At 50.0% G+C, this 109,750-nt stretch overlaps 1 protein-coding gene across 5 annotated transcripts; it reads right to left on the bottom strand.

The window, feature by feature from the left end:
- Nucleotides 1-23,178: 23,178 nt before the first annotated feature.
- Nucleotides 23,179-107,121, bottom strand: GABRA3 (gamma-aminobutyric acid type A receptor subunit alpha3). 5 transcript variants are annotated; one of them, XR_010391042.1, is made up of 11 exons: nucleotides 107,000-107,121; nucleotides 97,089-97,219; nucleotides 92,823-92,944; nucleotides 64,214-64,281; nucleotides 59,912-60,132; nucleotides 50,975-51,057; nucleotides 46,994-47,137; nucleotides 45,168-45,320; nucleotides 41,308-41,519; nucleotides 32,237-33,098; nucleotides 23,179-26,394 (listed from the first exon to the last, which is right to left on the bottom strand). XR_010391042.1 is itself a non-coding variant. In XM_064518272.1 (11 exons), the coding sequence occupies exons 2-11, from the start codon at nucleotides 97,175-97,177 to the stop codon at nucleotides 32,458-32,460; spliced, it is 1,347 nt and encodes a 448-aa protein (XP_064374342.1). In that variant the 5' UTR covers nucleotides 97,178-97,219; nucleotides 107,000-107,121; the 3' UTR covers nucleotides 23,179-32,457. The 5 variants fall into 5 exon arrangements, 3 of the variants coding, with proteins under 3 accessions (XP_064374342.1, XP_064374340.1, XP_064374341.1); XR_010391043.1 differs by having other exon boundaries at nucleotides 23,179-23,455; XM_064518272.1 differs by having other exon boundaries at nucleotides 23,179-32,499; nucleotides 32,886-33,098.
- Between the last annotated feature and the right edge of the window lie 2,629 nt (nucleotides 107,122-109,750).

Genomic DNA, 109,750 nt, shown 5'->3' with positions numbered 1-109,750 from the left:
GTGATGTGGTGCATGGGGAAACTCATGGGACTGATTTCTTTTGACCCATTCTGCTAGCTGAGAACCGAGAGATCTGAGGGGTGGGTGGTACTTGGAGAGCTGCAGACAGTTGGAGCAGTGTTAGCGAGTCACAGCATCAGAAAAGATGCTGTTTCGGGGGCACCTTCTAGGCAGTTGTACCCGCTGGGAGCAGCTGTTGTCCCTGGTCTCTTCCTTCATCTAAAGTAGTTTCTTGTTGCAACTGGTACTGAGGCTTTTGCTTGAACCAAGGATAGGAATGAAGTGTGTTTGTGCTGTGTGTAGGAGAGTAAGGGTAAAGCACTGTTTTCCAGTCAAACACCTTATTTACCAACAGTGCAGGCTCAGGTTGAGAGAAACCCTTTCCAAATCCACGGTGAATGATTTTGGCTAAGCAAAAAGAAAACCCTCTCATCCCAAATGTTGAGAAGGACAAAACATTCTTCATCAATGTTTTGGGAGGAAGCATCCCCCATTTTCACTTTGAAGAGATGTTTATTTTGAGGTCTACTGTCATGGAATTTGCTGAACTTAAACAAGAGATGAAATGTTTCTTTCAAGATGCTTTTCCTCCCTCCTGGCATTTCAGTTTAACCAGCAAACTGATAAAATCAATTATTTACAGAGTCCTCATGAACACAGAGCCTGGAGGACCCTGCTGCCACGATAAATGAGGGTTCACTCACGCAATCCGTACTGCTGGCCTGCATCAGGGCTGCAGAATTTGGCCCTGGGAGAAGAAGAGATTATTCCAGCCCTGGCCCAGGAGCCCTCGAACCTCATAAGGTTGGCAGTGCTTTCAAAGGGAGCTATCCTGTAACCAGAAAGTCCTGGGTGAACCTGGGCATGTCTGAATCCTGCTGTTTTCTCTCAAAAGCTCTTTTGCAGTGTCAGTCATGAAATCTGTGCTGGCCACTCCAGTGCTGGTGAGTGGTGTTTACAACTGCAGGCCAGAGCAGAAGGTGAAGGCAGCAGTGCTCTGCCCTCCTCTTCCTTGTGCAAGGACCTGGTCAGTCCTTGTCTTAAGCAGTGCCAAAGCGACCAGTCTCTTGTCCACAAGGGCATCATCATTGCTCTAAGGTGACTGCTTTTCTCCTGGGCTGTGTCAGGAGTGCTGTATTGAGGGAAAAATTGGTGCAAGTGGAGAGGATTAACAATGCAAAGGGGTTAGGAGCTAGGTTCTGAGGAAGATCAGGTTTTTCAGAGAGGTCTTTCAGTGGTAGAGTCCTCCGCAGGGCAGGAGCGGAGGCCCCTGGGCAGAGGCAGTCGCTCAGAGCTCTGCAGGGATGGGTCGTGCTCCAGAGCGCTCACAGCAGAGCTGGGGATGCTGGGCAAGGGGTCACCAGGGCGTCTGCAGGACAGCCGCTGCCAGAGCCGTGGCAGACGGCTTGCAAGGGCTGTATGGAGGTGAGTTTGCAGGGCAGCAGTCAGCTGCCTTCCCCTCCTCCCATTGCTGCTCCACGTCATCTCTGGCTGAGGACACAGCACGGTGAGACTCACTGTCCTTGATGCTCGCTCTCCTCTCGGTGACAAACCACGGCTTGTGCTGTTACCAAGCCAGCATGTCCTCTGGGAGCGAGGTGGGTTCCCATGCTGAGGTTTCCCACGGATTCCTTCCTGCGCCAAGAGCTGGCTCCGATGGAGGGTGTAGCCGGCCAGACCACGGGTCTCCCACAGCTGCACCCATCCGGGCTGAGCACGCTGGTATGGCTGAGGTAAGAGCGGTGAAGGACACCTAAGGAGAAGCAGCTTACAGGGTCCCTTTGGAAAACTGTGAGGATGAAAAACCCTGTGGAAGTCTGAACACTCTTCTGCAAGGTTGAGCACGTCCTCTACAATAGAAACATGTTTCCTCTACCAGGGCACTTGTTCAACATGGCTGGGGTTTTGTCTTTTCAGGCTCACCAGACAGGCTGGGCACAGCAGCAGATGCTGCATCTGGGCTCACATGACATCAATTATTGTTCCAGCTGGGCTCTGGTGTCCCACCATTACAGATAGCGATGATATATGAAGCAGACAGGTTTGATTTTTAGGTGCTGGATTGAGCTTGCAGTGCTGACAGATAGAAAAAATGTGTTTGGAGCCTGAACAAATGTGACGTGAACATTTTGCAAGGAGAGTGAAGGGTGTGGGAGGACAGCCCAGGCCGTAGCAAGAGCTGCTGCGAGTTGTCCCAGAGGGTGACAAGAACATTAATGGAAGCAAGACCTTTACTTTCAGCATCTGCTACTACATCGGGTCAGGCTTGAAGGAGTCTCCACATCCTCTTTCACTGGGGACAGTCCCTCTTTAAAGTTAGTTTATTAGTGAGAGAACTGATAAGTAATCTTGGATGTCAAATTGGTTCTTGCTATTGTCCTGAGGATGGGAAAGATGCTATTTCCTACTTTTTTACAGTTCTGCTTTTCTGCTTTCCCTAAAGCTCCGTGCTTAAAAGGTAACATTCCTCCTAGGCAAAAATGCCTGAAAAGAGAAAAAGTACATGGGAAAGGGTGGGAGGGGGGGAAGAAAACTGGCAGAGACGTGTGGAAAAAGGGAATAATCTGAGCAAACTGAGCACCAGGTGTTTCAAAGCTTTTTCCAAATGGGAATTCACAGCTATGCCCTACATCTGATGTCATATGTCCAGTACAGGACCATGAGCAGACAGCTTGGTGTCTAGCTCTCAGAAAACCTCCTGAATGGTAAGCCCCTATCTAAATACAGTATGGCTGCTGCCACAAACTTTTCGGACGTGCAAGCTGCAGGAACAGGAGCAATTGCTCCCCTTCACTGCAGAAATGCAACTGCCTCTGGATTCAAACAAAGTGGCTTCTTGTCGACCTGCACCACAATCATTCAGGATAAGGGAAAAGGAACCAGGAAGGTCAAGGAGCCAAAGAAAGCTGGCATTGGGCTGCAATTTGTCTTTGACACTGATTCCTACCAAGACTCTTCAATAGCTGGGAAAAGCCCCTGGGCCTGGGGGCTTTCCAAAGGATACAGCGGGACTCAGACCAGAGCCTGCACACACCAAAGATGGTGCTCACAACCAAATCGCATGGAGAGATGTCGGCAGCACTAATCCTGCCCGGCCTTTTCAATCCCCCAGCTCTGAGAGTGTAGCTGAGGGCACCCTCATCCCTCCCCTGCACTGGCAGGATTTAGGACAGGGAGGGAGGGAGGGAGGCACAGTTATCTCCTGTTATTAATACCCTGGTGTATTGCTGTCCAGAGATGTGGGAATTTTGATGACTTCTCTCTACGCTGGCTTGGGAATGTTTATTGAGCAGTAAATAATGTTAACTGCTCACCTGTGGCTGAGTTTAGCTGCTGCAATTACAGCAGTCGCCAGGAGCCGGGCCTGAGTCCCGAGCTGTGCTTTCCCCCCGGCCGCGGCGCGGAGCAGGGTGCTCTCCAGCGGTGAGCCTGGCGGGGTTTGGCGTTTCGCCAGCCTGAGGTTTACTGAGGGCGACGGGCCGATGGAGGAACACGCGGCAGAAGTTCTCCTCCCAGAGCTGTCCTTTGTGCGGCAGGTGGCTGGAAGGACACCCAGGCTGTGTGCCCCAGAGCTGCTGCTTTGCTGCCTGGCGAGTGGGACTTTCCTGCTTCCCTGCTGTGGGGAGGGTTCGTCTGCAGTCCTGCCCCTCCTGAAGATGGATCACTTCTGGCTTTAGCAAGTATGAAGCTGGATATAATTTGGAAACCTGTCTGAAAATTGGTCTCCTGGCCTATTGCATGGGATTGGCTTGGATGCCTCGGGACAGTTGCTGACAGTGAACCCATACTCTCATACCACTTTCCTTTTTGGAAGCTATGAGGCTTTTGCAGGGCCCCTTTGCTTCATATACCTCCCCTGTGACGCTCTGGCATCTCCCCTAGCATGGAGGAATGTTCTTCTTTCCCAGGAGCCTGAACTCAAGGGACATATTTTGAAAGGGCTGGTTTTGTTGTGGCGTAGGGAGGCAGCGACTGGGACTATTTCACTGTGGTCCAAAGCGCTGCCCAAATGGCTGCGGTAGGGAGAGCTCACCGGCGAGGCAGGCTGCCCTCTGCCCCGTGCCAAGCAAGAGCACTGACCCCAGCTGTGAACGGGCTCGGCACACCTCGGTGCACATGGCCAGCCCCTCCAACACACGCCTGCTCTGTGCTGGGGCAGCTCCTCCTCCTCATCTGCACCAGCCTGACAGCCCTGCTCTTCCATGGCTGCCAAAAGTATCCTCGGTTCGGGGAGTTGAGAGCATCCCTCCCTGCTTCGTCACCTGCGCCCAGTCGCAGGCAAGCTATGGGATTGCCTCTTCCATCCCCTCTTGATGCCAGTGGGACACAATGGGACAACTGTCCCCCAGAAGCCCCCCTTGGTCGTGCCACCAGGGTGCCTTTGGATGCACGGCAGAGCCGGGCTGTGCTCCCTCTCCAGGCTCCACCCAGCAGCCAGTCGCTCTCCCGGGCAGATGATGCTGTTTGCACCCCCTTTCACCTCCACACCCTCCTAAGCATCCATGATGTTCCTCTGCACCATGCCCTCCAAAGCACCACAAGAAACGCCAGCATCGCTCTCGTCCTCCACTCCAGGATCTCCCGTGAAACACTGACCCAGATCAGCCCCGCACGGTGCGCGAGTTGAGCCCGTGCTGGCGGGCGCGGCAGACCCTGCTCACATACCCGCCTTTGCTGGGTTTTTACTCTCCTACCGAAAAGTCCTCACAGCTTGTCGGGTGGAAATCAGGACCCTGCTGGGCCCCCGCAGCCCACGGCACAGGATGCAGCATCCGCCACGCTCCTCGCCCTGCGTCCCAGCCCCTCTGGCTGCTGAAAGCAATCAGCCGCAGCTGACGAGCCGAGGCAGCGACACCGCGGGCCGCGGCTTTCGCACTCAGTGCCCTCTAGCTTCTGCGCTCCAAAACTAATCGAAGCCGAAATGCCCGCACATGCACACCCAGCCTCTGCGAGACAGAGATGCTGCCGCCAGGATCCAGTAATTGCCAGCACGTCAGGAATGAGAGATCGCTTCCTAATGCTTGCTAAGCTCCAAACTTAATCTTGTTCGTCGCTGTTAAGTCTCAGAGAAATCGGGCCAATGTGTTGAAAGGAGGTGAAATAAAAAGATTCAGGTGGAGACAAGTCTCTTCAGGAAACTGAAGAGAAATAATCTTCAAAGGTTCCCACGAGCCCGTACGCCAGGGCCTGGAAGAGCCGAACAGATAAACAGCGAGAACAGCAGCCGGAGCTTTGCAGGGCTTGTTTTTTAGCCCGATATTTCATGGGAGGAGACAGAAGATTTGAGGCCGGAATTTTAAAAAGCGCTTATGGGAGTTGAGCATCCGCCGCTTGGGCCCCTTCCCCGCTGCTCCAGAGCCTCAGCCCCGGGGCCAGCACTGCCGGCGGCTCAGTCCTGAGGCAGGGCCTAGGACCTCCCTGACGTCCCACCATGCTGGGGAGCAGCAGAGCATGGGGCCGGACGCCTTTCCCAGGGAAGGTCCCTAAGGAGCTCCCTGGCGTCCCTCCTGCAAGGAGCAGGGCAGGACCGTGCGGCATGGGGAGGGCCGCAAGGGCACGGCGTGGGTTGGAGGGGTGGAAGGAGCCGTGCAGCGTGGGGACGACCGCAAGGGCACGGCATGGGCTGGGGAGGTGGAAGGAGCTCTGTGGGCAGAGCGTCTCCGCCAACATCCAGGCTGGGCACTTGAGGGTGGGTGATGCTGAGCACCGCAGTGCCGTGTATCGCTGCCCCCGACCTGCTTGGCTGCCCTGCCCACTAACCCGAACCGGGCTGCGCCCACACAGCGAGCGGTGACATGAGTGCAGTCCTGGAGGGCCCCGCGGTGGGCTCGGGCCAAAGGCAGGGAGGCGAAACACCAGCTCTGCAAGGGGATCTGCTGGCCCCAGCAAATTGTCACCTCCCCATTGCCCATGTGTTTGCTGGACAGGGGACTCCTGCCTTCTAGGTGGCTCGTAGAGAATGCCTTTCAACAGCAGTCAAATCCACACAAAAAAAAAAAAAAAAAGCAAGCCATAATTACACCCACACAGCTCTCCACACTCCGTGCTGAGCTTCACCCCCCTGTCAGAAATGCACCCGCACTGATAGAGTAGATCTGTTGATTAAAAATCCCCAAAAATGAATAGCTCGAGAGAAATCTGCCATACCCCTGCAGCAAGGGTGAAGTGCTTTTTAATTAAGGACAAAGAGATGCAAATGTCCTGAATCATCACAAGCAAATAGCAAAATAGCACCTGTCAGAATATTAAAAAACAAGCACTCAGCCTTCCCTTGTGATCAGCTCGAAGGAGGCCTTGAGCTTAAAAAAAAATAAAAAAAATCCCACCGAGAGTTGAGAAAATATAATAGGCTCAGAGAGAGGAAAGAAAACGGATAGATAAAAACAAGTGGGTATTGCTGGTGCTGTCGTGGCTGCCAGAGGGGCCCAGCATGTCCCGACCGCGGACCGGCCGGCACGAAACCCCCCGCTGGGGCGGCACAGGACCCGCTCGCCCTCCCCTCCCGCCGGCGGGCTCCTTCCCGTGGGCAGCGCAGTCCCGCTCCCCCCCGGGTGCCGGGGTCCCCACCGCGGCCCAGTGGAGCCCGTGATCACAAGCGCTTGAATAATCCTACTCAGGTCAGAAAAGCAGCTCCGCGCGCGCTGGACGGGGGCCCCGGGCCCCGCGGCTGGAGAACGGGGGCCTTGGGACCCCCCCCGCCAAACCTTCTGCCTTGCGAGATTTGCCTGCGCCTCGTCGGAGGAGCCGAGTCTCTCCAGAGAAGGAAGATGACAGAGGGGCATTTAATGGTCCTGCACGAGACCCCAGCAAGCTGCTCGCCTCCCTGCTGCGCGTTCGCTGGCAAGGCAGCCGGGGAGCCCGAGCGGAGCGTCCCGAAGGCGCTCAGAGCCTTCCTCGTTAGGACTGATTAAGGGGAAAAGGCTGGACAGGAGGCCTGACTGCCGCTGCCCGGGGAAGGGACAGGCAGGAGGTCTCAGGCTCGTCAAGGCAGATTGCGACGGTACCGAGAGCACACAGACAGCTATTTTCCCATCATCAAAGGGTTAAACGGAGAAGTTTGGCAACTCCTTTTGCATTTGGGGTGTTTTTATTGCTATTGCTGCTTGCTTTTGCCTGCAGAAGCTTCAGTTTGGGTTACAAACACCAAAAAGGGGGAACGCAGTGCTAGGAGGACAGCGCCTGTCCCGCGGCCCTGGGTGCAGGGGAGCCCCAGCGTGACAGCCAGGAGCGTGCCCAGCGCTGGGGCCACCCACCCCACGGGGATGTGGCTCCCCCGTCCCATCCCCAGCCCACGAGGAACGGGTGAAGGGAGTGAAAGGAGCCCGTGTTGGGAAGCGCGGCACGAGCCCGCGCGGTCCAAACGAGCGGCCGAGAGCCCCGGCTGCGAAAGACAGGCAGCGCGGCAGGCGAATGCCTGGAATAATAAGTGACGGACGGATGCCTTTGAAGGGGACGTGAATATCTTAGGTCTCCAGCCTGACCTACTTAAAACTGTCGTAATCTGATGAAGGAACATCCTCCGGCTCTAAATATAAACCGCGCTCCTATTGATGGAAATTCCTTCCCTCTGCCGCCGAGGGGCAGGACTGGCGTCCGCAGCCGGTGCAAGGCGCTGTATGTGTCCCGCAGGTCCCACGGGCTTGCCCACAGCACAGGGAAGGCCAGGGATCCCAGGGAGGCTCCCCGGCTCCTTTCCTGCGGGAAAGGGCCATGTGGCAGCAAGGGGACTCGCGGGCTGCCCTGCTGCACCAGGGCTGGCATTGGCATCGCAGGGGGTTAACCCCCAAAGTGAGCGGCCTCCCATTAGCTCCTTGCACATGTGTTACAAGTAGCCAAACATTTTGTATTTCCAACGAACCACAAATCTGGTGCACAGCAGAGGCCTGAGGAATCCAAGCAATTTGCAAATTTAGGAAGAATTTGGCAATTAGCTAAAGCTAGAAGAAAAACAAACAACCACAATCCGAGAAAGAGCAGGAGCAATCAAAACACTTTTTTCAGCTTGTTTTGAAATGAAATGTTTTGCTTAAAAATGCCAAAATGTTTCATCGATCCGTTTTCTAAATTAAATGTTTCAAGTTTTCTCCACTTCAGCACCCCATTGTTCATTTGAAACCTGACCTTCCTTAGACAAAAAGGGTAGAAAAAGAACCACTGTTTTGGTTTGAACAAAATACTGAAATGACAAGATTAATTTTTTTCATTTTTCCTTTTTCACTGGAAAGCCTGAAAAAAAAAAAAGATGTTATGATTCAATCTAAACCAAATTTAATCCATTCTTCACTCTGCCCTAGTGCAATTTCCATGTCTGCAATGTGTATTCCCCGGAGAGCTGGGTCTCGCTGTAGCCACAGCTCAGCGCTCGCTCTCTCGGAGCAAACGGTCGGAGCTGGAGTTTCAAGCAACACTTGGCTGGTTGTGTTCGAGCTGCTCAGCAGAGCGCTCGCAGCAAACTGGTACCTGGCATGGGGCTGGCTTTGCACAAGAAATAGCGACCGGTGGTGGTAAAGCTCCCATGGAAATTAAGATCCCTAAAATAGCAAAAAGGTCAAGGGCAGAGAGGAGGGACCAGGGGAAGATGCTCTGCTGGGGAGCGATGGCAGGCGGGAGGTAGCGGTGGGGCCCGCAGGAGCACCCCGAGGTGCCCCGAGAGGCCGGGGACCGTGGTGTCACCCAGCAGCGCCGAGCTCTCAGCACGCCAGCGGGAGACGCGGCATCGCGGAGGAGAGCCCAGCGACTCGCACCATCCCGTCCACCCAGGGCATCACCTGGCTCGTGATCTCCAGCTCACAGACTCCGGCACTACACAAGCTATGGAGGAACTTTCATATGCTTTATCCAACTTCCTTACTTTGGTGGTGAAAACGTATGGAGGATTAAAGTGGAAAAATAATTAAATTAAAAAAAAAAGTCATTACAGAAAGCTAGCAAGCTGCACATCTCTCAATACCACCAACAGAATTAGATGAGTTTCTTCCCTTTATGTAGATAGGTCCCATTAATTTTCTTGGCAGGATCTCTCATGTTAAAATAACAATGCAAATGTTTGCTTAGACTTTTCGACAGTGTTTTTGAACCCTTGGAAGCTTGGGCAAAAAAATAGAGAAATTCCTCTCTTAATCTGAAATGCTGTACATGTTAATTTTTCCAAAGCTCTAATTTAGGGTTAAATTCGAAGTGACAGATTCTCCTCGAAGGAAAAGGTGGGGCAGAAGATAATATTTAGTAAAGAGAAGGGAAAGATCAGACCGTCAAAGTGGATTTTTTTTTAAGCTTGCAGGGACATACTAAGCTCAATAATCAGAGGAGAAAGGCAAGGAGCAGCTATCAAAGCAACAGCCGTTTTAAGAGCCATACTCATCTGAAAGTGACTTTTAGTTCTTGTGAAAACTGCCGCCTTAACAGCTGTCCCAATTAGAGTCAGCCGGAAATTTCCCAATAAACCAACATTTTGTCAGAAAATAATTCGCTGAGTCTGAAACGCTCCAAGTTGGCTGAACTTTTGCTGAATCTAAAAGCAGGGCTCCAACTGGGTCCGGTGCTCAGCTGGCAGGTTTGCGCGAGGAGCCGGGGTGCTGAAGAAAAAGTCAATTTTGCTGAGCAGCTGCAGACTCCAGGAAGCGCCTGGTTCACATAATTTATGTTCGAGATTGTTATTCTGGGGAAAGATGAAAAGGCAACCGAATTTCTTATAAACCTGAACTCCAGCCAGTCAAATTCCCTCATGGCAGGGTCCCATATGCCTGGCCTGTTTTAGGATCTGGCGGCTGGATCCGCCTGGAAGAAGCTGAAGCGCCGAGAGGAGCTGCCATTGGAAGAGCCAAGTCCAACAGGGAAGAGCGCCAGCAGTGCCCATGCAGCGCCGAGGGAGGTTTAAGGGCAAGAGGTGTCCTCCTTACCACTGTTTTGTTATTTTAATACAGTGAATGCAAAACCTGCAACTATTAGCCATTTCAGCTACATCTTTGAGGACCAATGTGTTATCACTGGATGTGCCACTGGATTTGTTCCAGCTGCGTAACTGGAAGAGAAACTCATTAAGAGAAGGACAAAGTCAACAAGACTTGGCCTAGGAGACCCCGCACAAAGCTTTGCATGAGCATGGAGGGATTTTAACTAGCAGTGAATATTTACATCAAAAAAAGTTCTAATCTAAGACAGACCAGACTCTCTCCATGCGGCCTCCAAACACGCATGGGGGCTCCGGAGCTCGTTCTCTGTAACGCACGCTCAGCTCCAGGGCCAGAGAGGTCCCAGGGAAAAGGGGAAAACAGCTGTTAATTCTCAGTGTGATTCCTGACCAGCAGGGAAAAACCTTTCTGTGAACGGTGATGATTAATTACTAATGATAATTAACCTATAACAACAGCTCGGCTCTCAGAAGCAAGCGAGGCACGCGACCCATTGTGTGCAGCTCTGAATGAAAACAGACTCCCTGCCCCTAAGGGATTTCTTTTTAAAAACGCTTGGAAATGATGCTTACCGACACAACTAGAGCTCTTCCCAAAGCGAGCCCTCCCAGGGGAGAGCTTTCCCCAGCTCCTGCCGCAGCTGTACGCTGTTACCGCAGCGCAGCGCCTGCTCGCAGGCAGTGATTTCCCCCTGCGCTGCCTGCTCTGGCTTGCAGAGGTGCCCCGGCGCCCGCCCTGCCCCGCTGCCTCCTGCCGCACGGAGCAGGGCTGGCAGCAAGCCGCCATCCCGTCGCCTTGCAATTTGCCGGGCGGCTGGGTTGCTCCGAGAGGATCGGCTCAGGCATCTGCTGTGCCAAGTCTTTTTATGGATGAGGACAGGGCATTTGGTTAAGGCTGGGGCTGTCCGGGCGGTGTCGACCCTCTCCTGCCCGTGCCTCCTGGTAATGGCTCTTGCTGACCCTGTGCCATGCCAATGCTGCTCATTGCATTGCTGCTCGTCATGTAATCACCTACAGCAACAGAAATTTAGGGGTAGGGGCTTTAATGGACCAAAGGGGGAATCATTTCAAGAGATGCTCAGTGCTTCTTGGAGTTACCCTATTAGAGTGAACATCCTCTCTGAAGCTAGGAAAAACATGCATCTACCACCTTCTCCATTTCATCTAGCGAGCTGTGAGATCCCACCCCTTTCACCGCCTATCTCTGCTGACAGTTGTGCTTCCTACAGAGCAAATGGGCTTGAAACTCTGCGATCAAAGTCATTTGCATCGATTTCCATGGCCTGGTTTCTCTGCCTAGATTCTCCCTGTCACCACGACCATGCTGTCTCTTGGGTCCTGGATCACCACAGTCCAGGGTATTTGGGGCTTTGCTGTGTTCTTATTTGCTTCTAGCAGGTGGAAAAAAACTCATACTGGACCCCCAGCATTTACATGCTTGTTTAGAGCATATGCAGAGCTGCTTTGCCTCGACCCAGTCTTAACACAGAGGTGGATGTTTCTATGCACATCATTTCCCTGCCAGGTTCCCAGGCGCTCTGCTCCCTCGCAGGTCAGCTCTCTCCCATGCCTGGGCTCTCTGTTTCCCGCGTACCGCCTCCCAGAGCAGCCTCCTGCTCCTGCCTTGTGACCAGCCTGCGCTGGGAAACCTCTCCAACACCAAATTTAGCCCTAAACAGGTTGTGCTGTAGGGCCAACTGCCCTGGTGGGTGGCTGCTGGTGTCCCCAGTGAGGTCACTCCCTAAAGGGCTGGCTGTGCTTTCTGTCCTGCTCAGAAGAGGACCAAAACAGGATCTGCCTCCATCAGAGAAAAGAGGGTCTTCTGAAGCAGCCAGGAAGAGCACTAGTATAGCAGTGTATCTGTGCAAGAGACATTTGAGTTTTATTTTCTCTGAGAAAACGCTTCTATTTCTGACAAAAGGCCTTTTTGAGGTATGAAACTTCTTATGAAACTTCTCCCACATCAGTGCTTTGCATAAACTGTTTTGCTGTAATTGTTTTATTCATTGCACATATTTTACACCATTAGCGTAAACTAGTTTATCTCAGGAGACCAGAGATCAGAGCCCAGCTGCTAGACAGGACATCCCATAAGCCAGGTCCTCACTTGGTCATCTCTGGTATCACTGGGGAGGTTTCAGAGGTGCTAGGCCACAAAGAAAGGGGCTGCACACAAGCTATGCCTACTGCCAACAGCATAGCAGCTTGGCACAACACCTCTGAACAGGACTGAACTGCGCTACAGAGCGAGAAAAGGGGCTCACCAGCATGAACATCACCTGCAGCCTTGCAGGAGCAGAATGTAAATGGGACAGGAAACATCACATAGAGGCACCTTGAGTCACAGCCTCTGCCGGGGGGAGTTGCAAAGGTGAACAGCATTACACTGGCTTGCTCCTGAAGAGCCTGTGGCCCCAAAGTGCACAGAGAAGACAGCCAGCTCCATCCTCGTAAGAATTACAGGGTGAAGAGTCCATTCATTACATTAGTATCACAGCCTTATTTTTTCTCTAGGCCTGAGTTGTCAGGGCTGATAGCAGCATAGTTTGTTTCACACTGAATGTACAGTGATAGGTCAGGGGAACAAGTGAAAATGCCGCCTCAGAGCGGGAATTAGATCATTAAAATGTCACAGTAGTATCTTGAGAAGCCAACCTGAGACTTAAGCTGCAGCTTCTTTCTCCCTTTGCTAGGAAAAGTAAATAAAAGCTGCCAGGTGAGTCCGTTCTTTTTTTTAATCACTATTTTTTAATTTACCATTGTTTCACACAACTCTGCCAACAGGAGAATCATGATCTCATTTTCCATTGCCACAAAGTGCAATTTTGGGGGAATAAAATCTCTCCTCCAAGCCTGGACTAGAGGATAAAGGGCTGCACACTGGTGAGAATAACACAGAAGGGAAAGCTATGTGCAGTTCCACCTGCCATCACATCTAATGAAGATTAAATTAAGAGCAGTGCAGCAGTAGGATTGTTCACTTTTCAGGCTTTTCACCCGCACTGCATTTTTTCCAGCAGTGATTTGACTCCGTGGGTCTTTGTTTCTGCTCCCCCAACCCCACTGCCCTTGGGTGGCTTTACACTGCTCACCCCAGCAGTGATTTTGACTCCGTGGGTCTTTGTTTCTGCTCCCCCAACCCCACTGCCCTTGGGTGGCTTTACACTGCTCACCATCTAAATACGCATGAGATTGTTGGACGCTCCTCCCATCATGTGAAGCATCATCATCCATTGAAAAACATCATGGTCTAAGGCTGTTTGCAGCTCTGAGGGAGACTTGCTAGGAGCCTGCAGGAGATATCTCGGTGCCTGGTTTCCCCAGCTATGTAATGGAAGAAGCAATCCTGATCTTTACCATGTCTTAAGCACTGAGGGACACCGGATTCCTATTGTTCATAACTACCCTTGTTAGCTCAGAAGTTTCCTTTCCAGATGCGTGGGAAGGAGAGCTGCCCAATGACGGGACATTTTAGAAGAGGCCACAGAGGGTCAGACCAAAGGTAACCTGGTGTCCCATCTCCCACAGCTGCCCAGAAGTGCCAAGGAAAGGGTGCAGGTATAAGGGCTATTCCTCCCTTACCTGGAGGACCCCCACATTTCAGCAAGCCATCTCTAGTAAGTCACTATTGCCCTGCTCTCACCCTGCTTTTCCAGGCTCTCAGTCCTTCCTCTCCCTTGGTAGAGCTAGGAATTGCTTTCCCCCAGCTCAGACCCCTCAGCACAGCATGGGAGATGGAGAAGCCAAGCACAGCACGCACATGGCAGTCCCAGGGCTGCAGCTCGGATTTTGACTGTTGTCAGGCCACCTTGGCTAGCTGGCTGGCACAGGACAGGGGAGGGCAGCAGTTGCCAACCCTCCAGGCTTTTCTCCCCATTTCCCTCTTTTGCTTCCTCTCTGGGAGCTGCTCCTCAGTCCACCCGAGCCTTACCAAAACTCAAGCTCTCAAACCCTCAAAAGTGACCCCTCTGCTCTTCCCCCATGCTGTACTTCAGTGCCTAATTGTCCTAATAGTTTTTTCCAAAGACTTCATTCATCTTCTGCCATAATTCAGGTCTTTGTTCCATGCTATGGTGCAGAGGGAATAAAGCAGTGTGAGGACAATGAAAATCAGACACTGAAGGGCAGACAACTCCTTCCCTTTGACCATGCACACAAAGAAAATCACAGCTACCTGGATTTTTGTTTGTCAACACCAATCTGGTCCAGGCGAGATAATAACCACAAATGTACAGGGCTGGGGTGCAAAGAATAGGAAGGGAGCACACTATTGTGGCTGCCTGAATGGTGCGACTGCTGGCAGAGCAAAGCCTTTTGTCCACTGCTTTTTTTTTCCCTTGCAGATTATTTTCTTGGTTACCTTTTACTTTCCTTTCTCTCTCCAAGCATCTTATTACTTAGTTTGGAGGATATTTCAAGAAGTTTGGGGGTGGTCAGAAGAATGTAATTCAAAGCCAGCCCACTCTAAAGGGGCATTAACTCCATACTGGAGATGAGCAGCATCAGTTTAATTCAGTCCTAGCAAATTTTTAACTCTTTGCCCAGTACTTTTGATAAGCAATTTTCAGCCTGCCAGCCACAGATTAACTATTTGGTTCTTTTGTCTGCAAGGTGAGTTCTGTGCTGTGGGATCGGCCAGCCAAGCCCCAGCTAGTCCTTTCCTGCCCTTGATTCAATCAGGAGAATCACAGATGGCAAATAAATGAAATATTGCAAAAAAATCAGATTAATATTTATGCTAAAATTCACCATTGCTTTTATTTGCAAAATACTCATGCTTCAGAGGGGCTGTGATTATTTTAAGCTTCTGACCAGCTCTAGCCCTTAACAAAGGAAATAAAGTAGGAAGATTTGGAGATGTGCCATATAAGCAGGTTCAAGGCAGGGAGACACCTTAAAAGCCAGAATATATTCACATCCGGGGCTTTGATTCTCCAGTTCTCCTCCTGGCATTTACAAGGAGAAGGGGAGAGGGACTGCTTAACTTTGAAACTCAAAAATGGCCTTGGTGTCCACAAAGGTTTTAGAGAGTGCTTGCAACACAGCAAGAGCCAGGGATTAAGCTCTAAATCCAGGTTTTGTCCCTGAAAACCTGTCCTGATCACTAATAACGCAAGCTCTGTGCTCTCAAGAAATATTTATCTACATCATTAAAGCTCCCTGCTATTGTCAGGCATGACTGGCAGTCAGCAGCCGGGAGCAAAACTGTAAAAGCCCTTCGGTTTGAGATTGAAGTGCCCCTGCTGTGTGGAGCAAGGGCGAAAAGAGGACTGGAGTAGCTGGGGGGTGCCAAGGAGGACAGAGGTGCCTCGTCAGAGCTGCTGACAGCATCATTAGCAGCCCAAACCAGAACAGCAAGAGAGCAGAGGTCAGGGCAGAGGTCCCCTGGGGAGCTGCAGAGGGAGGCTGAGGGACCGCATCTCCACGCGCCACCACTGCCCCACGCAGCTCTCATCAGCCCCTCGCTTACATAAGCCTCATTTACCTCCAATACTGCAAACAGCAGAAAGAGCTGCAGCGTGAGTGCTCATTCAGTTGGCTTCTGGGAAAAGCACCGCCTTGCAAAACAGGCTCTGCTCTTCCCTCATAGCTCCTTCCAGGGGATGGCGAGCACTGAAACGCAACAGGTTGCACTTCTCTATACTCTGAGATAGCAGGGAGAGCCGAGACCTCAGAGGAAAGGCCACTGTTGACTTCCATCAAAATTCAGGGTTGCCCAGACTGATGTAAACCCATTTTTGGAAATGCTGCCCTAGGACACAAAAACCAGTACTCTGGTGTGCTCCAGCAGCAGCACTGCACACTCCACTCACAAAACTTGGATGCTCCATTTGGAGAAAAATCACAGTCAAAGGGACTCCAGGAAGCCCAAACATGAAGTCAGACTCAAGCACTGGACCTCCAGCTGAGTAGCACAGAACAGGTATTGCATTAACCCTGCCTCTGTGGGCACTGGCCACCCACAAGCTATGCTGCAGCTCCCCAGCCCTCAGGCTTCGCTCAGGCATGGCTTTACTCAGAGTTGGAAGGGAAATGCTGCTCCTCCACCCACCTCGCTTGAACTAGTCTGGCCATGCCAGGTTGCATCCCACAGCCATGCAGACCCCTGCCTCCCCAAGTCCAGCTAGCTCCCAGGCTGCAACTCTTCCAGCTGGAAGAGAGAGTTGGATGGAAATGCAGTGCATTAAGCCCAAGTGTATAAGTGCATGAGAAGTGGGGAGAGGATGGACAGAGATCAAGGGCATATCTCTCCTAATGCAAGTACCAGGGGACATCCAACAACAGGGGAAAAATATAGCTCAGAAGACCTAAAGGAAGTGGTTCCTCATACAATAATTAAGCTGGGTAGCTCCTTTCTGCAGGATGTTATGGACACAAAGTTGGTACAAATTCAAGGAGCAGCTGGACAAGATCACAGAACAAAAAAAATCCACTGAGGGCTATTGAACACAGTGATGTGGCTTTTACTGGCAAGTCCCAAAGCCGCAAATTGCTGGAGGTTGGGAAAGTACCCTGGAGAAGTACTGCAAGATGCTTTCTATAATCTTATGCTATGTCTTTCTCAACCATCTGCTGTTTGGCTGCTCTCGAAGACAGGGCACCATTTAGACAAGCCTTTTTAGGTTCTCCCGGTATAACTGTTCTTCCGTACCTGCAGACTGTGAGGCCAGGAAATGTTTGCACCAAAGCTGGGTTAATTTTAGGAACACCTGCCTTCCCCATGCTCAGAGCATGGGGAACAATTTTTCAGCAAATAAATCATTTGCTTTAAATAAATGCAATTTCCAGGCATCCAAAATGATGTGCAAATTCAGGTCAAATTCCCTGAATAGCTTCCGCCACCAAAAAAAGCAACAAACACTCTAAAGGTTTGAGCAAGTCACATGGAGAAGGGTTGGAGTCCTTCTGAAATGCTCCTTTTTTGCTATTTCCAAAATGTTTCTATTTCAGGCACTGCCTATATTCACCAGCAATACGCTCCCTGCGGGCGTGAGAAGCACAGACCCAACTCCCTGCCCATGCTGGGCTGGTGCCCCAGGAGCTCCCTCACCAACACCGTGCTCCATCCTGCTGTGGAAACCTGCTCTCTCATTGCCAGGGCCAGCGCAGGCAGCAGGAGCCACTTCCAATGCCCATGGGGCCGGAGCGGGTCCCCAAAGGGGCACTGGCAGACCCCTGCTCTGTCCCTGTCCCCATGCCAGCTCCTGTCCTCACCAGCCTTTGCTGCCATCAGCTCCAGCCATGGGCTAATTGGTCTCTGTGTGGTGCCTCTGCTTCCCGGGGAACCTGATTACAGGGTTCAACAAGCTGCCACATGGGCAGTCTATTTTTACAGGCTCACCTGTTTGTTTTTGTTTTGTTTTTTTCTCCCTTCTTCTCTAATAACTTTGCCCCCCCCCCAATCCCACCAGAGCTGAGACAGCTTCCTTTCTAGTGTGCTTTGAAGAAAGTAGTGTTTTGCACGCATGAGTTAAAGTGCCAAATGATTCTTTCAACTGTGTAGGGAAGTTCCTAAAAACAGCCACCACATTTCAGCCAAAGAAGAGGTGCAGCATTTCAGGGAGATATTGGTCACGCTAAAGAGTGTTTGGATAAATGCTGGAACCCTTACCCTGCTAATACTAATGCACCTTCTCCTTGCACACCACAACCAGTCCAAACAACTTCCCTTGCAGATCCCTGCACATCCTCTTGGAAAGCACTTCAGGGCTGCAGATTCAGAGATGTCTGATGCAAGCAGTATCTGGACCCAGCATTTACATTGTGTGGCATGTCTTTGGTTTTCATCCAACTTTCATTTTAAAGTGAGGGCAGCATTACCCAACTTTCTGCTGGTTTCTCCAAACTGGGAACCTCCCTTTGGAAACCCAAGGATCTCCAGTTGGAAATGCCTCCTGACAATCTCGGTTCAAGCTCATATCCCCTTGCTGGGCTAGGCATGAACGACTGCTCTCACCAGACCTGCTTCCCCCCTCTCCATACTGAGCCCCCTTGGGAGCTGACCAAGCCTGGCACTGGCAACAGTCCCCTCTCCCAGGCCAGCTGCGAAGGCTGCGTCCCCGCAGGGGAAGGGGCTCATCTCACCAGGGCCACGTTGGGGGACAAGGCAGTGCTAGCACAGCCCGATTGCGTTTAACTCCCACTGTTTCAGAGTGCTTCGTGAAACCTTAGTTTCTTAAGTATTTTCTCCAGTGAAATTCCATTCCATTTTCTCCAGGCAATAAGTGAATTTTGTTTACAAAGTATTTCAACAAGACTTCAAATTTCATTTACGGAAAATCATCCTTAGACTTCCCAGGCATTTGAAACCACGCTGAAATACGGCAATTTCAAGCACTTACCTGTCTCCTTCCTGCACGTCTCTGAATCAAAGGTTACCATGGCAACAAAGCCCACTCTCTGGCCAGCAGAATGAACTGTTTTTAAGTGACATCATTATTAGCCAGGTCCCAACAAAATTACGCAAACGAGCTCCCCAGACAGCAGGACTACAAAAAGCCCAGACGAGCAGCACAATTACACTCTAAACTTAGCAAAGGAGGAAAAATATCACCCAAATCCCAATCACCAATTCTTTAAAAACTGTACCAGACAGGCTGAGCTCCTCTAAACATCCCAGCAGAGGTGCAGGAGGGGTGCCTGGTGCGGGGAGCACCCACCACCAGGACAGTCTGCAGGGCTGCAAGCTTCCCCTTCCCCCCAAACCAGCACCCTACAACCCAGCTGCTTGGAGAGGCCTCCCTTTAGAAGTGCTGCCAGGTGAACCCAATCCCGTCCTCCCAGCAGCCTGGGTAGGGGAATGAGGTCCCTGACCAAGGCATCTGTGGCTTGAGGGTTCACACTTGAAAACGGGTGTTTTCTAGCAGCAGCAGCTGCCAGAACAGCTGCAGCAGCTGTTTTTCAGAGGAGGGAGAGGGCTCAGTGCTCCATTCCTGTAGATGGTCATTCAAGTTTAATAAACTCTTATCAACCCCGTCTCACTCCCCCTCATAATTTAAACTGAGTTTAATAAGGCAGTGTGAAGGCAAAGGCTAGCTCTGCAGTCAAGCTGGTGATTACAGCCTGGTGCAGGTATCTAATGGATGCACAACAGCAAAGAGAAATTAAGAGGAGCCCAGACATCTTTCCTCAAATGCAGGAGATGGGCCAGTGAGTTAAGGTCATTTCCAGCACTGGCCTGGGCTTATGTATAACAGGGCTGGGTCAGAACTGGAGATTCACTGGTCCCAGGCTTCTGGGTGAAAGTATAACCTGCATGTGCTGAAAAATTACACAGGGATTTTCTGGACACATGGAGCCTCTGCCTGTATTACATGCATTTTTATTGCTCTTTAAATCCTAGTTGCTGCATGCTTTCTATTCTTCCTGTAAATAAAGTCAGGAATGTTATTTTGTCTCCCGTTCTCTCCCCATTTTCACAAAAGACTAAAAAGTACCTTTCTCCTCACAAGCAACTTGCCCCCTGCTCAGGAGCTGGGAACCTTGTCTCTGATTGCTTTGCTAATGAAGCTAACCCAGGCCAGTCCTTCCCAAGCCTCAGCCTGGAGCTTATGGCATCAGATCCAAAGAAGAGTGTGTAGGCTTGAGAACTTGGCTTCTTTTCCCCAGCTGTGCTGTCAGGGTAATAAAAAAATATTGCTTCTTCCAGCCAGCCTTGCCTCACTTATGTCCTTAGACTATCACGGCCGCAATACTGCTTCTGCTGAAACTGCTGCTGTCAATTCCTAGATTGCTATTTATCAGGGATCCCAGAGTGCTTTTATAAAATGCCTAATACTCAGCTAGCTCTCACACGCCTCCCCTTCCAAAGAAAAGCACCCAGGGTTGTTTATCACAGGCGCTGGCTCTGCTGTCACATCCTTGGAGCCAAAGGGCTGGGAGTAAGGGAGCTTCTCTGTGGCTGAAACCCACGCCACGGCTTCATGCTGGTTACCTGATCCTCACTTGGGATCACGTCTCTGTCCCCAAGAAGGAAAAAGGGGATCCATGGGGGCTGGGAGAGCCTGCGCCAGGATGCAATCCCTCATCCTGGCGGCTTCGGTCGCTGTTATTGCACACACATCCTCCGGGTGTGAAAGGGATGGTGGTGGGGGGCAGGAGGAAAGTCACAGCCACTTTTCTGTCACCTCCCGTCTCAGTGAACGTGTGCTCCTGGTGGAGAAGCCTGGGATCCCCCGTGCTCTTGCTAGCATGAGAAATTCTGAGAAAATTAAGGGAGAGGGAAACCCAGCAAGCCATAAATCCATCGAGTGAGGCTGTTCTCCGTGGGGTGGGGTGCCTGAAAAGCCTCAGGTCATGTTCCTGCTGACGTGCTGCTGACCGATGAGCTCGGTCAGGAGAAATCAGGCTCTGCAGAAGAAAGCACCATTTGTTTGCAGGCAGCTAGTGTGGCGGCGGGCCTGGGCAGAGCCCCGTGAGCTGGGCTGGGGCAGCACGAGACCTGCTCTGCTTGCGGGGAGCGGGCACCAGAGCAGCAGTCAGGCTCGCTGCTGTGGTTTCGGATGTTGCTGCTCTGGGCATGAGCCCGTGCTTGCGGCCCAGCCTGGGGTGCCCATCCGCTGCACGAGGAGGGGGTCTGCAGGAGTGGTTTCTGCAACGACAGAAAGGCTCATGGTACAGTCTTTCCTCTAAGACTTTGCCACCTCTTCTTAGGAGTTTTCTAGTTGCCAACTAAAGGGAATCAAGCTCAGTTTTAGCCTGTCACACACCCGTTATTTCTTGTCTCTTCTTCCACTGCATAGCTGTCCAGCTCCAAGCATGCCCACCACCTTAGCCTGCAAACTCTTCGGGGCTGAGGCTGTGCTATTTCACTTAAAACCTCTGCAGTGACCTCTCCTCCCCACCCTGTCACTTACAGCACGGTGTCTTTGCTCGGCCATCCATGTGGACGCCTGCCCGGGGGCACTAAGGAGGCCTGGGGCGGGGGCAGCAGACCACACCGGTGCCCTGGGTCCCCCGCTCCCACTCTGGGCCATGGGGCTGTGCCAGCCCTGGGCCCATGCAACACAGGGGCACATCCATCTGCTCCCAAACCCCACGCACCCCGAGAGCCCCACACCGGCGATCCCCCCTCTGAGCGCCGCTGCAGTATAAGCACCTAATAACAAAACCTGGCTATTGCTTTCCTGAGACACCTGTCAGGCTGAGCGCTAAGTGCCAGGTAATGCATGCTTGCTCTGCTGTGCCTCCTCTTCGTGAATTCTCCTGGCTCTGCCTGTTTTCATTAGCATTTCTTTTCTGTGGACACTGCAATTACACTGTTCCTCTTCAGGGCCCTTGTTCCCGGTTCAAGGAGAGAAGTGATAACGCAGGGAAGCTTTATACATTGCTGTTTATTTTTGTATTCTGAGTCAGGAAGAGCTTCTCAGGATAGGCCCAGTCCTGTGTGGTTTCGACTGAGGAAGGCTTTGGGGCAGGGAAGAAGGAGTGAAAACTTCTGGTTCCAGCTTTTATCGTATAAAACATGGTGGGTTCCTCTCTTGGCTGTTCTTGCTGAGGCCACAAACCATGCTCCTTTCTCGAGAAGACATAAGTATGCAGCCTGTAACTCTAAGACCCACGGTAACCATCCATCTGCCACAGCAGCTGCAAGCCCCGGCGCTCCCATGCCTCTTCTGTCATCCGAATCTCTGAGCGAGAAGGAGGATTCAGCTGAATACAGCAAATTCAAATGTGTAACTTTTCTGTTCAAGGTTGCAATATGTTTGGAGATATTGTCCTGCCAGCCAGTCCCTGGTGCAGCATCCAGATGGTGTTCAGGGAATCCACTGAAAGAGGGAGGGAGCTTTGCTCCTTCTTCTGGAGTGGAAAACAACTGCTGATGTCCCTGGAATTATTTCTTTCTTATGCTTTTTCCCAAAGGTAATTGGGAAAAAAATCCTTATTGAAAAGGTGGGATTTAAGTAAATGATAAACATTTCTAGGAACAAATAGCCAGAAAGTGTAGAAAAACATCACAGAATGGGACATGGGCAGTTTCAAACTTTCTGAAATAGGAAGAACTTCAGCATTTCTTGCAAATGATTTTTCTTCTGCTTTTGCATTTGCAGAGATTTACTCCACTCCAGATCCTCCTACCCAGGGAGGAAAAAAAAGTTCTTCATATTAGTTGCCAGTAAGGGAGATGCAATTCAAGTGTCCAAAAGAAGCCCCAGCTCCCTGAACTTGCAGGCTAGCAGACACCTGGACATATGTTGCCACCGGCTGAGCGACACAGCATGGGCAGCTACATGCCATTAAATCTCCAAAACCAGGATAGCCACAGTCAAAACTACCTACCAGGATGGCCTCCGGGCCATGGTAGATCCCGGATCATGCCTGGAAGCTCTTTAGGAAGGTGTTCGTTTTTGTGGACCAAAGTGATGCTGGAGGTCATTGTAACAGCTGGACAATACAGCAGGGTGGGTAGAACTGCCCACAGCCTTTCTTTCATTTGATTTACCACACAGTCAAAGACATTTGGGCTAAGGGCCCAAATGTCCTTCTCTCCACCCAGCGTCTCTTTAAGGCTGGGCATGATTTAGCTGGAGAAGTGCATTTGGTGGGCCTGACCTGCGAGATGGCCTGAGAGCAGGGGAAAGATCCTTGGAGGAGAATTGCCATAAAGTGGCCCCAGTTGCCAGTCTCCAGATCCCAAAGCCTGAGCACTGCAAAAAGAGCAAGTCTTTCTAAAAGGGAATGTGAACATAAGAAGGACCAGGCACCTTCCCCTTTGTGCCTGGGACAATAGGCGAAGGGCTTGGACAACCCAGCATCTCCAGTCAAGCCTGTTCTCATTGTCCCTAGAAGGGCAGAACGCTCAGAAAGTAGAAAGTTCATGTATGTGAAGAAATGCTGAAGAGCTGTCCTGGAAAAGCAAAGTCTAACCATGGGCCACACGCTGACGGGGAGTGGACCCATCAGGGTTGCTACCCTTTCAGATGAGCCTCCATGACCATCCATACAGCCGCCACCTTCCTATCTCTGGTCCCAAGCTCCCTAGACTAGCTGCCTTGAACATTTCTTGTGCCCTCCCCTCCCCTGCCATTTGAGGGAGAAGCATTTTAAACATAATATGATGGAAGTAATGGAATAGTTTCAAGCTCTTTTATTTTCCCCTCGATTTTTTTTTTCCACAGGTAGCTTTTTTGCTCATCAATGGGACAAACTCCTCAGCTGCACAGGTAGCCTGAAGCCCAGAGGACTGGTTCTCCTGGCTCCCCATCCCTCTGTGAAACAATGTCCTTTGGCTTTGAATATAAGACCCTGGAAAAAATAATGGTGCAGAGTTTTTTTAAAATATGAATTTTTATTTGTTTTGATCAGAGTTCAAGAGAGTGGGTAGAGTGGAAAAGCGGAGTGATTAATTCAGTGAAGAGGTCTAGTCCCGCCTTATGTGTTTGATCAGGAGGTTAACAGGTGGTCAGAAGAGTCCTCCTTGTCCACTCAGCTTGTTCAGCTCATTCATGTAGTTCTTGTTTCTGATGTTTTCTAATCTCTCTTCAGAACTTCACTGTAATTTTTGAGACTTTTTTTCTTGCTTTAACTTACTGAAAATGCTAAAAGCTGAAAAAAATTGCAGGACTCAAAATCCTGCCAATTAGAATGGGCAAATTTTTTTTTCCAGCAAAGGTTGAAAAATACAATTCAAAAATACAAACAGGCATTGAACATTGCACCAAAAAGCATTTGAAACACTAACCTCAGAGAGAGAGAGAGAAAGAGTGAGAAAAAGAGAGAGGGAGAAGAAAAGAGAGAGAAATAGAAAGGTCACAGTTTCCATGAGAAATCCCTTAAGAAAGTGGCTAACAGCTAGTCAATAGAGAAAATAAAGTCAACAAAAATTAGAAAATGCAGTTTTCTCTAGTTGTTAATTATTTACAGGTGTAGTAACAGGATTGTCATGCATTAAACTGCAGCCGGCTAGATTCTTTCTCATAGTGGAGTGAAGAGTCTCACAAGATGGAAAAGAAAACAGAAGACATGGGCACAGATAACACGGGCACAGCTTCAGCCTGAGGCAGTGGAATGAGCATGTTCTCTGGCATTTTGTTGCAGTGTGTTCTTCCCTGCCATGGCCTGCCCTAGGGTTTGCTCAAGCAGCGTTCCCAGCACGGGACACCAGGGCTGCAGCTAAATGGCTGGTGCCATCATCTTCAGATCAGATATTTGCCTGCAGATATCCCAGAGTCAGTCAACTGGGAGGGTCTAATTGATGTAAGGATATGTGTGGCCACTCGACAAGATGGCCTGGAGGAGATTTGGAGGGTTCAGAGTCTCTCTTGTGCCTGCAGAGAGGAATCCTTCAACTCAGAGCACAACCTGGCAAAGGGGATGTGGCAACGACTCAGGTTTCAGAACTCTATTCCTACTTTTTAGTGGTTGTAAAATCAAATTATGCAATATATAATTGCCTTTACAGTTGCTGGGTCCCCTGCAAACAGACAGGAGGAACTGACAGACGTTTAAGAGGAAACAGAGTGCTGCCAGCAGTATAAAATGAGCCAATGGACTCTTCAAGTTGACAGGACCTTCCAGCAGCAGCAAAGAGCCAAGAGCCTTCGAAGACAGTGGGAGCATCCTGGCTCACTTCAGCAAAGCTGGGACCAGGCTTCCCTCTCTAGGCAGACGGGATCCTTAAAGCTGTGCATAGAAGAGATCTGCACAGGTGGGGGCTGGGACAGTGGGGAACAGAAAAGTGTTTGGAAAAAACATATTTTGGCCTAGAGCCTTCTGAATAGAAACCAGCATAACCCAGGTTGTGGTGATAAAGCTTATAGGTCAAATGTTAGGGCTAGTCCAAGCCCAAAGATCTCTGCTTTGTAAAGCAGCACAGACTCCCATTGGGGGGGGGGGGGGGGGTGCGGGACACACAGGCACACGCAGACCTGGGAAGAGAGCCAGCCTCATTTGCCTGTGGATGGTGATGTTCTTTGCTCTGACGTGTGGGACACCATGAGGCACAGGAGGTGATTGCCGTTGAATACAACAGCCTTCCTCCAGCAGGAAATGAGGGAACATAGAAGCTATGAGTGCAGGTGCAGTGCCACTGTCTAACCATTTCCCCTAAGATGGGAGAAGATGAAGGGGAAGTTTTGGGAGCAGAGCTGTGTGCCATTGCTAGGGGACTGCATGCTGCTCACTGCCTGTGGCCCACGCAGACTACTCAGCATGGCCGTGCAGGTGCTGATGTCTAGCTTTGGCACTGCTTGCACTGAAGTGAGATCAGATGTGGGTCCAGGAGACGATGTCAGCAAAGGCCTACACTTTTGCTGACCCTTCCCATAATTAGCACATCAGTTTGTATCTGATTCATTTCTATAACCAAGAGCTGGCATGGGTTAGAGGGCCGGCCAGCGCACAGCTGCACACAGCTGGCACAAGCATGCCGTGCAGTAGCACAGAGGTGTCATTGGGCCAAGATGGAGAGTTGCTTCCTGCACCTTTCCCATTCCTCCAGACAGCCTGTGCAACCCCTTCTGCCTCCCCATGGAGCAGCCAGAGGTGCTTGGGTCCATGCAGCTGTAAACGCACCATCAAATCATCTAGAACAGTGCTGGAAGGTCTTGCAAGGTCCCCATGCTTTTCCCCAGCAACCTCCCGTCCCAGCTCTCTCCTCCTTCCTCAAACCCTGGGGGCTGCAAGGCTCACTTGTCCTGAGGGCCTCAGAGAAGTGGTGTCACGGACCCCTATCTGGAGTGAGGTCAGGATCTTGCAGGGACTGGGGTGGGCTGTTGCTGAAGGAGAGAAACGATGAACAAATGAGTGGGTGAATCCGGATATAACAAAGCATACTAAATGGGGAGGGGGAGAACGGGTGCAGGAACAAGCGGAGATTAAACTGAGGAACAGAAAAGGATGAAGGAGAGAAAACCTGGGGTTTGAAGGAGGCTGGGAGGACAAGGCACACAGTTCTTGGAGCAGAGCAGACTTCAGAAACCACCAGCCCTTGCAGCTAGGCCAGCAGAAACAGCCCATGGACCCAGGGATCAGAGGCGCGGCTCAGAGCTAGCCCAACCGCAGTGCGTGAGGGACCGCTTTGGGGCGCCTGGGGACCGGCAGGCTGCTGCCACACAGCCGCTTGGGCTGCTCTGTCTCGCTGTCTGCCCGATCTGGGTGTTTACCTGTTCCCGGCCACCTTCGTGGGCAGCAATTGTAGCGTTACATGCTGCTCCCGTGTACACGGGAGGAAACGCGTGCTGCTGGGTTGGGAGCAGCCCCTCTCCCTGGGTTGGGAGCAGCCCCTCTCCACAGGGCCCAGGTGCTGCCCAGGCCGTGAAGCCACGTGCAGAGGAAGCACACCAGCTTGGGAGAGTAGCTACCACTGGCATGTCACACCTCGACGAGCCGTACCAGGAGGAACTATAGCCAAGGAAATGGTGCCAGCATTTCTCTTTCGCTGTCCCCTGCGCAGAAGAGCCCAAGCGCCAGCCCCGGCCCTAGCCGCGGCGTTCCTCTGGCGACGCGGAGGCTGAAACAGGTCCAGCGAGGTGCTCTGCTCCCTCCTGAAACGGGCACAGGGTGGAGACCCAGCCTGCCACTGCGGGCTAAAAGCCCTTTGCAACACTCAGTTGCACACAACACCTAGTTGCTTATGGCATTCAAGGCATTCAAAAGTCCTGCTGCATCCAGGGAACATCCTAGTGTCCAGGCCACGGACAAATGGGCAGTGTCGGGAGAAGCTGTGGCACGTGCCACTACATTTCCTAAGAGCTGCTCAGTAGCGCTGCCAGCAGCGACCTTGGTCCCGGGCAGCAAGCCACTGCCAGGTACCACTGTACCTCCTCTCCCTCGCTCCATCACTGCCAGTGGCCCCCAAAGCAGTTTGAAGGCCAGCTCAGAGGGAGAGAAGCTGCTGAGGAGACACCTCTTTCCAGAAGATTTAGTAAGGAGAATGAGAGGCAAGTAGAATAATTAAAAGTGACTGTTTTCTTTTCCAAAGAGAAAACAGCTTGATTTTTAGATATAAAAGGTTTGTGAGCGTAAAGACACACACACATATGTAAAAACCCTTGTCTGACTGAACAATAACATGGTCAAACAGTAAATAGTTATACCTTGAAGCCATCAAACTCATCTGTGCAGTGGCCTCTTGCCAAAAATGCCTTCAGGAGCAGTTTAGCTTGATATGGAGAGAGGACTGGTGAATTGTTGCCGTTTGGGTTGTTTGCCCCTATGCTGGCATTAATAGAGCATCTACATTTGCATGAACAAGCCTCTCGCCTTGGCTGAGCTCTCCCCACCCCCAGCGACCACCAAGGGTGCAGGGAAATGCTGCTTCCCTCTTCTCCAGCCTCCAAAATACACACAGATATTTGGGGAAGGGGGCAAAGCGTGGCCCCAGGGACACACAGAATTTGCAGAATTTGCTGTTGTTTGCCTTGGGGGGTCTTGTCCCAAAGCCCACTCCAGCCTCTCCACCACTCCCCATGGGGCCACACACGCAGAGCGGGACGGCCAGCAAGCACCCGCCAGCCCTTCCCTGAGCCAGGCCACTGGCAGCCCCCCGTCCCCTCACCTCTCCCGCTAACAGCATCACCCAGCAAGCTGGCCAAGTGCCGCCACTGTCTTAAGCAGCAGCTCTCCTTTGAACATATTCCTTCCTTTAACAGTATTGTACATTAAATTGCTCTATTCCTCCAACTGCCTTATGCACACATTGTACTGCAAAGAGGCCATTTTTACAGCACTGCCACCCTTCACACAGTTCTGCCTTTCTAGCTGTTCAGAAAGCAGGTGCATATCCCCTGGAAAGCGCCTTTGTCAGCCCTTCCTCTCCTCTCCCCAGGTCTCCCAGCTTGGCCTGGGCTGCTCTGAGAGGCAAAGCTCCAGGTTTCTGAAGATTTCGGTAGAGGTTCTTAGCAGAATGGAGGGTCTTCCCACTCAAGATGATCTGGAGCAAGAGAAACACCTTCCTGATATCTGATGCAGTTTTATAATCACCCCTCGGGGACAGCCAAAAAGAATCCAAGATGCGGACAACAGAAGTCGAGGCAGCAGATGAGAAATGAATGTCTCGCGCACCCATAGGATGTGCTACTTGCAGAAATAGACTGGTTGGAGCCCTTGTCTGCATGCCTAGCTTACGTCTGTGAACAGCGAGCGTGGGGTCTGCTCCCATGGGGGAAGGTCCTACAGCAAACGGAGGAGGTCTCCCTCCAGTGCCACAAAGCTGGTGGGGATCGGGACTGGGGTGAGATGTTCTGGCCATGATACTTCTTTGAAAAACCTCAGTAGTGGCAAAGCTGGCTTTGCTCATGGTGAGTGTGGAGGAGAACTGGAAAGCTCTGCCTCGGGTGATGAAGCCATGCTCTGTGACATTCAAGAAGCTTTTTGAGAGAAGTTGCATGGGGGTGGGGAGGGATAACTTAATGAGCCCTCTGGAAGAAAGGGTGGCACTAAGGGACTGCTTCTCTCCTGTCACCCCTCAGAAATATCACAGCACTAACACGGCGCTTGCAGCCACCACATGCTGCCTTCCCTGCCTGCTAGGAGAGCTTCAGCTGAACTGTCCCCTACCTCCCCGGGAGCACAGAGCTCCCAAAAGCAAAGTCCTCCGTGCCACTGCTCTTGCCAGTGTGCTGTTTCAGAGGAGAACAGAGGCAGGCTGCCAATGCCTAAACGGCCATTTGACATTTTTCACAAGGAAACATTCCAACTTTTCCTTTCAGCACTGTCTTCTGTTCCAGGGAATTAGAATGCAACTTTGTTTTTGGACTATGCTTATTCAGACAGTAGAAGTTAAAATATAGGAGTGCAGACTGAACAGATCGTTTTGATCACCTTCAAAGACTTCTAATTCTTTTCCAGAAGAATCTCATAAAGTCAGGAAGTCTTTGGGCCTTGTCAGAAGAAAAATAAACATTTGAGTATCGAGGTTCGTGGGGAAATGAAATTCCCACTGCACAGCTGGCTGGCTGTGGCTTAGGCTATCAACCCTTCTCAACAACAGCTGTGTACAGATCTATCCATATATAGTACCAATTACAAAAATGGAGCCCTAAAATACTATCATAACAAGGTATAAACAGCAGTAACTTATGCTAGGTTAGCTCTGACCTGGAGTTCCCTTAGAAAAAGAGCCCATCAACAGCCTACTGTTAGCTGGAAAGGAAATGTCCCAATTTGAGCCTCTGTGAGATTTAAAAAAAAGAACATTATCTTCTCTGTGATTTCTGCTGGCAGGAGATGTTAAACCATTTATTTATAACTATCTTCCCGAAATGCTTCCCTGTTTGGAAGCCAAACGACAAATCCTGTTTGGTTTGTTATTTCTAACCAAAGGATGCCAGTATTTCTGCTTCCAGCTGGCAAAAAGGCTCAGAGCCAGTGCCAGGCTTTGGTCGGAATAGACTTGGCTTTCAATTAGTGCTAGCACAGATCCGGGAAGTGAGCCTTTTATCAGGCAGAGAGCAACGCTGTCAGAGTCAGGGAGAACAAAGAGGAGAGAGCAGATGTGTATCACCAGCAAGCCAGGTAGATGGCTGTGCTATGTGTTCTGGAGCTTGAAAACACCAGGAGAAAAGGATGAGTGTAAGAGACAGGTAGGAAATTCACCTTGACAGCTGAAATAGCAAAGATCACCCCTAGTTAGGGAAAGCGCCCAAAATCTGTCCTGGGAATGTGCCCTGACACCTTGCAGAAAGACCCAGCCGCAGGGCTCCCGCAGCATCTCCACCGAGAGGCACCCGGCACCGGCCCTGCTGTGGCGCTGGCCGGGCGGGAGAGCAGCGCCCAGGAGCAGGGCACACCTGGGCTGCTGGGCAGCAACCGGGAAGACCTGCTAATAAGGGGAGCTCTGCCAAGCAGGCATCAAAAGACACCTGCAGCAGGTACCGCTGGCGGCAGCAGGCACGCACGTGGCGAGGCAACACGCGGCAGGACTTGGCCTCGAGTCAGAGGGGATTTTGGGGGATGGCCAGGCTAGCAGAGGAGACTGCTAGCTGCTCCAAGGCCTGTGTAAGTCAGCTAGGTCACTGGATCCCATCTTTAAACTTGCATTTGATATAATTCTGTTAGTAAACACAATATACTCTTTGTTACCACTTTATTGTGTTTGTTTTGCTTTTTATAGGGTTTCTATTTCATTCACTTAGGCCTGAGTATTATAGTGACATGAATGTTTTATGAGATACACTTCATCTACGTTATTTAAGAAAATGACATCCCAGTAGTTTCCGAAACGAACTGCCTCGTGGCCGGTAAGCGTAGCGGTTACTGCCCGGAGAGCCCCGAAGCCAGACGGTGGCAGCAATAGCCTTCGCTCCTGGAGGGGGACGGGGAGCTGGTGCCCGGGACTCGGCACACACACAGCCTCGGCGCTGGGCAGCCGTGCTGGTGCTGGTGCACAGCGGCACGGAGCAGCGGCAGCAGCAGCGGGGGCCAGTGCCTGGAGGTCCGGGCACCCCAGGGCGCAAAAGCAGCGGTGTGACCCCCATCCGGGCGGCTGCTTGCAGGCTTGCTGCCGGGGACCACGCGCCCTCCCTCTGCTTTCCGGACCTGCATTGCCCATGCTGCAGCACGCAGGGCAGAGCTCGCCGGCCTTCCCCGCCGCGCACAGGGGGTTGGCGAGCCCTCGCAGGAGCCCCCGGTGAAAGGCACTGCAGAAATGTCACAGGCGGTTTGGGGTGTGGATGCAAGGGGAGGTGATGGGGAGATGGGGTGAGGGTAGCTGGTCACTTTAGCTTGTGGGTAGTTGCCCCCGCTCACCCACTGCTGCCCGCTGGCGTGGACGCGCTCTCAGACTGGACACAGCGGCGAGTCAGAGCTAAGAGTCTCCCAGCCCTGCTCCTCGTGGGAGGGAGGGCAGCTGCACTGCTGCTGAGCCAGTGAGCGAGGTAAGAGACAGGAGGACATGCACGAATATCATCCTCACGGGAGGACTTGGTGCCCCGCCTGCCCTGCGCCATCCTGCTGTCCCCATGGATGCTCCAGTGGGGTGAATCCTGTGTCTTGCGCTCCATCCTGCTTCCCTATGGGAAGGGTGAAACCGAGCCTGGTGCAGGGGCCCAGAGCAATGCCCAAGACACCACTTTGGGGGTGCTGGGGTCTCAGGCTGGCTGCAGGCACCCAAAATGTGCTGGGAGAGTTCATGGGGCAGCCTGAGGCTCAGAGAGGTCACACAGGACCAGCACTGCCTGTGGGCTGAGACAAGTGCTCACCAGATGCAGCACGTAATTCCCTGTGGCAGGACACTGTGCTCCTGGGTCCAGGCACCAGTGAGGAAGGGAGGAGGGCAGACAGCCTGGATCCCCCCGTCCCAGTGCTGTGCCTGGAAGGGGGCACTGCTGGTTCAAGTCTCAGCAATGTGGTGGCTGTGAAGGGAGAAAAAGCCTCTCTCCAAGGCACTGGAAGGCTTTTCTGGGAAGAGTTTGCAGGTTTTAGATGTGGGTCTCATCTCAGTGGCTTTGTGGGATGGCACCTGGCTTATGCAGCTCTTAGGGACAGCAGAATCATCCTCCTGGTTAAAAAAGCCCCTTCTCCTGTCATGACATGGCATGGAGGATGCTCAGCTACATTGGGTTCACCAGGTGCAGGTAGGTCTTTGGGGACCGCCCATCCCTCTCTAATCCCCTACTGGCAGCAGAGTGGCCCCGAGGTTGCCCCTGTCCCCTAGGCTGGGAAGAGCCTACATCTTTCCTAGCCTGCACCAACATCACTGCTGCTCCAGGGATCCAGAGCAAAAACGCTCTGTGAGCTGAACTTCGTTGGGGCTGTGCTCCTCCCCATCAGTGTGGCTAACCTCAGAGGCCAGGTGCTTCACTGCCTACACGCACCTGCAAGCAGTGAGATTAGTACCGAGGACTGCTGAGCAGCCAAAGGAAGGAAGATGAATGGGAGGGTAGAAGAGGGGACTGGGGCAGAGAAGAGATGTCAACAAGGACAAGTGGATACGGCCAAAAGAAAGTAAAAAAACTGCCCATCAGAACATGAGCTCTATGTCTTCCAGCTCTGATGCTGAATGCATGCACCCTCACAGCTTATATCCTCTCCCAGGCATTGGGAAACTCCCATCTTGACTCCTATCACTGACTAATCCTGAGAAAAATATTCCTCTGGTAGGAATCACCCCATCCTCTAACATGAATTGCCCCAAGAGTCCAGGATGGCAGACAGACATGACCTTCCTCACCTATTCTTGTCTGGGTAGAGAGATGGAGGAAACCTGCAGCTAGGTTTGGTGAAGACAGAGAGGAGGAAGCCCTGTAGATGCCTACAAGACACTGCCACCCCGCTCCACCCTTGCAGGGGCTCCACAATACCTGACAGTTGCTGGATCGTCCACAACAGGCACTTGGCTACATGCCAGCATGTGCAGCACAGTTCCCTGAACACAGCCCAGCTCACCTGCAACCACGGCTGCTGCCCAGGAAGTAAAACCTGGTGTAAAGCGCCAGATGCTGAAGACCAACCCAGCTGACAAGCTGACTTTGGAGGCCTCCTCATCCTTGAGCTCGAGTCACCAGGAGCATCCACACTAGGGCAGTCCATTGCAGAAGAGCAGGAGGGAGGCAAGTCACACCAGCAGGCCTTGGCACAGTGTAGCGTGGAATGGGAATGGGTGGCACTCAGGCACAAGGTGGAGGAGAAGAGATGGAAGCAAGGGTGACCTGGATGGATGGGGGACATCAGACTCACGATGTTAGAGGCACAACTTGTTATGATCCTTGTTTTCCTTTCATTATCAGAGACAAAATAAATGAAACTATATGTATACGAGATTAAATTAAAATCACAATTTTGTTTACATTAAAAAAGAATGATCTAATAGTAATAATATCAAATAAACAATAATAATAAAACAAAACAGGAAAGAAAAAAGCCCTGGAGAATTCCTGCCTGGATGGTGCTCACTGATGGAAGGTTTGTGTGACCGGTTTTATTGTTTGGGAATCATTCCCTTGATAGCTGACTCCCGGTTTACGTATGTGGCCCAGTAGACTAAGTTGAAAATGGCAAAGAGGACTGGAAAGACGATGCGAGACATCTTGTCTACCTTGCTGACACTGTTGTATGTCTTCTTACTCTCCGGGAGCTTCTCCTCTAGGCGGGGCATCTTGGGGGGTATGTTGGAGGCAGTAGCAGTGGCAGCAGCGCTCTTGGAGATGGTGGGCAGGCCAGGGTCCTTAGCAATGTTGAGGGCATATGTGGTGCCAACGATGTTGTAGGTGTTGTTGGTTTTCTTTGCTAATGCCACTGGCTCTTTTTTCTAGGGAAGGTGGAAGAAAAAACATAAGAGATGAGGTGACTGCAAGAACTACGCCAAAAACATTTAGTCTCCTGAGATTACCTGCCTGCCTGGATGAGAAGATGGGGAAGGATGCAAGGAACAAAAGCTCAAGAAGCCATTGTGGAAGGGAAGGGAGATGAGGTGAGAAGATGGCCAGAACCTGTGATATTGCTGCCACATGTCGGCTGCTGGAGCAGAAGGATGTGTTGGTCTCCTTAATTACACCAGCTAATCCATGCAAGCCTGGCAGGCAGCACGTAGCATAAAGAGGTCCTGGCCCGGCAGGTAGGTGCTAGACCCTGCCACAAGTGAAAAAACTGAAGCCATCCAGCCTGATTTGTAGCCTCATTGTGACGCCTTAGATCAGACCAGTGATCTGAAAAGGTGTGTGTTGCTGCCTTTCAGCAGTAGCTGCCCAAAATGGGTGACTCCTTGACTGGCAGAGTGCAGGCATACCATATGCTGGTGTATTGCCAGGCCAGTTTAAGCGAAAGCAGGCTCAAGAGATGTACACACTCCCTGGTCTCTCCCTCAACTGGACAAAGTGTTCTGTTGCACATAAGGTTCAGACGTGGGGAGGTGATGCAGGCATGTAGTCTTTAGAGAAGAATGAGACACAGCGTGGTCAGCCTGGGGGAAGAACGTGATTTTCTGCTTAGCCAGCCTGCTTCCTGGGTCACATGAGAGGGAGAGACATCACAGAGGATTATATTTCTTTTTTTTTTTTTTGTAGGAGAAAGACGGTAGCCTTAAGAATGTGGGTAACAACATCATAATATTTTTGGACAATGAAATTATAAGGCAATATCTTACCCTGCCTCAGTGCCCTGAATACCTTATACAGTGATGCACAGCGTAACATCACAACAACCAAAATGCCTCTGGGCCCCTTTAGAGCAGCTCATGACTTGCCCAGGTAAGATACAGAACAGACTGAGGACATTTCCACTAGCTCTGGATTTCAGGATTGCTCAACATGGCATTTTAGGAGAGAGGGAAGCCTTTCATCTTTGTATTTACAAGTTGCTTCAAATAAAGGGAGGTAATGCACACTTCCCACAAGGTCTGGGGACAACCGTGCTGTCCATGCTGAATGGAGGAGAGCTTGTATAGCAAATGGAAAAGATGTACTAGTTATGCATTAGACATGATGTACTGACGGAAGACAGAGGATGCTTAAGACAGATGGTTCAGGTGTTAATGAAGATGAGTGGACAGGAAGACAGGAGCTAGGAAGTCATAATAGATGTTGCTTCCACTCTGGGGATCCTTCTGGTGCTGTCAGGAACTTGAGACCAGCTGCTATATTGTATAAAGCAATCCAGGTCTACTGAGAGAAGCCCATCAAATCAAATCTATTTATATGCAGACAACAGGCACACCACACATCCCTGCACCTGTGTACTCCAAGATGTGTCCACTGCAATTACCTTGCCAAGAGCCAGAGTTAGACACAGTGATGACTCACGGTGGGAAACTGAAACCTAAACTCAGAACAAGGTGTAACTTTGGATCTCATTTTCTATTCAAAAGCAACTGAAACATAAGGTAAGACTCAGTCAGGCATCTCCCAGGGGTGCTTTACATGGTTTTGCATGTATATGGGTACAGGGTACCCATATAGCACAGGGTGAGAGCGCTGCCAGCTTCCTGGGGATGTCTGACCCAGCCTAATCATCACCGGGTGCCACAGGAGCCTGGTGCTCTGGCAAAGGTGGCAGCTCAGAGTGACGGCTGAGTGAGCCATCCTGCTGGCTGGGGCCCGGCTGAAGTCTGCAAGATGAAGCACATCACAGGGCATGTGCAGAGGGAACCACGTGCAAAGTGATGCTTCAGCCTGGAGAAGGGGAGAGTGGGCAACCAGCAGGATCTGGCCGTCCCACACCCTCACCCACGAATTAGTTGCAGGAAGTATCTCTGGGTAGCACTGGGAGGCAGAAAGCCCAATTCATCCAGTCTGCCTGGCAGAGCTACTCCAGGGCTTTAGTTTTCATGCTGTACCTCCATTTCAAACGTGTCTGCAATCACCATGGATATTTCTGGGTTGCCTTAGGAAATGAATTTTCCACAATGATTTTCAGTGGGGCACTAAAAACAACTTTTGTGCAATCTTTAAAACCCTGTCCAATAACCTCATTGCTAGGCCTGCAGTCTCATTATAATTCTGGCAATTACAGAAATTAACCTGCTGTTAGAAGGAGGTTGAAATGTCTTTAAACTCCAGAACAGACTAAACCATTGATCAGACCATATTCACAGTCTTTTATGGGCAAGGCAGGAAGGGTTGTTATGATCTTTAATGATTAACTGAGTGACTGATTTCTGCAATCATTAGAGCCATGTTAACTTGTACCCCCTGCACAGAAGGTGAACTTTTCCTGCTAAGTAGCTAACGAGAAGCAAATAAAGGACCAAAAATGTTTCACCTTCTAAAACATTTAAGTACATTTAAGTATGATTACTTATTAACATAGCTACAGGAGGTAATAAAATAATTAATAATCGGTAATGAAATGAAAAACATTGTTTGCTGTTTGCAGAATGTAATTTGAAGTGCACTATGCTAATTTTAGTATTAATCAGCCACATTACATGAATAAGACGACTACAAGTGACATGACATTTTCAGCCTGGCTAGCTTTTCTGCCCCAGAGCTTGGAATGTGAATCTGTCCTGCTGGGCCAAAGGCATTTAAAAACAGAAGACTGAAATGGGGGAAAGTCAGGCAAATGTGAATGCTGTACGTGGCTGTAGCAAGCTACTGCACCTATTAGTGTGATTCAGAGTCTGAGTATCAGCTTGGGCTTCTCTGGAAGTAGTGCACAGGTTTGGAAGGCTAGAGCCACGGGCTTTTTCCAGCTGCTTACGGATGTTTTCTGCTCTGTTCAGAGCTGGGAGCCTGGGTAGCCTTTGGAGAGCGTCCAGAGGACCCTCACCTACCAAGGCACACATGTGCAAGCAAACAAGCTCCTGAAATGTCAGAAGAAATGGTTTTGCCTGAAGTTTACTGGGATGTGCTTTAAAAATGAAATGTTTCAGGCAAGATTGCGACAATCAAAGGACAACATGTTTATTGCTGTCAGCTATGAAGTAGCCCTCAGCCTTCCCTCAGCAAGTTTACCTGGGAGGGGCTCCACTTCCTACTGAAACAGAAGGAAAGAGTGGAAAATCAGGAGGAAATCTCACATTTGCATTCAAAAACTTGTCCCATTTAAAACATGGTTATGTTGAATTGCACGTCCTGCGTTTATGGCCCACTTTGGGCCCAGGGAGACCAAGCCAGTGCACAAAGCTTCTTCCTGCACTGCTCTCCAAGGGGGAAAGCTGGTCTAGAGACGCATACGTTCCCTGGACAGTGTAGGTCTGACGGAAGTCCTTCCACAAACACACATACTGAAGTACAACAGCATTTTCACTAAATCTTTTTGTCTTCAAGCTCCGCTGTCAAGGAGCTAAAGCCCAAACATCTAAAGCTATGGAAACTACTGGTTTGGCTTATGATCTATTGGAGATTTCTCTCTCTGCACCTGTTCCCTGGTCAGAAAAGGGGGTTGGAAGCACTTTCCCTCTGACAGGGCACTCTGAGGGTCACCATTGCTAGTATCTGTGGGTCATGGGTTGTACTGAGAAATGCAAGGTATCTGCCACTTGCCATTCTTTAAAGTCACCTTAACATCCTCTAAGCAGCTCTGTTCTCTGACATACTTTTGTCCTGTAATTCAAAATCCAGCAACTGCAGTTGCTGTTCCAGCAAACATGTCATTTCTTCCTCATGCCAACCAAAGTTACCCTCTGCAGCATGCCAGAGGCTTGGTCCTATCAAAGAAGACGAGTGAAGTGTTTTACACTCAGATGTATGTACCTGGAGCAGAGCCAAGGGCTCAGAACAATGCAATCTTGCATAAACGAGCTGGCTACATCGATGCCAGATTACTGTCACTGCTAGTGTGACCTTTGGCATCCCTCATCCCTCCCATCTTTTCTTCATTCTGATTACGTGAGACTCAGCCCAGTGATCTCATGCTGCCTGGATTTCCAGATGAAGACTCAGGGGTTGGAAGGAGTCAATAAGCCCAACACACTGTACAGCAAGGGTTGAAAGAAAGAGGATGAAATCGTGTCAAAAAATGATATATGGGGTCTTGTGAGGATGCTGAGGATACAGATCACTTGTAGTGCTATGAGGAGCCACAGGTAATGGCAAGGACAGTAGGACAAAGGAGACATGGACCTGCAGAGCACTCTCCGCAAGGGAAAGGATCCCAGCAAACACATATTTACCATAGTGAGGCAGAAAAAAAAAGAGATAGGTCTGAAGCACTCTGTGAGTCTGTAACACTTCAAACTGGTTGAAAATGGTGGCCTGTAATGGTTGTTTCTGGTTCCTCTCCACTGGCAAGGAGGAGAGTGGAACAAAGATGCCACAAAAGGAAAGAAACAAAAGAGAAAGAAGAATGATTCCCAAGTCGCCTGGACCAGGGGGCAAACTTCAGAACTACTGATGGGTAGGTGGGACAAAAAGCTTTGCTTAACGCAGTCAGCAGGAAAGGTATATAGTATAAATGGTGAGCATGCCTACCATTTCCAAAACACAAGAAAGCAAACTAAGATGATTTTTATCAGCTGAGAGGTCTGGAGGATGCCCTTTGGTGACTCTCGCTTGGTGAAAACACAGGTGAAAAGTATATGTAAAGCCTGGACCTAACCTTCTCACCATGTTCTACAGGACTAGTGTCTTGAAGATGAGATAGGTAAACATCCAGCACTATTCCTCCATCCAAAGTGTGTTCTTCCTTGTTCTCATGTGTCTGTTTGCAGCTATTTCTTTTTTTTTTTTTTTAGTTGGATCTTACATCTCCTAGAATTTCATGGCAATGTCATATAAGCACACATACAGAGCTAACTCAGATTTTATGCACAGCCATAACACTGCAGATCGAAGTGGGTTTAGGTTGGCACCTTCCAAAGACACTTCATCCTGAGGAACAGACATGACTTTTTTGCAGGGAAATTTTGCTGGCAAATGTCATCCCTGCAGGTTTCATGAGTTTCCAGTGGGAAAGATACTGTTAAGGGTCATCTCTCCGGATCACAGCTGTAACAGCCATCTGGCAAATGACCCTGTCGGCTCCAGAGATGGCCATCCCTATGCATGGTATGGATGGGACTCAATAGGGCCTCACTCTGTTTGGACACAGTCCGTCTGTCTGGAAGCTCCGCATCTGGTAGTGAAGCTCTCCTGAGAGATAAGCTGGCAGCTTCCCAGTGGCTCTCTTAGCTGAACAGTCCCTCCAGATGTCAGCTGAGAGGATCCTTTTAATAGGATCCTTTGAGGATGCTGGACATATGGAGATTTGTTAGCTACTTAAACCAGTCTTCTTTGGTTCACTTTGACCTCTCACTCCTCCCTGAACTACCACCATCTCCCACCTACTGCCTGGTGATGGTTTTTAAAAATCATCTTTACTAACAAGTTTTCTGCATTGCACCAAGATAATTCTTTCCAGTTTGATCTGTACCTCTAAGTTGGTCACAACCATGCTGCCTCACAAAAAGAGGAAAATCTTTCATCCACACTTAGAACTAGTGATGGCAGGCAAGAATGGCTTAGAAATTCTCCAAGGAGCATTAGTCAAACCTTATTAGAGTGAGGGCTACAAGAACTTTCTAGCAAGATCTATGGTGATATCTGCCTGGCTTTCATTAAAGAATAACTGCAGAAAAACGGTAGAGTAGCTCCCAGCCAGATCCCAACAGATCAACTGCCTGTAGCCAGGACGACCAATTATGATGCAGAGATCTGTGATCCACCACAATGAAGATCAGCCCATCATGTTAGATTCTACCCCCAAGACAGCTCTGCCCCATAGAATCCCCTGTCTAAATGGAGAGATGGATGAAGGGGAGAAGGAAAGGATGGAACAAGCCCTGATAGAACGAACACTGCAGGAACACCTTTTAGCGACCAGCAGCTTTTGCAAGGTAGTCATTTCTTTTAAGCGTGATAGGAAGCATTGCTGCTGCCTACATCTGAGGTGAAGAGATGCCTGCTGATTTTTTTCTTGTTCACGCAAGCAAGCAATCAAACCTGAAGTATCCTTGCCATCACATCAATAAGGAGCATTCTTTTTGGCTAGGAGGATAGCTCTCCAGGGACTGGAGCTCAACCTGGGCTTGTCACTGGTAGTTTTACTGCTGGCACATACACTTAAAAATGCCAATAGTTATTCTTCTGTCTCCTCTTTCTTTTGTGGCTTCAACCACCTGGCTTGTCAATTGTTTCAAGAAGAGCTAATTAGAGGCTGAAATGGAGCCAATGAGGCACCTTCATTGTGTAGCAAATTCTCAGCCTGGAAATATTCAATGGAATAAAGATGAAGGGCAAATATGGTGACACATCGTATTTGCAAACTCCATGAAAGCCTGCCACTCTTTGGGGAGTTCTCCCTGAGTGGGTGCTTCCAGGCAGGAATATTGGTAGCGGATATAAAACAGGTGATGGAGAGGATGGGAAAGAGTCAGAATTCCCAAGCTGCAGAGACATCAAAGGTGGGTTAACTTTCTAAGTTTGGGCCTGATAAAGATCAGTGTTGGCTTGAAAAAGCATCCACAAATCTGGAGTCCAGACTGATTCTCCAGCCTGACTTCGATTCCAGCATACTCTCACAAGGAGTGCTCCCGTTTCCATTTCTGTTTTGTCTTCTTGTTCAACTACCATGAGTGTCAGCTTTCTGCAAGATCTTACTCTGTTGTTCCAGTACTTTTCGTTTTGCGGTACTGGGACAAGGAATAAATTAAGGTGCGTGGGCTTTTTTAATGATAAACTTGAGCCTCTGGTATTTTTCAGCTGTGTTCTGTTCACATAACTGTCCAAGGCTATGTGAATCCTGACTTTGTGCTGATTTGCCCACACCTGAAAAGGACATAGTCGCTTTGAGGACCTGCTCTGATCCTTCGCTCATGCCAGTGACCTGGGAAACGGTCCTCTGATCTCTCTAGGGGCCAGATTAGTGCTATGGTTCATGATGGAGGTGGAAAGCCATCAGCCGGCCTCCTCTGGAGCCCTTCTGCCATGAGCCTGGTGCTCAGACCATAGCTGCAAAAGTGAACAGGTAGAGTCCAAGGGACAAGATAGAAGCATTCAACACCCGATGACAGCTGTAGATCTCCATTAGGGCTCCGCTTGTCTGCTGTGACTTCCGTACCAGCGAGATGACTGGGCGTTGTCCTCCCAAAAGTTACTGCAATTCTGCCAGATATTTGCATACAGCCCCACAACAATTTTAAACAGCACATTAAAATGCAAGGGAGAAAAATATAAAGGTTCTAGAACCAAGAACAAGGACAAAGCTGATTTTCAAATTGATTCAATAAATGTAAACAAGGAGCATGCATGCTACAGTATGTAGCAGAATGCTATAGTAAGCGATTTCTTCATGCAGCCTAGAGTAAATCAGCTCGGCGGGAGGGGGCACGAGCATGGGGTAGTGGTGGCTGTCAGGAAGGAAGCTGCCAGAAAGGCTGATCCCAAGCCAGAAGGGAAAACGTGGGTGATGCCAGGCACTAATTTACTGCCAGTTGCTGTTTCCGATTGCTCACTTCCCACCCACCCTCTTTGCCCGAGTGTACAAAGCAGCAGCTGCCAGCGGCTGTGGGTAACGCAGCATGAGCGGCACCCCCTCCCTTGCTGCCCCGTGCCCGGGGAGACCGACGGTGGGGGCTGCCTGCCACCAGGAGCACAGTGGAGTGGGACCATTTTCATTAGCAAGACTGGCATCCCGCGGTGTGTCTGTGTTCATGCAGTGTGCTAGCAATAAGGAATGGAGCATTTATGGGTTGGAGGGAGAAGAAAAGAGAAAGAAGACCACCGATGGAGCAAGCCAAAGACAGGCAGAGCTGCATGCACGTTTCCACTGGCCAATGGTCATGCAGAAGGACAGGAAAAAATGAGCAGTTAGGACTGTTTTTTTCTCCAACTAGCTGCAGCAACAGGCCCTCCAAGCCCTCCCTCCCTTGGCCCTCAAGAACCGCTGCAGTTGAGACCTGATCTGAGGACCCCAGTAAGTAGCATCCAGCCTCCTGGAGTGCTGCAGGGCTGCATGCTACCCACTCCTGGTCCCAGCACAGCTCTCTCGTGTGGCGTTTCTTCACCGCCCCCTCCCTCCCTGGCCTCAGCCATGGCACTCACCTTCATCTCTTGGGCCTCCAGCACCTTCTTGCCATCCCAAGCCCAGCTGCGCTTGGTGAAGTAGTTGACAGTGGCAAATTCGATCAGCGCAGAAAACACAAAGGCGTAACAGACGGCTATGAACCAGTCCATGGCCGTCGCGTACGCCACTTTAGGTAAGGAGTTTCTTGCGCTGATGCTTAGGGTGGTCATGGTGAGGACGGTGGTGACACCTGTGGAAACAGTGGGAAACAGGGATGCTGACAAATCTCACACACATCATCCCCCCCCCCCCCACCTTTACTGAGGCAGAGCCAGCAAGCAAATTTGTCATGGGTCACATTGGCCTGGCCCCCAGCTGTGTCCTCCCCAGAGGAGGGGATGCCACCATACACATGGCCAAAGATGCAAGGAGTGTGGGCAGGCCTCTACCCCTGGGGCTTCACTGCATGCAGACCCCACCTATGTCAGAGATGATATGTCCATGACAGGGACACATGAGACAAAAATTGCCAAGGATAAGAGGGTAGGTTGCAGGCCAGGATTAAGAACTGCATTCTGTTCCCTTCTCTGTCACTGACATGCAAGATAGCCTTTGGCAAGTTCACATCTTTGTGCCTCAGTTTCTCCTCAGACCACTTGGGTGGCATTTCTGTCATCTAACTGTAGGTGCCATCCCCCAAGCTATGTGACCCATGTTCCCACTGTCATTAAGGGAGCCCTACTCAACACGAGTCCATGGTGCAGTTCGTAGAATCACAAAATAGTTTAGGTCGGAAGGGAACACCAGATGGCAACTAGTCCTGCCCTGGCTCAAATCAGGGCCTTATCCGGCAGCGTTTTGAATAACTCCTATTCATATGACCAATGACAAACACCTACATTAGGATGAGGTAAATGGGCCCTAAACTCCATTAACTATATCTCAGCTCACTGTACAGGAGTCATAGCTCCGAGGCAGACACCGGCATTTAATCAGGGAAGTTTAACGCCTCATCTGCTAGTAGTGAAAGCTCCCTGGAGCTAGATCCAGCTTCCTCCCATGGAAGAAGCTTCTGCTTGCTACTATGGTAAAATAATACTAATAAAATAATGGCTGAAGGGACAGTCAGAGGAGTTTCCAGTCTTTACAGAGGAGCAGACGTGGTTCTCAGAACATGGTCACACAACATGGTGGACCACAGATGTGGTCACACAATGTAGTTCTCAGAACATTTCGAAAATCATGTTCTGTGAACTACCTAGATGGACAGCAGGACCCTCGGTCCTGCCAGCATAACCAGGAATGAGCGAGTGGCCCAAGCTGCCAGAATGGGTGTCACAATGATTCTCTAAAAAAATGTTCTATTGAAAAATGCCTTTTAAAGCTTTTTTTGTTAAAGCAAGCAACCATTGCTATCCATTTTCCCTAATAATGTACTTTTCAATTAAAAATGCATTAAAAACATTATAAAAATATTGACTAATTTTCACTTTCTTCAAGCCATACTCCTGGTAATTGAAGAGTTTCAGCAATATTGTAGATAATACTTTCTGAGGAGAAAAAATGGAATAAGCAATTGCCATTAAAAAAATAATGAGAACTCCAAAGCAAGGCAATTTGGGAGCTTAGATATTTTTCACAAAGCTAGCTTTCAATTTTTCAATCAGCTCTTTCCTGCTGAACCTGAGCTGCTACTTGAAGAAACCTGTCTAATTGAAAATATCAGGATAACACAAGAGGCAATCAAATATGCTCGATGAAGGGCTCGCTCCAGGTGTCAGGAGTGCATGGACATCCAGAGCTGGTGCAGTCACAGGAGCCAGCCTGGGGCTTGGAAAGACAGTGAGGCTGGGGTCTGAGCTGTGTGGGGTGATGTTGCAAAGGATGCACGGAGAGGCGAGCAGGGAAAGTTCACTGGTGAGTCTCCACATGACTGAGCTAGTCCTATTTCCTATATTACTTCTGTCTGAGCTCCCCTTTTTCATTCTGCCGGATGAAAACACCAAAAAGTAGGTGCTAAAGGGACTGTACCCACCTCTTCTCCACCGTTAACACCGTTCAATGCAGTTTTCAGGGTCTGGACCATGCAAACCAGTTTTGGCCACATGGGCCACCCTGCTCCGCAGCCGCACTTGGGTCTAGGAATGCTGTCAGATGTCCCCTGACTGGAGAAGGGAGAGCAGCCCAAAGCTGGCATGGCAAAGATGGGGTGCCTTGCAAATTTTAAAGCTTGTTCACTACCTACACTGCACAGCACCAATAAACACGGAGACTGTCATGATTCCATTTTAGTCCATTTAGGAGGGTGCAAAACAACCTGCGACCCTCCCTGTGTCCTTTTCCAGGCCCTTGCCTGGGGACAAGGCCCAGGCCTGCAGAGAGGAGCCACGGTATGGGGTCAAGGAGGAAGGACATCAGCTTTGTTGGGTTTTGTGGGAATATTTCTATTACTACTCTTGCCACAGAGAAAATGCTTTAGGATCTTTTACACCACTTTCTGCCTTATTCAAAAACATTAGCAGATGGCCACATATATCCCCTCTCTGCTTGATAACTTTTGCCCAATATACTCTCTGTTAAATGGTATCTCCAGGGCACTATTACTTCCAGGAAACACATTCCTGCCTGGCATCAGCAGAACCAAGTATTGGGATGGAGAAACAAGGCCACAGCCAGAACCTGCAGTCGTCTGCTGTGGATATGAATCTTCCATGGACATAAGAGGAGAATCAACTGGCTCCTCTGCCTTGGTGTTTCTGATGTGCCGCTCTGCACCCTCCCTTTTCCCTACACCAACGTTGTGCACAGGCTCTGCCTGCTCCTGCGACAGAGGAGTGTTGGGGGTGAAGATCCTGAACTCAGGGCCTTGGCAGGAAAGCACAGAGCAATTCTGTCATCAAACATCTGCTACAGCTACTAATATATGTGCAGTGCCAGCCTGACACTTTGCCTCGGAGTGGGATCCGAAACCAGCTGAAGAAAACAACAATATATTAAAGATGCAATTGTACTGCCTCAACCCAGGAATTTGTTATGAGGAGGTCTGACCAGAGGCGTATTAGGGGTTTCAAAGGGAGATCCTTAAATGCTTCTCCACACACCTACCCTCTTCCTAGCTCAGAAGCCAACAGAGATAAGCAGATATGGCCAAATGCATACAATCGGATGATAGACACTTTGATTGCTTTTAATATTTATGGCTGGGCTTGTAGCAGGAACATGCACAGGTGTGTTTCTGCAGCAGCTTAGGGGAAGCTGGAGCATGAGGAGGAAACGAGGAGCTATTTTGGGAAGTGGCTGGCAGTTTCACTGATGCCAGCCAAGGTCTAGAGACTACCAGCTCTGGTGTCCGCTCCTCGTCTCATAGCTGCTCCCTGGAGCCGGTCTCTTTCCTTGGCCTTTCTGTTCTCACAGGCTCTTCCCCTTCCCAGCCCTGCTCCAAGCAGGACGCGCCTAGCCAGTCTGTGCTGGAGATCAGGGCTCTCTAACACTGGGCTTTGCTGCCAGCTATGTTCACAGAAGGATGAACAACCCCCAGGAGCACAAGCCAGCGAAGTCGCTGCAAGGTGCAGCACACCAGCTCCTCGCCCCTCCTCACCGCAGGGCGCACACCGCCGGCTGCCTTTCGGCACCCACACCGTCCCTGGCTGTCACCGCCCCCTGCACCTGCGCAAACCGCCCCGCAAGCCATGCGGGTGGCCAAGAGGGCCGAGCTGACTTCGGGCACGGTGAACTTGCCTGTGAGTGCCCAGGTGCTGGAGGATGGTGGAGGCACAGGTTGGACCGGGAAGCAGAGCCCACTGCACGCACTGAATTGCTCAGTGCTACAATTTGAGGTGAAACAACATTTTCCTGTGGTTTGTGGTGCCTCTATTCCCCTACCTGCTCACAGACTCACCAAAAACGGTTCGGGCAGGAACAGACTCCCTGTTTAGCCAGAAGGAGACCTGCGACAGGATGACCGTCATGATGCAGGGCAGGTACGTCTGGATCACAAAGTACCCGATCTTCCTCTTGAGGTGGAAGTGCGTAGTCATGACCACATATTCCCCTGTGAGACAGTGGGTCACAGCAGCAGCAGAGTGGTTATTTCCCAGAATGGGGCCAGCTGAACACCAACCCATTTCCAGAGCACTAAGGTCTGTCTCAAGCAAACTCTCAAGCTCTCTGGATCTGTATGAGATGAAATTGCAGCTTGTGTGTCACCTTGGCACTGGCTGACGTGTCCCAGGACCTTATGGTACCGCTGGCTGCCCACACAGCCGTACAGAAGAGGGACGCGTGCTTCAGCATGTCGCTGGGGCTAAATTGCATGCACCATGCGCACAAGGGCTCTGCTGGGCCAGGTGCCTGCCTGGGCGTAAGCGCATGGTGGCTTCCACCAGCTGGGAGGACAGAGCATTGGTCCTTTCAAAGCACTTCTCTGGGGACTTCTTTAATTTGCTGCCAATGGTGGTGGAACACAGGCAGATCAATGCCAATGAACAAAGAGGCATGGGCTTTCCCTTTTCTGCCCTGGGTATGAGATGTACCTCTTGGGTTTGCTCCTGATGCAGCCTCCCCTCCCTTTTCTCCCCCAGCCCAGGCAGCCACATCATGGGTAAGGCCCTTAAACCTAGAGAGACCTTAACATTGTGTCAATAGGCTTTCAGGACAAAGGACTTCGTTTTCTATGACAGTTCTGCAAATATTCCACCTTTCCTCACTTAAACAGTCTCAAAAATCAGGACAGGTTCTGTATTAAAGGTTTGAGCTGTAAACCAAAGGACCAGCTGTCCTTATTTTCCTTCATTGCCCTACTCCTCCACTCAAAACGATGCACTGAAGCTTTGGATATTTTGTTGGATTGTTGTGCCTTTTTGTTGTGAGCACAGCTCTGCTAAGTCATTATTCACAAGAGCCTTTAGCAGCTTTCTTGCCATTTCAGGTTATTCATCTGTACATTTTGCTACAACTTAAGTCAGAGATGGGCCTGATATTATGATTGTTAGTTCCCTGGACTCCCCACATTTCCCCAAGGGAGGTGATATGAGTTGTTACAGACAGACACTATTAAAATCAAGTGCACCAGAGAGGAAATATCCTCAAATGAGAGAACTACTGGTGCATACAGAAGAAGAAAAAAAAAAAAAAAGATGAGATACACAAGATAACAAGCTACCAGTACCTGGATTCAGATGAAAAGGGAGGAGCAGCAGATGGGAGAGAAAGATGATTAATATTGGTCATTAATCAGAGGAAACATTTGTTTGGGAGAATCTTCTATTAGCTATGATAATATTTGTCCAAGAAGATGCAGTGAAAATCATATTGAACATCATGTTACATTCACCTCCCCTGCTGCAATACTCTCCTGAGGGATTAGAAAGAGATCCAAGACAAATGAACCCACAGTACTGAGAACCAGCTTGGCAAGATGGGGCAAATTTTCCACACCACAAATCATTTTTTGATGTTTGAAACCATAATTTTCCAGAGGGTATAGGCAATAAGGCACTCCCAGTGGAAGCCACAGAAAGCTAAGCACTTTACTGCCTCTTGGTGATTACCCCAGACATCCCCAACTATATTCTCCAAAAGCATGTGGCTTGGGAAGTATTGCAGTGTTTCACTGACTACAGGCACTGCCCCTATATTTATGCCAAACTGTGGCATTAAAAGCCCATGGGTCCATCCCACCTGACAGCACTCAGCCCAGGTGTCCCTTCCTGGTCCTTCAAGTACCTGTGCTGGATCGAACCATCTCTGTGCCAACAACATGGCCCAGCAGGTCGTACTGGTTCAGCCGTGATCCACCCTTTGCTACTTCCACTGATTTATCTTTCCCCAGTGTCCAGGTGTAGATCACCTCTGTCTTTGTGTAGGCATCTGCAGAGCAGAAAGCAGAAAGAGGTTCATGCTTCTGGCTGATCTAAAATATACCAAAATTAGCCTGCGGCCAAATTCATCCCTACTGTGTATTTCTCGGAGCCACATGGATGAGCACAGCCAAGCACGGCTAGAGACAAAGGCAGTTTAGAAAATGTTAATCAAATGAGCAAGGGGGAGCTGGAGTTTTTGGAAGGGAGCTGGAGGGAAGAGAGGGGCAGAGCTATGTTGTAGAGAGCAACGCCGTGCCCTGGACAGGCTAACACCGCAAGGGCTGGCTCCAAGCAGAGGCAAAACGGGAAGCTGTCCAGGCCAGCAGGCTGCAAGGGAGCTCCCTGTGCTGCTCTGCCCCTATGCAGCTGCTCCTCCAAGCGTCTCCAGTCCCTGTCGCTCCAGCTTTGTTCAGGCTAATTCACCTAATAAGCAACAAGTCTGTGGGATGCATCCACTAAAGGTTAAACACAAGCAGGGCTTAATTTTAGGCTGTTTACTTAAGGAGAGAAAGTTAAAAATCTCTACCCTTGCTCAGGAGCAACCCTCTCCCAAGCCGCTCAGCCTCGGAGGCCGCGTTCCCTTCCACCAGTATGCTTTTCGCATGCCCCTGCACGCCCCGCGCTTGCCAGCCTGCAGGCTAGTGCGCCAGGCAGCGAGGGAACGCAGCGCTGAGACGAGCCTGCCTGCGCATCGCCGCAGCGACAGCACGCGAGAGCTGCCGAGCCGCTGCGAGAGGCAACGCGGGGCCCAGAGCCGAGGCAGCCCTCCAGCGACTTGCAAGTTCCCCCCTCTACCCCACTTCCCCAGCTCGCCATACGCAAACGCCTCTAAAATACATTTACAATCGCATTCACAAGCATTCGTGGCCAAACCCCTGCTTGTCCCTGTATCCGCTCTCTTTCCCAGTGCAACCCGCATGCTCTCTGTACTGCCAGCCCTATGCTGTTCAGAAATAGGGTCTCTCCAGACTCTATTAGGAGCTATGGACTCCCCGTAAAGTCCAAGCCTCATGTCCACTCTGTACCACCTTTTTAGGCAGGAACAAAGTTCACTGTTCAAAGTTCAAGAAGCTTTTCATTCATTTGTTCCATCAGCTTCTCCTGTTAAGACATTAAGGTATCATCTGTGTGGTTCAGCAACAGTTCAGTTCAGCTCAGGAAATCTCTCAGACCCTGCTTTGTGGAAGATTGTTTCTGGGGACAACCAGATTTCTCTGAAATTTTTAAAACAATCATAGTTATTCCTGCACTGTAGGTTTCGGTAAACCTGTCGAATGCTAAGCAGGCACTGCGAGAAGGAGGGTGTGTGGTTTTGATGATCAGCCAATGTTTCTGAGCACGCCACAGTGCTGCCTAAGCACTTCTGATGCAGGCCAGCACCTCTCACTTGATGTGCAACACTGTTTTCCAGCCACTCCTTCCAGCTCTCCAGATGGTCCTGGAGAACTCCTTTCTGCTTCATACAGCTCTGCCAACGCACCTCCACTCCGATGGGTAGCACCCTCTGCCATGCAAGTCATGGTTCACCCATGGCCAACCTCAGTCAACAGAGGAAATGTGCCCACAGTTTCGCTGCTGGCCACTTTGCCATGATGCCTGAAAATACTGCAGTCTATTAATCTGGTCCTCTGGGACAGAAGTGTCTCTGATGTCACGTAGCCAAGGCATGAGAACTTGAATCCAAAGCTATTTGGTTCTGTTTAATGCCTAAGCTTGCAATGCAGCCTAGTACAATCCAAACAGGGACAGTTCCTTGACATGTGGTAGAAAGAATTCCAGTAACATCTTCTGCTGTCCTAGTCTCAGACAGCTGCTGTACCAACCTCTATGACTCTCTCAGAAAGGGTGGCTCTCTGCTGTGTACATCCACCTCCTAGGGAGTATGGAGGCCGATAAAGCTGTCAGGTCCACTGCACCTCTAGTCCAAGGAACAGTGTGAGCACAAGGCCTGCACGTGAGCAGCTGAAGCTGTTTTAAGTGCCTGGCCCCCTTACTTCCTCAGTGAGCTCTCTGCCTTCCCTCTCTGTGTGGCTACCACTGTGGCTCAGGGCCAGGAGGCCACTGAGGAGCCATTCAGCTTGCTGGGATCACTGGAAAGCGGTCACTGAGGCAAATTCAGCTGTCCTTCGAAGAATACATGTGGCGAAGTAGAGGCACACTGGCACTGCCCTTCTATGTACAAATCTAACCCACCATAAACTTCTTGCAAATGAGCAGCTCCTAGTTGTGGAGGGCTTTTCAGTGTGTACACTGTTTTAATCCTATTCCATTATACCAGAAGTGTGCTCAGATGCTATTCTGATGGGCTCTTTAAAAACACCCATGCAAATATTAATCAAGGACAGCTCTTTGAGCTGCTTTTGTCAAAACTTCCATCATTCAAAGGCTAAATCAGTAAAAATACCCAGAAGAACCCCAAGGGATGTTCCAACAGAAATGCACATATTAATCTCTTTTCCTCACCAAGAAACATTATAAGCAACTAGATGTGCAGTAATCTGCCTTCATGAAAGTCTTAGAATAATCCCAGAGTTTATGCCTGAGGTATGAGGTTTAACGTCCCTTCTCACAAGGTCAATTAACATTAATAATTCATCCTTCTCTAAGGCCTGCTAATTTACTGGCCTTGGTGATGTCTTGCGGCAATGAGTTCCACATTTAATTAGATGCTGCATAAGAAATTACTTCCTTTTAGTAGTTTTGAATAATCCAGCTTCACGGATGCCTTGTGTCATGAGGCAGAGAGCAGATGCACATGATAAACATGATTTTTTTGGTGTCAATCAAACTTTTCCACTTTCTCCTTAGTTAACTACAAATCCCAAATGGTTATAGGATAGGAAGTATCCGTTTAGAAAGTCTGTGCTTTGTCTGTTTTCTCAGAGTCCGGAAGGGAGATCATTGGTAGGGGCTCGTTCAGCTTATTTAGCTGGAAGTAGGCAACTCTTTCATCTAATGCAGGTGTAGGTTGAGAGTGGCACTTAGTTCGTAGGACCTGCAGAGCTGAATTGGGAAATTACTTCCACATTATGGTGAACTTCAGTGGTTTGGAATTTGGTTCTCAGTCCCTTTGGATCAAAACCAAAAGAAAAGAAATGCAATTTGCACACAGGGGAGAGGAGGGAACCTAGTTCCCAGGCAAGATATGGGGAAGCCCAGGCAGACAAGCAGCAGCAAGTCTGGAAAGCTGGGAGCTGTTTTTAGTTTGCCATAAGTCTGCAAATCCTCCCTAAACCAGAACCCTTGGGTGTTAGGTCTGGGACCAGAGTGTCCAAGCCCTTCACTTACATGTGGCCTGCCTTACAGAATGGAATTTGCCAGATCCACGGGAGCCTGCAGCCAGAAAAAACAGAGCTTTCAGACTCCCAGCAGATCAGCAGGAGTAGTTCAAGGAAGCTGGACAGGACACCTGGCAGCAGACACCACTGTTGTCTTCCCAAATTTGAGTCCCAAGCCCCAAGAATCATCTGATGATGAATGAAAAGCATCTCTGAGTTCACCAACGCAGGTCCTGCTGAGGCAGTGCTGAAGAGGCAGCATTACCTAGCGAAGGCAGGGAGGGCAACGGGAAGCTGCTCTTCCCATTTACTTATCTAGTAAACATACAGAAAAAACACAGGTGTGTAACCCGTCTTGTGAACCTGAACCACCCATGGGTATGCTCTCTGTCCATTCCTGATGATGCCAGAAATTGCACATGTGAAATACTTTGGTCATGTCATCATTAGCAATAATGCTGTCATTAATAACACTGTTAATAAAATATCAGAAGACACTAGCCACACAAAGGACTGTTCTTTAGCTCTGTACACACCTCCTCGCACAGACTGATCAGGGTACTTACAGCTCCCAAATTTCAGTGGGCAAGCATGCACGTCCATTGGGAAGTCCTCCAGGTGCATGGGGCACTCTGCGTGAATCGTTAGTCTACAATACAAAGAATAGGCATAATCAAAAACACATGGCCATGGAGGCTCCCACCTGGCCCTTCTGTCATGGCATCTTTGCCCTGCATCTGTCAAAAGCGACAAAAGCTTCAATGTGGTCACTAACTGTGGGTCTCTGGGCAGCAGGCCATCAGCTGTGGAGAGAACAGCAGGCATGCAGATCTGGCCACCTTTCCTATTTTATAAACTCAACCCTATTGACAGAGTTCATCTTTATTCACTCAGTACAATCGGAAAATCTGCCAAAGCCCAGGACTTCTGTTTGCTTATGCACTGCGCACAAAGAGCTCATTAATGCCTGGTGCAACCTGTGCCAGGGGACAACTCATGGACCACGCTGGAAAGCAAAGCAAAAGGGCTTCCAGCGACACAGAACATGGCCTTTTCTTCCACATGGTTGGAAGGAGCTGAGGGCTGATAGATTATTTAGTCAAGAAACCACACTGTTGCTGGGCTTGTTGAACAAAGTTAACCACTGGAGCAAAACAGAGTCATGAAGTCACAGCTGTTGCACCAAGGTGCAACATGCACCTCTGAGCACTGGGGCTGGTGGGAGAGGAGCAGCTTAGCCTCCCTTCCCGGCTCTTCCCTTTCGCCCATGGCACTGCAGAGGATGCACGCAGGAAAATGCACAACTGTGTGTCCTGGTGCTATCTGGGGGAGTGTAGGACAGCTTGTGCATGTTACACATCCACCAAATCTCTGTGGGATACCTTGTCATGAAGCAGTTGCTTGAGGGAGGCACAACTACGATATGAGCAAGCTAGAGAACACAGGGCCAGACGTAAAAGGATGTGTTGCAAAAGGCTCTACTAAAGAGTAGCTCTAAACTCATGCTCTTTCTTGCAGTACTGTAAAACCTGCAGCTTTGGAAGGGGAGCAGGACATGTCAGATATGATCTCCTCTAAAGGATCTGTTTGGTCAGTAAAGGAAACCACTTCTGAACGCTCGGCAAAGTAACAAATAAAATGTGGCAGGAGCAACAGACAGATGCAAAGGGCAAGCGAACAGAACTAAGGCTGAAGGTGGCTTGTGGAAAAGTCAGGTCAAGAGGAATAGGGGAAAGCTTCTATCGAGACATTTTCCTTTAAGTGGAAAATAGCCTTTTAACAAACTGGAAAGTTTCAAGTAAGTTATTCTTCACAGAGAAAAACTCAGGCTTAGGTGAACACCAAACAAACCCTGCAAAAAATAAAGGGTCAGATTTTGCTTAAGCAGAACAAATAAAATTTGGGTTTCTTTCACGTGGACAAACTTTAAATGATCCTGGAAAAGAAGCTGGTTTTTAAAGTTGCCATCGAAGAGTTTTGTTGGACAAAAATAAGCACTTCCCAAAACACTCTAGAAATCTCTTTGGGAAAACAAAATAGAAGCGATGTGGTCTGGGGGCTCCGGGGGCCTCTGCAGCCACGCATGGGTGTCTGCTGGCTGCCTCGCGCCCGGCCAGCCCCCACCTCGGGCCCTGGGAGGACGGCCGCTGCAGCGGTGGCGGCTGCGGGGCAGCACATGGTGCTGTGACAAGCGGGGCCCGTGCGCTCTGCAAGGCACGCGAAAAGCAGCCGCACAGCTGCGCGTGGCCAGCGGTGAGTGCACTGAAGAGACGGTGCTGGAAACTCCCCACCAGCTAGGAAGTCTGCTCTGGCAGGTGAGGACGCGAACCTTGTGATTTCAGAGCTGGGTATTGACTCACATCCAACCTGAAGGTCGTGGTAGGTTTAATCCCCAGGAATCCTTACCTTCCTGCAGGGCTAAGAAATGCTCTGGAAAGAGCTTCAGAGCATCCCTGCTCCTGCATTTCCCTCAGCTGCTTTTCGGTGTGTGCGAGCAAAGCGCACAACACGGGATGCACCACCGGGAAAACCTAACTTCCTCCAGTACTCCATGTCTCCCTTTCATCCTGTCAAATCTGTAAGACTTGAAGACACACCTACTTCTTTTAAAGTATATATGAGAGCTGGCATTGCTGACCAGACCTCCTTGCAAGGGACAGGCAGAGACATTACATAAAGAAGCAGAGAAGCAGAGCTGGAAGCTGCCGTAACTTCAATGGGGCCAAACCCTCCTGCATGACCAGGGCACCCACAGCAGGGGTGTAAAATCCAGACTGTGCCTCAGTGAATTTGCCCGTTGCAATGCCAGAGAGCTGAAGCATGCCATCCCCTTGCAGTGGTCACAGGGGTACAGTGCCGCAGGGTAGATTATACTCTGCGGAAATCTCAGACCTACCCTTGTAGAAGCCTGGCAAAGGAAAGAGAAACAACTCCACAATCAGGACAGGCTTGGTGCTGGTAAACAGCTCTTAACTATCCAGCAGCAGCAAGACATGGTCCCAAAGTCCCCCCAAGCACTAGCTACACTGAAGCCCCGAGGGGCTGGCTGCTGAGTCACCATTCCCTCTTGGGTCCCAAGGGCTCTCATCCAACCCAACCATTGCTGAAGCAGTTCTTCGTACTCTAGCCAGGGTAATCACAGCAGGTTTAATGGGTCTACACAGGCAGTCTCCCTTCTGATAGGGACCAGTGGATACTTACAGAGGAGTACAAGATCCATGTCCATTCAGAGCAATCCGCTCCTTGCTCTTCTCTCCGAGCACCCAGCGGCTTACGGTTTTCGTGATTCAAGGCTGCATCCAAGCTATTGCGTGCTCTGGAGACCAAGGGCCTTCCCTTCTCTGACAAACCCTTTCTAAACCCATGCATACGGCTAGCAACCACCCTGCCGTGTGGGAATTGCTCTACTGACCGAGAGCTGACAATGAATTCCTGCCTGCATTACAGCCTGCCCCAGCTCGGCTTCCTCAGCCTGCCAGGGACCCACCATGTGGTCCAAAGTAACTGCCTCAGAAACAAATTGCTCCCTTCGACTTGTGCTGTTCTTCACTTCTGGACCCATTGCACCTGTTCTGATGACAGAGAAACAGAACTGATCACTTCAGGATCTCATCCAAAACCCACTGAAGTCAATGGAAAGACTGACAGTGATTTCCACAAGCCTACAATCACATTGCTGATATCATTTTCTCCTGGGGACTCAAGTGCCACCACCAACCAACTTCTCCTTCCATTTGATGCCTCTCTTTTGTAATCTGTATGAAGATTAGGATTTCAAGAAGCAGGTTTAAAAACCTGGCAGCAAACAGCAGACTAGGCAGCTTTGCTCCTTCTGTTCCGTTCCTTGCATGATGCTTTCTTCTGTCAGCTAGAAACTTACTTGGGGAAATTCATCGTTTGTAAGCACTTTGAGCATGTCCTCACGATCTCACCATTCAATTCTTTCTGTCTCTTTTCCAAGTGCAATGGATTTTTTTGCTTCTAATATTTGTCACTGTCATTGGCATAAAGATAATGTTGGTGCCTTTGCGCACAAAATTCAGCATTCCCCCTGCCACCCTCAGGAGGTCACGCAAGCCTTTTCCTTTTAACCCTCCTTTTCCTTCCTTGGCTTCACTGATTGCCTTAGTGTTTCAAAAGGATCTTAGCTGGGTGTCCCCAAAGTCAACCTTTCCAAAGGGCCTCTCCTTCTGATCAGCGCTTTTCTTCTGACATGTCCTGAATTCCCCAAAACCAGAAAGGTCTTTTTTCATCCACTGGACTGACTGCAAATTTTGGCTGTAATTAATAGCCACTGGAAAAGGCTGAACACGGACAGCTGAAAGGTGCCAGGCTGCAGGTCCAGTGCTAGAATACCATTTAGTGCTGCCAGAAACACCACCAAGGCCTTTGGCCTGGCTTTGCCCTCACCAGGGCCAGGACAGCAGCAAAAATCAGCTGGGCACAAGCCAGCCCTGGCTGTACCCTCCTGCCTGCTCCAGGCCATGGCTGCCAAGAGCAAGTGCTGTCAAGGGAAGTGGACAACATTATAGTGATGCTGGAGGACCTTGGAGTTGTGTGGGAAAGTAGCAGTCACAATTTTAAAGCTAAAGTGTGCTTTGTTAGCTGAACCAGTAAACAATGACAAAGAAACAATAAATCCATCAACAAACCACTGAAAAAGCAACCTAATCTGCCACCTTCTCCACCCACAACTGAAGGAGTTTTTAAGTCTCCTGAAATTAAATAAAAAAGGAACAGCCAAATCACTCCAGCACGATGCGTCTGTTCAGCAATTTTGGCTGGTCAGGAGTCAGCACATTTACAGATAACTTGTGAAGAGAGTGAGCTTTCTTGCTGAAGGGGAAAGGTGTACAGGCATTCCTTCTCTCAGATGTGCTCCCTTGCCTGCGCTCTCTTCGCTGTGGCCCCACGTGTGCAGGGCATGCTGGCGCTCTGAGATGTCTTTCCCATGGCTCCGCTGCTGTGCGCTGCTGCTCACTTCTCTGTGGCCCTGGGACCCTGACACGCCTCGGCTATTTACTGCCCCTCCCCGGTCCTTCTTCTCCAGCCCTTCTTGCACACACTCAGCTTTCAGAGCACTAATTAGCAGAGGTATTTACATGGGTTGTGGAATCAACTGCTGCTCGGGAACGTACATGTCACCCCCCTTCCGCTTTACCTCCAGCCTTTCTTGCCCTGGCCTGTTTCTGGCTAAGAAGTCCTCAGCACCATATGCTTTACCTAATAAAATATCAGACTATCATCTGATCTATCTATCTATCATAAGATCAGGCATCTCACTTCCCAGGCAATTACCACAGCCTCTGCAGCATGCAGGTAAAAGAGCCTGTTGCAGAAATGCTCTTTACCCCCAACCCTATACAAGGGAGCTTATGGCCAGGTAGCCTCAGAGGTTTGCTTCATTGTTCTGATGCGCTGTTCCAGTCCAGACATCTGAGCCCTGAAATGTCGTTTTAAAGCCTAAACAGCATGTGAAAAATAGCCACGCTGTCAGCAATCACATAATCCAGCTGTTCTATCCTTCAGCTCATCTGTCCCAGTCACTAGCAATAACTAATTCAGAACTGTCTTGAAATCAGACTGCAAACTCTTTGTGCTCTCTCATTGCTTTGCTGGCACAACTGCACCAGAAGTGGAACACCCAGGAAAGAACCCATGCTTTTCTCTTTAGAGTCATAGGAAGTCCTTTGAACTGCTCAACACAATGGCAAGAAGCGTGAATCAGGCTAAACATACCTCTCCCAGGGCTGACTACAACAAACCTCTTCAGCTTCGTTCTCATGGTTACCAGGAGCTTAGCGAAGCCTTTGATGTGTCATTAGAGCCCCCGTCGTTACCTGCGTCGTGCTGCAGGATGAGCTAGAGTTTCAGTCCAAATCCTGGGACGCAAATGTAATAATCCCTTGGTGTATATGTGGTACAAAAACATGACAGCATCCTGCACAGCAGAACCGACTTTGTTTATGCCAGGGATATTGCTTGATTCTTGTCCTGATTTCTCCTCTAGGAGGTTTGTTAATAACCACAGTCAGGCCAAATAGCTAGTGTTTATGGTTTAGGCTGTGTGCAAATCTAGGTTAGGTTTAATTGCTCAGGTTTGAGTTTGAAGCCAAATTGCTTCTAGAATCCCTGCACTGAATCTGCCAGCACTGAATTCTCATTACATCCTCCCCCAGCCCCAGGAGATTTCAGCCCATGATGGCAGAAATGCAGGGAGATAAGGTGATCTCTGAAGATTTCTGCCTCTTGGGATGGCTTCTTTACAAGAGTTTGCCTGCACAAAACCAAATCTAGAAAATAGGTCATTTCTGCCTCTGGACCCACTCTGGAAACTGTATGGCAGAAAAAAGCTTCAAACTGGCTATGCACATCTCATATTCAAGTGCTCAGGTGGTTATTACACGCCAGCTTTGGTCTGCTCAGGTCCATTTACACTGTTGTCTAGAACCAGCCCCAATGCAGGCTCAAGCCAAACTAGCTGCCCGTCCACATTACTGAGGAGCTGGTGCAGGAATGTTCGAGCTGGTATTCTTGCAGAAGCTGAATTATGGTTGCACCTCAAGGTTACAGCCCCCTCCATCGTGTGGATGGTTTTGCACGCTGCAGCCTCCAGCTGCCCCCAGCTGCCCAGGGGTGAAGACACCAGGTAGAAAAGGCAACCCAGAGCCTTTGGCAGCAGAGCCTACAAGGCCCTGGGATTTTAAAGAGGACTCTTGAAATCACAAACTCCTGAGCATGCTACAGCAGGTACAGGACTTGATGTGGGCAGTGTAATGGCACCAGTGGGGCTGCCCGTGTGATGCTGTTATGCTGAGCAGAGCCTGGGCACCTCTGTGCCAAGCCTTCTCCGCTGTCCTGCCTCCACCTCAGCAAGGGGTTAACCGACTGTCCCTTTCAAGTCCTCACACACTGCTGCTAAGGACTTCACTTTTTCTTTAGTAACACAGGTTCTTAAGGAAATGTCTTTGGGCCTGCAGTTGAATGCGTCAGCCTGGCAGTTGGAGAAAACATCTTTTGAGTGCATAACCTGAGCACATATTGTCCAGGAAACACTCTGACAATAACCATGAAGCCTCAACATGCCACTCTGACAGTCGCTGTGAAGAGCAAAAGAGCTCTTTAAAGCCTAGATTCACAAAGTTGAATCCCACTGGTACAGCATCAAGCTTTTGCTGTTTTCCTGTGTTTCAAGGCCAGGAAGAACCAGAAGATTATCTATGTGCTTCACACAATTTGAGCCAGAGATTTCACCCAGAGATTGCTGCAGCAGCTGAGTTTTTGTCTGTACCTTAAGCAAATCCACAAGCAATTCCCAATTTGTTGCACTCAGCTCTGACACCAGAGCGTCAAGGCCCTACCTGGGCTTTTGTGAACTATTCAGATCTTGCAGGAGCTCCAAAAACAAGACTGCAGAGGCAGGGCTACATAATAAAACTATGCTCTTCCCCTGACCCCCTAAGGCATGCAGAGTAGCAGGGAAGAGGCAGAGGAAACAGTAATCCTGTCCATTACTAAGCCGGAGGGAGTGGAATAGAGAAATACAATTTTCTGCTGCAGTCACAAAGGCCATCTCGTCATCCAGGTGCCAAGGCCTGAGTCAGAGATCAGAAGTTTGCACTGCGACATTACACCAATCCGCAAGAAGGTTGTGTTGTGACAAAAAGAAATCCTTGGATGCTCTGCTACAGCTGGCTTGTAACTCCTCGAAGCTCAGGTCAGTGATAAAGAGGCTCTCTCCAGGAGCTATAAATATTGTCACAGAGGTGTAATTTTGCTGGATGCCTGTGTCAGAGTTGCTGTTTCACCAGAGCAACTTCATCTATAAATACAAGCCTTGACTAAGAGAAGTTGGCTTTCACAGCAGGATAAATAGCAAGGGATGTGCCTCTAATCGCTCATCAGCAGAGCTGATCCCTCAAGGGTATTGCCCAGTACAAGGTAAAGGAGTGGGAAATGTATCAGGAGTCAAACTGCATGGCAACATACCAGTCTAGACTGAACCTGCAAGGCACAGCATGGAAAAGGGGCAACACATGGTCCTACCAGCCCAGGAAAAATCTGACAGAGGTCCAAACTTGCCTCAAAACTCCCTAGTCAGCAGGACAGAGTGTGTCAAACCAGTGGCAAAGCCAGATGGGACCCTGGTCTCTGAGCTTTAGTCTGATACACAGCCCTGGATCATGCAGTCCAAGATCTCCTTACCTCGTCTTCTTTCTGGACCCCTACCCAAAAAACCTGCCAAAAAATTGTGTGGCCCAGGGCAGGCATTTCCTTTGGCAGCATGGAGAAGAGCAACCGTCGGATATGCTTGTTCTGGATGTCTCGGACAGGAAACCTCACGGAGCCCTGCACTGTCCCTGACACACTAGCCGGTGCGGTGGGCTTCTCCCGTCTGGCCAGGGCCAACCGCATCTCCAGCTTTGGGTATCTCTGTGTGGGCTCTTAGCCACTTGCAAAGCCTTAGAGGTAGCTATGGAAAAGTTACCTCCCAGGTCACCTTGCATTTAAGGGGGGTAAGAGCAGACACACAGGCCCAAACTCTCCTTCATCCATCCATTCCTTAGCAGGGGGCTAAACTGAAGGGTTTGTTGAATGGATTTAAAAACTCTGCGACTTCGCTTCCTTCAAGAGGTTCATTCCCAACAGTCTCGTGATGCTGCCATCCCAACACCTTCCAGTGTTACAGCCCAGCCCTAAGTGCAAGAGCAAATCCAACACTTTCTCAGCCACGCAACATTTGCCGAAGCTAATGATTGTTTGTTGAATAAAGGATAAGTGAAATGACACAAAAGGCCTAAAACAAGGTCCTTTTTTGCTGCCTTATACTAATAGCTCCTATAAGATTTTACCATTAGACAATGATACAGGAAATGTGTAGTTTTAGTCACTCACATGCAGGCCAGACAGCCAGGAGCAGTACTGAGCCCCTCAGCTAAAACGGGCTTCCCCCTTCATTTACCCCGTATGCCTCAGTGCCCTTATCTGTAACGTGAGATCACTGATGTTAGGAGACCTAGGCCCCCAGGATGCCAGCAGGATTAGCTCACATCAGAGAACTGCTGCACAAATACAGTGTTGTTTATTGAGGGTAGCTTGTAAAACTTGCTGACATGATGCAGATTCACAGCCAGCTCTGCTATGAAGAGAGGAAATTCTGTCTGGTCCTTAAAAGCAGGTGACTGTGCAGCATCTTAGTGCACAGAATCCTCAGTGAACTGTGTTATTAGTTAGGATTGCTCAGAAATGCATGCACAGAAAACAATTTTTGAAAATAAAGATTTACACCTCTCTATAAACACCTCAATATCTTTCTCTTGTGTCTATAAGCAGCTTGTTGTTTCATTTATAGGTCTGCTTACCTTGGAAGGTAAATTAGTACATCAACCACAAGTGGCAAACATTATTTACATGGGTGGATAGCTTTCAAGCATATAGGAACATCTGACTAGTGCATGTGTGCAGGGACCTGGAAGACCCTGGCGCAGGAGAAACAAGCTTACCTCATGGTGTACAAGAGGGTGCCGTTGTCCACGAGGCGCAGAAGCTTGTTGGGTGTTGTCATGTTATGGGCTACAGACTTCTTGCCATTGTGGAAGAAGGTGTCAGGAGTCCAGATCTTGCTGGCCAGCAGGTTGTTCAGGGGAAGTATCTTCATGGGCCCATCAAACTTCAGCCTCTCATCTCTCCAGGACTGCCGGAAAAAGACATCGATGGTGTATTCCTTTGTGGAGAGAGGAGAGAAAAATAACTCTTGTTTTACCTAGCTCTTCATTGCAGGCAGGGTGGTTGAAGAAATGATAAATGTCTTCAGTCATCGGATAAACTGTATTCAGCACCCTCTGGTTGGTAATGAAGCATGATGCAACAAGAACTCAGGATTAACAACAGCAGAGAAAATTGTGGAGGATAAAGGGCATTTGCTGTCTTTTGTATAATGACTTTAGCACAACACTAAAATTTGCATCTCAGAGTTTCTGACAGACTGCAGACACACTGCAATACAGCCTACAGGCCATTTCTGGGGTAGCCCTGCTTCTCTGTGCTGCACCAGCGTCTTTATGCAGACCTTGCGGGAGAGGGAACCATGGTATGCAACTGCACAAGAATTTGAATAGGCAAAAATCAAGTTACACAAAATGGAAATCGGGCAGGATACTGATAACTCCACCCTTACACCTAAAACAAAATTTCAGGACACCGTTTTAATGATGTGCTTCCCTCAGCCATCTCCGCACCAGTGCCTTTCAAGCAAAGCACTGAACCGAGGTCTTCACAAACTTGTCATTACAAGATCCTGTGACTTTTTTTCTTTTAAGCCAGCACAAGCCTGTTCATGAGCCCAAACTCCACCGGGGAGATCAGCTGTCACCTCTTCTCAATCCCACAGCCAGGGCCAGCTCCCAGTGGTCTTGACAAATTTGATTCTTGTCATCCAAGCAGAAAGGGGAGGGGGGGACCTAAAACACACCTGAACCTATGGGAACAACATAACACCATGGGCCGGGGTGGGTGAAATGGCTGGTCTTCAGCGCGTTGCTCCCCGCCTTTGCCCCTCTCCTGCTGTTGGGACACCCATTGACTCCCAGCTCTTCCTCTCGTGCCCCAGCAGCTGCGCAGCCCTGGCCTTGGGGCAGGACACTGAAGCACTGGCACCACCAGCTCTGCAAATTCACCCGCGATTAGGCACTGAGGGCTGTTGGGTGACCACGTCCCACCGAGCTGCTTGCTCCTCTCCTCTCCCACCTGCCTTCGTCCGAAGTGGAGCCACGCTGAACGCATCACAGCCATGCCAGGGCAAAACTAAATTAATCTTTGTGGTGCATGGGAGCACCATTCCCACTAACCCAAACCAGCCTGTACCCGCTCAAGGCTGGCATCACTTGGGGGAACTGCACAAGCTGGTTGGCATTAACTTCATCACTGCCCAGGCAGGAAGGCAGCCCGGAGTGGCTCACCCGAGCTACATGCACCTCGGCTCGATAACAAAGCAGGGCTCATTAGCTCATGAGGCTGGCAGAGAGAGATGGGGGCTTTGGAAAATCTGTTCCGGTTCTTGTTGCAATGCTGCTGTGGATTCATAGTTGTTATATGAATTCACCTCCATGAATGATTTCTTTCCTGCAGCTCTTTTCAGCAGCATTTAAGAGCTGCAGCACATCAGTTTCCTATAGGTCATAGAAATTTCTGCAAGATTTTGCAGCAGATGGTAGCTAAGTGAAAGCATCTAAGTAAAGAAATTCATCCGTGCTCCCTGACCACACAGGCACTCCTGCCCAAACGTGAGGTTTCTGTATTCTGGCTTGGGGAAAGGAAAGAGAAGATCCTACTGTCCCACAGACCCTGCCCTGTACAAGATACTCTGCTCCCTTGTGGAAGATCATCCTCCCCTTGGGGTTTTAAGCTCAGTAAAGAAACCAAAACAAAAGGCTGCGTCTGTGCGCAGCCACAGGAGACAGGTTTCGGAAAAGCCCTTATCAGGAGAAGAGCTATCTTATTCAGAACCTTCTGCTCTTATTAAAAAAAACAACCAATGAAACAAACAGAAAACCTTTTATAACACCTTTCTAGGTCCTGTTTTTCTTCTTTTATGTAAAGGATTCATTCCTACAGGAAAGAGAAATCATGTTGAAATCCTACCCCTCTTCTCTAGCCTTCTTTCCAGTAGAGCATCAATTCCAAGTCCCAGCTTCCAAGGAACATGCCTAGCTCTAGGTCATGTTCTTCTTTCCTCTGTGGAAATAACCAAATTCATCAAGACTCAGTCGTCCTTCTGAGTCTGCCCTCCAAAGCATAAAATTCCCCTGACTTTTTTTTCTTTTCTCTCCTGCGAACTAAGGCAAAGCTGAAAAGCTCACTACTCAAGATTTGGGCGTATGTCAGGTCCGATCAGGCTCGGCTTTACAAGCCAAATGGAAAGCATCTCAGGGAAAAGGTCCACATGTTCTCCTCCCCAGTTAGTAACCAGCTGCTCTCCCCCATTCTCCGCAGCAACTTTACCTGCCTCTCTTCCATCATCATAATTACAGTCTCCGTCTGCATCAAGCTGCACAAAAAAGGCTTTCCATCGCAATGAGTAATGGCCGTGGGAGGGACGAGAGCAAGATCATCAGGCAGATGCGAGCATGGAAGGAGGGATTTTCCCTCTTCCTGAGATAAAAGGAACCACAACAGAAGAGCGGGCTCTCCCCATGCTTCCCAAGGAGATGAGGTTTCTCGCTCTCACATTTCTGACTGCATTTAACACCAGGACTGCATGCTAAAACACATTTGCCATGCATTTGTAAAATACATGGAACTAAAGCACGCGAGGGGGGAAATAATTTATTATTCTTTAACTGTCTTCCTATTTTAAATTCATTTTGTCAAATCACATTGCAGAGAATACCTTCCTCTTTTCAATACCTCATATTTCTTCTTCACAGTTCATTATACACACTCCCTTAATCAAATATGCTCCACCTTGGAAGTAATTATCAGATACTCCCCAAGGGCTGAGATTGCTGAATATATTATGTGTCTCTGCTGTGGTATTAAAGAAAGTGAGATAGACAGAGAACTCAGATGAGATTAATACTCTTGGCTACAGTGACAGTAAGTTAACTTTTAACCCTGGAGGGAGTGGTCTTTCCAAAGCAATTTGGGAACCTCTGATGGGGCGAGCACCAGCATGAAGTGCATTTAATTCTCTTCCAACTCATTCGCTCGCTAGCGTAGGACTGTCGGTGGGGCGGTCAGAGAGATGTTCATGGCCAAGTGAACACAGCAAATGAAACTCTCCCAGCTTCCGAGCGGCTGGAGGAGGCCTCAGGACATTGCTCCTGCCTGCGAGAGCAATGCCTGCTCCCTGCCTCAGATGGGCTCCCTCCAGCTCCAAACTCTCCTTGGCCTATCTGAGGGTACCGCAGCACCACATAACCTCCAGGACTGGGCAAGCAGGAGGGCATCGGCCCCCAGTGCATGACTAGCCTCACGCGGCAGCCTTGAAATGTAAAGCAACCTCAACCAGCCAACTCTCTCGTGTGGGTCGGGGTGCATGTGGAATACAAGCTGCAAGAAATGCTTTTGAGAAAGCTCACTATTAATTATGCTCCACAATCCTGTTTTAATTAGAAGACAAACTGTTGTGGGAATACAAGCCTAGATTCAGACCTCAGGCCTTTTCATTAATAATTTTCCCTGAACATGTCAAAATATTCCAATCAATTCAGTCTTTTTCTTTCCTCTCTTTTGCTTCCCTTCTGGTTCAAGAACTCGGGACAGTTTGTGGGTGGGAACTGCTCCCTCCTGGCACTGCCATCGAAACAGGTCAGATTTGGATGCTTCCCATGAAGCACCTTCCTTCCTCCACGCAGTCTGACTAAGGAAGACTGGCTACAACGAAGGCACTTCTCAAGGCATGTGAGTGTGCTACATACTGGTTTTGGTCTCTTGGGCTTGCCTCCCCATTTCAGTGCCTCAGGTTGCACTTACAGGAAACAAAAAGACCCTAAAGCCTCCAGACTGCTCAAATGATGCAAAGGTGTTGACTCTCTAAGTTTGCATCTGGCATTACCATTTGTTTTCCAAAAGTTAAAACGCATCTAAGAAATGTTTTGTTTCTATTGCCTGCACCAAGAGAAGATGACTAGGCACGTTCCTGCCCACACAGGAAAGATGCTTGGTCATGTTCCTGCATTTAGGAAAACCCTGCTTTTACCTAGATCGGTCAGGGCTGAGAGTGGGACACTGCTGCCACCACTGCCAAACACACCGCCCATCCCCTTGGAGGATCCTTCCACACCTTCCTGGCCAGTAGCACCTACCATATCCGTGTCCGAGACAGGGCCGAAACTCGTCACGTAAATGTCTGTCTTGACTTCGGTTACACTATCTGGGACATAAAAAGAGAAAAAAACAATTAGGGAACTGAATGCATTTGTATAGAAAAGGCTTTAGCATTTTTTTGCATGTTGTTTTTTCATGTCAGGTGCCTCCTTGGTGAAGCCCTCAACAAGCTGGTATTATGCCCTAAACAATAGCTGATTTTATCATTCATAGTTGGGCAAATTCATCTTTGCTGTAGCTATACTGCGTTCCACACTTACTCCACAGATGAATATGTCCTGACATAGTCAGACTATGTGTATTTACAAATTATATGCAGCTGTACAACACATAACGTTGTACAGACCCACATATCTTCAATACAGAGGTAAGCCCTGAAATTGTGAAATTCTCTTTAATCTGAAATCCCTTTGTGTCTCCCAGCCTGATAAATAGCCTAGCAATGTTCCACCAGTTTTAGGAAACCCGGGTTTTGTTATAGCTTCAGGCTTATCTGTACATAAAAGAATCAATATTCTGATTGCTTTTTACTCCCATCATGTTCACTGCTTTCCTAAGTGCCTCAACTCCTGAAGAGCAGCTGCTCTTGCAGAGGTAGTATTTATATGCATCCTATATTCATCTACAGCCAGACTATGCACCCCTTGCAAATGCTGAAAAACAGTTTCCCTCCGGACACCACGCCAACAAAATCAGGAGACCTCAATTCCTGCCGCAAGCACTAAAACTCTTGGGCAATTTTAATCCTTTGCCTCCGGGTAAAGATAAACTGAAGTGCTTTCCAGAACGTGGCTATCAGCAGGTATTATTCATGCTGAATAGCTCATGCAGCTCTTATTATGACTTCCATCATTATCATCTCAGCATGCCTCCTAAAAGAGGTCTCTGTCATGGCCCTGTTTTGCAAGGAAACCGAGGCACAGGAGGATGGTGTGACTTGCCGTGGTCACCTGTCAGAGAGTACTCTGCCCACTAGGACGTACTAAAAGAGCACTATGTTACCTTCAGGGATAGATCATATGATTGTGCTCCTTTTATATGTCCTTAATTGGATCAGAGTTGCATTCCCAATGAAAGAACCTGTTTAGAGCTCCAAAAAAAAGAGTTTGTGTTTTATCAGTAGCATCCCATTTTGGCCACTGCAGCAGCTACGTTACTAGCCTGGATGGCCCATTGCTCAATTCATTAATGGAAATTCTTGTGTCTTCTGACAGTTATTTTGTAATATCATGAAGCTTAGTCTTGTGCTTCAAAGTTTTGTACCCAAAAATAAGATAATGCATTCTGGCAGAGTTTTCTCCTTAATGGCTAAAACATACATATACATGTCTTCAGTTATTATGGCTGGAGAGCTTCTGACACAGCCTGTGGCTGATATTGTTGTGCTATATAAGTAACCCTTGATCTTGTCTTGATGCGATAAAAAGAAGGTTAAAGAGAAATATGTATACAGTACACTTTCTGAAACACACAGCAGTCAGCGAGGCAGCTTTTTAAACAAAATGAGATACTTCGGTAAGACTTAAACACTCAGGGTATTCCATGTCCCTCCAAGCAAGCCCCCAAATGAGATATACAGCATAGAAGACAATTCTAGTGAAGCAAGGTTCTTCAACACATGCAGTTAGAAAAAACTAACTATGTTTTAGAGAAAAAATGAACTCTCTCTCCACTCCCCTCTCCTCTCCCTTTTTGAGTGTTTAGATTGTCCAACATAAATAATATACAGCAATAGATATCAGATCAGGATATGCAGCCACCCATGACCGGTGAAGTCAGTCCTTGTAACACGCAGAATAAATTACCTTGCGAATCCAAGGGGAACTGAGCTGGAAAGAGGGACAGAGGGGTCCACGAAAGGACTTGTGCTATATGACATGACCTGCAGGATCCAAGCACTGGAGAAGTGATTCAGGAAGCGATGAGCAGGTGAAAAGGTAGAACTAATTTTGGACATCCTTTTATATGATGCTGCTCTTTTTATTTGTTAGCTGGCATTTGGCATAAACCCAAGAAAATGGAGAGTGCACGAGTTTAGTTTTTAAAAAGGGGGGGTGGTTGGTTGTTTTTTGCTGACGCTTCTTAGAAAAGCAACAGCACTAGGGAAAGATACTGTCACTGTATTCTTATGAAGCAGAACAGTAAGAATTGAGGGAAAGAGTTAGCTGGTTATGATTTAACCCTGGATGGGTCTGATCTCATCCTGGCTTCTATCCCAGTGCAGCATATTGTAAACTACCAGTCATGGAGCTCCAGAGACCTGTTCCTCCTCGCAACCTACTAGCAAATCTGATCGAAGACAGTAGCATTTATCAAGGTCTTGTGTTAGAAAAACTTGATGTAGCTTCTCCTGTTCTGCTAAATCCCTGCTGACCATTGCTTGCGGAGACCTGCAACGCAGGATGGAGTCATGCATCCAGTGCCTGCCTCATTGCTCTGAGGAAGACCAACAGTCTCACAGCGATTCGCTCACAGATATGCTCCTGCACAGCACAGCAAAGGAATGAGATCCCCTATCCATGGGAGCCTTTCAGGAGCCCAGCAAAGAAGGGACCAAGCCCACTTGGAAACACTTCATTTCCAACTTTGCAATGTGACCTCTCAGGACCAAGAGGTATTCCTTGTCCTGGGCATGCTCCTTCCCATCTCTTAGTACAAATAATGTGCATTAATAGTGCCTGGGGTGATCAATACTTTCACTCTGCCAGTGGTGGCAAAGCAAATAATAACAGAGACAGACAGAATCAACCATCACAACATGCAGCTGTTGCCAGCCACCAGCGTAACCCAGGGACCACGGAGGGCATTTAATTCAACCTGGGAAACATCATTCAAATGGCATTAGGTAAAGTGCTGTGAAACGTCCTCAGCTGGGACTGAGCTATACTTCATGCCATCATAGGAGTTAGATGACAGGGTTAAATCTAGTATAGCCACCGGCAAGGTCCTCAGCCCGGGGTGGCTGGGACATCAGTCTGGCTACCAAAGCTACTTCCAAAATATCTTCAATTGTTCCTAACTCTTAGGAGAGGTTTTAATACAGAGACTTGGCAGGGTACAGGGCCACAGCAGTTATGCAGTCTGAGACATCTCTATCCAAATCCCCTTTAATCCATCATGGTACCAGTGCTCGTCTATCAGCACGGGGGACCACAAAACAGCATTTCCTACGCCTGACCAGCCACAGAGAACAAGCTCAGCAGGAACATCCTCCTTCAGCTACTATCGTTTTTGGAAGCAAGAGAAACAGAGGTCAGATTTGCTCTTCCCAGATCACAGAATAAAACCCATTCTATTTCTCACCCCTTCATCCTAACAACACAGGTCTAAAGAAAACAACACAGATCTCTGGAGAGATCTCCCATTTCCAGACTCCAGGCTGCCACTCTCTCCTGCCTTCCCAGCGGACAGATGTGCTGCTCAGGCCAGGACATGTTGACCCACTGAAATCAGCAGGATCCCTCACGCATGCAAGGGCAGCTCCAGTTGGGGATGAGCACCAGAAGGCTGGCTCAGGTCTTCTCCCAGGCCACTTTTTCTACTCCTACTTCAGGGCACAGCACCTAGGCAGACAGGCTCCTTGCACCCTTGATGCAAAAAGCAAGACTGAACTTTCCCAGTTATTTTGTGCTCCCAAGGCAGGGCAGGATCTAGGTGGGATCTGGAGGAATTTCTGGAAATAAATCATTGCTGTGCAAGCAGGGATTCCAGCAGAGCAGGGAAATCCAGCAACCAGTAAAACACAAGCAGAACAGAGCAAGCTACAGCCTTAGAGATGGGCTTCCCATGTGATCCTGTAGTGGTATTACATGAGCCCAAGCTTCCACATGGCTCACGGCACTGCTGGAGCCCACCAGCTCTGTGACAGTGAGACATTCCTCGTGAGAGAAGTCACGGGCTACCCAAGCAGCTTCCCCCCTTCTTACCCTCATATGCACCCACCCTTAGCCCAAATAAGAAGAAACTGCACCTATTTTTGCAACACAAGAAAACCAAGAGAGGAGCCTTCCCTGCCTAAGTCCAGGAGACATGGCAGAGAAGTCCTTATCCCCTTCTCATCTGCAGATCCGAACATCTGTGTGCTGCACCCTGGCCGTCTTGCCCAGTTCTCACCAAAAAATTAATAGCTGAGGACTCTGCTGCAGAGGGTTAGGCATTTTCCCAAGACCTGTTACAGAACATTAAATAGCACTTCTCCTTCCTGAGCACCTTCCCTCCCTGTATCTCAACGATTTTTACATGCACAAGTGAACCAGCCTGCTGGGGGGCAGGTGGATGCTGCTAGTCCTGTTTTACAGGTGGGGAATGAGATTGGAGGGAACCTGCTTGAGGTAGGAGGCTGGTGCAGAGCAAAGACCAGAGCCCAGCTCTAGAGCAACGACCCATGCTGGTTCACAGGGGCCCAGTGGAGGATCTGATACTGCTCTTGGCGTATTGCAAAAGCACCTCCAGCTGGGCTGTGAAGACTCACCGTGCCCTGAAGACTCACTACTGGGGACCGGGAAAGAGAAAAGACCATGAGGCACTTAATGAAACTCGAAGAGCAAGGGATTTTCAGGATCAACATTTAAACATAGAGAGAATTTAGACACCTAAACGTTGTGTTATGATCCCAGATCATTTGTGCAAGGGTGATTCCCATCCCACTTATTACAGCCTTAGTTAATTCTCAAGCCTCAGCGTACTTGAGCTTCTAACACCATCTGTAGCAAACCTGTGAGCAGGGGCAAGGCGCTGCGGATTGAGCAGAGCTGCCCCTTCTCCCACATGGTGCAGAGAGCTCTTTGCCAGCCTGTCCCTGCAAGCCAGGCAATGCTGCTTCACTCCTGTGTGCAGAAATCCCCCACAGCTGGGCAGATCTGCAATGCAAATGTAAAACAAAAGCTGTGACATCCATTCCCCCAGTGTTACCATGGCACTCCCTACACCTGCCTGCTCTTTAAAAGCTACCCTTCTTCTCCAAGGATTTGCTATGCCAGGTCTGGCTGCTTGTACAGGCAATAAAAGTCCCTATCAGCGCTGTGTGGAGGGCCAGATCCTGTTGCCCTGACTCCAATGCAAGCAGAGCCAGTTGCCTCCCTTTCACTTGCAGAAGGTGTAGAGCAGCAGCAGGATGCTTTGAGGTTTCCATTTCACAGCGTCTGGGGACATGCCTCACAGGGAAGGCTGCAGACTAGCTCTCCCCTTGCCTCTGCTGCTGCGAGCAGCTTCTCCGCATCCCGGTGCCCCTTCTTCCCGGGCGCTGGCCGCCTGCAGCCCTTCGCACGACGGAGAGGCAGACATCGCCCCCGGTTCCCGCAATCTCCCTTTTAAGTGCTCATGACTCCCTGGGCCAGCAAGGAGATAGCTATTATTTACAAAATGACTGAGTGCTATTTTTACTTGCTTCTTGGAAGCACTAGGAGCAGTGGCAGAGCTGGAATACAAATTACCCTGCCTCTCTCCTCTCCCCGCTCTGGCTGCCAATTGCAGGGCTGCCTCTACAAGTGATTACAGGAGGCGGGGGGCACGGGAGGATGAGAAGGCTCTTATTAAACATCCCGCTGCACTCATCAAGTGCTGTTTATTTAAGAATCTCAGCCATAATATAATCTACGCGGCCGGTTGTGTTTCAGCTCTTGAGGTTTGTGGATGTACTGAACACAGTCACGTTTCCCAGATGGGGTTCCCAGAGGCTATGCCGTAAATGAGCAGAAATGATGTGCCTGCATCTAAGCACTGGAGGTTCCCAAATGATGCACGCTATTAAAACAGGGGCAAAACCAGGGGATTCCTGGTGACTGTGCTGACGTCGGAGAGGCTGCCTAGTCTTATCTCATAGATAAGCCGGATATGCTAGAGGACAGGGATCTCCCCGAGGGTGTGCTGTGGGTAGTGCTGGTCCCGCTCGGCCGTCTGCTGAGCTGGGACCCACGGGATCTTGGCCAGCCTTGTCCCCATGCTAGCAGCCCTGGCTGGGCCAGCAGAGGCCCCCACCCTGCATCGAAGAGCGGGGATGAGGCCATGCTCTCAGGAGGCTCAGGCAGCGTGGGACGGAGGCAGGCTCGTGAGGAAGGCACCAGCCCAAGGCTCTGCTCAAGCCTGGCTGCTGTGTGAGATGGCCAGCGTGAGCTGAAGCAACCCACGGACGGAAGAGGCAGGTGAGACTGTGGCTGTCTCACAGAGGGTGACAAGCCTGACTGTGCTGGAGTTCCTGAGATGAAGGCCCAGAAGGGACTAGAAAGGAGGACGGTGCTGTTCAGACTCTGTCGCACCTCAGTACAAACCCTAAGTCTGTGCCAGGGCTATTTTCTGGAGAGAAACGTTTCTGCACTGGGCTCCCAAGCGCAGCTTTGCTGGATCACAGCAGGGCTCCAGCTCGCCCAGTATCACATCTCCAACCATGGCCACAACCTAAAAAGGTAAGAACAGGCTGACAACACCCCTTAGCTCCCTCCAGGCTGGGATTAGTCTCAGCTCAAGAGTTTCTTGGCTTGATGAGATCGATCTACTCCCAGTGACCCTCTTCCAAGTACCCATCCAGTCTCCCCCTAAGCACACGAGCATCCTCCGGGAAGGATGCTGACCTAGGCTCTCTTACTGGTGGTGCTGGAGGAGGACCATGCCATGCAGGTAACAGTCTGACGCAGCATCCCTGTGAACAGCCGCTGGGCTGTTGCTGTGTCATGTAACCCAGAGCAAGCATGTGGCACAGGATGGTGCTTTACAACTAACCCAGCATCCCCAGGAGGAGAAACATGGGAAGAGGAGTTTGTATTACCAACTTGCAGCTCCTGCCCTCTTCCGAGCCCTTGCCACGCTAATTAATAAGCAGCAGAAGGTAATTTTTGCAGCTGCACACAGAAGCTTTCTGGGTGTCTCATTCTTCATTTTCTCAGCCTCTCACTGTGTGGATTTAATTTCCTTCCAATTTTAGCCTCTGGAACAAAAGAAGAATAGAAACATCTTTTCCTTCTGCGACCTTTGCTGCAGCCCCAGGAGAACAGTCTCTGATGAGCGTGTCAAGCCTTCCCGGAGCCGAGATCACACTACAAAGCACATGGGAAACACAGGGCAGTTCTCTTCCTTCGGAGGAGGCACTACAGCCCCCAGCCAAGAAACTCCACCCTCAGATCCCTCCTCTCTAGCTCTGACAAGTCAATCCTGTTTCACCAGTACTGCTGCTTTTGCCATCTCCCACCTTTCCTTTCACCCATAGTTTGCCACAGCACCAGTAAGCTGTGAGCAACGGCCCAGGCAGCCAAGCCACACAGATCAACCACTGTCCAAAGGCCAGATCTGCAAATTTCCTTTCAATAAGAAAGCAATCTACCACTGCCAAAGGCATTGGAGAAGGGAGGACAAGTCTCCAGACATGTGCCCTTTGGCACATGGTGCCCCATCCATGGCTTTGGCCTTGGGCCTGCCACTGCAGTGCAGGGAGAGGACAGAGAGGCACAGTCAGAGAGGGTGGGTGCACAGAGGTGACGGGAGCCTTGCCTCCCCCACAGACCCCGCCTCGTCCTGTGCAAGAGCTGCAGGAAGGGGGATGTGCTGTTTCCTACACCACTGCCACATACAAGAAATCCTTGATTTTGCCTTCACTGCTGTCCTCCCGCTGTGGGGCCGGTGAGACTCTCCCACCTATGTTAGAAATGTTTTTCTTGTATTTTTTGCCAGAGAGCTTGAGGATAGCAGCACACAAGGAATCATTTCAGTGAACGCTACTGCAATGCTGTTAATGCCTCCCAGGTTTGTCCAGCCCAGCCAGAGGATAAAGCTGACCCTAGAGGACATGGACTTGTGGATCTCCAGCCACCCAAGCCTATGAACCAGTGTGAACTACTGCTGACACCAGGAGCATCCCAACTGCACCAGGGAGTAACTTTTTCAGCAAGCATCCTGGGAACAGAAGTAGTGCACTCTTGGAGAAGAAGGCTGGGAAACAGAGAGAGCAAAAAAAACCCGCAAGTGGTATTTTCTCTAGCATCAAACCAGCATCTGCAAAAGGGAAAGCAGAGCTGGAGCTCAGAGAGATCTGGACAGCTCTCAGGGCTGCACCTTCCCTCTCCTCAATCAGTTTTGACTTGGGGATCTTTTCTGCTCTTGCCTTGCGTGCCTCTGTGTAACAACCACAGCGCGGTTCAGAGCTCCTCTCTCTTTCCGACTCATGCTGCAAGAGGGAAGACACAGGTTAACAAGCAGGCATGGACACAGGGGAAAAGCATTCAGATCAGCCACAGGACCCTGCAAGGAAAGGTCTCTGGGAATTAATTCAGCACCATAATTCACTGGAATCTGTGGGCTGTTTCCTTAGCGTATGTTAGCAGGGGACCACTGGCTTCAATTCACCCTACTTGTCCTCTTTGCTTAGCAGAAAAACGTTGGGTAATTAAACAGCTTCCTAACCCACACAAGCAGCAGAGCAGGAAGGCACTCTGGAGGCAATACCACATCACAGTGCAATTTGTAGGCTCGAGGAGGGAACAATGCCACAAGCCACTTCAGACAGGCACAGCTGTGTGTCCGTCCTCACCTGCAACCATTGCTTGCTAGCCAGCAACCTCACACAGACAGCGGCAGGATGGAGATCCATGAATGCAGCCCACTAATTAAAATGAGTGAGTGATTGTTTAACAGGTCCTTTCATTGCCAGCCCTCCAACCACTTTCCCAAGATGGCACGTGTCCCTGCACCCCAAATGAGAAACCAACACATAGAGAGGTCACAGTCAACATCTTCAAACTTCCAGCCCCAAAGTTAGAGGCAAAATATGCATTTTCAGATGTCAATCAGCTGCTTTGGAGCCTCAACATCCTTGAACATGAAACTACTTGTTTAGAAGCAAAAACCAGTCTGCATCACAGAGACTCACCCAGCTTTGACCAGTTCAGTTCATTCCCAAAAATGGACTGCATTGTGCACAGGTATGTGAGAAAAATAATCCAGAATACATATAGATTTTGGTCATGCCAGCAGCCTTCAGTTATGCTTAAAAATCCCCTGCATGGGAACCAATTATAACTGCCTGCACAAAAAACACAGACACAGCAGTACTTGGTGACTAATCACGCCATCAAAGTGGCAGTGTGCCCTTGTCTGCAGTGCCACGTGGTGTCAGCAGAGCAGGCCCTACCGCGACAGGACCAGAGATGCAGAAGGATACGGAGAGGTAGGCAGGGCAGGTCTACTCACCATCTCTTGCAAGGGCATTGTAAGAGATGTTATATAGAATTGAAGCACTTGAAAAAGCACAGAGAAAAGGATTTCGGTAGCACACCACCCAGCCAACCTGCAGAGCTGCATGTCTTCAGGCAGTGACCACATCCGACAGTCTGGCAGCTGGCCCAGTCCATCGCAGGCCACAGAGCAAATGGTAGGGTCGGGATCAATTCCCCGACCCGCGTGACGCCAACAGGCCTTCGGGAAGTGTTATGCGCGTGGAAGGACTGAGACACAACAGCGGCACCTCAGGCCCCTGTGTTGCCTGTGGAGGAGGAGGACTCCAGGAGGCCAGAACTGAACCCCGCTCTGGTCATATCTTGCTCTCCCTGCTGCGTGTAGAGGGAGTGGAGGGTGACCAGGGTCCCAGGGATGAGAGCTGGCCTTGGCCTCCCAGCTCCCACCTGTAAAAGGCAAGCAGGACGCCAGGGTTAAAGATGACAGGATGTGCCTACACTGCAAAGTGGGGTCAGATGAGGACTGTGCACTGGGAAATTTGTACCCTGCAGAATTAACCACGCAGCAAGGAAGGAAACAATATAAATATCTGAAATAAATGCCTTGTCTCAGCAAAAGTAAGGGTGAATAAAAGCCTCCAGGGGATTACCAATGAGACCTTTGGATCAGATCCTGATCTAACTCTGCCTATGTATCATGATCTATTTGTCTGATGCAGTTTTGCTTGGTGGCTATTTGCTAGTTTCTAGAAGTCACCCTGTGTCACTAATAAGGCTGGAATAACTCACTCTGTATAATGGATCTGACCCCCTCCCCTAGTTATGCTTCCAGTGACTTCTGAGGACTTATGTTCAAAAAGGCATCACATTTACATAGGAAACAAGATTATCTGTTGCTCTTAGGGAAAAAAAACAGCTTGTCCCTCCAGTCCTGGGGTGACCAGATATCTTTTCACAGAGGTTAGCTTATCACCCACAGCTGCTGGAAGAATCCCTTTGGACTGCCAACAGTATTACAGTACAGCCAGTTCCCAAGAAGCTGCACTGTGAGCTGCAATGATTAATCACTACCTTCTCTCTGGTGTGATGGCACATCAGTGTCTAGAATTGCATGTCCTACAGCCAGACCGGAGAGCGTGATCAAGTCTGTAAACACAGATATGCACGTGTCACCACTTCCAGCGGTGCTCTCTCCTTTCTCCCCGCAACTTGGATATTTCAGCAGAAGAGGAGCAAGAAGTTCAAAAGAATTTCAGGAGGTGTCTCAAGAGACAACCGACAATGAAATCAGTTACACACAAAGAGATATATCAGCATGTTCTACAATTACATGTTGTTAATTTTGCAGCCCAGATGAAGTGAAATCACGTCCATCAAATCTCTCAAAGAGAGAGCCTGCTGCCCTGGCTGTCTCACTTAGCAGGGCCAGGGGAGAGCTGATGCAATGAAAAGATTTATTCCCTATCATAGAAAGCTCTGTATGCTGCTTTCTGTATAACTGAGCTGTATCCAGTGTCCTCCACCAGAACTAGAGCAAGGACCAAGAAGTAACCTAACTAGTGCTTGGCCATGGCTAGTCTAGGATTTACAGCACGCTGTAGCTCCTGGATGGATGTCTAATTCCCAGGTGGTCCCTACTGCCACCTGGGGCACAAGCTCCTCAAGATCAGTTCCATTCTTGGATAGGAAATCACTAAGCAGACTCAAAATGCACTATACATGGGCTCGTGGCTCTGACCCAGGTCCCAGCTCTCTCCATGCCAAAGTTATGTTGGCTGCAGAGTTTGGATCAAAGCTTAACTACTGACGAAAGCAGATGAGTCAAGCGACGACTTACATTCACGTGAGCAGTGAGCCAGTGTCCCAGCACAGCACTAATAGGGGCGCAGGGCACCTGGTCATCCATTTTGGATGAGAAACAGTGTTCCCTTCCCAGCTGTTTCACAGGAATAATGATATAGGGTAGCCTGGATTCCCGGTCTGAACTCTGCACAGCCACACAGAGCATGTCACATTGCCCCTTTGTCTCCGCAAGCAACAGTAAAGGGATTCCAGACTTACCAGGTCCTGTTTGTAGGTCCATATGCTTCTGTAGAAGGTGCTATGGGGATTTCACACCCTCCCATACTTGAGAAAGGTTTTTTTCAAGGTTTATCAAGAGTGGGGGATGTTGGCAAGACAGAAGCTCTAGTCTGTGGAGCTCAGCCTAGGAGAGGTGTTGCTCTGTCGCAGCAGAGCCAGCGAAGCCGGCTTTCCTGCAGATTGGTACCTCCTGCGTGGTTGTTCTGATGTCTAAAACTGGTTGATCCCATACAGCAATCTCGCTCTACTTTGGGTCTTTTCCTACTCAGCTACATAATTTCACAGATCTTGCAGGGACTTAAAATCTTTGAGAAGAGGAAAGGCAGAAAAAAAGACATGATAAGCCTCACTCCTTCAGGAGCCCAGGCAAAAAAAACACGAGACTCATACAGCTCAAATAGTTTAAGTTAGCTTTCCCTCCTTGCTCCATGCAGACATGCACACACACATATTCTTATAACTGTGTTACGTGAAATGAGTGACATTCAATACATATCCAGAGGTTAAAATCAGGATATGGTGCAGATCATTGATAAACAAAGTTCAGGTGGAATAGAAGAGAGAGGCAAATGTGAGAGGAAGTGCAATCATGGAGGCATTACACACACCCCTCAGTCTCACATACACAGACTACAAATTAGCTGAGCTATTTTTGCTACCGACAGAAAAGGAAGAATGAACAAAGCTACTGTAGTTACTATTTTAAGGACTTAGGACACCCTCAGATGCTATGAAGACAGAAGAGGAATATGTATGTACGAGCATGCTTTTTGAGCTTCTGCAGTGCTTTGAGACCCTGTGGTAATGGAAAAGAGATGCTACGTAAACATGTTTATTATATATTAGAAATACAATGAGAAAATGTGTGAATATAAATTAACATACATAATTTAACATATTCAGCATTAAAGTCTGTCCTTGATTGCTAAGCTAGAGACACTCGGGGAAGGGAATCCCTGCCAATCCCAGTGGACTGGGGAAGAGCATACAGACAACGCTGCATTGCCAGCTGCTAGGAACGGCTGCGGCCCTAATGAAGCCAGGACAGTTTTGCTGAGCACAGTCCCGCAGGGTGCCTACACGTACGGGGGGAGTAATGAGGTGTGGGCAAAAAAGCCAGATTTTCCATGTTACTTGCAAAACATCTTGTGTTTTAGTTTGGGGCTGTTTTCCTGATCCCATGTTAATTTTATTTCCCTCAATAAGAGTCAGTGGTGATATTCCTGGTGACCGCATCACAGGATCTCGGTGAAGAGCACCCTCAAGGAAGGACATGCCCCAGTATGGTGGCTGGAGTAACATATACAGAATAGAGGTAAGGCATCAGAACAAACCAGACTTTGCTGTATCCCTTCACATCATATATATCTCAACTGAGAAAGACTCAATCATTAGACCATGCTTATTCAAAACCTGCATAAACACCATGCATTTCTGAAGCACCTCCATCAAGGAGCAGGTACACTGGTCCTAGCAGGTTATCACACAATCCCTTTCTTAAAAACACTGAAGCTTTCTTAACTCATTCTCAGTAAGTATTTCTGTAGCGCAAAACATCACCTCTGAAGTCCTGATAGGCCACTCACCTGCTTGAATAGGAGCTGCAAAAGCTTCAGATCACTGCCAGTAAAATCTTGAGCATTTGTAAAGCAATTATTCTGCTCTGCAATTCACCAGAACTCAACACAGATCCCCAGGAAGAAAGATAACAAGAGCCAATACAAAACTTGTATTTCTAACCTAAGAATTGCTGATACATAGGAAACAACAGGAAAGCTAGAAAGGAAGCAAGGAATGCAAGAAAAGTCAAATAGAGAGACATGCTGCATTGCATTTATTATGTGTCATCACAGGGGAGGGAGAAGAAACAAAAGCACTAGGGCATGTGCATTGCAGGGCGAGCTCTGGGCTCCAGCCTCACCGTCATTGCTGATCCACGCTATGGTACTGCCTGTGCAAGGCAGTTCTGCCATGCCTCAGTTTCCCCCTCTGCCTTTCGGCCTCAGCCCTGCTTTCCCATGCGTCTTGGGCATGGTTCTTGCTCCAGGCTGCGGATTGCCAAAAAACAAACAAACAAAAGAAAACAAAAAAAGTCCACCCAAACCAGAAAAACCTCAATGGGGCTTGCTGTAGAGCTGCGAGCAGCAGCCTGTCTAATTCTCAAGCCTGTCCCCTGAGACCAATGCCAGGTACTGAGAGGAAGATACAAGAAAACCATTGCTGGGAGCATCGCAGTAATTTGCACTGTAGTTCCCTTATTGCCTCCTTTAGTTCCTGGCTGGCGTCTCCTCCAGCGGGGGAACTTCATCAGCTCCGGAAACCGTGTGCCATTGGTGACACTTCTGGCCCCCTTCATCCCCTGTCTGGGCAACAGCAGACAGATGTTCTCCCTTCGTCACAAACCCCAGGGTTTACTTTGCCTTTTTGACTGCTGAGCTGTGCACAGAGCCAAGGTTTCCACTGAACTCTCTTCCCCTGTGATACACAGGTCATTGGCCTGCATGGTCACTGCTCATTTAGATTGCAGCAGTGCCAACATATCGTACAGACAACTCCCCCTGACCCGCATGGCCTTGCAATGGCCAGTTCAGCACTTCCTCTGACGCCGGAGCCCCGCTGGGCAGCAGGGCAGGTTGTCACGCACTCCTCGCAGCCCTGCCCAGCCCGGACCAACCTAGTGTCCCCTCTGCAAACGCTGTCCGCATGCCCACGCACCGGGGAATAGGCTAACGAGCACCCGCCTGGCCCAGACTGCAACGTCCTCCCCTTTCCTTGCACCGGATAACTCATCCTTCGCTTTCTGTCCTAGAGCTGCAAGAATAAGCAGAGTGTCTCCAAAATGCAAGATAAATCCCTGGACACGCGCTACGCCCTCCCGTCGTGCTCCTCATCTGGCTTCCCTGTCCCTCCTAGGAAAGTCCTTGGCTAGCAAACAGGGCAGTGCACCTGCATCTGTTGGGAATAGCCGGGTAATCCAAACGCTGCGAGACAGGCTTATTTGCGTGCTTGGGCTATTGTTTTATCCTCGAGTGAGCAAAACCCTTTTAGAGGAAACTCCATTATGACTCTAAATCTTCCACTCCACAGCAATTTTCAGACAATAGCATTGTCTGTCCTGTGGACAGCGAGGCTCTTTGTTTATCGCTGTTACGCAGGGCAATAAATACCAAATTTTCAGTTCTGCCCACTACATGAATTATAATATGCTGCATAATGCTCTAATACTCCCATCAGAGATGAGCAGAGGGCAGATACCTCCAGATGTAATTTTTAATTTCCTCTGCTGGGGATGTTTTCTTGTTTTAGAGACATGCATTCAAAGCGTTCCAGTTCCCATGGCAACTCTGCTTCCATTTGGGATGTCATTTTCCATCCCATCTCTTCAGAATTAGACATCTCCTAGCAGAAGTTTTCAAGAAACATCTCTCTCTCTCTCTCTCTTAAATATATATTTATTAGAGAAAGTGAATGCAAGTGTGCTTTATTGACAGGTTTCTTAACCGATCCACAGCCTGCTGAGGAGAAAGCTGTCTCCAGAAATATGCTGGTTGCCAAGCTGCCTTTTCTCAGCTTCTGTTTTCAACCAGACCTCTCTATTTTCTTCTATCATATAAATATTGGCCAGCATGTGCTCTTTTTCCCTTCCTTTCTGCTCCTGTCGCTCCCCGTACCATGTCCAGGCTCAGCCCAGCTCCCTGGCAACGCAACCGCAGCAAGGGAAGCGCCATCCGACTCAGCGCACTCCCCCCCAGCACGGATGCCATCAGGTCCGGGCCCTGTGCGAGGCGGCCCCGGACGCGGCTGGCGGTCGCCCCACAGCCCGGCTCCCGCCCCCCCCCGGGCACAGGCGCAGCGAGCGAGGGGGTGGCAGGACTGCGGAAAGGCACGGTGCCGGGGCTCCCTCACCAGCACCGGGGGAACCCCTGGGGCAGCGCTGCATCGCGTTCGAGTCCCTCTCCGACCTCACGGACAGATGCATGCACGGACACATCTAACACGCCTGGGGTTGTCTCCTTCCAACCGGGATGTGCAGGCAGCCCCCAACCCCGCCCAGGGAGTGCTAAACTGGGTTTGCTCCTTGCACACGAGGTGTTCCCACACTGCCCAGGCTCAGTCGTACATGGCAGGGCCCTGCATACCGCGGCTCGCGTGACCCTCGGCTGCGCCGTGCTCAGCTCCCGCGAGAGCTCCCAGGCTGCTCGTTGCAGGGATGCAGCCGTGGCTCGATGGGAAACCACACTAGAGCTTTTTAAAAGAGCTGTGACACCAGAGTTTCAAAGTACCTTCCTTTGGGAAACAAATCCAACCAGGCAAATTGCTGGGAGCCGAGTGAATCAAGAGGCTGATGGAGCTAATCCCCGGTGCATTTAAATGCAAAGGCCCAGGGAGCCTCAGGCAAAGCCTACACCATCACTAAAGCGGTCCGCTTTGCCCAATTCCCAGGTGTAGCCTTCTAGGTGCATGTGAAAGCACAGAAAAAGGCAGAGTGTCCTGGCACCAAAAGTCACACCAGCTGCAAGGCCAGGCCAGGACCTCACCTCAGCCTTCTGCTTCTGATGGAGGCCCCTTGATAAAACCACACACCAACCAAACAACGGCAAGGGACCAGTTCTCGTTCACCCCGCCAGGGAAACCAAGTGAATAAACATTGCTACTGTACCTCAGAGAAAGTTTCTAAACACTTTCTCAGCTCAGCCTCCAGCAGAGACATGCGAGCTTAGGGGACACGTCTTGCTGACTCTAGACTTCATGTTAATTGTACCGTCCCACCAGCCATTAATCAAATGTCTTCCACAAGCATTTTTATTGAAAATCAATTTAATAAAGTAGGTGGGAGTCCAACATGCTTCCATAACACCAGATAAATATTCATGGGGGCTTGCGCTACTTTAGCTAAATGAGTTTTTTAAATTTAACTTGTGCAATTTCCTTGTTCCTTAATATACAGCTTGGCTTGCCCTTGTTCAATGAATACAGGCTAGGCGGGACTCAGCCCAGTTTTGGCTGGCCCTCAAGTGTACCAAGGAACAATCCTTTGCTGTCAAGCCAAAAGCTTTTTGCAAGGATGTTGTCATCTATAATAGGAAATAAGAGTCTGCTGGGCTCAGGGTCACCTGGTGTAAATCCATAGAGCCAAGGCTGACTTCAGAAGGGCCATCTGGAGTTCAAAACCAATTTACACCTGTTAGGAACGTGGCCACCAACTCTGCCAGAATGCCATTTGATTTCATCTTATCCTTCCCTATTTAAGATGATGTTGAGGTTCAACAGCCAAAACAAATGAAAGCCACTGAAAACTCTTCCCCCCTTGCCTGGATGCTTATTCCAGGGGAGTAAAGGGCTTCCAGCAACCAAAATGTTTAATGCATTGGAGAAAAACCCACTCAAAGCTTCAAAATTTATGGGAAACCCCATCCCAGGAGAAGAGGTGAGCCCAAGCTCACCCCAGCAGAGCCAACCCCCCTTGGAGGTCTGGGAGCTGCTTTTAGCAGCCCTGGCTTTGACCACATGCCCTAGGGGAGGGATAACAGTGGCGCAGGTTAACCTCTGCTCCTGGAGGAGAGTGACAAGGAGCAGTGATTGCAGCTCCTTCTCAAGGGCAGTTATTAGTGTCCAGATGAAGGAAGTAAAATCTGACAATGATCAAATTTAGTGGAAAGGCAAGATTCAGACAGCCCTTATCAGTGAGAGATTTTAGAGCGTCTAACAGCTTCTTTGTTAACTGGAGCAGTGAGGATCTGCAGCTTCCACAAAGCAGCAATGCAGGGCAATTTAACCACTGCCAGGACTCTTGTCATGTTATCCTAGTGATACCTTTCTCTTGAAAGGGAGTGCTTTAGAAATCAAGTGCATCATCATTTTGCCTTTGTTATTAATGCAAACTGACTTGTTTTCATCTTTAAAGCCTCGACCTAATTCCCCATGCACACACTCCCTACAGCAGCTCAGATCTCTGGACAGGATTTGCTTTCCCTGTGCTTTGCAGTGCTTTAATGACGTGAAGGTTGTGACTAGCCCTGTAGATGCATGCAGAGAGGGTGGGCCCAGGAAAAGGGTGCAAAGAGCACTCTGCCCCATGCACCTCTGCACATGAGCTAGTGACAGTCCTGTTTCTCCTGCCCAACTTCAGGATGGAGATGGTGCAAAGAAGAGCAGGGCCTATGAAGAGCCACCAAAATCACTTCCCCTTGTCCCCAGCAGCTAACGATGCAGCAGAAATGGGAGATGCCCACCTTCTGAACACAACAGGGAGATACTCTAGTCACTTGGTTCCTCCAAAGACACAGAACGGGCATCTCCTGTTGGGACAGTCCTTCTGCAAACCTCTGAGCCTCCTGAAACCAGCCACAACTGGTTGCAGAACTTTACCTTACTGCACCTATTCATTTTGGTTTGGGGTCTGACACAGCTACAAACAACAGGTCCATGGGGCAAATACGTTTTCTTTCTCTGATACCTACACAAAGAAGTTAGGCAAGAACGTGCATGCATCTGTGCACATATATTCTACATTTTGAAGCTTGGATCTGATTTCTGCTCTATTAAAACAGCAATCCCACTTCTGAGAGATCACCCTTGCTGAAGACAAACTGCCTGTCAGCAAACAGCATTAAATATATGGGATATCATACTAGACAGATAATGGCATGCCTTTAGTTTATTCCATCTTGGATGCAGGTCACACAACTAATGTCATCTCTAAACACTGAAATCCTAGATGTGAAAAGGTAAAGCTTAATTGCCTTGAACAGCAACTCTTGTATTGACTCCAACAGAAGGCCCATTAATATTAATACAGCTATATTTAGCCTCTTTCAATTATACATACAAAATTAAACATCTTTCTGGGAAGAAATCAGTCAGGATAGGGTTTAGGCTTTTTTTCTTTTTCTTTTTAATGCATTTTGCATCAAAATAATAACAACTCTAATGGAGGTAAGGTCTTAAAAAAGAACAGTGGATGGAGGCAGAGGCTTAAAAATACTTCTGCCTGGCTCAACCAACTTGCTTTGCATGTATTAAGAGGCATTTGCATACTCCTAACCTTATATCTGCCCCACCTTGTCCACCATTTCTTGCTGGTTGTATTCAGTCACACTTCTGGCTGGCAGCAACTTGGGACATGCACCTCTTGCTCTGCGCTGAGTGCACAGGAGAACTGGTCCCAGCGAGGGACCTCCAGCACCATTGGAAGGAATGCAGTAGAGAAGGACCTTCCTCTTCTGCTCCTGCCTACCCAGAGATGAGGAGGTCCCATTTGCAGTGCTGCCATGCCAGAGCATTACCTTCTGCAGCTAAAAAACACTCTTTTGTAAAAAAATCACATCCACTTTCCTGATTTTCAAATTAATTATATGTAACTTTCCTTGCCAAAGTAGACTTAATGGTATTAATGTTACATTACATAAAAAGAACTGATCAGAAAGCTTCTCTCATAATGTCAGGGAGATTGACGAGGAAAAGAGACAAGGTTTTGTGCTTTTGTTCTTTAACCCTTCCACGTGCAAGGACACAGGATCTTTGTCTTGAGAAAAAGGCTTCTCCAAATTCTCAATGCTGAGATCAGATACATCTCCTCAAAGGAGAGAGCTCTGATCTTTCAAACATGAGTGCTCGCACTTCAGTTCCCACACGTGCACAGTCCCTTTGCAGAGAACAGGACGACCCATGTGAAAAGAGAAACTTGCACCTTTTCTTTTTTTTCCTTTTTCTTTTTTTAGTACAGGGCAGTGGCCTTCACTGGCTAAAGGGACATTCACAGCTCTACCAGAGACACGTCTTCGGTGAGTAAATAGGAATACACAACTGCAAAAAACTGATCTATTCTGTATGGATACTAACAACTTCCTCGACAAGGGCCCAGGCAACAGCAGCAAGCCTTGTGCAGAGCCTTTGCCACTTTCCCCTTTGCGCATTGCCGGGTTTTACTCTTATGGTCATCAGATCCTTTCCTTGACAGTTTCTCGTATCAGAATTGCAACTGATCCTTCCAACAAGGAGGTATCTGAAACGACTCTTACAAGGTTGAAATAGTGTCTCTTAATTTTCAGACACAATTTACTTCGCTTCAATCATCAATCAACTCAGTGACTGATTCAGTCTGAACTTTCATCAACAGGAGTTTCTGGCAGGTTAGGGGGGTGGGGTGGGGGGACGAAAAATCCCCCAAAACACGCTTTTTCCAAGCCTGTGTTCTCATCACTTTGGTTTGAATTATGTTCTCCCAGAAGGTAAAATGAACGGGGTGTCCTTTTCTCACAATGCAAATTGCACATTAAAAACTTGCTCTAGGCTATGCTCTGTGCTTGCCTTTCCCAGTACTCCACAAAAGCACTACTACTTCTTTTTTTTTTAAAAAAAAAAAAAAAAATTAGCTGTGTGTCCTTCAAAAGGCACAATTTTTAAAGTTGATAACAGGTTAGTATACACAGACAAATAAATCATTAGAGCAAATTCTTGGCCCCAGACTCAGTGAGAGTTTTGCCATTGACCTCAACAAGGTGGTAATTTCACTCCTACTTTTAACCGTATTTCTTTATGGGGTCCTGTAGGGTTCAGCCCGCACAGTCCTGCAGCAGTTCCCTCCCCAAAGCCCTATGCACCTCCCAGAGCCTCACTAAAATTCCAATGCTTTTATTTAATCAAGCAACAAGCTTTAAGTGAATGAAACAACATTAACACTCTAACAGGTCTGGATCAACAGCATTAATCTCCCCGCAGTGGGGACCCAGGTAGATGCAATTCGATCTCTCCTTCCAGATGGAATAGGTCTAAAATTCACCAACAATGACTTCACCTCAACAGATACGATCAGTGCATCTATACAGGTCCATGAACTGCTGTAAATATTTCATGCTCTTGCTCAACGGATAAAATAACTGCTATTTCCTCATTATTTGACAAGTTATTTCTCTACTAGCTCCCCAGAACGAACTAAAGCTGTTCTTAAACTCAGTAATACCTAATAAAACAATTGGAGAAAAAAAGAAGTCTTCCTTCACAGTCTGTATTAAAGACACATTATAAATCCTTTACATGGGACTAAACAAAGTGAAATTCTAATAAATGGATAGTCGCCATAATCCAACAGATCAATAAAGACATCCTTGCAAGCAGTTTATAGCCATCTAGGACACCATCTACTAACGTTCTTAAAACCATCCAACACATGTTCAACATGCTTAAACATCAGCCAACCCCTTCCAAACTCATTATAAACAAATGCTGTCATCCTGTCTCTAGCCCATACCCACCGTATTCCCCTTGGAGCAGGCATGGGCTGCACAATGCTTGCACTGGTCCAGAGCAGGCATCTGGTTTAGGATTAAAGCTCCGAGATGCTACGAATTACTGACATAAAAATTCCTCCAAATCAGTTCACTCTCCTTGAAAATTTCTCACCTTTTGGGAGAATCTTACTTCTTATCTATATACACAGATACAAGGAGGGGATGGAGGCTTGGGACAGGCTCCTCAGAGTGGTTCACTGGAAACATGCACAGCAAATTAGGTATTATCTAAAGAAAAGCATCCAAAGGAGTGCAAGAAACACCTTCCCCTTCCCAATCCCTGCAGCCCTGCAGGCTTGGACACGACCCCTCTGGAGGTCCCAGGAGAGCAGAGTCCAAGGACGACTTTGTCTTTGGTGACCTGCTTGGGCTGCGCGACTGCCTCCCGGAGGGAGCTGCTGGGCTGGGACCTGCTGCCTGCTCACAGCCCTTCTCGCGCTGCCGCGGACCCTGCCAGGGCACAGGCTCGCTCGCAGCGCTGCTGCCCCGAGGGATGTTGCGGGGACCTGAGGCCCAGGTGCTGTGTCAAGCCAAAAGCGATGAATCTCTTTCACAATGGGTTTCTGACCCCTCTGGAGTGCTTGTGATATCCCTGAAGCTTTCATACAGGCTTGTTGCCCTAAGCAAATTCATAACTTATTTAAGAGAAGACTTTCACCCTTAGGCATAGCTGTCAAGCCTGCATTGCTCACATGCCTTCTGATGTGTACATGCCTTTTCACACAAAACTCCCTCACCCCGTACAACGTGGGTTTAAGCAGAAGCACAACTGGGATTTCCACACAAGAGAGGGGAGCATCAGGGTCCGTGCAATGCCGCGGCAAAGCTGCCGTCAGAGAGCTGCACCTTAGGGGAAGACAACCTTCTTCTATTTGTTCATAGATCTTAACTTCAGCATTTTGACAAGACAGAGCAGGGTCCCTAATGCCCTGAAAAGTAAATAGAAAAAAATGCTGTTCAGACAATGCCTCGGCTTCAAATAAAAACTCATCAAGGAATCCCCAAAAAGACAAAAATCTGAGATAAGACATGGATTTTCTCTAAGAAAGAGGAAAATCCCTCCCTGGAGTAATCAATATAAGGTATGAAGTCAGATCAGAAAGAAAAGATGAGAAGTTAGTAAAGGTGGAACATTAAGCCAGAAAAACGGATGAAACACACAGTCCCGAAATCTGGAAAGTCATAACAAAACACAAGGGACAAATGGGCTTGTCATCCACTGTTTCTAGCACACACACAGTAGATTTAGGTAATGCTTATGCTACAGACCATGGGTAGCTTCATGATGCACAGGTGAAAAAACAGCATTTTTGTGAGGCCACTCGCAGGTCCCTGCAGCGAGCCGAAGCGGAAAGCGCCTGCTGCTTCTGCTGAGTGATGAGCAGCCATCCTACCCCAGCCCTCAGCCCACCACGGACACCACAGAGCTGGCCCACTGCGCCCCACCACCCTCAGCTTATACAAAGAGCTTGCGAGCATCTGTCCCACAGGGAACTCCGGCATTTTGTAACCCATCCGTAGCGGAAGAGTTTTTCTTTCCTAAATTCTGGATGGAATGTCAAGTTCTGAAATTTCAATTTCGACAACTTAACAACTTCTACTGCTACCATGGCCAAAGCTACTCCCACTGTAAACGAATGTCTTCCTCTTGGATCTTGCCAGGTGGAGAGGGCCTCACTAATGGTTTCAGCTTCAACATGTTTGACATAGGGCAGTACCATAATTGTATTATTCTGACTGTTTCAACCCTTCTGCCCTGATGGCCACAAAATAACTGACAAGCCCTTACCTGCAGGAGATAAGACGAGACAACAGATGCACCGATGTGTGACACCCCGAGCACCAAACATCTCAGGGGAACATCTCAACAAAGGGAGCCGCTGTGAACCCAAGATCAGAACTCAAACTTTGGATGTCAGCACTGAATCAGTGAAATATAAATGGCAAGGCAGCAATACAGAAGTTTCTTACTTGCTTAGAAGCCATCCTGTCAAACTACAGTATCATTAAAAAAAAAAAAAAAAAACAGGAAGAAACACTGCACCTTGGAAAGAAGAGACAAGAAAAACTCCAACTGAGGTACACTTCACTTATAAAAGAATAAAGGGAATATATCAGCAAGATAAACATTAACAATTGGCTACAGATCAAAACCATTAGCTGGGTAGAGCTGACATAACAAGGCCAGATACAAGGCACCGTAGGCCTGTGTCAGGCATCCCGGATTTGAGCCCTATTGCTACGAGGTCTGAACTGTGGTCTGCGAGATGCAGCACCAGCCAGCAGCACTGCAGCCTGCCCCAGCCAAGGGGAGTCTGCAGAGAGGGATGGGGCAGCAGGATGCTGGCACCAAGACATGAGAAGCGACCCAGCAGGGGTGAGGAAGAGGAGGCAGCCATGCGCCCTGGTAGCTTCCATGCTCCAGATACCCCCAGCTGTTCAAGTACAAACTGGGGCCTCCCCTCTGCCCCAGGGGAGCCTCTTGGTGCCGATCCTGAGGGGGAGAAAGGGGGTGCCATGCCCCATCCCTGAAGGGCAAGAGGCTGAAGGGCCAAGTGCCACACTCTGCTTAGCAATTGCATTGCTTTAATCCAGTTGTAACCATCTGTCTGCATTTACTGGCCCCAGTAAACCCATGCTCTGAAGACATCAGTATGCTCCTAACCCTCATCTATCCAGAAAGAAACACATCAAGTGGACACTGAAGTGCAGGACATTTGTCCAGTGACTGCTCCACCAGTCAGGGCAGAGTCAGCCATTCAGAGACTCTAGAGAGATGTGGTAGGACACTTCAAGGAAATACTATGAGTTACCTTGTAAGCAATGCTGCATCCAGGAGGGAGCCCAACAATCAATACTGGCCTATCTGCTTAACATGGTACAAATTACTTTTCTAATTGCAGTTAGAGAAATCAACTCATTTAGAAAGTTTAAAACCCATCTTCTAAGTAACTGCAAACAGCCACACACTGTCTCTTTCTAGCAGCAAAACCTTTTCCCCCTTGGCAGCCCTGGAAGAGGGGCTGGTGCAGAGACTCTGTCCAGCACAGCTCCAGGTGCTCTCTGGATACCTCATCCTCATACCAAATGGCACATCCTCATACCAAATGGCATCTCAGAGCACCTCGAAGCAGACAGCAGGCTGAGATGGAAGAAATCTCTATTCTGTTTTGCAAAGAAGAGATATAGAAAGACCCTGCATGCCTCCTCCCAGGTAAGTTGTTCTCTGATTGCAAAGGGAAGAGAAGAAACATCAAAACACTCAACAGCTTTGCATCTCCAAGGTGTGTTAAAAGGATTCTCAAGACCATAAGAAGGCTAAGACAAATCTGGCAAATCTTCCCTCACATCCCTTCCTAAACATTTACAAGCTGGTTGTGTTTAGGCTGCAGCACAATGGACCCAAACTTCCCCATCTAAGAAATAAAGCTCAAGAGGGAAAGCTGCATGAGGACCAACACTGAACCCCAAAAATCCAGTCACTGGCACTGCAACTCCTCTCAGGATAATGGTGCAAGGCACCACACCAGCGGTGTAAGGGCTGCAAAAACTCCTATTACTCTTTATAGTAAGCAGCACAAGACTATATGGGGGGTTGTGCGTCAGTCATTCTCTGAGGGCCACTCCGGGTCCCACCTCTCATGTCCCACGTCCTGACCATCCTTTCCTTTTGGGTACACAATGTCTCCTTCTTTCTCAGCCAGTTTTACTCATTCTATAGCCACATCTCCTCTCTGACTCTTGAAAGCAAGGCAACCTCCACGTTCAACATGAAGCCCTCTGCATGCTAGATCTACAGCGAGTCCCAGCAGCAAAGAGGATTTGAGATCTATAAATAGATTTGCCCCTCACCACAGCCTCTTCAGGCCGCGCTGCCGTGGGGCAGGGCAGAAGATCCGCATGATCTCACAGCCCCAGAGTAGGAAAGAGGCCAGGACTGTCCATAAGAATGCTCTCACTGGGAGACTTTTTTTATTCTGCAAGGTTGGCCATTACAACAGATGTCTCCATTCCCTCAGGGTCCATTTCTGTTCCTCTTCTGACTTAAAAACCAATCTGCACTGTGCTTTCCCAGGGGAAACACAGGTTATCCACTGACAGCTCCTTCCTCTCCTCCCCACTCCATCTGAGTCCCATAACATGATCTATTTATTCAGCTACCTTTTTCCAAGCCCAAACTACATTTCAGTGATCATGGGGCCCTTCCACCTCAGCAGAAGACCCAACTTTGTCCCTCAGAGCTAGCCAGCTCCCTCCTGACCTGGCAAAGACAGGAGACACCTGAAAAGGCAATGGCAGAGGGAAAGCCTCATACCAACCACTGAAAACTTCTCCTTAGTGACATAAAGAGTTACGTCCCCCACTGACACAGAGCACCCTCTGCACTGCACAGCACGGAAAGGCGCTTTATAGCAAGTGCATGATCCAGGATCTGCAGAGTGCGCTGCAAAGCTTCCTACAGGAATGGCTCACCTCAGCCCACATAGCAACGTTTTCACGTACCCAGGCCTTATTCTTCGACTGGAGGTTCTCTCACAGCCCTGCAACGTGGCCATCCCCTCGTCATTGGGTCCCGTGGGCGAGGACAGCCAGCGAGGCCCCTGGGCTTGGACAGCAAGGGATCCAAGGAGGAGACAAGGTTTCCCGATGTGATTTCCCTGCTATGCTAGCCCCAGCTCGGACGGGCTTGCATGGTCAGGACCTGCCCTCCATAGGAAGGACAGCCACTGGTGCTTAGGCGGCATTCCTGGTGCCGAGCCGGTTGCCACGGGCCGTGCGGCTCCATCCTCCCCTGCCCTGCAGAAGAAGGGGGCTGGCAAACGCTTCCCCGCTCTCTGGAGTGAACAGCCTTTCCTTTCTGTAACCCAGCACCGAGAGCACTCCACACCTCCACGTGCCGTCGAGACCGCAAAGACGCAATCACGGGCTGTGCACTCGAGAGGATGCCAGAGCCCCGTCTGCGGACAGAAGCAGCAGCCCAGCGCAGAGCTGCCGCCCCGGGGCTGGCTCTGCAGCCCCAGGCGCTCGCGAGCAGCCTCGGCACTGGTATGCTTCAGCTCGCTTCGGCGGCATCCCAGTAGGAAGAGGAGCTCTGGCATGGGAGCTATTAGAGTGGGTGGCAGCAGATGGTGAAAACAGAGAGGATAAGGAAATAAATACAAAGAGGCTATCTTGAGGGGAGAAGTCACCACATCAACACTCTGTTGCTTACACAATCTTTTTCCCCAAAGCCTAAACAAACATTGCTCGGTTCCAGGCGTGCAAGCAAAAGGCTCTGCCAAACGTGGGAGACGGGCAGCCCAGGTGCACAAGGCACCGTGCCGCAGGGAGAGGTGGCCTGCGGCCTCACACCACGCTCGCTGCTTCATATCCTGACCGAATGTTTTTCAAATGGACCTCTACATCTTTGCAGGGAGTTTGCAAACATTTCACACCATGCTAAACATCAGATGGTGGCACCACTGCCTTGCTCTCACTTCCTTCCCTCTCACTCTTCTAGCTCCTGCTCTGCAGGAGCCACAGGCAGACCACGCACGACTTTCCAGCCATCGCTCCAGCAGTCCTGGGCTCCACGCAGCCATCCCCGTCCCCCCGGGTGCTGGGCCAGCCCTCCCGCCCCCGGTCCCTCCAGGCAGCCACCCTGCACAGCGCGTCCCAATTACCGCAGCCCCAGTTGCTGCCGCACCGTGCCACGTGGCCAGGTTGTGAACTCGGGGCTCCAAAGGCCTTTTTAAAAAGGTTGACTTATCCCCTTGTGCATGGGCACTGTAACGAGATTTCAGTTTTTATTAATGGGCCACTGCTTCCCTTCAAAATAGCTTTTCAGAGGCCAGAACTTGGAGATTTGCCCATCTGTCCATTTACGTTTCCAATGATAATGAATAATTAGTACTCTGTACTACTTTATTGACTTTCTTGGGAGGATTTTTACATTCTCAATACACAGCAGCTGGACATCACCACGACCTAGGGGACAGGCACCATTTTCTTCTATTTAGAAAACTGGGAAACTGAGGCTAAGGAGTGAGCCTGCACATCCTGCTTCCCAGCTACCCACTAGTTCAGTCGGGCCCTCTTCCAATCAGCCTGTGCACAGGCACAGCAACACCGTGACATCTGCCCTTTCCACAAACACCAATGAACGCTTTCTCCTGGTGTCTGAGAAAGAAAAGCAAGGGGAAGATATTCCTGAAGGAACATGGGGAGAGCCAGCGGCAGGTCTGCAGGGACTGCGCATTGCTGTCTCATCACTACACCAAAGGACCTTGTAAGTCACTGAATCAACTAGTAGTGCAGTCACTAATTTAAACAGAAGCAAACCGATCCCTTTCACAGCGCTCAGCTAACCTGGGAGAACAGGAGCCCATCTTTTCTGACCACTACCCCAAAACATCTGATTAACTGCTAAGTCTCTCTACAGTCTGCAATAGGATCATTTCTGCTTCTCGAGTCACCAGAGGCACTGTGCGAGGTCTCTCTGGTGCCTGTCCTGGCAGTGGTCCCTGACAGACCTCCAAGGAATGAGATGCCAGACCCAGGGAGGAAGCAGATCCGGCTACGGGTGGAGGAAGCCTGGCTAGCCGAACTCCCCCATACACACTCGCATACTGAGGACAACTCACTGCCAGCCCAGAGTCCCCCCAGCCTCTGTCCAAACCTCCCACCTGGTGCTGCTGCAAGAGTCCCCCACGAGGAGAGAGAGGGGGTGAAAGCGGTCTTTGACTGAACACAGGAGGTCTGGTTCAGGCAAAGGCAATTTATTATGTTAAGCACACCATTAAAGGATCTAAAGCATCAGAGCAGAGACGTTCCAAGGAAGGTTTTAACTTCCACAGCAAGGGGGCTCCTGGGAGTCCTCCTGTTAACGCTTTGCATGGGGGAAGGGGGGCTGTCTGCAACTGAGCCTAGAGTGAACATAAATGCCCCTCAGTCCCCTTTCAGCACTCATTTCAGTTAAATCATTACAGCCATTGGGGAGACTTGAGGAAGCAAAGCTATTAGTAGGACTGCAGTTAATTCTGGAGAAAGAAACAAGCAACAAAAGCAATAAACCTGATGGATGGCCTATGCAGATACAGTAATCCCCTCCCTTCTGGGCCCTGCAGCCTGGCAGGCTATCAGGGGTAAGGATGCTCACTGGAGAAACCCTCCTCGCCTAGATTTTGCATGGTGTCTGCTTGGGGCTAAAGCACTCCTAGACCGACGAGAGGCAACGGGCCACAGCACGCAAGTGGCAATGAGCTGGGAAGAGAGAAAGGCATCTTAGGGCAATGCCCCAGGAAAAAAACCCACCAAGATAATTGAGCATGTCCAAGCCTCACTAACTCACTCATCTCACCAAGAAAGCTCACGTTCATCTTCCTCACACATCCCCCTGTTGCTTCCACCTCCTTATCTCACGCTACGTGCACATCGCAAGCACTGGAAGGAAGGAAAGGAAGGTGACTACTATGGTTTTGCTTACCTTTCTAAAGCACCTTACACATCTGCGGGAGCTTGCAGAGAAACTTAGCAGCAGTAGCAATAGTGGTAGGGACACTAGAGCCACCTCAGGACACACCGGAGTCAGTCTGACTGGCCGGTACTACACCCACACTCAGAGAACAATTCCCCAGGTAACTGCTAAATAGGAAACAGCTGAACAGATATTAAGGGAAAAGCTCTGCAGCAAACCCCACTGATGCCTTTTGGTAAGAACGATGCAGCATGAGTTGAAGGTCCTGCAAACTGGAGGTGTCATAATTTATGAAATGCTAAACACCATAAAAGTAGTGGAAATAAGTATTATATTTGCTCCATCTACAAGTCTATCAATGTAACATCACAGAAGGCCACAACAGTTGTAGAGACTTGCACCTCTCCTCTCACAAAATATCAAAGCATGAGATAGCACGGACTGAAAACGGGGAAACCAGCAACAGACTGGCTGCGGCACTGAAACAGCCTCTCCTCCCTGCAGGATCGGGCTCGTTAAAAATGCCTCCAAGTCTCATCTGTGTAGACACTTGTTTCTAAAACTATGCAGTAGAAAACATCATCCCCTCCACTCAACTGACCTCCGAGCCCAGGCCTCAGGCGGTTGTCGTATCCATCCAACAGCCTGTCCAGGATGCGGGTGAAAATGGTGATGTTATCTTTGCTGTCATCAACAACGTCTGAAACATGCTTCTGCGAAAGCCTGGCACACGGGGAAAAAAGGAGAGAAAAAATACAATCAGAAGAGAAACCTATTCTTTACCTGCTCTGAGCACTTAAACTGAAAATAAAAGGATGCCTGTTCACGCCACGGCCTGCCACTGCGGCGTGGCCTTGGACTGCAGGATGCAGCACGCCCGCGGCAGGGTGACGCATGTACGAGACTTGTCGCAGGGAGCCCCAAATCCACTCCCGTCCCCGCCTCGGCCACCACCGAGAAGGCTGAAGGGTCCCGCAGCTCCCCTCCCCGAGCTCCCGCGCTCCGCACGAGCGGCACCACAGGGCACGGTCTCGGAGCCCTGTTTTTAAGGACACCCTGCCCCTGCACCCCTCAGCCAGCACCCTGAGAGAGAAAACCTTAGGAGCCAGAGGCTTTGCAAACCTCAGTTATTCCAGTGCCAGCTTCTCCTTGTAGGAGACGTGGCATAAACGATGCCAGTCGTTTACTGGGCGAGTTATTTACCATATCAAGTAATTCTCAATTACCCTGCTCCTGCTCGGAGGGGAGGCAGGCAGAAAAATAGGAAATAAGTAAAGCAGGCTGGGAGCTTGAATCCATCATTAAAACTCCCTGTGAACCGTTTCTGTAGTTTGGTGAACCTTCCCTGTTTATAAAATCAAATGAGTTTTCATGTTCCTATCTCTGTTCGATGCAAGAAGCCTGGAAGCCCCCAAATAAGATGATTTCCTCAGAGTATTTTCTACCCCAGGTGGAACAAAATAAGTAGCAAATTTCTCAAACAAAACTTGTCTCACCAAACAAAATCTCCAATGCAATTCTGCAAGCCCAAGAGGTTCAAATAACACATTTGCATTTTGCATCGTCCTTTCAATCAACAAGACAGGAGCCTACAAATCCTGTGGAAACCAGCCGTCTCTAAGAGAAGAGGCTGGAAGCATCTCGACAGCCCAGAGACCCGCGCTGTGCAGCTGTAAAGCCTCTCGGAAAGTCCTGCGGCTCCCAGCACAGCGTTCCCCAGCAGAAATAGCCGTTAGGACCAAACCAAATGGAAAGGGCAGATCAAGTAACACAGAAAACCACAAGAAAAACCTAGAGACGCCGCAGGAAAGATGGAAAAGGGAAAAAAAGAGACACCAACAAAGGCAAAAGAGACGACGCAGCGTAGACAGGCAGCGCGACCGCTGCAGAAACCCAGCCAGGCAGGACGACAGGCTGCCGGGGCCGACGGCTCGCCAGCAGCGGCTCAGGGGCCTCCTCAGGTGGGGGCAGCAGGGCTGGCGGGCCGCGCCGTGCTGCTGCCGGGGACGTAAGTGACAGGGGAGCATCGCCTTGATTCACATGAGCAAACACAGCAAAAGCCACAGAGGCACCGACCGAACCCGGGCGCCCATTGGGCTGGCCCCCCACCGCGGGCCGGCTCGGGAGGCGCCGGCAGCCCCAGGAGCGCTCTGCTCCGGCCCGTCTCCTCCCTCTCCGACGGCTCCGCTGCGCACGCGGGACAAGCCCCCGGCTTGGGGAAGTGACTTCTCGCCCAGCGAAATCCCCACGGCCACAGCTCAGAGTGACCGGAGGGGCTCGCGAGGATTTGGGCATGTTTCCGGAAAGTGAAGGTCTCTCCCAACCTCTGAGTTGCCACAAATTGCAGCTGTGGCAGCTGCGATCCAAAAACTTCACAGGAAACATTCTCTCAAGAGACACTCGTCTGATTATACATACTAAAAACCCCTCTGTTGTGTCGTATTTCGAAGTTTCTGGGCAGGAAAAAGCAGAAACCAGGAGGCAATTGGGCGGGGGGAAAAGGAAGGGGGAATACCAGCTAAGCAGGTCAACGCTTAATCCTGCAGTACCCCTCTGCTCAGACTGGTTACCCTTGACATCACAGGTCTATCTGCAAACACTCTGTGAAGGGTTAGCAGGGGTGAGAAGTAGCAGAGCTGGCTCAGAGGTGTCTATCCACACGTTTTCCCAACAGAAAATCCAGCCTCGAAAAGAAAAAAAATATATATATTTTCTACCAGAAAAAAATGGAAGAGGGGAAGGCTGTGGGTATTTTTAGTGTCAGACTGAATCAAAACTATTCAGCATGCTGAACCTAATTGAAATATTCCATTTGGGGCAAGTTTGGCATTAATTTGCATCTGCATCAGTGACCAAACACTTGAGGAGATTGCATTTCAAGTGCTTGAGGTCCATTTCCCCAGGGATCAGATCCCACTTCTCATTAGGCTTCTCCAGTTTTTAGCCAGGCAACCCCCACTGTCCCGGGAGAAGTGTTCACGCCACAAAGCTCAGCCAACAAAAGCCAAATGAGGGCACGAAGTGCTCAAACTACAGCTCCCATAAGGCACAGTGGAGAAAACAGCAACCTCCAGCTCCCAGGCAATATGTCAGCTCTGAAACATCAAAGCACTTCAGCATTATGAACGGCATCACAGCTTTTGAGACCACCCATTCAGAACGAAACAGTGATTTTCGCTTTCCCTCTGGCATCGAGCGCAAAACAAACTGAAAATATCTCGGCTCTCTGCGGAGAAGTACAATTTTGAGGAATCCCAGCAAACGCCGACCGGAGCTGGTGAAGCTTGCACTGTACCGCATTCAACGACACCATGGTTAAAAGCGATCTGTACCAGTGTCTGCTGATGGGTATGCAACACCCTGTAACTTATGAATAGCTAGCTTGCTCATGAAAGCTCACTCGTTAATGTTTCATAAGCTATCTTTAGAAATTTCCTGTAATATAAAGAGCAAGAGGGCAGATTTGTGTGAAGGAACTCCTGGTGGAGGCTCAGCAGCAGTGGGGGAAATGAGTTTACAAATTTCAAAACTGTTTTACTTAGCCCCACACGGAGATTGACTTCAGCATGAGCGCCATGGGATTTGCCCAGAAGGGACCAGGGAAAAGCGGTGCAGGCAGGGAGAGGGAACGGAGATGACGGGGAACAGCCAGCAGCGTCTCCCCCTGCACTGATCTATGGCACTTCCCCGGTCCAGCTGCAGCCTGGAGGGGCTCAGCTCATCTTAACACAGAGCCAAAGCTGCCCTTTAGCGAGGGGGAAAACGGGTCTCATTTATCCCTGGCAAAGCCCCAGCAAAGAAGGCAAAGGAACTGCGAAGTTATATGTAGTTATATGTGGCTCATGGTTTTAAAATAATTAAAAGCCCTTAGGCTTTTAACTTAAGAAAGAGGTTTAAGTGAATTTAATTAGGAGAGGCTCAGGTAGAAGTCATTACCTCTCCCTGCGCGCACGCTCTCCGGGGAGCCGGCTCCCACAGCGGCACACTAACGAGGGTCTCCTCGTATTCAATCAAGGAAACGAATCCCGGAGCCGACCGGAGCCTTCCCTGCGCAATGGGAGATAGGGGCCGGGGAGGGACGAGCTGGCAGAACCGTGGCGGGGCCGGTGGGAGCAGTGGGCCGCCCGGCAGGCACCGTGGACAGGACGCGTGGCCGCACGCGGTGCGAGCCCTGCCGCGGGCCCCGGGACACAGCCGGGCAGCGATCCCCAGGCACGTGCTGCCGCAGGGGCGGCGTGGGACTGGAGCCACGTCCCGGTGTGCGCAGGACGCGTTTGCCCGTGCACGGACAGGGGCAGGCAGAGGAAGGGGGCCGGCGAGAGTCGGGCGGAGGGCGCGCCTGGATGGATGACTGCACGCAGAAGGGTTAAGGGAGAGGGGCAGCACAGACACTCTTTCATACGCTAAAATCTTTGATTGCTGCTGGACGTGTACTCAGCAGACAGTTTGTGTGTCTGCACCTGGCATGCTCAAGGCTTTTAAGCTTTTTTTTTTTTTTTAATATATATAAGTCATGTATTATTTGCATGTCTCCTCAGCATATAGCACCTGCCTCCACAGGACCTCAAATAACGCTAACGTACATCAGCGAGCTCCGTGGCGAGGGAGCGCGCCGTCCCCAGGCGAGAGGCACGGGGACAGGGAGGAGGGCCACGTGTCACGTTTCCTGGCCACCAGAGACGCGGGAGCCCCAGCAGCAGGGAGAGGCGGCCACTGCTCCTCCCGCTCCTCCCGCTCCTTCCCCCCCCCCCCCCCCCCGGGGGAGGCCAGCTGAAGCGAGGCACCAGCAGGCCTCGGAGGGAAGGGGGACGAGGCTCAGCGGGGGACCGCCGGCCCCGGGGAAGGGCGCAGGCTCTTGCCGCCTTACCCGGCGTCGGCAGGGAGAGCAGTGACCAGGAGCAGGACGCCCAGGCTGGCGAGCGGGAGCGGTGCCGGTCCCGGGAGCAGCAGCGCCATGGCCTCCACGGGGCAGCGGGGCCGCAGCGTCTCCAGCACCTGCTGGGGGCAGAGAGGAGAAAAGAGGTTTTATTATTTACTAGGAGGAAAGCAACCAACTTCTTCCACTTTTTCCCCAGCAGGTCACCCAAACGGTGTTTTGCTCAGGTAGCCAGAAGTCAGCATTTCTGGGGTCTGGTGTTTGACGTCCCAAAGACCACGGAGCGACCAAAGGCAGCGCCACCCCCCGCTCACCACTGGCCCCAGAGCGTGCAGCACGGGAGCAAAGCCAAGCGTCTGAGATAAACCACCTCCCTGCCTTTTACCCCCTCTACAGACACTGATCCAGTCCTTCTTGCCCAGTTGCAAGCTGGCCAAGTCTTGCGAGGATGCAGCAAACACGGCTCCTGGCCACGTCGCTGTGGCAGGAGCAGCCCGACACCGCTACGGATGGAGCCGGGAAGGCCTGCATGGCACAGGCATGTGCACGCACACGCACACCCACGTTCACGCCACATCCAGCAGCTCCCAAGGGCCTTCAGCACCTTCCAGCAATGGAAAAAAAAACACTTCCAAAGTGACTGCTATCATCCCAGTGTGCCTTTGCCTCATACGGACCCCAGCCACAGGGGACCATCACCTCCTGCCCTGCTCCCCTGTCCACGCCAGCTTGGGGACACCCACACAGCAGAAGCTTTCCTGACATCTCAAATCCACATTTTCCAAGTGTCTTTTTCCAGACAGTTAGGCCCTCACTTCGTCCTGGTGATGACACTGCCAGGAATTATTATCAAGTTCACATGCTGAGGCCCAGGGTAGTGGGAGCGTTTGACTGCACCACATTTATAGTGTGTTCAGATTTTTCATTAATGCTCAGTTTTACTTTTATTGTGATGTTATTGCACACTTAACTGCCTTTTCTCTTTTATGTATCTCATTACGTTGCTGCACCTTGGAACAGTGCTGCCAAGCAGCAGCCAGCACAAACACAGCTCGTTGTGACATATCCGCTCCGTGACACCTCACATCAGGCACACCGGGCAATGCAGCCCGGGGGGGGCTCAAATCTGCAGCGGCCAGGCACAACTATCGGGCATGAACCTCTGGCCACTGACTGCTGAAAAGGAGCTGCCAAAAATCTTTTTTTTCCTCCCTTCAATGTGCCAAGAGGTGCAAAGAGCTCCAGTACAAACACGCTAACTATAGATAAGGTGAGAATAAAGCCCTCTGCCTCCGGCAAGCAGCGGCACGGCAGGGTCAGGAGGCCACCGTGCTAAACACGCCTCTATCCAGATTATGGTCTCTGCAGGGACAGAGCCCTCTCGCCAGCCAGGCAGCTCCGCGCCTCTGCAAACGCATCCTGGGCTAAGCAGTGATCTGCGCTGAACCCGCCGTGCCAGCAGGCACTTGTACGTTACTCATGCTGGCCAGAGCGAAGGGAACTGGGAAGCATCTTCCCAGTGCTCCTAAACCTGATCAACTGCTGACCGGCTTTCCTGCATCACCCAGATGCTGTGTGTTATATCGCAACTCTGCATTTAGCTACCTCATGGTCACCCTGCAATGCTCTGGCCCTACAGTTCTCCTGGATGCAGCACATAATCCCTGCTGTTCAGCTCAGTACGGCTCTAAGAGGACATATGTCAGCTGCCATGCAAGCAGAAAAATAAAAGCCAGACACCACAAGCTCTTACTCACCCACCCCAGGTTTTTTTCTGGCGAGTTATTCACTAGCAGTAGGCACAGGAAAAATTGCATTGGGCCCTGGTGTCGCCTTTGCATAGAGCGTATTTCAGAGGCATACGTTGCCTTTATTTTCCTCCCCATTACTCACTTAAAGCCTCAGCAAATATCAGTGCATGGATTAATTTAATGCGTGAGCATTTATCAGGGGATTTGGGGGCTTATTTAATCAGGATGTTACCTAAGGAAGTGCAGCCCTCACACTGCCAAAGGAGCAAACTCCTAACTGCGGCTGCAGGAGCATCTGGGCACGGGTCTATCTATGCTGCTGGCAGAGGCGAGCCCTGACTCACCAAGGCTTTGCTGGCTCCTCCAGCTGGGAAGGGACACAGTCTTGGAAATTGAAGTATTTGCTGATAAAGCACAAATTAGGAACTGAACATCTGCTCAGTGGGAAACTCCAACAGTTAGGGGAGACTCGTTCCAAATCAGAACAAGGAGAACTAAAATGTTGATGTTTCTTACAAGACAAATTCAAAACTCCTTCAATTAGCAGCTCCCTCAACAGATTTCCTTTCAACTTTATCCTTTCAATTCACTTTAACTTGCATATTGTACAATACGATTTAATTAAAATATTTTTTCTAAGGCAATTTCAAACACTAGCCAAAAGCAAAAAACACTGCTGTCCTCCCTCCCTCCCCCCCATTGAAAAGTTGCATTGAAATCAACACTTTCCCATTCAACTGTTGATTTCAAGAATTTGTTTGGGCAGAATTTGCACCGACAGCAGTTTTTGACTAGTGATACGCACACAAACCAGGACTCTCCTATTCTGCAGCAGGTGCCTCCTGGCTCTGCAGAAGCTCTTCTGTCCTCTGGGACATCTTGGATTGTCTTTTGCAGATTCAAGACCGGGACAACCGTGGGACAGAGCGGCTAACACAAAAGAGGACCAGACAACAAGGCAGCAGGGTAATTCCGAGTTTCGGCCAGGAACAGTGACAAAAGCAGGAACTACTTGCCCCTTCCCTGGTTTAACCTGCCTGTTTGTACTGAGAAGATCACAGCAATCATGGTCCCACCAAACCTCATCTGTGCCACCTTCATTCGTTATTACAGGGAGGTGAACAGCTGAACTGGCATTTGCACAGTCCTGCTGAGGAAGGCACTAGCCAAGGATAACAGGGCTGCCTAAGTAAAGTTAAATATGTGCTCAAGTCTCACATCAAACATCAGAACCAGTTCTGTACACCTGCCCTGAGAAAAAAGCAGCTTCTGCCCCTTGCCCCGGGGCTACTTTGCCAGCCACAGCTCCATTTTCTGGCACAGGGGATGCTGGCAAGGTGGGGCGTGAGACTACACGGGTGGATGGTTTGTTACTGGAAAGCTGTTCCTGTGGACTCAGGAAGGACTGCACAGCATGGAAAATAGCCTGGCACTGTTTTCTCTCTCCCTCTCTTTCCTTTGGTTCTTCTTTCATAGTTTTACCAGGGGAACCAGAGAGAACAGGCTGTGTTGCATTCAGCTTCCTCGCTCTTCTGTTCTCTTATGCTTCTGCTTAAAGACAGAGATGGGCTGAGAAGCAGACCCAGTCCTGAGGATCACGGCTGACATTTCTGACTAACACAGGGGCTTTAACAACCGTTCAAGCAACAAAGACCGGCAGCCTTGTGACCCCGAGGGGGGGCTGGCCGGGCAGCGCCGGGAGAGCTGCAGCCCGCCTGCTGCCCAGGGCAGCCTTCCCGGGAACGACGGCCCTTCCGGCGCTGCCGCGCACCACCCTCGTGCCTGCACACAAAACCACAGGAGGGCTGAGGCTGGAAGGGACCTCTGGAGATCACCTAGTCCAGCCCCACTGCTCAAGCAGGGTCACACTCTGGAGGGTGCAAGGAGGCCTTCACAGATGAGGTGTTTTTCACCTTTCGTATGGTTTAGGGGATCTTTCACATCTCCCCATGCACGTGCAGCTTAGACAAAGCCTCGTGTGATCACCATGGCACAACAGCTCCCACCGCCGCCTCTCCCCAGCTCTGGGGCTCCCTCTGCCAACTGCAGGGTTAGGCAAAACCTCCGCTGGTTCAGTGCTCTGTAAGCCTGACAGCTGCTGCCCGCACAGCCTCAGTAGGGGCAAGGCTTCTGGACCGGCTGCGTGTTAACACCCAGCCTGGTGTCAGACCAGTAACTGGGCTCCCCAGGTTTTAAGCACAAGAGTGGCTCTTGGAGAGGCCCTGCCCCAGAGCAGCCACCGCTGGAGGCAGACAAGGCAGCGAGGAGCCACTCGGCGCTCAGCCGCGATCTCTCCAGCGCAGACAGGGAACCGAAACACCCACGGCTCTGCCTGCGGGAAAAGCAGCGCCGGGGAGCCTCCAGCCTGAACTGGGGCTGCCCTGGCGGGAGATGCTTAAGCAAAATGCTATTCAGCCATCAGTTTTCCATCCAGGAAGGCTCCAAAACAGTCAACATCTTGATCTGAAATACCTGCAGGGATCCCTGATCCTCTGAGGGAAGGAAGGATGCAGGGGTGATGCAGGGAGTGTGTATTTATAACTGCATGTACCAGTGCTAAGGCCTGCTAATTGGATGGTAATAGTCCCGAGGAAGAAAAAAGATCCTCAAATCTCTTATTAGGCCTTGACTGAAAGGAAACTGCATAGTATCTGTGAAGAAAAAAGCAGAACGCAAAGGCTGAGATTTTTGTACCGGAAGAGGTTGGTACAGTTCCCTAGACTGACTCCTCTTTCACGCAACTTAAAGAACATCGCCCTATAACTTCTGGGTCCCTTCTATGCCTTCACAAGATGGAGTCTGTCAGGGCAGTGCGCCTTCAGAGCAGCTCCGCACTTCCTCCATCTGCCCATTGCTCATTTCTTAATGGCACAGTTAGCACATGCATTCATCACCAATTCTGCAGTTGCTGGTAACCTCCACAGCTGAATCAAATGCAGATTTCCTGAGGAGCCCTGCTAACACTTGGCAGCTGGAATTCAGCAATAGTTGAAGTTTACAGTTCAGTGCAGTCTGGATTTTGGCAGGTCTCTTTATAATCAGTACCTAAAGGCATCATAAACATACCCACTCCTCTCCAACACATGTAGTCTGTCCAATCTCTGGGGCATCATAGCAAAGCAACACCTCCAAGAGATACAGCCTCCCTGCTCAAGGTGCAGTTTTGGAATGCAGACCTGGAAAAGCCTCTTTCTCCCCTCCCCCAGGCAGAAACACACTCCAATCTCTTTTCCTATGAGGGTCTGGGAACCGTAAAGGTGCTGGTACCTTTTAGACCAGCAAGGTCCCCTAGTCATATATGAACATTGGGTATATCCTGATTTTGTATAGTGGGCTTGATCTTTCCAGAAATCCTTATTCCAGAAGCCATTAAATATTCTGAAATGCCTTCCTAGGAAAGAGTGATTAGCACAGGCTTACTGCTGACAAGGGAAAGACAGATAGTGCTCTAGAGCTGGAGACTGAAAGGTACGGCTTGCAAAAAACCTGGGAGATCAGCCCAGAGAGATGGAGACTGCAAGTAATGGAAAAGGAACGAAGAGATAGAGGTGCACAGATCCACTTGGACGTATGCGGGCATCTGTGAGGCAGTCACATTTGCATCTCTCCCAAGTTATTGACCCTTGGAAAAATATGTGGCCAAGGGAGAAATCTGATTCACTTAGTTATGGCCTCATCATGCAGTTGGCATTCATGAAGCAGCAGCCCAAAGGACACATCTGCCCCTGCTACTGCACCAGCAATGCTGTGTGTATGCAGCGTGGTCAGGCCAGCGTGCCCACGTGACAAGCACCAGTGGAAGCAGCCTCAGCTGTCGGAGTGCCAAGCACCTACAGCTCCCTTAACATCACAGCCCCCAGGCCCGCAGGGGCTCTGCGTGGTTGCCACATCAGGTATCTCTGGGCGGGCTGTCCAGAGAGGAATTAGATGCAGGACGCTAGCTGGAAAACAGACTTGGAAGTAGAGGCAGCCTCAGTCCAGAGCCCCAGATACAAGCACTTCCACACAGGGAGAGGAGGCAGATCCAGGTGCCAAGCCCATCCACCCACCTCTGCGCTGGCACATCCAAGCAGAGCACGCTAGGTGACTTCACAGCACCTGCATACTCATCCTGTAGGTCAGGTGCATTTGCACAGCACAAGCGGCTCCTTAAAGCCCTTCCTCACTGCACTGGAGCCTCTGCAAAACATGTCCCAGGCTTCAAGATAGGTCCTCCGACATCTCTCAAGGACTCCAAAATCGTCCAACTCGCAATATCTTTATAGGATACTGTGCCTCACCACCACGATCCTCTGTGGAAACACTAGCCTTGTGGTGATCACAGCTACGCCTCTTCCAGCTCCCGTTCTGGGTAAAGCTCCAAGCTCTCTGCAGAGACGGGCAGTCAGCAAGTGCTCTGTGCTGCAGCAGCAATAAACGCAGGAGATGGACATGCTGTGCTCTCTCCCCTTTGGGGAGGTTTTGCTTCAGTTCTCAATAATTTCAGCTAGAAAGGGCTGTCACTTGGATCAAAGCTATCTTTTTATTTAGGGGAAGAGGGGAGCAATGAGCAGACCTGGTTTGCCTGGCAGCCTGGGAACAGCAGAATAAGGCATCCCAGGTGTTTGACAGGACCTTCGTCCCGCTGGCTCTTCGCTGCCCTTTGCTCTAAGGTCCCCTGGGACACACACATACACCACACAACGGTGCAGGGACACAGCGGCCGGCACATGCACTGGACACGATCCAGCCACACCAGCGTAGCCACACTGCCGGCACCAGCGAGCGCAGGGAGAAAGCTGGGTTTGCCGCCTGGACCGAGGGGAGCATTCTGCTCCCACCATCCGAGCCAGTCCATCTGTCCCGGCCTGGGCTCCCCGTCCAGCACGGCCCTGTGCTGCATAGATGCACCCTGGAAAGCCAAAGCTGCAAGAGCATTCATGAGAATTGGAGGACAAGAAACAGGCGGCAGTACCTCTATCTACCAGAATCAAACTTGCTGTTTACTGTCTGCGTACAGAAGCAGCGCTGGCTCACAGCAAGAGGCACATGGCAGAAGAGCCAGAGTCTTCCTTTCAACTCACTAGCACAGAAACATTTGTGCTTTCCTATCTGAGAGAGGCACATTGACTAGTCCCCAAAAACACACTGCACAAGCCATAAACAACCCTCCCAAGGATCTGCCACACAAATAAGGTACGAAGCCCATGTGACCGTTACCAAACGCCTTGTCTGCAGCTCTGCAAGAGATGCCAGGAGAAGAGGACACTCAAAACAGGAGGCACAAGCGAAATTAAAGGTTCACAGCAACATAGAAATCTTGAGAGCAAGCCTTAAACTGGATCTCTTCTGCAGGAGGCTGGTGACAGTTAAACAAGCTCTGTGCCCAACTCAAAACCAGCTTTAATTTTTCAAAACAAGAAGCTGCTTGACAATTTTTCTCATCAAAACAAAACTAGTCCCAGTACTGCATCTCTCTACTCGAAAACACATCCAGAGGGACTGTGGAGAGTGATTCACACCCACAACTGCTACAGGAAACCATTTGCACTCACAAGTGTAACAAGCCAACACTGATTCACCCACATAATTACAGGCAGACACTGATTCACAGCTACTGCAACTGCAGACAGACTGACTCACAACCAAAGCAACCGCAGACAGACTCGAGCTCACAAGCACAACTGGAAATACAACAGTGCTGGGAATACCCACAGCCTGCAATCATAATGTGTGCGTATGCAAAACCCTGGAAATCTATCTAGCACCCTGACCACGCAAATTCAGCCAGCCAACGCTGCACGCTTTGCTGGTGTTCTTGACCTTCACCCCCACAGCTATGTTTCCTTCGCTGGTGGTACAATATCTACAATTCAACAATAATTCCTTCGCAGACCTTGCGTTTCCAAAGCACTATTGCTAAAGCCAGAACAAGAACAGTGCTGTATGATGCATATTCAGACATGCAATGCATGCACGCACAGTACATACATATGATGTCAGTCATCAATGTATGTTCACTTCGGTACCATGTATATGTGCACTGACTGTGCTGACTTAGTGTTTCCAGAATGTAAGTAAATGCAAGCCAAGTATAATACATTTAGCCCAGGGGCGAAGGAGAAGGCAAAAGACTCACCACTGGGCAAAAGCTTGAAAGGCAGGATTATTTACTACACTCTCTGGCTGGGTATGTAATTATGTCAGCATTCAGCCTGGGTATTGTGCTACTTTTTGTAAACAGTTGGCAGGAATACTCCTACTGAGATGAGGGGCTGGGCTTCTTCTCTAGTGCTGAGAGGGAGCAAACTGAAGAGGACAAGGTCTACTTAGAGAACAAGAAACTGATGAAAAAGAATGGATTAAGCAGAAAAAGAGGAAGGAGAAGGTGAGTGGGAAGTGGGACAGGTAGCAGCCTACAGAAAAAGAGGAAGAAAGGAAAGGAGAAGGAACAGAAAGAGGAAAGCTATATGATGCAGACTTACAAAAAAAAAAAAAAAAAAAAAAGAAAGAAAAAAAAGGAAAAAAAAGCTCCAGAAACAAGGAAAGGCAGCAATCTGCCAGCGCTGAGCGAGTCTCGCAGCAGTGCAGAGAATGCATCTGTGCATACCCACGCACCGAGCTCCTTGCTGCGTACTACAAACCCAGAGCCGATTCCCGGGGAGAGCATGCAGCCTCCAGGCAGGCACGTGCGACCGGACCCAGGTGCAGCCACTACCCCTCCAGCTGTTCCGATGGCTCTTGGAAAAGAGCAGGGGTGTAGGGTTTGCACTCTCCTGCCTCTGTGCACGGGTGCACGTGTGTTATAGGGGACCCAAACGCCACAGGGACAGTCTGAAGGGCAGGCAAGCAAGCAAACTCTGCCAGAACAACAGCATCAGATCCTTTATCCTCCATGATAAAGAAAGTTAAGAGACACACGACAGAGAGAACTTGCCTGAACTGTACCCAGCATCTTCTAGTTGTGGGCTGGACCTGCCTTACCACCTGTTATATTTCTTTTTCACACTCCCCATATGGAAATCAGATGACCCAGAGGTTAGGGAACAAGCCTGCTCTTTTGCCACTATAAAAACGACTGAGGTGAGCAGTGACTCAGAGCTGCTCTTGCCAGCTGGCCCATGAGAACAGGAGTCTCACCAGAGGGTCCCTGTTTCTGCCTGAGGATGCTGCTGCATTTGCAACCAGCCAGCAGATTCGGGGGAGAGACTAAGAATGCAACTGGCCAGGGAAATGAACTATTGCTTCAATTATACTTCTCTAGTCCAGACAAGAATTGCTCTGGCAGAAGGCAGAACAAGGAACAATGGATAAATATTGCAGTGAAGACTATCTAATGCTAAATTACATTACGCTACTCCTTTTGAAAGATCCATATCACAGTCCCAGTAACTCCGGGGGAGGGGGGAGCATCTGGAGCCCCTTTCCCTTTCCTCCCTCCCCAGCCTCAGAGCTTGCAGCTCTGCAAAGTCCCTTTGGGAGGGAAAGGGAAAAGAAAAGGGGGGTTCCTTCCCTCCTGATGCAGCATCGGTGCTTATCAGGCCTGGCTGCAGGATTCGGGGGAAAATTTGGCTTTGCTTTACTACACTGTTCTCCCTTCTAAACCTTTCCCCTATTTTTGCCATCCTGCTCTAGGAACTGGGGTCAGCATCATCCTCATCCAGACATTCTCCATCACAGCCTCTTACACCTCTTCCCACTCCTTAACCTGCTGCCATCGCACAGGCTGCGAGCAAAGCCCGGGGCGCTGCCCAGGCGCCCGCCCCGGGGGTCCCCCCTTTCCGGGGGGCCACTCCGCAAGCACCGAGCGGGCCCGGCGCCGGGGCAGCCCACTCTGCCTCGGAGTCGCGGCGGGGATCGGGCACCGCGGCCGCCGCCCGCAGCTGCGGGGGCGCCGCGGCGGAGCCCCCTCCCCGGGGCCGGTCGGGCAGCGGCCCCGCGCCCCCCATTGTTCCCCGCCCCGCAGACAATAGCCGAGCCGGGGGGGGGGGGGGGCCGCGGCAGCACCCGGGAGCCCGATGCCCGCCGGGGTGCGCACGGCCCCCGCAGCCCCCATCGCCCACCCGCCGGGGCGGCTATCGCAGCTCCGCGCAGCGCGCCCCGCTCCCGCGCCGCAGCCGGGCAGCGCCCGGGGCAGCAGGACTCGAACCCGCGCCCGCCGCGCCCACTCACCGCTGCCCCAGCGGGGGCGGCCGGGGCCCGCGCCGCGTCGCGGGGCTGCGCGCACCGCTCCGCACCGCTCCGCACCGCACCGCACCGCGGGGCTGCGCGCCCCGAGCCCGCCGCCCGGCCGGGCTGCCAGCCGCCGCCTGCGCGCTCCTCCGGCCGCGGCGCGGAGTGAGGAGCGGAGGGAGGGAGGGAGGGGAGCAGCTTCCCTCCGCCTTCCTCCTCCTCCTCCTCCTCCCCCCCCCCCCCCCCGCGCTCCGGAGGAGGGTTTAACCGCCCGCTTTGTGCGGAGCTGCCTCCCCGCAGCGCGGGCAGCGGCGGCTCCCGACAGCTACCTGTTGAAGGGGGACGCTGCCCCCGGCGCTGGGGTCGGCCGGGGCTGCCCCGCACCCCCCGCGCAAGCAGCGCTGCCCCCCCGCGCAGCCGAGAGACCCCGCCGCGGAGCGGGCTGCGCGGCCTGGCCCCAGGCCGGGGCTCCGAAGTTTGGCCCGCAACTTGGGGTTGCCGAGGTTTGCGTTGCGATAAAACGGCACGCAGAGACGCATTCGGAAGGAGGAGGAAGAGAGGTTAACACGCAGCAAGGGACAGGCAGTGGAAAGAAGGACCATTCAGCGTGGCGGTGCGGGGATCCCAGAGGAAGGGTAGCGCAAGCCGTGCCGGCCGGAGCTGCCTGGGCTGGAAAGGCTTTGCCGAGCTGCACGGTGGTGAGCTGGGAAGACAAAAGCTGACAGCAAGGCACACTCAAAATATACTATCCCTGCAGAGCTCTCCTCGCGAAACATGCACCGCAAGTCTCAGCCGCAGCTGTGACTCCACACTACGGAACTGTTCCTCCATCGCTGAGGGTTTGGGATGAGATAAAAGGACCCTAACTCCAACCACCTCTGACCACCTCAAAAATACCTCTAAAATGCCCTTGTTTTTGAGTACTTAAAAATAGCATGCAGGCACACTTCAGAGCAGGGGCTCAGAAGGAGGGAGACAAGAATGGTTAAATCTAGTCCAACTATCTGTTCTCTTGATTTTGGTATCTGAAACATGACGCAGTTCTTGCTTCTAGGAGAAAGTTAGAGCAGTGACTGCCCCACCTTATCACTGCAGATCTACATCATCCCAACTGTTACGAGACAGGAGCATTCATCATTACTTGTTCCTAGACAGCAGAGAACACGAGCTCTCTTTCAAAGCAAAATCTCAATTGTTTATGTTCCCAGCATGGCCTTTGCTAATCCCAGTGTCCAGAATTTCTTCCTGTTAGCAGCTGTTCAAATGCCAGGAGAGTTCTGCTTTCCTCTACTGGATGGAGGCCACAGGCAAGAGCTGGTGGGTCTCACATAGCCTCACCGCACAGATCAAGACCAACATTGCCAGGAAGGATTGAGCTTGGACCAACACAGTGCCACCATAATCAAATCCGACAAGCTCTTAGACCAGAGAAGGGAGAATCCTCAACGTTATTACGCTTGGGTCTCTTACAGGCACCTTTTGGCTATCACAAGCCATAAGTGGTTGAGATGAGTTTCTGCAGCCCTCAACACCACATCCAGCCCTAGCCAAAGGAAGTGAAATGCCCAGAGGACGGCAGCAATCGAAAATATTTTCTGATTTGTAAAAGATATTTTGTCAGAGCTGCAGACCTAACTTTTGAGAACCTGTGTGGACAGCAGGCATTTACATTGCCCTTGGACTGCTCCTGCATGAATGACAGCAATGAGCATATGGTATGGGGCAGTTCCCAGGAAAAAAGTCTATTTCTGCACTGGATTCTTCCTGTTACAAAAAAAATAAGGTGCCATGCAAGGAACTGTGTGCACATGCTAGCAGAAGGAGCTTTTTTATTATTCTCCTCAATTATAATAAATCATAGGATCTTAGGAAAATCTAGCAGCTGGAAGAGATCTCAGGAGATGTCGAATCCAACCTCTTACTCAAAGCAAGGTCAGCCAAGAAAGGGCCTGACAAGCAATGCAGGTTGGCCATACTTATTCACACTGAGTTTCTGCTTATTTCAAAGTTTCTTCCAAGGTACTCGTCCTTCCTTTCCTGATGTACACCTTTGTGAGTGCAAGGGCAGTAGGAAAGGAAGAGGGGAGAGCTCAGAGGGAGTCCCAGGGCGCAGTCATTCACTTCGCTAAAAACCTCAGCTCTGGTCTGCTGCTTTCCTCGTGGGAAGTGGCACTCCATCAGACATCACCAAGATGACCATGCACAGAGGTGGGACTATAGATAGGACCTGGTAACTCAAGAATATTGGTTCCCTGCAGGCTCAAAGCAGAGGTGGCCCTCATATTTGTTCTCCCTCCTTTCCAAACTGACTCAGCTGCTGGCACGAACCACCTTGGGTATGAGAACAGGCATGAAACAGAATCAGCAAGACGGGTATATCCGGAGACAGAAATGACTCAGGATTTTTAAATGGCTCATATCAAGAAACATTCCAAGATTTACAGATTTAAGTAGTGCTAACAATAGTCACAGACAACGGAAACCATGATCCTCTGGAGGCCTGTTCATCCATAAGCGACAGCTATGCAGGGTTCCCCAGGAACAACATAATCTCACTCCACCATCAAAGATGCCCTCCCCAAGGACTGCCTCCTTTGCTCGTTCAGTGCCTTGGGTCTCCTCTGACACGGCTAGCAGCCTGAAATAGTCTCAGGCACCAGGCCTAAATTTTATCCACTTATCCTATCAGGCCACTAAACGATTGCAAAATCCCAGACAGAGTCCAGGTATGGCCTTGCAGCAACAAACTTC

Source organism: Dromaius novaehollandiae, chromosome 11 (genome assembly GCF_036370855.1).
Source record: "Dromaius novaehollandiae isolate bDroNov1 chromosome 11, bDroNov1.hap1, whole genome shotgun sequence".
NCBI lineage: Eukaryota > Metazoa > Chordata > Aves > Casuariiformes > Dromaiidae > Dromaius > Dromaius novaehollandiae.
This window is presented reverse-complemented; position numbering and strand designations above follow the sequence as displayed.

Excerpts from the sequence above, each read along its gene's own strand:
- GABRA3 (XM_064518270.1), bottom strand. The coding sequence starts at position 97,177 with ATGGCGCTGCTGCTCCCGGGACCGGCACCGCTCCCGCTCGCCAGCCTG. Across the intron at positions 47,138-50,974 it reads CCCACTGAAATTTGGGAGCT|ATGCCTACACAAAGACAGAG; the intron begins GTAAGTACCCTG and ends TCTGCTCTGCAG. Across the intron at positions 41,520-45,167 it reads TCCTGCCCGAACCGTTTTTG|GTGTCACCACCGTCCTCACC; the intron begins GTGAGTCTGTGA and ends CTGTTTCCACAG.